Source organism: Syzygium oleosum, unplaced genomic scaffold (assembly GCF_021117445.2).
Source record: "Syzygium oleosum isolate NSW1041296 unplaced genomic scaffold, Sole_v2.1 Sole_v2.22, whole genome shotgun sequence".
Classification (NCBI taxonomy): domain Eukaryota; kingdom Viridiplantae; phylum Streptophyta; class Magnoliopsida; order Myrtales; family Myrtaceae; genus Syzygium; species Syzygium oleosum.
This window is the reverse complement of record NW_026607506.1, coordinates 6,007,477-6,146,350: the sequence shown is the minus strand read 5'-3', so window position 1 is coordinate 6,146,350 and position 138,874 is coordinate 6,007,477. Positions and strand designations below refer to the sequence as shown.

At 40.7% G+C, this 138,874-nt stretch overlaps 13 protein-coding genes, 1 long non-coding RNA gene and 1 pseudogene across 23 annotated transcripts in view; 8 read left to right on the top strand and 7 right to left on the bottom strand.

The window, feature by feature from the left end:
• The window catches only part of LOC115689396 (NAD-dependent protein deacetylase SRT1), an 8,879-nt gene extending 7,038 nt beyond the window's left edge, over positions 1-1,841 (top strand). The window contains exons 13-14 of the mRNA XM_030615416.2: positions 585-687; positions 1,208-1,841. Coding sequence (XP_030471276.1) covers positions 585-687; positions 1,208-1,489 — 385 coding nt within the window. The 3' untranslated portion in view covers positions 1,490-1,841. The remainder of the gene's footprint in view (positions 1-584; positions 688-1,207) is intronic.
• A 2,558-nt stretch (positions 1,842-4,399) lies between these two features.
• Positions 4,400-12,901, top strand: LOC115689369 (uncharacterized). 3 transcript variants are annotated; one of them, XM_056321218.1, is made up of 9 exons: positions 4,400-4,704; positions 5,304-7,690; positions 8,453-9,674; positions 10,177-10,523; positions 10,629-10,793; positions 11,580-11,743; positions 11,986-12,077; positions 12,153-12,259; positions 12,693-12,901. In XM_056321218.1, exons 1-8 carry the CDS (start codon positions 4,527-4,529, stop codon positions 12,182-12,184), a joined length of 4,587 nt encoding a protein of 1,528 aa, XP_056177193.1. In that variant the 5' UTR covers positions 4,400-4,526; the 3' UTR covers positions 12,185-12,259; positions 12,693-12,901. The 3 variants fall into 3 exon arrangements, with proteins under 3 accessions (XP_056177193.1, XP_056177192.1, XP_030471244.1); XM_056321217.1 differs by having other exon boundaries at positions 12,690-12,901; XM_030615384.2 differs by having other exon boundaries at positions 12,687-12,901.
• A 1,500-nt stretch (positions 12,902-14,401) lies between these two features.
• On the top strand, positions 14,402-16,822 carry LOC115689371 (probable L-type lectin-domain containing receptor kinase S.7). The gene has a single exon (XM_030615389.2). It carries the CDS (start codon positions 14,563-14,565, stop codon positions 16,615-16,617), a length of 2,055 nt encoding a protein of 684 aa, XP_030471249.1. The 5' UTR covers positions 14,402-14,562; the 3' UTR covers positions 16,618-16,822.
• A 392-nt stretch (positions 16,823-17,214) lies between these two features.
• LOC130140788 (uncharacterized) lies at positions 17,215-18,561 on the bottom strand. The gene is made up of 2 exons (XR_008818783.1): positions 18,369-18,561; positions 17,215-18,048 (listed from the first exon to the last, which is right to left on the bottom strand). It is a non-coding gene; the product is annotated as an uncharacterized LOC130140788 (long non-coding RNA).
• A 2,101-nt stretch (positions 18,562-20,662) lies between these two features.
• Positions 20,663-26,023, bottom strand: LOC115689370 (poly(A)-specific ribonuclease PARN). Of its 3 annotated transcripts, none has more exons than XM_030615387.2 (7): positions 25,560-26,022; positions 25,200-25,333; positions 24,412-24,725; positions 23,421-23,534; positions 22,880-23,006; positions 22,536-22,806; positions 20,663-21,657 (listed from the first exon to the last, which is right to left on the bottom strand). In XM_030615387.2, the coding sequence occupies exons 1-7, from the start codon at positions 25,922-25,924 to the stop codon at positions 20,808-20,810; spliced, it is 2,175 nt and encodes a 724-aa protein (XP_030471247.1). In that variant the 5' UTR covers positions 25,925-26,022; the 3' UTR covers positions 20,663-20,807. The 3 variants fall into 3 exon arrangements, with proteins under 3 accessions (XP_030471247.1, XP_056177143.1, XP_030471248.1); XM_056321168.1 differs by having other exon boundaries at positions 25,433-25,563; XM_030615388.2 differs by lacking the exon at positions 23,421-23,534 and having other exon boundaries at positions 25,560-26,023.
• Positions 26,024-35,247: 9,224 nt separating this feature from the next.
• Positions 35,248-51,755, top strand: LOC115689373 (E3 ubiquitin-protein ligase UPL1). Of its 2 annotated transcripts, none has more exons than XM_056321215.1 (17): positions 35,248-35,603; positions 37,198-37,293; positions 37,377-37,583; positions 38,016-45,926; positions 45,997-46,311; positions 46,662-46,863; positions 46,939-47,225; positions 47,361-47,641; positions 47,841-48,957; positions 49,049-49,195; positions 49,312-49,392; positions 49,499-49,724; positions 49,803-49,942; positions 50,111-50,217; positions 50,329-50,475; positions 50,964-51,000; positions 51,351-51,755. In XM_056321215.1, the coding sequence occupies exons 1-15, from the start codon at positions 35,574-35,576 to the stop codon at positions 50,429-50,431; spliced, it is 11,250 nt and encodes a 3,749-aa protein (XP_056177190.1). In that variant the 5' UTR covers positions 35,248-35,573; the 3' UTR covers positions 50,432-50,475; positions 50,964-51,000; positions 51,351-51,755. The 2 variants fall into 2 exon arrangements, with proteins under 2 accessions (XP_056177190.1, XP_056177189.1); XM_056321214.1 differs by having other exon boundaries at positions 38,013-45,926.
• Positions 51,756-63,868: 12,113 nt separating this feature from the next.
• Positions 63,869-65,789, top strand: LOC115689392 (G-type lectin S-receptor-like serine/threonine-protein kinase SD1-1). Of its 3 annotated transcripts, none has more exons than XM_030615411.2 (6): positions 63,869-63,990; positions 64,096-64,220; positions 64,287-64,497; positions 64,636-64,871; positions 64,955-65,105; positions 65,272-65,785. In XM_030615411.2, the coding sequence occupies exons 1-4, from the start codon at positions 63,948-63,950 to the stop codon at positions 64,851-64,853; spliced, it is 597 nt and encodes a 198-aa protein (XP_030471271.1). In that variant the 5' UTR covers positions 63,869-63,947; the 3' UTR covers positions 64,854-64,871; positions 64,955-65,105; positions 65,272-65,785. The 3 variants fall into 3 exon arrangements, with proteins under 3 accessions (XP_030471271.1, XP_030471272.2, XP_056177291.1); XM_030615412.2 differs by having other exon boundaries at positions 63,872-63,990; positions 64,087-64,220; positions 65,272-65,787; XM_056321316.1 differs by having other exon boundaries at positions 63,907-63,990; positions 64,087-64,220; positions 64,636-64,864; positions 65,272-65,789.
• A 9,618-nt stretch (positions 65,790-75,407) lies between these two features.
• On the top strand, positions 75,408-78,102 carry LOC115689402 (protein NOI4-like). The gene is made up of 3 exons (XM_030615422.2): positions 75,408-75,529; positions 76,827-77,009; positions 77,663-78,102. Exons 1-3 carry the CDS (start codon positions 75,524-75,526, stop codon positions 77,705-77,707), a joined length of 234 nt encoding a protein of 77 aa, XP_030471282.1. The 5' UTR covers positions 75,408-75,523; the 3' UTR covers positions 77,708-78,102.
• Positions 78,103-78,623: 521 nt separating this feature from the next.
• LOC115689399 (transmembrane emp24 domain-containing protein p24beta2) lies at positions 78,624-81,676 on the bottom strand. The gene is made up of 5 exons (XM_030615420.2): positions 81,553-81,676; positions 80,556-80,765; positions 79,377-79,563; positions 79,170-79,277; positions 78,624-78,947 (listed from the first exon to the last, which is right to left on the bottom strand). Exons 2-5 carry the CDS (start codon positions 80,763-80,765, stop codon positions 78,814-78,816), a joined length of 639 nt encoding a protein of 212 aa, XP_030471280.1. The 5' UTR covers positions 81,553-81,676; the 3' UTR covers positions 78,624-78,813.
• A 5,927-nt stretch (positions 81,677-87,603) lies between these two features.
• On the bottom strand, positions 87,604-88,759 carry LOC115689398 (L10-interacting MYB domain-containing protein-like; annotated as a pseudogene).
• Positions 88,760-95,196: 6,437 nt separating this feature from the next.
• LOC115667212 (WEB family protein At5g55860) lies at positions 95,197-100,528 on the top strand. Its single transcript, XM_056321252.1, has 4 exons — positions 95,197-95,435; positions 95,662-95,706; positions 96,772-96,982; positions 98,156-100,528. Exons 3-4 carry the CDS (start codon positions 96,812-96,814, stop codon positions 99,938-99,940), a joined length of 1,956 nt encoding a protein of 651 aa, XP_056177227.1. The 5' UTR covers positions 95,197-95,435; positions 95,662-95,706; positions 96,772-96,811; the 3' UTR covers positions 99,941-100,528.
• Positions 100,529-101,443: 915 nt separating this feature from the next.
• LOC115689385 (uncharacterized) lies at positions 101,444-105,686 on the top strand. The gene is made up of 5 exons (XM_030615402.2): positions 101,444-101,892; positions 103,803-103,888; positions 103,994-104,299; positions 104,389-104,472; positions 104,903-105,686. Exons 1-5 carry the CDS (start codon positions 101,482-101,484, stop codon positions 105,324-105,326), a joined length of 1,311 nt encoding a protein of 436 aa, XP_030471262.2. The 5' UTR covers positions 101,444-101,481; the 3' UTR covers positions 105,327-105,686.
• A 415-nt stretch (positions 105,687-106,101) lies between these two features.
• LOC115689407 (phosphatidylinositol/phosphatidylcholine transfer protein SFH9-like) lies at positions 106,102-112,467 on the bottom strand. Of its 3 annotated transcripts, XR_008818809.1 has the most exons (12): positions 112,143-112,466; positions 111,990-112,018; positions 111,105-111,188; positions 110,926-110,979; positions 110,243-110,320; positions 109,901-109,954; positions 109,423-109,482; positions 109,249-109,344; positions 107,883-107,984; positions 107,679-107,759; positions 106,512-106,891; positions 106,102-106,429 (listed from the first exon to the last, which is right to left on the bottom strand). XR_008818809.1 is itself a non-coding variant. In XM_030615427.2 (11 exons), exons 1-11 carry the CDS (start codon positions 112,195-112,197, stop codon positions 106,571-106,573), a joined length of 1,014 nt encoding a protein of 337 aa, XP_030471287.1. In that variant the 5' UTR covers positions 112,198-112,466; the 3' UTR covers positions 106,102-106,570. The 3 variants fall into 3 exon arrangements, 2 of the variants coding, with proteins under 2 accessions (XP_030471287.1, XP_056177228.1); XM_030615427.2 differs by having other exon boundaries at positions 106,102-106,891; XM_056321253.1 differs by lacking the exon at positions 110,926-110,979 and having other exon boundaries at positions 106,102-106,891; positions 112,143-112,467.
• Positions 112,468-119,121: 6,654 nt separating this feature from the next.
• On the bottom strand, positions 119,122-126,236 carry LOC115689406 (26S rRNA (cytosine-C(5))-methyltransferase NOP2B-like). The gene is made up of 19 exons (XM_030615425.2): positions 126,095-126,236; positions 125,374-125,654; positions 125,081-125,259; positions 124,840-124,903; positions 124,620-124,753; positions 124,349-124,432; positions 124,119-124,193; positions 123,940-124,011; positions 123,781-123,854; positions 123,357-123,409; positions 121,951-122,060; positions 121,431-121,499; positions 121,254-121,328; positions 120,871-120,963; positions 120,723-120,802; positions 120,551-120,650; positions 120,061-120,314; positions 119,790-119,843; positions 119,122-119,557 (listed from the first exon to the last, which is right to left on the bottom strand). The coding sequence occupies exons 2-19, from the start codon at positions 125,648-125,650 to the stop codon at positions 119,497-119,499; spliced, it is 1,908 nt and encodes a 635-aa protein (XP_030471285.1). The 5' UTR covers positions 125,651-125,654; positions 126,095-126,236; the 3' UTR covers positions 119,122-119,496.
• Positions 126,237-128,791: 2,555 nt separating this feature from the next.
• LOC115689408 (ER membrane protein complex subunit 8/9 homolog) lies at positions 128,792-131,273 on the bottom strand. The gene is made up of 5 exons (XM_030615428.2): positions 130,948-131,273; positions 130,436-130,582; positions 130,297-130,356; positions 129,243-129,409; positions 128,792-129,115 (listed from the first exon to the last, which is right to left on the bottom strand). Exons 1-5 carry the CDS (start codon positions 131,155-131,157, stop codon positions 129,085-129,087), a joined length of 615 nt encoding a protein of 204 aa, XP_030471288.1. The 5' UTR covers positions 131,158-131,273; the 3' UTR covers positions 128,792-129,084.
• Between the last annotated feature and the right edge of the window lie 7,601 nt (positions 131,274-138,874).

The following is a 138,874-nucleotide window of genomic DNA, read 5'->3' as shown; positions in this document are numbered from 1 at the left end:
ATTTGCAAATTAAAAGAGATTTTGTATTGCTCTCACTTCGCGATGGGAGGTAAGTTGCCTTCTTAAGGTCAACAATGTGAGTTTTGCAATGAAAGGCTTCAAGGTTGCTTTTCTTTGAGAGGCAACAATGTGACAGCAATGTGAGTTAAGTATTTCTAAATGAGAGACCAGAGGTGTTCTTTTTCTGACCAATAAATGATCCAGATACATCGTTCACTCAGCCTGAGTTCATGTAATTGTCCTCTTCTAATGCTTATATACATTTTAAATCAGAGTGGCGATTGCCAAACTCAATAAACAAGTGAACTATTGATTTTGGAAAATATTACCTGAAATATAATAGAATATGAAAATTTCATGTGATCACTTTGATTGGTGCTCCCTAGATTTAATGAGCATTGTGATAGAGCACGAACAAGTCATGAGTTCCATAAGATACATTACCTGAAATCACAATGTATCCTTGGTGATGGAACTGAGGAGTACTCAGCGTGGACCTTTCTCTTTAATCATAAGAGTGCAAGATGTCTTGACATGGCTTCTTGTTCTTTGATACTCTTGACGGTATCCTTACATATGTGCAGGAGAACAGAGAGGACAAAAGTGTTTGAGATGGTCTTGAAAATTAATTTCTCTGATGGCTGTGGCTGTCTGTGCAGCCAGATTAATATCCCTTTTGATCCTAAGGTAAGAATCTTGAGCAGCTTCGCTAACATTTTGTCATCTGCTATACCTGTCGTCATTGTCAATTTTAAGGTTGTGACTGCGAAAATGAGTTTTAATATATTTATGGGGATGCAACCCCTTCCACGAGGCTTAAAATGTCTTTGAAGTAGGCTGCCATCTTTTTTTCCCTTAGGTCGTCAATTAGGTTCCAAAGTGATTCTGATTGGTCATATGGTAGAAGCCGACATCCTCGTGTCACTGTCCTATATATTTTCCTTCTTGAAATGCCCGATTAGAATTTGGATTCCAAGGAAATCTCGCTTGCTTGTTGGCTAAAACGAACAAAAAATGGAAGAATATCCCTTGCTCATAACAAAGTGGAAAAAGAAACAGCGAGCTCTTTTCTCGCAAGCTCTTTGTCTGTCAGTGTCCCATCTTATTAGGATCAGCAACCTAACGACAAAATGTTTCAGTCACACAGAAAATATGATAGCCGTCCTGACTATCTTGTTAACGGTTAGTAACAAATTATCACTCACAGGTTTCAACTGATTGCTCTACTCCCGATAAGGACGCAATACTTCAGAAGCTCAGAGATACAGCGATTCAAGGCCGGTGCTGCGGTCAGAATGCCATCATCGGAAAGAAAATCAAGTTGGCCCCCAATGGCGAGACCACCACGTTTGCCGTCATCACCAACATCGTCATTCACAACAAAGCCTCCAAGGCGTTTGAAACCGAGGTGATAAGCAACGGGGACATCAAGAAGCAGAAAAGAAGCGCAAGAGGCAACAGATCCTCTCGGAAGCGATCTAAGACATAAAGATCGAACTAACATTAGCCATTTTTTGGGAGAAACAGATAGAAACCGGCTCTTGGGATTTGTAAATATGGCTTTCTTTGGAACTGACCAGGTAAGTCTATGTGGTAGGACTGAGTGAATTTTGTTAGCTACTGCACTCAGCCTTGCTTGCTCTGTAAATGGTCCTTTTGGGCATGGCCAGATTAACTTTTTGGCTTACGACTGATTCACACCAATGCTATCTTCTACAAAATAGTGAAGGAGGACTTCTAATTTGTTATGTTTAGTGTCATACGTGATTCGACAGTAGACTGATAATGTTCCGAATCATTGTAATAGTGTTTTTGAATATGCAGTTGGGTAATTTTCCTTATTTTGCTGTAGCATCCGTGATGTTATGGAGTTTCTGTCGATCTAATCGAGCTTCGTGCGGACAAATGAGACAAATGAGAGACGGGATTGTTGATGACGGGCGTAAGAAAGACTAGCAAATGCATGAGCTACGCGAATGACATGATCATCTGTTGGTTTTAATGAAGCATGGATCCGTTAGATTGAGTGGATATAGCCGCAATTTCCGCCTTGATTTGTTAGGAAGGACATTTTGAGCAGCTGAATTTGGACCTCAATTTCGTCATATGGTTTTTTATATTTCAAAGTGGTAAGAAGATGGCAGCATGCATGTCGCCTATGAAGTTAATTGTTGTAAGGAAATGGAGCATATGTGCATTGCCATATAGTTTGCTAGGAGGTGGTCTTGGAAAAATAGATTGGAGGCTGATCCCGAGCTTAGTTTTCGCTAGATATAGAGGGAAAAATTAACAAAAAAGTCATAAACATATTGAAAGGATGCCAATTGAGTCATAAACATTTTAATTGGTCAATTTAGCTTTGAATTTTTTAACGATTTGTCAATGTAGTCCTTTCAATCAATATCGGTTGGAAATTGGTAACGTGGACAATTTAATTACTTTCTAACTTTTTTTTCTTTTTTTCCCTTTCCTTTTTTCTTTTCTTCCCTATGTTGATCCGCTGCCTCGGTGGTGGTCAGCGACCATAAACAAGGGTTGCAACGCCCTCGCCTGGCCCAAATCTGGCTATGCCATGTATCTAGTACCCAAGCACATATGAAGCTTGTCATCTTCAACCACTAGCAATCCCTCCTCCAACTTCTTTGTTTAAAAGAAGTTCACAACTTTCACTTTAGTCCCAAATCTATTCACATGTTGCTATTAGTTTCTTCAAGATTATCAACATCAATAAGCTATTATTGTTTCATGGGAACGTAAGAGTGTTGATGAAAACACGTTTTTAGATAATAAAACTCTAAATGCAAAAACTAGTGGCGATTTTTGGATGCGTGGGTTGACTTGGAACTAGAATGAAAATTGGGATTCTTTTTAGACAAAAAATAATTCGGAGCAAAATTGGGATTAGATTAAAGTTGGGGTTTTTTTTTCAGGGAATAAAGTCCCTTTGAATTCGTCTCACGATGGTTGCAGGATACTTTTAACACTTGTATCACATGTAAGCCTGGGGGAGCCGCACATGAACATTTGTTTTTTCGGTCAGACGCACATGAACATTAAACCGGAGCAAATCACATGTATATAAAAAGCATAGACAAGCGATGTGGGATACTTTAACAAATTGAATTATATTCAATTGATTCAATTATGCAGTTTCGGGATTTGGTCTCAAACGCTATCATTTCAGATCATTCTATCTTCAATTGATATCATGGGGGGGAAGTGTATACTCCTTATGGTAGCATCCATTGATAATATGTGTTGGATATCTTACAAGAAACTATTATTTGGATTATATTTGCTTCACGAAAAATGAATGATATAGAAAAATAATTTTTTAAAAATAATCGCTTGTATCGCTTACGAAAATGAACGAGCAAAAAAAAAAATTCGTCGTCCACGATAATGTTTAGACATAAATTATTGTCGATAATAAAACATTTATTATCAACTAATTATTTCAAGCGATACAAATGATTATTCTTTAGGAAAAAAATTTACCAAGTTATTCATTTTTCGTGAAATAAACTAAGCCTTAATGCAAGACACATTGCCACTCCAATGGATTCATTTATGTCAAGTTATTAACTTATTACCAGGCGAGAGGGAACTTTTTCTCAACCTTGAGGGATATGGGAGACTGGTTGGTAAGCCGAACAATCTCACGATTACTAGACTAGACATACCTTTTGCGATTAGCGTCGTGAGTGAGTTATTAAGTGTGCTGACAAAAGCACACTAGGATCCATTGGTCCCAACTTTGAAGCATGTTAAGGTGCATCTAGTAGATGACTATTGTATCAGAATATATGTGACGCTTGGTTAGATGGATATGTCGATATCACATAGGCCGGTTCACCTTGCATCAGAGGTTTTACGACTGGTTTTTATGTGTTCATTGGAGGAAATCCAATTTCATGAAAGAGCAAGAAACAGAGCAGTGTAGCTTGTTCCGGCGGAGAAGCTCAACATTGATTCCACAATAATTTGTAATCTTGGAAATCCTATATTTTGTAACATGTGAAGAACACACACGGTTTTCCGCCAATCCTTTCTCTTATCATCACGAACTGCAATCAAGTCCTAAACTTTTTCCACTCTACACCAATCAAATCTTACTAAATTTTTTGCCAAAAGTTCGATCGAGCGCTTCAAACTAAAAAGAAATCGAAAAAACCGTGGGCGAAAATTAAGAGCGCCTGGAGAAAATTTTCAGTGGGCTTTGATTGAGTCTCAAAGCCCAAGCCCAAGCCCAACCGAAGGCAACAGATGGTCAAACTGGACCGCGTGGGCCCAGTAGCATGACCCGACCCGACCCGTTTCGCAGTGCCGGGTGATACCACCGCCTTCCCCAAAAGAAATTCAAATCTGCGCGTCGCGCTCATCCCATCTGCGTCGTTCGCTCAGAAATCCCCCACCGAAAGCACGACGACCCTGCATCGCTCGCATCTCTCCCTCCCTCCCTCCCTCTTCCTCTTCAAACTCGCTGCATCCGGTTCCTCGAGTCCATGGCGGAATCGTGAAAGAAGATGTCGGCGATGGAGAAGCTGTTCGCGCAGATCTTCGAGCGGAAGGACTGGATCGTCGACCAGGTCAGGCACCAGGCTCGCCTCTTCGATCGGCACCTCGCCTCCACCCTCCTCATTGACGGAGTCGCCCCTCCTCCCTGGCTCCTCCGCTCGCAGCCGCCGTCGCTGCTCCCCGGAGGTACTTCGGAGAGAACTTCGGGAAGCTTTACTGTTTATCGATACGCGTCGGTTAGTGCCGTCGTTCGACGGTTCCGGTCGGGATTTTGCTAAACCGGCAGCGGATTCGCTCGTGTCCTACTAGTTTGGAACGTTACAGAATGCTAGTTATCTGCACGGCGTGTGTGTGAATGCCGATGTGCTTTTGTTCGTATGGAAATGCTTTACTTGTCGATTGCTCCTTTTGAAATTTAGTTTGCTCCCCTCATTTTCTGCTTTGGAACGATGCATCAACGATGAGCCGAGCTCGAGTGACAACTGCTGAAGTTGATTGATAAACTGGCTTGATTCGAAGTCGTTCCCCTGAATTTTGATGCTTCCATGAATACTTTAACCTCTAATGTTGCTGCATTGTTATGATGCTTTTGTTCCGTAACCGGTTGTCTTTTGTATAATTGGGCAATGTTCAATGCGAATGGATGCAATTACACGTGATGATGCGCCATCTCTTTCGATACGGCACTCAGTCATTTATTCTACGATGTGTTTGCCCTCGATGGTTGTGGCCATTGGACCTCTAGTCCCTAGCTTGAATTTACATTTACTGTCTTGTCATTGCAGAATTTCAGAGAGAAGAGCTTATTGCAGAACTTTTGCAGCCGCAGCCACAATTTTCAGTTCCTTGTTCCATTGGTCATCGTCCCGTTTATGATAAACCCATGCTTACAGCAGACACAAGAGGGTTTCCAGCTGATTTATGCGCAGATTTTCACGCTTTGCAAGACATAGGTGAAGCAAGCAGTAAGTTGTCATTGTTGCACGAAATTCCTAAAGATGACACTACTTTTGTCCTAAATGGTACTTCTGAGGCGGATCCTAACATTACGTCCCCTCAACATCAAAGGGACGTGATAATCTCAGAAGATTATCATGATCTAGATCAGTCACTGGCAAGGGTCCAGAGATCCAAGGCGAGGCAAACGGCTCTTGAGCTCCGGAACAGTGCAAAGGCATCTGGAAGTTGTTTACGTGAAAAAGATCCTATTGTTGACCCAAGCAGATCTGCTGCTTCTGGGGTTGCTCCTCCACCGTCTGAAAATGTATATTCTGCAGAGCTGGTCAAGCCTTCTCACACCAGTTCTCACATCAATTCAACAGAAGAAACACAAATGGTCATCTTCAAGAGTAAGGAAAAGGGCAGCAAAACCAGCAGCGGTAGAGCCATGAGATCCTTGATATCTGGAAGCTGTTCAAATGAATTATTGGAAATGGATGCTCCTTGCAGTATTGATCTTGAAGTTCAAAGGCAGAGTGAAGGGGATAGAGGAGATTTTTTGAGAAAGGAAAAGGAAAGCAACATTCGATGTAGCGATATAACAAGACCTTATAAGTCAACTGAAAATTGTCAAATGAACGAAGCTTTGAAGTCCAATAGTTCCTCCTTTATTGGAAAGAGCTGTGGTATGGATAAGCTAATGCAACCAGTGAGCCAGGTTGACAACTCTATGGAGTTGAATGGAAGTGGCAGCATGCATGGACCGGAAAGCAGAGATTGCCAAATCAATGGACATCAAACTACTGTTGGTTCTGGTGAAATCACACAGTTGAGATGTTTTTCCCATCAACCTAATTGTGAGGCACTTCCAGGATTGGAGATATCTTCTGACCCAGGTGATGTGAAGATGGCTGGCTCTTTAAGAAAGCAATCGCAATCTCCCCAAGATGATGATTGTGGTAATGGCAATGCATTAGTAACTGAAAACTTATTGGTTTCAGGTTGTTCTGTCAACCAGTTGGGTTCTACTCATTCTGACCAGCTTATCACAGGCAGTACCCATAACCTGCCAAAAGCACACGGTACTGCACCAAATGCCCTGTCCAACTTGAGCGATAATGTTGATCCAGAAAGATGTTCTACAGATGCTGCTCAATCTTCAGTTGCGTTTGAAAAGCCATTTGAAGGATCTTCTTTTGGCATTCCATCTAACATTGATCCTGCTGATCTGGAAAACGTGCCAGAAGCATTAGCCTCAAGCCTTTGCTCTGATTCTGAAGTTCTTTTAAAGCCCAATCAACTTGACTTCAATGATCTCAGAGAGAACAGGACCTGCTTGAATAATGTTCCTGGAGCTGTGTCAGAAGAAAGTGTCGAGGACACAGTGCTACGTAAAGGGCTGGTCACCTCGTGGGAGCAGGAAAACTCGTGGGAGCAGGAAAAGAGCTTTGAAGAACTTGGATCTACTAGACATTTAGCGAAAAACCCTGTTGACAAGATAGGTGAGTCAAGCACATCCTTAGGACAGGATGATGAGACAGTAGTGAGTGAAACATGTGGAAATGACAAAGACGTCATTTCTAATTATCCCCTACAAGGGAAGAAATCCAAAAGTAGGATGTCTTTCATTGATCATTCAATTAATTTGTCCACCGCCTGTAAAAATTTTCCATGCACATTAAGTGATGGACATTATTCTTCATTGTCCGGTCTGAAATCAAATGAGGTAATGAATACTTCCCATGAGAAGGATACTAGAGAGTTTGAAGCAGCAGAATCAACTGAAGTGGACCTTGGTCATCATAAACTAGACCCTGATTCTTATGGTGGTCGAGTAATGCCGATGGAACTAATTAGTTCCACGACTAGCGGCACTCCTCATTTTGCTCCAGTTTTGGAGAATGTAGCTTGTTTCAAATCTTCTGACCGTCAAAGTGTGAAGATATTACCGTTACAGTCCGACGGCAATGGTTTTGCAAATTCATCGCCTCAGCTTGATAAATCAACTGAGCTTTCACCTGCTTCATTGAGCTTGCAGATGGATCCATTGCACAGTACTTACAGAAATTGTGGAAAAAGAAAGGCAATCGGGGCAGAGGATGATGAAAAGACTCGTATTAGTTCTAAGAAAGGGTCTATAGTTGATAGGAGCCTCAATAATCTGATGCAGCATAATGCCAAGCATGACGTGACCGAAGCATTTGAAACCCTGCAGATGCAGCAAATTCCGGAGGTACTCAATTCTCCATTTCCAGTTAGAAACTTTTTATTTTAGTCCTATACTATTTGGAGAAGATTGGTGAACATATATAGTACATGTTCGTTGAAGAAAAGTGCTGCTTTTAAAGGGTTGTGGGAAAGGTTGATCACAATCATCTATTGGCTATCTTTATGATGATCAACATGGCTGGCCTTCTTAAATCGATCATTTTCACATTGTGTGCTATTAGTGATAATAGGTCAGTTTCAATAGATGACTAGGTCCTAGATTTAATAGTTCCTTCTGTTATGCTTGTAATGGGAATAGACAGCTCCATATTGAGTGCTATTAGTGTTTCAACCTCCAAACCACAAAAAGAAACTATTTCTGAGAGTGAAACTGTCAAGTTACGATAGCTCCAGAGAAAGCTCAGGACTAAAATCATCATGTTACAAGGAGGTTTTCCTTAAAAACATCGGATAATCTTTGGGGATTGTAGATCTAAAGTTCCAGTCTATGTTGGACGATTAGTATTGTAGAATACTGAAATTAGAGTTAGTTAATTGATGCCAGCACAAGAAAAATACATCTTTCACCTCATATCAGCAACTTCTTAATATATAAAACACTTAAACTTGCTTTGCAGAGCAGTCTCTGCGTCAATAATTTAGTTCACAATTTGCATCCACACTAAATGCGTGTACAGTTATGGAGCAGATCTATTACTGCATATGCTGCTCTAGCTTGTATGATGCAAAATGGTGCTGTAAATTTTTTGATCATTTTGTCTCACAGGGTCTCACCTTGGAAGGGCAACATGAAAATACAGATTCCCATTTGGTGCATGAAAACCATGGACAACCTCGCTTAAATATTTCTGGTCTATCTGACGTTGCATCTTTAGCAAGAATCGAGGGCACCATGGATAAGGAACGTCAATGCCTGACTGAGGATATTTTCAATTGGACAGATGAGGAACATTTAGCTTGTTCTGAAAGACCTGAACAGAATAGAGAAGCCCATAACCAAAAATATGAGTTTCCTTACCACACACCTGGTTGCCCATCCATGGAGCAAGTTGGAAAGGATCAAATAATGCCTGTTTTTGAGGGATTCATCATTTCAACTGATGATGAGAAGTCATTTTCTGATGATGGATATAGCTTTGAGAAGCTGGATGTTCAAGATGGTATTACTGAACATGCCAGCGTGCAAAAGCTGCCTTCCAAATCTTCTTCTGTTCATACACCGTTGTCCCCTTTCTCCACCGCATACAAGCTGCATAAGGCACCGAACTTATACAAGTCAGTTCCAAACGGCCTTCTTGAATATATGGACATCGGGAGCACTCTCTCTATGAATGAGTGTAATGGGGTGAACAACTTCGTGAAAAAGGAAGTTGAGCAGGCTCCTTATGGAAGGTCCCACTCTGATTGCCTTCCTCTTTCATATGCCGAATCTGCCAGATATCAGAAGAAAACCTACACATCTCCCGTCGGGAAGTTGTGGGATATAATAGCCTCCAAGTCTGGAAGTTCAAAGGAGAAAAGAAGCTTAAATCCTGAGCTTCCCTGCATTAGCGAAGAAAATGAGAATGCAGATGAGGTAGCTGATACATCAAAAGAGGGCATTGATTTAGATGCTAGAACAAGTGCAGCAAATAGAAAACCACTTGCTGATATTACAGAAGATCCTAATTGTCCTGCTTCAGTTTCTGATACAGAGAATGAGATGACAAGATGTAGTCTAGATTCCATCAGAACAGAAATTAGCTTTGCTGGGACTCATAGAAAGGCTAAACAGAAGCCTGGGAAGCGGGAAAGCAGCAAGAGGCATAGGGCGAAGGACAGCACAACCATGCCAAAAGGGCTGAACGTAGGGAAGAGGCCTGTGGAAGTGCCTAATAACAGGTTCAGTAAGCCAAAAACCAGCCTCAGGAAAGGTGACAACATTGTGTCTCATGTGACTTCGTTCTTGCCACTGGTTCAACAAAAACAAACAGTTGCACCTTTCACAGGTATCGACCACATCTTTTTCTACAAGTTCTGTTCTTGAGTTCCCTATTAAGACATATGAGATAAGACTGCTTTGGGTAAATTATGTCATACTGCTATTTTGCACTTCAAAAGGGTGCATTGTTTTTCCTGGATTCCTTCTTGGAAATTTGTGATGCTACTTTTTATGGTGCTAGATTTCTCTCACATACCATCGCTGGACTCAAATAGTTCAGTAGATTTACGTCTCATTTTCTGAATTTTTCTAGTTACTTTATTAAATTAGAAGAGCTGAATTTCATGATTGAAATCTGTTTCACTGATAGTTGGATGAAGATGGAATTTGTCATCATATTTCTTTGAACTGATAGCTGTTTGTTTCATGAAGAAACTTTAGATGAGTGAGGGCTTTCATCAGAATAAGCAATCAGTTGCTTTTGGCTTTACTATGTTTATGTACTCAAGATAAGTCTATACTGGATTTTGTCGCCAACCATTTAGTTTAAAACTTCTTATCTTTAATAGGGAAGAGGGACATTAAAGTGAGAGCTCTTGAGGCTGCTGAAGCTGCAAAACGTCAGGCAGAAAAGAAAGAGATTGAACGTAAAATGAAGAAGGAAGCATTGAAACTTGAACGGGCAAGAATGGAGAAGGAAAACACGAGACAATTGGAGCTTCAAAGGAAAAGGAAAGAAGAAGAGCAGAAGAAAAAATTGGCTGATATTGCCATGAAGAAAAGGCAGAGGGAAGAAGAAGATAGGAGGGAGAAGGAAAGGAAAAGAAAACGTGTTGAAGGTGCTCGGAGGAATCAAGAGAACCAAGAAGACATGCCTACTAAAAAGGAGCAGCAAGGACCAAAATATCATGCTGCAGTATGATCTATCCAGTGCTATCTTACTTTTTCTGTTTTTTGTTTCCTTTTGTTAGTCCTCATGGTAGCATTGACCTCACATGTGTTTTGGGATAATATGTTTCAGAAGAGGGGAGAATCGGGAAATGAACTCGGAAAGAATGAAACATTAGAGACAGAAAAAAGAGGTGCTTTTCCGGAGAGGATAGTGGAGAGTGAAGCTGAACTTGACCAGGGCTTAGGCTCTAAACCCTGCTCAACAGAAAGAATATGTGTAGATGGAACAAATAAGGTACAATTTCTGATTCAGGCTTTCTTTGAATAAATAAACTAAGTTCAGTCGTCAATGCATTGCCTAAAAGGAAAAGAGAAAATAAGTTGAAAAGAAGAGCCAAGTGAGGGGGGCTTGAAGGTGAATTTAATTTGGAAATACGTGGGACTTTGCTTGCCATGTGTGATTTTTATTTTCATCAGAACAATTATGGGAAAAATTATTATCGCTACTCCTTACACTTGCAGTATTTAATATGCAAGTAATAGAAAAATCCCGCACTCAATGCAGCTTTGCAGTCCTTTTTGATAGACTGTAAAGGAAAATTTATAATTGTACGACAGCAGAAATTGCAGGAGTAGATTTAACTTCCACATCATCTGAAATCCTGTAGGGGCAGTTGTCTCATATCACGTATAGAATGACTTTAATTGATTATAGAATGATATTCTTATTGTCTCCTTAATCTGTTTAATTGTGCTTTCTGGCATGGTATTGGAATAGCTAAACTTCAGGAACTGGAGTTGGCAATGATTTTGTCCAACAAACTTTCCGAGTGGTTATTCCATGACTAAGGCCTTCGTCCTTGCCTTGTCTGTCGTTTTACTGAAATTGTCAGTAATGCTAGCTGTAAATGTTAAAAGCTTTCTCTTCTTCATTGTCAATAGCTTGTGCCCAAAGCATTTTTCAGTAAACAGCTCGTACTCAGTTGTATAAGCAACTTCTAGAGAGATGAGGGTTTGTTTGATCTGCTGAAGGAAATTGCTTGCCTGTACTCTTTCATGCTGAGAGTTGCTTATCATCCAGGTAATAAGCATTTTGCAAAAAGCAACAGATATTGAGGACAGTGTCAGCGATGGCAATCAAGAACGATCATACGAGATTTCACCCTACAAATGTTCGGATGATGAAGACGAAGACGAAGATGAAGATGATACACCCAATGACAAATTTGTACCTTCATGGGCAAGGTCAGTTGACTCGTTATGCTGTACTAATTGAACGTTCTTTTGAGAGAACAAAACAGGTGGCATGGAATTTGATTCTGGAACTGCTACAACGTTTCTTCTTGGTCTCTGTTGTCACCTTATTTACCCTTATATCATATGTTAAAATCCGGGGATAGGTAGAGGCCACTCGTTAGTGCCTAAATGGCTTTTACGTCTTTCTGCCAGCTGGAATTTATTTCTATACTTACGCTTCTCTTTTGCAGTAAAAGTCGTATGGCGCAGGCAATTTCCTCTCAGCAAAGAGTGGATCCAGATGTAATTTTCCCCCCAGATAGCTTTTGTAGTATATCTGAAGGTTAGTTGGACTACCGACTCTAATCTATCAAACAGTAACTGCTACTTTACTGACTAACTTCAAATAACCATGCAGTTGTCATGCCTCGGAAGTTTCAGCTAAAATAGGGAGCACGCGACTTGCCAAACGACCCTGCAATGGGATCTAGTCGCACTTTGTACATTTTCCTCGCGAGACATAGGGTAACGTTATCTCATCTAACAGGGTCATCTTTAGTAGTTACACACATTCTTTTGCGATCGATCTCAAGTTTCCACTTTCTTCTCTTATGAGCCATCGCTACACTCAACGACTCGAATGCCTTCCCTTGTCAAGAGTCGGCCAACCTTATTAGGTCCTTCCTTCAGCTGCTAAGATTTCGTGCGCCATAGCTATCTTTATATACAGTGAATTCCACAAATCGAAATGGCCGTCTCGTTTCTGCGGGTAGCGTTGCTCCCTCGATTACTATCATGCCACATGGATCAGACCTGTTCAGGAATGTGCTTCTCTCTCAATGCAAGCACGAGCACCGTGATGACCCAATGACAGCGTTGCAGAGTAGTAAACAAAAATTCATTGGATTCCAAAGCGTGTGCGCTGATGGCCATTTTTGTTCCTTTTGTGCAGCAGCAGCCGAAGAATGGTGGGATAATAATTACTTTCCGCAAGATTCCAAGCCGAGGAGGACTCCTAGATTTTCTCAGGGTTGGTGGGAGTAGCTGAAGACTTTCTTGGCATGGCAAAGTAATGCATGCATGTACATAACGTCATCCATGGCCTACTGTAGTAGTGTAGTACAAACTGAGCCCCACCATATTTGAGTAAAATCTCTTTACCTTAAAGTGTGTGCGTGTGTGTGTCTGAGAATCTCTCTCTCTCTCTCTCTCTTATTTTTCTAAAATTTTTTGGGGGTTAGAGAATGATGATTCTGACACTCGGTCAAAGTTTCAGTTCAGGAATTCTTTTCTTTTATTTTTTTATTTTTTTTTTATTTGGGTGGGGTGTTTTTCTAAATTGCTCTTGGCTTTCCCAACGGCTCCATGGACCGAACGGGCAATCACGTGGGGGGCTGAATCGGTCGCGTGACGTGGATCCAACCCTCCGTCTCCCCCCGATGGGAAGTTGGTGGTGGGGGGGTCAGATGACGACGCTCCTATTCATACAATGCCGTTGAGATTCCTCCCCTCACCCCCATCCACCCACCACATTCCCGCGAGGGGGGCGCGTACGGCCAGCGTGATGGGAAAATCCTCGGCCGTCCGATCCGAAGCTGATTCTCTTTCACGGTAAAAGACCCGCTTTAATCATTCTAAGCAGTTTCATCATTTGGGGGGAGGTGTTCATCTTCACGTAATAAGCAACCAACTTACTTGGAATGGTGATTATGTTCATAGGCTAATTTATAGATAAAATTCCCAATCAGTACATTTGTCTCGATGTTCAGACCAAACTAATTTTCGCGTTACAAAAATCGGCTAATTCTCGGGTCATGGAAAAACCCAATTCGATACTCCCGTGGTGAATCTACTAAAATCTTATAGCCAGATTTCGATAAATGTGGCAATGAGTGTACCAGTTGATGATTTTTCATGACACGAAAATTAATTTGGGACAAACATGATGAGAAAAAATCGATACGGGGTTCTTCACGACACTGAAATTGATTTATGATAAATCTAACATGGGCATAATAGTTTGGGATTTTTTTTGTGGTATCAGCCCTTGATTTGTTGTGAACGTGTGGCCCTGCCACGATGCAGAAGTTAACCCAAAATTCCATGCGAAACAAAAGAAAGTCAGAGGGATGATTTGTGCATTTGGAGCGCTTTTCGATTCTTACTCTTTACTATTATGAAATTGCGCAACTCGTATACTTTGATATATTTTGAACTTTAACATCTGTTTCGAAAATGTTTATTAGGCATACTTAACAAAAAATATATATGTCGATTTTTCCTAAATACTTATTACACGGAACAAATTGTAAATTCTTTGTCATTTGATTACTCGACAAGTATCCTCATAAATGTTATTATTTAACGCCCGTCCAAACTTGTGCTGTAATCGTTCGACAATTAAAACGGATTAAAAGTTTTTTCCAAATCTTGACTGAAAAAAAAAGTATCCCCTTGGCACGACGCCGTTTGGCGGAGCTTGATTGATGTCGTATTCTTTGGTAACCGTTAAAAGAAGAGAGGAAAAGAAAGAAACAAGCCCGCCCACCCTCCTCCTCTCGTTTTCTTTTCTCTCTCTTTTTTTCTTTTTTATTTTTTTTTCCACCTCCTTTTCTTTTTATATATTTTTCAAGCCCAAGACGCGCCCCGCCCATTCCAACCGTTTAAAACCCTGTTCCTCTTCCCCCCTCTCTCAGAATTCAAGTTACAGTAACACTCTTCCCAAAATCACTCGCCGCCGCCGCCGCCGCCGCCGCCGTAGCCGCCGCCGTCGATGACATACCCATTCCCGGCCGCTCGATCCTCCTCCCATCAGATCCCATGACCCAATGGCTCCAAGAAATCTCCGCTTGCTCTCCCTCTCCTCCATCCTCCTCCTCCTCCTCCTCCCCGCCTGGCTGTCTTGTCCTAACCTTGCGTCCTCCGCGAGCACGAGCTTCAACTTCTCCTCCTTCGCCTCCGCCGCCCTCCAGAACCTCACCCTCCTCGGCGACTCCTACCTCCGGGGCGGCGCCCTCGGCCTCACCCGCGACACCGACGTGCCCTCCTCCGGCTCCGGCTCCGTGATCTACGACCGCCCCATCGAGTTCTTCGACGGGGAGTCCAACACCACCGCCTCCTTCTCCACCACCTTCGCCTTCTCCGTCGGCAACGTCAACCCGGCCTCGTTCGGTGACGGCCTGGCCTTCTTCCTCTCGCCGGGGAACGAGACCCTGGGCAGCCCCGGCGGGTACCTCGGCCTCGTGAACTCTTCGCAGCTGACCAAGAACGCGTTCGTCGCCGTCGAGTTCGACACGAGGGTCGACTCGCATTTCGGCGACCCGAGCGAGAACCACGTCGGGCTGGACATCGATAGCTTGGTTTCCGTCAAGACCGAGGACCCGATGCTGCAGGGGATTGATCTCAAGAGCGGGAAATTGATAACTGCCTGGATCGATTACAAGAATGACCAGAAGAAGCTGATGGTTTTCTTGAGTTACAAGAGCTTCAAGCCGCAAGATCCTCTCTTGACGGTGGATGTCGATCTCTCTGAGTATCTTAAAGAAATGCGATACGCGGGCTTCTCGGCGTCGACGGAGGGAAGCACCGAGCTCCATTTCATTCAGAGCTGGAGCTTCCAAACGTTTGGCTTCTCGCCTGCGAGGCCGAAGTCGCATCCTCATAATGTATCCGATAGCTCTGTGACAATTAAGCCGCCGATTCCCGTGCCTGAATCAGGTAGTAAGCATCATAAGAGGCTCGGGTTAGGCCTTGGGATCGCCGGCCCGGCCTTCTTCTGTGTGGTGCTCGCCGTGTTTGGCTATATTACTGTAAAGAAATGGAGGGACATCAAGATAGAGAAGAATTTCAAAGCAGAGGTTTTTGCTGGTCCTAGAGAGTTCAGTTATAAGGAACTGAAGACGGCTACAAAAGGGTTTCATACCAGCAGGATCCTTGGCCACGGAGCTTTTGGAACCGTGTATAAGGCCTTCTTTATTTCATCCGGTACTATTGCTGCCGTGAAGAGATCAAAGCATTCCCACGAGGGCAAAACCGAATTCTTAGCCGAGTTGTCGATCATAGCTCGGCTGAGGCACAAGAATTTGGTGCAGCTCCAAGGTTGGTGTGTCGAAAAGGGTGAATTGCTGCTAGTTTACGATTTCATGCCCAACGGGAGCCTCGACAAGGTGCTATACCAGGAAGTCGAACAAGGGTCCTTGTTAAGATGGCCCCATAGGCTCAACATTGCAGTTGGATTGGCTTCTGTTCTTTCTTATCTCCATCAGGAATGTGAGCAGCAAGTCATTCATAGGGACATCAAGACCAGCAACATAATGCTCGATGGGAATTTCAATGCGAGGCTCGGCGATTTCGGGCTGGCAAGGCTGATGGATCACGACAAGAGCCCTGTTTCGACTTTGACAGCGGGAACGATGGGGTACTTAGCGCCCGAGTATCTTCAGTATGGAAAAGCAACCGAGAAAACAGATGTCTTCAGCTATGGAGTGGTCATACTTGAAGTTGCTTGTGGGAGGAGGCCCATTGAGAGAGACCCAGCTGATCAGAAAATGGTGAATTTGGTAGATTGGGTCTGGGGACTGCACTCTCAAGGGAAGATCATTGAAGCAGCTGACAAAAGGTTGAGTGGGACCTTCAAGGAGGAAGAAATGAGGAAGCTCCTGCTTCTGGGGTTGAGCTGCGCAAACCCCGATAGTGCCGACAGGCCTTCTATGAGGAGGGTCCTTCAGATCCTCATCACTGAGGCCGAACCGGTTCTCGTGCCGAGGATGAAACCGAGCCTCTCGTTCTCAAGCGGCTTAATGCTAAGCCTCGAGGACCTCGTCTCAGACAGCGAGGATATCAAGTTGTCGCAACCCACATTGTGCCAGATTAAAGTCGATTGAAGTGTTAATCTCATGCTCTCCCGTGCACAAGCAGTTTGATTGTTTCATTCTTTAGATTTTTGCTTGTATATTAGTGTTGTTGATGTTAATCCCGTGATTAGGGACATTTCGAGTTCAACATCCTGACAAACTGCTCCGTTGAACTATATAGTGGTTTGCAGCACCCCAAATCACTAATAGAAAATTTAAGGCTTTCTCTTCTACTTGCAATTGCCACCTAATTATGAGACCTCCGTTAAAAAAAACATATGTTCTTCGGCCATGAGATCGCAAATTCTAATGTAACAGGTACCATGTTTCATTAGTTAGCTAGCGAACCGAAGAGCGATTTAGAACTAATACTACTTTGGGCTGTATGGAGGTACATCGGCTCTTTGAATCCAAGGCGAGTATTTTGACATTCAGAGCATTTGAGTCCTGTCAGATTCCCTGTAGACACGCTAAGAAAACTTAATGGAGTCTCTGCATTTGTGTCCACACACAACCAAGACCCATTCTGGAATTGGTAAGTTTGAGGTTGCACTTGCCATGTGGCCATGAATAGCGAGATTGAGTTTAAGAAAATCTGCATTACACAATATGATGGCACTTATAGTGTAATCAAAACATTAGAAGGTAATGAATCATTGTAGATCGTGCTCAATTTTGACTGACTTATATCTTCAGAATACTACAATTCTAGAGCAGCAAAGTAGATTCTACAAATGGAATTAGGTAATATTCCTTCACTTAATCGGAGTATGTCAATTGCTTCATATGACCCACTGTTCCTATTTCAGCACCATAACTCTGCTCGAACACCCATCTTCATTTTGTCTTTCGAAAAGAACGGTCGAGGACTCGTGGTCATCAACGACACATTAGAAGTAACAGTCCATCATACTCTAGTAGAAGTGGTTGGACATTCGTTTTGGTATAATGGCCAGATTATTTGTCTTTCACCAAACTTGATGAAAAAGCAAATCACACTTTATCCTCAATTTGAAAGTGATATTCCCAAAAATTCGGGAATTCTAAACCCATCAACCCTCTTCTACAGAAGTGATTATCAGATGATGCTTCTTAGTTCACAAATATATACAGGAAGAAGTATGAAGACTGATTTTGCAAAAAGTTCAGACTCCTTGGTGTCCAGCACAACCATCCGTTTCCATATCTAAAGATTTGCAAGGGACTGACGGGTCGTGGCGCACCTTGTCCTTATTCCATGCAGTGAGAAGAATGCAATTGTTAAAACGGTCGCCGAAGCAATGAATTGTCTTTGACCTTATCACCACTGAAGCTGGAGGTCTGGGTCCTTCATCTCATGCAATCATCCTGTGCATCAGTTACAAAAACACCGAGGCGTAGCTTTACTTAGACCTGTTGAGTTTCCACTCCTTTTCTCTGTTCATATGAATTATCTGCGCCCTCGCATTGCACCTCCTCCACCTACGTAAGACATAATGAAGGGGGCCATCTTTTACCAAAATCAGGATTGCAGCTCTATCTGTCCATGAATGTATCTGTGATAAGGGCAAAAGTACACTAGTGTTTGGACTCTTGTGCAAACTCAAGAATGCTAGTGAACACGCAGAGAACATGTACGTAGTAACTGAGATGCTATCATACCTACTATAATCCTCAGTACACATTGTTGTACCTTATGTGCTACTGCTAGAGCTATGGATCGGAATTGAATCATCATAAGCAAGCATATAAACAAAATCGATGAGATAAAAGCACGTCTCCTCTAAAATTCCTCCTTTTACCTCTAACTCAAGCCACTGTCCCAGTGAATAAGGAATGCACTAGTAAGTAGTAATCACCAAGTTTCTTTCCTTTTTCTTTTTTTCCTTTTTTTGGGCTGAAAAGCAACCCCAGAGTTAAGTAGCTATATAGCTATAGAGGGTCGAGAAAGTCGTTTTACTTTAGTCCACAAGACCTGTGGTTCAGAAGTTTCCTACATATGTGTCGGGGACGATGATGACGCTGTGATGGAGATGGAGATGGCAATGGTGATGGTGATGGTGATGGTGATGGTGACGGAAGAAGAGAGAGCACACTCCCAGCAAGAGCTAAGACCCTTTAGCCAATGGAGGGCTGTGCTCTCTCTCTTCTGTCAACACTTGCGCAGTACCTTTCACCTTCTAAGTCCAACACATTGGTGGATCTGCATTTCAAGGGCAGCAAACACCCATTAGCACATGTTCAATGCAAAACGCATGCAGGAACAAGCAACGGATGAAAGACTAAAAAGACTATGAATTTGCTTCCGTATACGGCTCCAAAAAAAGGCCATCCCTATCTGATCGGTGAGAAAATTCTTATTTAAAAGAGGAAGAGTGCAATGTAAAAGACGATGCCAAGCATCTATGAAGTTGAAAATGCTGCAATTCAACTTGTTTTCAACTTCCAGGGGCCAAAAGATCCTCCCTTTTCGCCCGCAGACATGTGAATAAGAAAAAGAGAACTAGATCGACCCTCGCATGCCCATGCATGCGCGAGCCCACAGTATTTTCCTTTCTTTTTCTTTTTTTGGTCGAAAGAGCCCGCAGTATTTCGTCACAACAAAACGGAGATCATTAAATCAAGAGTCAGACCAAACACGAATTGGCTCACATACATAGGAGCACACAAAAGCATGCAGACTGTTGCAGACATGTCATGCAAGACCGATCCGCCGAGAAAAGGTAAACCAACTCCTTTTTGTTCCTCTAGAAGAGAAAAAGATCGCGCGTGTCATGCTTGCCTGCGCTTTGATAACACTTCCCAAAGCTCTCATTACTCAGAACTCTTGCTGAACTCGAGGACACTTCTACTGGGTCCGAAGGAGAGAGAGAAAGGGAGAGAGAGAAGCAAAAAAGCGAAACCCTTTTCTTCATTTCGAGGCAAATTGCTCAAAGGGGTACGACCCAATTCGAAGGAAGATAAAGAAAACGAAGGTGGATCAAAGAAATGGCATGCGAGGACAATTCAACTCTCCGAGATGGGGACGCTCGCCAAACACGCTGATGGAACAGTCCACATGACGACCGCGTCCTTAATGAGACGCCCGGTCACCGGCGGTAGCCGGTGGAGGGGGGTCGGCGACCGGCTGCAGGGGCCCAGGACTGGCCCCCTCATGCTCTCTCCTTGGAGGTTTCTGACCGGCAGAGATTGTGCCAAACATGGCCGAACCCTTTCGCTGTCTCCATTACTGGGTTTGCCATTTCCGGCCGTGCGCTGGAACGTGCACGACCGAGTGACGATGACCCCGTTTTGGGGGAAGCAGGGGCCATAAATGGTGGAACCCGGAGACGTGCATGGGGGCTGAAGGTATGGGGACGCGACCGGCTATCGTCGGTGGGCCCCGAACGGTACACCTGATGATGCGGTGTGTTGCCGCCTTGCTCACGCGTGACAAAGAACGAGAGAGAGAGTCGGGGGGGGGATCACCTCGGCCCGTGGCCGTCGATCGTGACACGTGGGACGCACGGAGCGAAGATAGGGGTCGATTTGGAACGGTCAAAGCTGAGGTCATGCGCTGAGTCGTCGGCTGCTCGATGCTACATTTTAGGGTAATGATTCTGCTTCTTCTTCCTTCTTTTTTTCTTCTTTTTGGGAAATTACAAGATGATCAGAAAGCAGGTGGTCCCATACTTCAAGTATGGAGAGTGGAATCAATTCAATTCCGGGGATCTAATTTTGGAACTCAACTATCAAGAAGTAGAGCAACGTTGCATGCTCTCGTATTCGGTTGAAAATACATCGTAATTTCTACCTATAACAACACATGACAACCTAGGAATTTTCGTAGAATATCTTGCCATAACAAAGAGAAATCATAGCTCGAGGTCACACAAGAACCTTCACTCTTTCCATGTGGTTTTTCTGCCAAATGTTTGCTCAAGTCCACTGAAGGTGTGATGTTGCAAAATGGAATTAAAGGACTCATGGGTCTGCGCGGAATTCTGACTTTAAGAGGTATTACAAAGAAGCGAGGAGTACTTGATCCTCCCTTCGATGATAGGGGCTTCGATTTTTTATCCCTACATTCTCAAAGATGATCACGGCGCAATGATAATTACCGAAACAGAAGAACTAATGCCCTTGACCATGAACGGAAGGGCGCTCAGATCAGTGTTACAACAAGATAATCAGTATGGAAAAGCAAATTTCGAGTTGAAGCGGGAATGAATTGAAACTTAGACCCTCTGCTTGATCAGGAATTAGTAAGTCCTAACCCGCTCGACTTCGTGGGCGCAAAGAGAATCAAGGATCTCCCCACATGAGAAACTCCGACGGTTCATATCGTCTGATGCGCTCTTTTTGCTCTTCACGTTGGTTTTATCCAAAACATAATCCCCTGCTGCACTTTCTAGGCTCAAATTTGTATCACCTTGTTTTTGGATCCCTTCCTCCCCCGGCACTTCAGAATTGAGCAATTTGGTCTTCCATTTAATCCCAACTGCCCTCGCCTGATCTGAAAAATAGACCTTAGATACAGGGGAGCTGCAAATTTCTTTGTACGTCTCATAATCAGCCGCACAAGTGTTTCCTCCCTCCAACAGTCTCCATAAAGGATTCAGAATGGAGATTGCATCATCATTTCTCTCTAAAGTTTCTTTCAAGCCCAGAAAATCAGAGACCGACTCTGGCTCCTTGAATTGAACGAAAACTGTAGTTTTATCCAAAGAGTAGACAGAAGTAACAGAGGTTGGGCCAAAAACTTTGGAGATGCATTCCTTTATCTCCCTTGCCTTGAGTTTGGGTGGGAATCCCCAAATCAAGATAATGTTCTCAAACAAAATTCTCGAGTATCGGTTCTTGCAGTAAGTTGATCCAACAGAATTCTCAGTCACACTGCCGGTGCTTAAGTTAATAATGTCTTGATTGTTCCAACTGAGAAACAGACGATTGACATATTTCTCAAGCGTTTCATCACGTGCCAAAATTTCGGAAGAAGAACGAGGATGGAACTTAATGCCGAGATGAGAGCATGCCTGTGCAAAGACACAACCAGTCATGAAAGCATCATACCCTGCCTCATGCTTGGCCCCGGCATCCCAGCTGGAGGCCCTGTGATTATAAATAAAAGAATTATTTTAAACAAATCCGCCAAAGATATAATCTACGAAAGAATTAGCCGGGAAAAAAGGGAATTAATGCATGCATTGACAGTCAAAAATCACACGCATAATTATGGATCTGAGCTAAGAAGAATATCACCACTACGTCCATTTCCGTAATCAACTTGAAGTAACTAACCACAGCTGGACAAAAAACTAATGAAACCCAACAATGCTCTATCATATCATCCTCATAACTATGTGGTTTGACCCGATACCTAATGGGCACATGCGAAATAAAGCACAAAGAATCGGATATGAAGGGGGAAAACACCTAGATATGCTGAATTTAGTAAATCAGCATATAACCTATAAAAAGTATGCAACAGAGAAACAATCCCGTGATCATATAGATTACATTGGCTAAATACGAAAACTAGATTGATAAATTTGTCTAACTCCTCCAAACATCTCCAGGCCTTGCTCTTGTAAGAAGAGCACAAGCCTGGAGACAATCATGACTCAGCATTTGCCACGCTTGTAGTATATAAATACATATCAATTGGTGCTTTTTCACTCTCTCCAGCCATCCCCTCTTTCTTTTCTTTCTTCTCCATCTTTGAGAAAGGATTGAAGCTGAATTGTAAGCGTGTCTGAATTATCTCTTCTAGATCAATACTGACGCGTAAGGTCCGACTGAAATGTTCTACCATCACTATAAAGATGTATCTATCGGTAAGTACGTATAACATTCATCTAAATTTCTAATTAGATGCCCCATCAAGTATCATTTTTACTGACATCTGTTGTGAAATGATCAAAAGCAAACAAACAATAAACAGTGAAAAGAAAGTACAAGTCAAGAATGAAGAGATAAGGGAATTCAACCTCACATCATCTACTTGAACCTCCACTCTCACGCAAGTTTTTGAAGCCAAATCGGTACTCATGTAACCTAGAGCAATTTGAGGGCACAATCTGACAAATGATGAGGACAGAGATGTTTTAGACTTCCTCATCCAGTACTTAAGTATGTCACTTGAATTCAAAAGAACTTTGGTGTCAATGATATATGGGAGGTGCTTGTTAGCAGAAGAGACAAACTCTTCTGCAGCGAAGGGAAGCTGACCAAAGAATTTCCTATATATATGGGCAACATCTGCATTATAAAAACAATGAGCTTCAGATGATATATAACTAATCAATGGAAAGCTAAGCTCTCGGCATCATACCAAGAAAGCAATTATGACCAACAATCAATTTCTGCTCGGAAGATAAAAGGTCAATAACATGACGAAATCCAACTGCCGAACGAATCTTTAACTCTTCTCCTCTGCAGTTCTCATCGTCCACCTCTTTCTACAAAAGATATCTGTAGGTTATTGGGGCAAGCGAAACACATCTAAATTACATGGGATATTATTATGTATTCATCTCCTCTCTGAGCACATAATTAACAACTCGTTTCTGAAATGCTGCTTTGCCCTTTACAGAACATCCAGCATAAAATGCAAAACAACAGGTGCTTCAAAGTTCATGGTCTGGTTATTGTTGTCATTGATCATTTCAATCCAGCCATCAGATAAGATTTCAATTCAGCTAAACTGTTGGAGATAAAAATTTGAGGCTATTGGAAAAATGAAGGAAATTAAACAGACAGATACAGACACTGAAGAAGTACCCTCTTTACCCATTTCAGTGGTATAAAATTATTCATTAAAGATTTAAAGAAAAATACTATCCGCACAACTTTTCCATTTGCATTTGTCTTACCATTAGAAGGTCCTTATCGGTGTTGCAGTCGCTATACACAAGCAACAGTTGGAGACAAGAGTTTTGAACATTCGCACAAACATATACAATATCTTCAAAGTGATTTCTTGTAACCTGCAAGTTTCAACCTTTATCAGCAATTAGTGCTGAGCTCACCGATATGAAGTATATCAATCGTAATTAATGAAGATGAAAGTCTAAACATCTATAACTCCAGTTCACCTCAAGTGAAAAAAAAAATTTGAAAAGAGTAAATCTTGCAGGCACATTCTAGCACTCAAAGATACTTTAGCTAATAAAAAAGTTTGACCCTCTAAGGAATGATCTGCAATCAATGTTATCGCAAATGTTTCAATCAAAACATTGTCAGTAAATTCAGTATTATTATCAACTACATTGGCAGGCCTGCAGAGGTCCTTGGACGAACTTTTCTATGTTTGCCAAGCCAAGTTACCATGACTTCATTGCAGACTTTTCGCAAAGGACCCTCCATCCTTCCCAATCTCTTTCTCCTTCCAGGAACATCAGTGAGACAAAAGAGCTAAAGGTGACCCAAACCACTTCTTGCAAGCCGGTAAGGATATTAGCAGACGATAGAACAGCGAGGCTCTTTCACAACAGTACCAAATATCAATATGGCAGTTGTTTTTGGCATGCCTTCTGCTTTTAGATATTGGATACTTCCTCGACTTTTACAGTTTGAAACTGGACTTTCATATGATGTCAAACACTCCAAATTATTACAAACACATCATATCAGCATGACAAGTTATCCCAAATTCATAAATCTTAAAAGTTAAAATATTACTTATTTGGTGGCTCATAAGCCTAAAAAAAGGCCTCTAAATGACTGCCATAACACTGATCAGAGAAACTAATAAGCAAGGAGACCAGCCTCTTTCTTTCAAATACAAATATACAACATAAGAGAAATCACTGTCTCCAAACCAGAAACTGAAAAAGGAAACTAAATACCAGAGAACGGGATTACCTGCTGAATCAACCTGAGCTGATGCGCGGTGAACCCACTAAGGGCAAGAGCAGGGCGCGCTCTATAGAAAATGGTTTGAATTTGCTGTTTTGAGTCATTTGAGCTCTCACTGAACTGTATTTCACAATTTCTGTCATGTAACAACTCATCACGCCATTTCTTCATTCGGTTCTTTATTCTCTCACTGAAGAGAACATCTGCCATGCTGATCAAAGGTACATCTCTGAATTCCTTATGTTTAAGCCGGGAACATGATGACTCCTCCAGATGTCTCAGCAGCTCATTTTCTTGTTCTCTGGATAAATAAGATATTCCTGAGATTATTTAACATTGTGAATTTCCAGATTTAAGACTGCACGTGTCTATATCAAGTGAATGCTTTGGATTGGGCAAGAACACAACGAAATCTATCGATGAAACAACTATCCAGAACACAATCACATCCCAATTCCTTATTTATCAAGTTCAACAAAAAAATTGTAGTTCAGCCTCAAGATAATTGAATTGCTTGAATTTAGCTACCTAAACAACAATCAAAATTCACAAATTCCTTTTGGTTCATCAATCAAAACTCCCTGAAGATACCCAATCAGGCAATCACCGATTAAACTTTAATGATTAAGGCCAGCAACACTTGACTGCAACCGCAGGTCTAGTTACTAAAAACCCAAAACAAGTCTATATGTTCCTCAGAGCTACCGTATCACATGAACTTATGCTCATATCATCACGAACACTATCCAAAGCATTCAGAGCAACCTCTGTGAAGAAAATTTAGACGCGTTTACCTTCCCGTATGCACATGTTGAAATCGAACTGGTATTTCGCCAAGAAGTCGACTGAGGCAGTCTGGCAGTGGAATTCATAAGCTGCTGGGTCATCAAATGACAACTCTTGCCGAGGGAAAATATAGAAATTGTGCCTGCAAGATTGCCACTGAGTCACTCGAGGGACTTATGAACCAGAGTCAGATTTCGCAGGCGAGAAAGAATGAATCCTGAAAAGCCTGCCCTGATTTTACCGAAAGGTGACGACAATTTCAACTACCCCATCACTTGAATCAGCTCGATAAAAAACCAATGGCAGCCCTTCAATTCCAATCCCTCGTCCAGAGGGACACAAAAAATGCGAAGAACAGAGAAACTCACGGGTAAGCGACAAAGCAGAGCTCCTGCGGATCCCAGCGGAAGGGACACACGCCGAACTGGACGACGGCGAACTTCTCGGCCGAATCCTTGACCTTCAGGTACCTGACGTCGTAGCGGTCGAACTCGAACGACTCCCGCCACGGGGCGCTCGTGACCCCGGTCATCTCGAGGTCGACCGCCACGAAGTCCGCCGCCCTGACATGGTCCCTCAGGGACTCGAGCGCGGGCTCGAAGTTGGACCTGGTCACGTTCTTGAGCGGGAAAGTCGAGGGCGTCGGTGCTTGCGACGCCGCCGCCGTCGTTGCAGTAGTCAGGGCTCGCGATAGGGCGCGAGAGAGTGCCCTGACGGGGCACCGGTGGTTCATCGTCGGAGCATGATCGGGGACGCTCCCTAGGGTTTTCCAGGAAGAAGAAGGAGAAGAAGATGATGACGACGACGGCCACGACGACGGCGGTGACGACGAAGGAGGCTGTGTCAGCAGGTGTCGTTTCGGTCCCAGACGTCGTCGTATCGAGCGGTTTTTGGTCTTGGGCCCGTTAGAGTGAAGAAGACTTATGGGCCATGGCCTTCTTGGTCGTAGCCCGTGGAAAAAGTTTCTTTTTTCCTTTAAAATTTTTGTTTTTTTTTCAACACTTTTGGAAAAACAAATTGTAGACAAGTGTCACGGTGAAGAGGTTTTCTAACACTAAGGACCGTGACACATCGACGAAGACCCGTCCAAAACCCAATGGAGCTTCCGGAATTTTCCCAAGAACGGGCGAGATGGTAATTGTGCCGGGGTTCTAAAGAGTTCTCGGCATAAATGCCGGTAGTTGATAGCTCTCGGAATAAATGTCGGTAAGTGGTCGATGAGAACGATACGATCTCGGCCACTCATCTAGAAGTCGATCAATAGTCGTAATCCGAGGCCCTCTACTATATAAATGGGTGTTCTCCTCATTTGAATCATCCAAAACAACAAGAAGCATTTCCTTTCTCTCCTAGAGCTTCTCTCTCTAGATTCACTCTCTACGATCCGAGTGTCCGAGTGAGTGAGCGATCGGAAAAAGGCTTGGCCTAGGCATTCCAACGATCCAAGGAAGCCTAAGTCGCCGCACGGGTCGTTCCCAAACTATCGGCCCGTGACAAGTGGTATCAGAGAAAGTAGAGAGTCCATCCAAGGAGATCGAGGAGCACACCAATCGGTCGAGAGAATGTCGAACCAAGAACAACTCGCTTCAGTTGTTGTGGATGAAAGAGCTCCCAATGAACCGGTTCCCAACAAGCCAGCTGCCCAACCAAAGACTCGTGGAAAATCCAAGAAAAGGGATGCTTCGTCGGACGCCGTAGCAGTGGTCGAGGAGAAGCTCACGAGAATGAGAACAACTATGTTGGAATTCATCGAAGAACTCGATAAAGTTAAAGGGTGGATCAACGAGGTTGAAGAAACTCTCCGCCACGAATTCACAAACGTCGTCAATCGCACAACAGCCCCCTTGTTCGATAGGGATGATGTCCTCGAAGCATCCATCGAGGCTCTAAAGCTTGAAGTCGTGGAGCTCAAAGAAGGCAACTCCTCCAAGGCCGAAGTCGAAGCTTTGAAGATGGAGGTGCAAGAGCTCAAGACCGAGCTCGTCCTATGCAAAGCAAGCATCGCAAACGGTGCATTGCCCATCCAAGCGGCACACAAGCTAGATGTGCCAAAGCCGAAAGAATTCAAAGGCAACCGGTCCGCCAAAGAGGTGGACAACTTCCTATGGAGCATGGGACAATACTTCGACGCTATTGGAATCCAAGAAGACTTGGCCAAGGTACGAACCGCTTCTATGTTCCTAGTCGATAATGCCATGCTTTGGTGGCGAAATAGATGTGATGAGACAAAGCGAGGCGCCGATCCCATCACTACTTGGGATGGATTTGTCGAGAAGTTTCAGGACTATTTCTTCCCCGAGTATGCTCAACAAGAAGCCTGTAGCAAGCTTTATCGCCTTGAGCAACGAGGCACGGTCCGAGTGTACGTGAAGGAATTCACCGAGCTCAAACTCCAAATTCCCAACCTTGGGGAGGAGGAGGCTCTCGGGGCGTTCATGGATGGATTGAAGCCGTGGGCACTAGTCGTGGCCGAGTCTCTCGCCGACTTCACCAAGGAGGCCCCAAAGACAAGAGGGAGCAAGTGGAGATCGGATCGCCACCATGATGAAGAAGAAGACCAAGCTGTCCGTGGCCAAAAGGACTCGGATAGTAGTCCCAACCGTGGCCGAACAGACCATGGTGGACGTGAGAAGACATGGGGGGAAGGAACGTCCAAGTCAAGCAATCCCAAGTGGAATCGACCCCAAGGAGACTACAAGAGCAAGTTTGATACTCCACCACCGTCTCCGTGCTTCATTTGCAACGGTCCTCATTGGACACAAAAGTGCCCGAAGAAGAGTAGGATCAATGCCATTCTTGCCGTAGAAGAGGATGAAGAGCCGAAGCAAGAAAAGGAGAAATGCGAGGTGCGACTTGGGACCGCGAAGGTTTTCAACTCAATCAACTCCGTAAAGGACAAAGCTCCGCCAAAGGAGAAGCCGGCACATTCGCACCTCTCATTCGTTGAGGTCAAGGTACGTGGCGTACCCCTCCTTGCCTTGGTCGATACGGGTGCTACGAGCTTGTTTTTGTCAAATGAAGCGGCCAAACACTTGGGACTTCACGTGGAACCAACTCGTAATCGTTATAAGACCCCCAATTCTGAAGAGACACCAGGCGTAGGCGTGGCCAAAGATGTGGAACTCCAAGTCGGTACTTGGGAAGGCAAACTCCCGTTCGAGGTAATTCCTCTCAACGACTATGATCTCATTCTAGGCATGGAATTTTTCGATGCCGCGAGAGCCATGATAGACCTGAGGAGCAACATGATCATCATCACCGACTCGGAGTGCCCATCCATGATTCCAATGATTACTGGAGTGACCGAAGCCAAAGTCCTCTCCACGATCCGACGAATAAACAAGGAACTAAGAGTTGAGAAATCCGTGCCCGAACTCCGCACCGAGCCAAAGCCGAAGGTGGATCATCCCCTTCAACACAACATGCTGATCCATGTCCTATTCCCGCAGGTGACAAACTTGCCGACCAACATGGAGGAAGCCAAACCAAAGGAGCCAAATACCCGACAAACCGAGAAGCTAAAGGCCAAGAAATCTCGGAAGAGTCGAAAGCGCTCCAAGAAGCCAACAAACAACCCCAAGCCAAGAGCGCCGAGGACGTCGTTCGAATGGGTGGGGGAGAATGTCACGGTCAAGAGGTTTTCTAACACCAAGGACCGTGACACATCGACGAAGACCCGTCCAAAACCCAATGGAGCTTCCGAAATTTTCCCAAGGACGGGCGAGACAGTAATTGTGCCGGGGTTCTAAAGAGTTCTCGGCATAAATGCCGATAGTTGATAGCTCTCGGAATAAATGTCGGTAGGTGGTCGACGAGAACGATACGATCTCGGCCACTCGTCTAGAAATCGATCAATGGTTGTAATCCGAAGCCCTCTACTATATAAATGGGTGTCCTCCTCCTCATTTGAATCATCCAAAACAACAAGAAGCATTTCCTTTCTCTCCTAGAGCTTCTCTCTCTAGATTCTCTCTCTACGATCCGAGTGTCTGAGCGAGTGAGCGATCGGAAAAACGCTTGGCCTAGGCATTCCAACGATCCAAGGAAGCCTAAGTCGCCGCACGGGTCGTTCCCAAACTATCGGCCCATGACACAAGCTTGTAGAAATCATAAAGGGGATAATACCACCAAAAAACTCAAATTGGTACACCCATGACAAATTTACCCCAAACTAATTTTTTGATCATAAAAAACCCAAAACTGATACACCTGTGACAATTTTACTCTCCATTAGTTTCCGTTAAATTTTACTTTCAAATTGCTAAGTTAGATGACACGTGGCAATTGATGGGTAAGTCAGTTTAGGGTTTTGCCCCTCTATTTACCAGGTTGTGATTTTTCGTGGTATTAATCCAATTTAATGTAGGGTAAATTTATCACAATTGTACCAGTTTGGGGTTCTTGGTGGTCAAAAAATTAGTTTTTGGCATTTTTGTCACAGGTGTACCAGTTTGGGGTTTTTAGTGGTCAAAAAATTAGTTTGAGATAAATTTGATAGTTTTTGGTTTTTCGTGGTATTAACCCAATTATAAATAGCTCGATATTTAATAGGGATGAGCAACCAAGCCGGTTAAACCCAAAACGTTCCTTAGGCAAAAAATAGGGGAACCGGCTTTCGTACGCGAGAAGTGTAGAAAATCCATCAATGCCTTAATCGGATCGCTATACTGCAAATTGTTTAATAATAGTTATATTACTCTAAGGTCTGCTCCCTGAGTTGACCTGCAACCGGCCGATTGGATCCATGCCCGTTCTTAAAGGAAACCGAACGCGATTTCAAAAATAGGGAGAAGACTCTAACAGGGTAGGTTCTAGATATTTTTTTTTTGGAATTTGCTCGGCCCGCAACCGGTAGCCCGTGATATCTAGTATGGTTTTAAAGGTTTTTTTGCAGTTTGACGATGAACAAAAATTCAAATTTCAAACTCGGGGAGAAAAAGAAAACGATTGAAATTAAAATTACTCTTCCGACCAAAAAAGAAAAAAAAGAAAGTAAAACCACTCGTCTGCAAACAGCTACGAACCTTCAACGAAAGAAATCCTCCCGACGGACCGATTTGCTATATCTTCAATTTTTTCTACCGGAACCACCTCTTCTTTTGCAAAAAGCGAATGTCCAATGTTGCCTAACATTTTCATAAAAGCTAAGCATAGAAAAAAAAAAGGAGAGTTCTTAAAGTTAAAAAGCATACAAAAAGACATCAAAAAAGCTTTCAAAATTGCAGTTTATTTAAAATGAGTGTGTGTGTGATGTAAAAATTTTAAAAAAAAGAATGGCTTTTTTTTTTTGCTAAAAAGGATGGCTTGATAACTATCTGCATCAGATGCAACTATAGTTTTTTTTTCCCCTTTAGTATGGTGATGTCATATTCTTCGGATGAAAGTTTCCTAGGACTATCTTTCTTTCTCCTTTTTTAAGGTGCGTTGCTGGCTTATGATTGATTGATTTCAAAGGTAACAGTAGATACATGAACAGTAAAATATTAAATAATTTACGATTTAATATCACAAAAAATTTCAAACTAGTATATCTGTGACAAATTTACTTTAAACTAATTTTTTAATTATCAAAAACTCCAAACCGGTACATTTGTGACAAATTTACCATCCGTTAAATTGGATTAATATAGAAAAAGCCATGAACTAGTACACCCATGACAAACGGAGGGTAAAAACCTAAACTGGTACATCCGTCAACTGCCAATGTCATTTAACTCAGCAATTTAATGGTAAAATTTAACGAAAACTAACGGAAAGTACATTTGTCATAAGTGTACCAGTTTTGAATTTTTTGTGGTCAAAAAATTAATTTTGGATAAATTTATCGCAGGCACACCAGTTTTGGCTTTTTCGTGGTATTAACCCATAACATATTCATAGAAAGATGTATTGAGTTATATAACATATCAAAGTAATAGGAAATATAATAAGCCATTGTTCTTGTTTAAATTAAGGGTATTTTTTTTTATAAAAATGCTATTTTCATTTTTTTAAGTCGGAAAAATGACACAAATGGTCCTTGAACTTAGGCCCAATGTGCAATATGGTCCATGAACTTTTAACTTGTTCAATGCAGTTCATGAATTGTAGCCCAATATGCAATGTCATCCCTGAACTTTTGATATATGTTCAATCTAATCTCTTAACAATATGAAAATATTCAATATTATTTCATATTATTCACAAACTTGAATTAATGTAAGGATAATATTAAACATTTTCTCATAGTTCAAGGACTAATTTGAAAATATGCTGAAAGTTTATGGACCATATTAAACAAAATAAAAGTTAAGGGACAATATTGCACATTGAACTAAAGTTCAAAGACCATATTGAATAAGTTAAAAGTTCAAGTACCACATTGCACATTGGGCCAAAATTCATGAACTATTTTTATCATTATCCTTTTTAATTTCATTTAAAGAATATAAAAATCGGGAATAAAAAAATGAAGTTAAATTACGTTATGAAATAATTTACATTTCAAATTAGGAGTAGTTTACGTATGATTGATTTGCATTATCTAGTGATTGATTTACATTATCTAGTAATTATACATTGTTTAATTTCGTCGGTTATATTCAAACTAGTGTTATCGACATAATGATTTATACTCTCATATGATTCTAACTTTAAACTAAATGAATATTTGTATGATCATGACTTATATTCAAATAATATATGTTCCGTTATAAGATTCTCATATTAGTGCATTTGAAAGAACATAATAAAGCTAAATGAAATGTAAACATGCACGTTAAGAATAAGTTGCAAATTTTTATTAGTTTATTACAATGGTTATATCTAGTGAATATAAAGTGAAGTTTATCCAATTAATATGATAGGTTTTCTTTCAAATCTTTTTTAATTTATTCTATATTGAATGGTAAATAATGCATTTATTTAACAAAACTATACGTCAAAACATGTTCACGTCACAAGATATATTTCTCTTTTTCAGCTAACTTTATTGTTTTTACAAATTTAAAGTGAATGAGTTAAGTTGGAAAAGAGGAATGTTTGGGAAGTGTAACGGAAATTTATTCAAGAAAGTATCTCTTTAGCTTTATCTATTTTATTAGTCGTGTAAATTTTAGAATATATTCAAAGATAACTTTCTTTTCATCCATTTTTGAATTTAAAATCAATTTTAATAAGTAATATACATTTCAAGATTACAAATCACTAAACTAATTTTGATTGATCGGATGCAAGCCATATGCCTTGCTAAGTGACAAAGTGCAAAGGCAAAGCCAACTGTCACATGGCAAATACGAGAGCAAACATTTTTTTAGAGTGTGTTTGTTTCGCATAAAATGAATAATTTAGTAAACATTTTTCAAAAAATGATTGCTTGTATCGCATACAAAAAATATTTTCACCATCCACGAAATTATTAGAACATAAATTATTGTCGATAATGAAAATGTTTCTTGTTAATTAATTATTTCAATCAACACAAGCAATCATTTTTAGAAAAATATTTTCAAAATCATTTATTTTTCATGAAATAAACGGAGCAATAGTTCCAATTTAAACTTTATACTCATTACTCACCATCATGTTTTGCACAGGCATGCCTATATGCATATTTTTACAATGCTATGTTTTCTAAAGGATTAATACCACAAAAAATCCCAAACTAGTACACTTGTGACAAATTTATCCCAAACTAATTTTTTGACCATAAAAAACCCCAAACTAGTACACCTATGATAATTTTACCCTCTGTTAGTTTTTGTTAAATTTTACAGTCAAATTTCTAAGTTTGATGACACGTGTCAATTGACGAGTGTACCAGTTTTGGGTTTTACCCTCCGTCTATCACATGTGTATCATTTTGTGGTTTTTCGTGTATTAATCCAATTTAACGGATGGTGCATTTGTCACAAATGTACCATTTTTGGGTTTTTAGTGGTCAAAAAATTAGTTTAGGGTAAATTTATCACAGGTGTACTAGTTTGGGTTTTTGGTGGTCAAAAAATTACTTTAGGGTAAATTTGCCACAGGTATACCAGTTTGGGGTTTTTTGTGGTATTATCCTTTTTCTAAAAGAATGCTGTAATTGAAGGATGCCTAAAATTTAGACAGAAAAGACGTTATAATGTTATGTTCTCAAATCACATAAGAATAATTAAAAAAGTGTTTTTTTTCAAGGTACAATGGTGGAATATACATGTATGTATTTACATATAATATAGAACAAAAACGTAAATCTCTTGATTGAACTTGTTTTATTGTTGTCTTGGTTAAAGAGATTTTTCTTTATTAAAAGAAACCATATTTAAAATATGTTACATTGCTTAAGAGCATATAAATGTTTTGTCTAATTTTATCAATTGTTTCTAAGTTTAAACTTGGTAAGAGATAAAATCTAGATACACTCTATCTTTATCCAATTTCTTAGTAGTTGAAAGACAACAAACCAAGACTCCGTTTGTTTCGCGAAAAATGAATAATTTTGAAAATATTTTCCAAAAAGTGATTGATTGTATCATTTGAAATAATTAGCCAATGAATAATATTTTTATCATTGAATTTATGTTTAAATAATTTCGTAAACAATGAAAATAATTTTCGTTCATTCATTTTTGTAAGTGATTGTTTTTTGGAAAATCATTCATTTTTTGCACAATAAACATGACCAAAATAAACTAAAAGTCTATCGCTATGAGCTATGTAGCAAAATTATGTCACGTGTCTTACATCTTTACCATGTGGCAATTACCGAGACTACCACACAACAAATGTAGGAAGAACATCTCGAGTTTTAATTATACATTCTACACATTCGATAAAAAATTTTTACTTGAAGATATCCTATCTTTGTCTTTTTTTTTTGAATTTCAAAGCACAATTATTTGTCGAAGGTGATTAGATTTTTATTCCATAAATACTAATGAATCATATCCTACAGATAATTGTTAATCGTCAACAACCGTAAAGACTTATGGTGCAAAAGTGCACTTATATCATCAATTAATACCAAATGAGGATTTCTAACTTGATTGAAAAATATGAGAAGATACTCATCTACATCTACTTTCATAATTGGAAGCCAGATTCTTTTTTCTTTTTCAAGCTCATTTTTCTTTCTATGATGAATAAGTAGCATTTGTGAAGAAGGACGAAATTTTGAAAATTGAAGTGTTGTATAGATAAATAAACATTCCCTCTAACTTCATCTCTTGCAAGTTTTAAATTCTTCTTTTTTTTGTTATTTGACAAAAAAAAACTCTTTGTTCTTCTCTCTTCATATTAATGTATTAGATAATTATGTTATGATTAAGCCTCCGTTTGTTTCGCGAAAAATGTATGATTTAGAAAATATTTTTTTCAAAACAATTGCTTATATTACTTACAAAAATGAATAAACAAAAAATATTTTTACAATCCACGAAAATGTTTAAATATATTGTTGATAATGAAAATATTTTCAATTAATTAATTATTTCAAGCAATATAAATAATCATTTTTAGAAAAATATTTTGTAAATCATTCATTTTCTGCAAAATAAACGGAGAGAAACCTCAATTTTAGTAACCTTGCTAAAAATAAACCTTTTAACACTACAATGATATTTAAATATCAAGAAATCAACCCAATTTTACGAATTTGACAAAATTAAGTTTTACTTATCGGCGGCAGCAGTTCAAATCCAATATACTCATGGTCTCAATCCTCACTTAAACAACTAGGAAACAAAATCCAGACCGGGTTTCACTACTAGAAAAACGCGTGCGCGGGTCGGGCTCTCCGAGTGAACTTTTCTGGATCCACCTAATATACCAAATTAGCCGGGAAAAAGAATCGCGCGATTATGGTAAAATTGGCCAAGCCGAGAAATATAATAAAATCATTTGATAAGGGTGAATTTCCTTAAACCAACATCCTTTTTTTTCACAATTCTTCCCCAAGAAAATATTTTTTTGGGGTGTTTTTTTGATGATTATTCTCTAATTTTCCCATGCTAATTTTTTCCCAAATTCTCCCTTCCCCTCCTCAGTATAAATACAGAGCACCACTCCGCAACTCCTTCCCAGTTAAGAATAGAATTCTTCTCCACTCATCTCTCTCTCTCTTCTCTCTCGCTCTAAATCCTTCGCTTTGATCGTCGTAAAACCCTAAGTCTGAATCGCGGGTGAGCCCAATCCCAGGCGGTTTGCGCGCTCGGGGATTCTGCAATCGCGGCGTCGTCGGAGCGCCCGATCGCCGGGAACAGTGGTCAGGAGCTCCGCCGCTGCTCCGCCTCGGTCGCCCCGCATCAGCCCCGCCCCGTCCGGGTGGGTGTGCGTGTCTTTGATCGGTCAATTCTCGCCGCCCCGAGGATTGATCGGTTCCCGGAAGTGCTCTCGCTGCGTGCAATGCGTGCGGTCGCGGCATGAAGATGAAGCGGAGGGCCGTGGAAGTGGTCAGTGTCAATTTATCTCGCGCGTTCGATTACTTGTAGTTAGTGTGGTTTCGTGAATTGGTTGTCTGCGGGTGAGGAATCGAATTGCCTGTGATTGTTCTGTCGGGAGTTTGGTCTGTTTAGCTAGTTGATCCCCCCCCCCCCCTTTTATGCAATGAGGTTCTGTGAACTACCAGGGCTTATATCATCACCGATCACTGCATGGTTTTGTCCTTCCCTCCCCCCCCTCCTTAGTCTCACCGATGTGAAGCAATGTCTTGTCGTGAACTGAGGATCATACAAGGTCGTGTTTTATTATAAACTAGCAAGACTTAGCTTCCTACGACGGATCATATTGAACTTCACGATCTTTTCCCCCGTCTTACCTCCAATTCCACTCGATGGTGTCTACTGACTGGGTTTTGGGTTCAAAGGTAATCTTTTCACAGCATATTGTTCTTGGTCTTTAGTTAACACAGGATGCTGCGTATGGACAGGAATGTTATATTGGAAATTTGCTTATATGCAACGTATTAGGGATTTAATCCTGTGGAGCTGGATAAAGTTCGTATCAAGAGAGGGCTTTTAGTAATTTATTTGGGTTATTTGGCTGACTGGATTATCAGACAAGATGGTTTTATTTGTTTCTTCTCCTTTTAGACAAGGACCTAGGAGACGAAACTAGAGACATTAATTTTGCAGTAGAACGGTGTGATTTGAGTTGGTTTCTAGATTTTAGATTTTCTCTGTTCTTGGAGTGATGGTAATTCACTCTGACCAACCTAATACAGTTCAAAGTAAGTACATTAGTAGCAAGGTAAATTCTGTACCTAATGCAAAAAGGGGAAAAAAGGGTAAATTTTACATCTTAAAGTCCAACCTTTTCCAATCAAGATTGAGCAATGACCAATGGTTAAGACACTTACAAAGTTCAAACAAGAAAATGGTATCTGGTTCAGTGCTTCTGGTTACCAGAGAAAATGATGATGACATTTGTAAGATTTTTTCAGATCGACTTGATTATTGAAATAAAGATGAGGAGCTTTGTTTGTTGACTCGGTCTTATTTTAATAACCCAGAAATATTTTAAAGCTTATGTTTTGAGCTTTGAGATGTAAGCTTAGAGTTTGCAAATGGCGTATTCTGATCGTGATACGACTCTGAATCTGGAATTTCCGTGCTAGATCGTTTATCGTTGGAGGATATTAGGACAATGAGTTATTAGCATCTTTGTTGCATGGACTATTTTTCAAGACATTGGAGAATGAGGCTGCTTAGTGCCCTTTGCTTTTGCCTTGTTAATGGTACTATGATGGAATTTCCTGATCTCACTTTAGCTGACATTTGAGCACTGTTTTGCAATATGGAGGCTTTTCGTTTGAACTTTCTCAAATTTTATTGGTAGACACAAGACAATTTTGTGCATCAATTGAGAAGTGACAGGGAATTGGTTAGAGCAGGAATGGAAGTTGTTATTTATTTTCAAGTTATGTTATATTTTTCACTTCAATAATCTTGCATCTCTGTTAAAAATGCATTTATATGGCCATAGAAAAGCATCCAAATCAATAATTCTCATATTTGGTTGGACTTTATTTTCCATTTTTTGCTGCAGCCTCCAAAGATTAGATCCTTCATTGACAGTGTTACTGCTGTTCCACTCGAGAACATAGAAGAACCCCTTAAATGTTTTGTCTGGGAGTTTGATAAGGTGAGTTTATTACTTTTAAGTTGAATGTTACATTGCTTTACAAATGGTACTCATCACTTTAGGATCATCTTTGGGCGATGCAGGGAGATTTTCATCACTGGGTTGATCTTTTCAATCATTTTGATTCATTTTTTGAGAAGCACATTAAGTCGAGAAAAGATTTACAGCTCGAGGATAATTTTTTGGAATCTGATCCTCCTTTCCCAAAGGCTGCGGTTCTTCAAATTCTTCGTGCCATACGAATAATCTTGGAAAATTGCACGAATAAACACTTCTACAGTTCATATGAGGTGCGTACCCTTTTTCTTCCTGTTACTCTCAATCTGTCCTCGCAACACTGAAATTTTTCGGGCTGGTCTTAACTGGAGGCACTGGTTTATCACCTGCCCTTTATTAAGCTGTGTCACAGCATACTTCTAAGTGTCGTTACCATACTTGAATTAAGGAGTCCTGTTTTTAGAAAATTTAGAGAAACAGAAAAAAAGTGGTTAGTAAATAGAGAAACAGAATCCTGGAATAGACACGTACCTATATAGGTATCACGTCACATGATTGCATCGTTGTAAGTTTTACATTTTCAGCCCATGTTGCCGTAGTTGAGATGGGAAGTTACCCTTTAAGTAGTGAGAACAATTTTAACTTTTTAGTGCAATGAATAAGGTGACCTTTAATTATATTTTTTTATCACTGAAACTCCTGCTTTTGGTGTGTGAATGCAGCAGCATCTCTCATCTTTGCTTGCTTCAACTGATGTGGATGTTGTTGAGGCTTGCTTGCAAACTTTGGCTGCCTTCCTTAAAAAGACTATAGGGAAGGGCTCTATCAGAGACGCATCTTTGAAATCCAAGCTTTATGCTCTTGCACAAGGTTGGGGTGGAAAGGAAGAGGGCCTTGGACTTGTTGCATGTGCTGTGCAGAGTGGATGTGACACCATTGCCCATGAGTTGGGCTGCACCCTTCATTTTGAATTTTATGAGGCAGATGAATTGCCTAGAGATTCAGGAAATGAGCACCAGCTAATCCAGGGGTTACGGGTCATTCATCTGCCTAATGTGAATGCTTGTCCGGAAACTGATCTAGAGCTTTTGAATAAGCTTGTTATAGAGTACAAAGTACCCAGTGGTTTAAGATTTTCATTGCTAACAAGACTGCGGTTTGCAAGGGCGTTTGGCTCTTTAGCTGCTCGGCAGCAGTACACCTGCATTCGCCTATATGCCTTCATAGTTCTAGTTAAAGCAAGCAGTGATGCTGATGATTTAGTTTCTTTCTTTAATACAGAGCCCGAGTTCATCAATGAATTATTATCATTATTGAGCCACGAAGATGCAGTTCCTGAAAAAATCCGCATACTGTGTCTACTTTCATTGGTTGCTCTTTGTCAGGATCGATCTCGTCAGACAACCGTCCTGACTACAGTTACATCAGGTGGATACCGAGGTATCCTTTCCAGTCTCGTGCAGAAGGCTATCGAGTCTGTTACAAGTGGCTCCTCAAAGTGGTCTGTTGTATTTGCTGAGGCTCTACTATCTCTTGTTACCACTCTGGTTTCGTCATCAACTGGGTGTTCAGCCATGCGGGAAGCAGGATTCATAGCTACTTTGCTTCCCCTTCTCAATGATACGGATCCACAGCACTTGCATTTGGTCTGTACAGCTGTGCATATTCTTGAAGCTTTCATGGATTATAGTAATCCAGCTGCTGCATTGTTCAGGGAGCTGGGTGGTCTGGATGATACCATTAAACGCTTGGAGATAGAAGTGTCTTATGTAGAAAATGGTTCTAAGCAACAAGGTGAAAAGGCTGAGTGCAGTGCCAGTGCAGATGTAGTGTCCGGCGCTTCCAGCGACCTGGATAACTTACAGCCTCTGTATTCTGAATCATTAGTTTCACACCACCGGCGGCTACTAATGAAAGCTTTGTTGCGTGCAATATCCCTTGGAACTTATGCTCCTGGAAATACTACAAGTATTAATGGCTCCACCGAGAGGTTGCTGCCTCATTGCCTGTGTGTAATTTTCCAAAGGGCAAAAGATTTTGGCGGTGGTGTTTTCTCACTTGCAGCGACTGTCATGAGTGATTTGATCCATAAAGATCCTACATGCTTTTCCATTTTAGAGGCAGCTGGTCTTCCTTCTGCTTTCTTGGATGCTATCTTGGATGGTGCTATCTGCTCTGCAGAAGCAATATCTTGCATACCTCAGTGTCTAGATGCCTTGTGCCTCAATAATAACGGTCTCCAGGTTGTGAAAGATCGAAATGCCTTGAGGTGCTTTGTGAAAATATTTACCTCTAGAGGATATTTGCGCTGGCTTACTGGCGATACACCCGGTTCCTTGTCTAGTGGACTGGACGAACTACTCCGCCATGCTTCCTCATTGCGTGGACCTGGTGTGGATATGCTTATTGAGATTTTGAACGTAATTTCAAACATTGGGTTAGGGGTTGAGTCATCCCACTCGTCTATTGAGCCTGTGTGCTCATCCTCTGCTATTCCCATGGAAACTGATGCTGAAGGGGGAAGTTTTGTATCCCCAGATGATAGGGACTCATCCAAGATGGATGTTTTGGAGCATAACCTAGAGCCATCATCTGATGCTTCTGGCTTGAATGCTGAGGCTTTTCTACCAGATTTTGCAAGTAATGCGGCTCGTCTTCTTGAAACGGTGCTTCAGAATGCTGAAACATGTCGTTTGTTTGTTGAGAAGAAGGGGATTGAAGCTGTCCTAAGGTTGCTAACCTTGCCTTTAATGCCACTGTCAGCTTCACTCGGGCATAGTTTGTCTGTTGCTTTCAAAAACTTTTCAATGCAGCACTCTGCTTCTCTCGCACGTGCAGTATGTGCCTTTATCAGGGAGCATCTAAAGGAAGCAGTTGTTCTCTTAATGTCGGTTGGAGGGACTTCATTTGCAGCAATTGAATCTACAAGGCAAGCCACTGTTTTGCGACATCTTTTTATTCTCGAAGGTATTCTGTCTCTTTCTAATTTCTTGTTGAAAGGGACTACGACTTTATTTTCTGAACTGGGTGCTGCGGATGCTGATATATTGAAGGGTATTGGGAGGGCATATAGGGAAATAATCTGGCAAATATCTTTGTTTAGTGATTCTAAGGGGGAAGAGAAGAGGAATCTTGAGCAAGAACCTGAGAGTTCTGATGGAGGTTCTTCCAGTGCTGTTGGAAGAGAGAGTGATGACGATGCAAATATGCCGGTAGTGAGATACATGAACCCTGTTTCAGTGAGGAACAGTTCTCATTCTTTGTGGGGCGGAGAGAGGGAATTTCTTTCAATTGTGCGTGCTAGTGAAGGTTTACACCGACGTACTCGGCATGGTTTCACACGCATACGTGGAGGAAGGACAGGGAGGCATTTGGAGGCTTTGAACATTGACTCTGAAGCTTACTCAAATGCACCAGATACATCGTCCTTAGAATTGAAAAAGAAGAGTCCAGATGTCCTCGTCATAGAAATTTTGGGCAAATTGGCATCAACAATACGTTCCTTTTTTACAGCACTTGTCAAGGGGTTCACCTCATCAAACCGTCGCAGAGGTGACTCAGGCGCATTGGGAACGGCTTCAAAGACCCTTGGATCTGCTTTGGCAAAAATTTTTGTCGACGCTCTTAATTTTTCTGGGCATTCAACTTCTGAAGGGCTTAACTCGTCTCCGTCAGTGACAGTGAAATGTCGGTACCTTGGTAAGGTTGTGGATGATATGGCGGCTGTCACATTTGACAGTAAACGCCGAACATGTTATGCAGCAATAGTGAACAGCTTTTATGTTCATGAAACATTCAAAGAGCTACTTACCACTTTTGAAGCTACGAGTCAGCTGCTCTGGACACTTCCATCTTCTATAAGAACATCAGGGGATGATCATGACAAGCTGGTTGAAGAAACTAAACAATCTGGCATAACATGGCTTCTCGATACGCTTCAAAGCTACTGTCGCGAATTGGAGTATTTTGTTAACCCTGCTTTTCTGTTATCTCCTTCTGCCTCCCAGGCTCAGTTGCTTGTGCAACCGGCTACAACTGGTCTGTCTATAGGACTTTTTCCAGTACCAAGGGATCCGGAAGTCTTTGTGAAGATGTTGCAATCTCAAGTTGTGGATGTCATACTTCCCATCTGGAATCACCAACTGTTTCCCAATTGCAGTCCTGGTTTTATCGCTTCTATTGTTTCCCTTGTTACGCACGTGTATTCAGGCACTGGAGATTTGAAACGGAACCGTAATGGTGCTGTTGGGAGTACGAACCAGCGATATGTGCCGCCTCCACCTGACGAGGCAACCATTGTAACCATTGTTGAAATGGGTTTTACAAGGGCAAGAGCAGAGGAAGCCTTAAGACGGGTTGAAACAAATAGTGTCGAAATGGCGATGGAGTGGTTGTTCAGTCATGCTGAGGATCCTGTGCAGGAGGATGATGAACTGGCACAAGCACTTGCTCTGTCGCTGGGGAGTTCTTCTGAAACCAGTAAAATTGATGTCGCTGACAAGTCAATGGATGTTGAAACGGATGGAGGGCAGACTAAGGCGCCCCCTGTTGATGATATACTTACTGCTTCAATCAAATTGTTTCACAATGGTGACATTATGGCCTTCACCTTGACGGATCTGTTTTCTACCCTCTGCAACCGAAACAAAGGAGAAGATCGTTCAAAGGTGGTGGTATATCTTATCCAGCAGTTAAAGCTTTCTGGGCATATGTTGAGGGACATAAATGCACTTTGTATCATATCCCGTGTTATGGCACTGCTCCTTTTAGAAGATGGAAGTGCACGAGAAATTGCTGCCCAAGAGGGTATTGTGTCTGCTGCAATAGATATTCTGATGAACTCCAAGTCTAGAAGTGAGTGGGGGGATGAGACTTTGTTCCAAAAGTGCATTAGCGCATTGCTACTTATATTGGATAACATGCTACAGTCCAGGCCCAAAGTTTCTTCAGAGAATACTGGGGTTGCATTGAGATCTCTACCTGACTCATCTGCAGAGCAGGCTTCATTACCATTGACAGCCCCAATCACAGAAAATAAAGAAGCTTCTGATGTCCGTGACAAAGAATCTGGTACTGCCATGGAGAAGATATTTGGCAACCCTACTGGTCATTTGACTATTGAAGAGAGTCATAAGTTATTGGAAGTTGCATGCGACTTAATAAAGGATCATGTCCCTGCGATGATCATGCAAGCCGTTCTGCAATTATGTGCTCGTTTGACGAAATCTCACTTGCTGGCTTTGCAGTTTCTAGAAAATGGAGCATTGCCAGCACTTTTCAGTCTCCCCAAAGCTTGTTTCTTCCCTGGATATGACACAGTTGCATCTGCTATAATACGGCATCTGCTCGAAGATCCTCAGACACTGCAATCGGCTATGGAATTGGAAATTCGACAGACTGTGAGTGGAAACAGGCATGCGGGGCGTCTATCCCCGAGAACATTCTTGACATCTATGGCACCTGTCATCTCCAGAGATCCTGCTATCTTTATGAGAGCTGCAATTGCTGTTTGTCAAGTGGAGTCATCAGGGGGCAGGAACTTTGTTGTTTTGTCAAAGGAAAAGGAAAAGCCAAAAACATCGAGTGAACACAGTCTAAATTTGAATGAAACTGGTCGGGCTACTGAAAGTAAGGCTCTTGAGGGATCAGCTAAATGTTCTAAGGTCCACAAAAAAGTTCCTGCCAATCTCACCCAGGTCATTGACCAGCTCCTTGATATTGTACTGAAATTTCCTTCACTGAAAGGCCAGGAGGAGGGTGGGAATTGCTCATCGCCCATGGAGGTTGATGAACCTATAATGAAGGTAAAAGGCAAAAGCAAGGTTGGTGATAACAGAAAAAATGAGTTGGAATTTGATAGATCTGCTGGATTGGCTAAAGTAACTTTTGTCCTGAAATTATTGAGTGATATTCTTTTGATGTACGCACATGCTGTGGGAGTTATATTGAAACGGGATCTCGAGATGGCTCAGCTACAAGTTTCTAGTAATCCAGACAGCTCTGGAATATTACACCATGTTTTGCATTATCTCCTTCCCTTATCAGCGGATAAATCTTTAGGACCTGATGAATGGAGAGACAAGTTGTCTGAGAAGGCGTCATGGTTTCTGGTTGTTTTGTGTGGTCGATCCGGAGAAGGGCGAAGGCGAGTGATCTGTGAATTAGTGAAAACATTGTTGTCTTTCTCAAACCTGGAAAGCAACTCTGCCAGAACCGCTTTATTGCCAGATAAAAAGGTTTTTTCGTTTGTTGAGTTAGCATATTCTGTATTGTCAAAAAATTCATCACCTGGCACCTTGCCTGGTTCAGGATGCTCACCTGACATAGCAAAAAGTATGATAGATGGAGGCATGGTACAGTGTCTGACAGGAATTCTTCAAATTATTGATCTGGACCATCCTGATGCTCCAAAAACTGTAAACCTTATAGTCAAATCTCTGGAGAGCCTCACAAGAGCTGCCAATATGAATGAGCCAGTAATCAAGTCAGATGGTTCGAATAAGAAAAAAATTGTGGGGACAATTGATAGGGTGAACGAGCATATGAACGCAACTTCAGCTGTGGAAACGGCAGAGCAAAGTCAGAGCAGGTCCGGTCAAGAGGAAGTTGCAGATGCTGCTGAGACACAAGAACCACAGCTTCGAGGATCTTCCCAAATTGATGCAAGTTGTGATGTTAATCCCGATCGGTTGATGGGGCAAAATAGGGTAGATGAAGCAGAAGGGACATTGGCTTCCAGTCCTGCTGCAAACCTTGAGATGGAATTCATGCGGGAAGAGATGGAAGAAGGTGGTTCATCGCATAACGCAAACCACCTTGAGGTGACATTCGGTGTCGAGAACAGAGCAGATGATGATATGGGTGATGAAGATGACATGGGTGATGATGGTGAGGATGATGACGATGATGACGATGGTGAGGACGAGGATGAAGCTGAAGATGGTAATGGTATGATGTCTCTAGCTGATACTGATGTAGAAGACCATGATGACACTGGCCTAGGGGATGACTTCAATGATGAGATGATTGATGAAGAAGATGATGACTTTCATGAAAACCGCGTTATTGAAGTAAGATGGCGGGAAGCTCTTGATGGGTTAGATGATCATTTGCAGGTGCTTGGTCAACCTGGAGCTACAGGCGGTCTTATTGATGTTGCAGCTGAACCTTTTGAAGGGGTGAATGTGGATGACCTTTTTGGTCTCCGTAGATCGCTGGGTTTTGAACGGCGTCGGCAGACAGGTAGGGCTTCCTTTGAACGATCCACCGCAGAAACATCTGGTTTCCAGCATCCCCTTCTATTAAGACCAAATCAGTCGGGAGACATGGTCTCTATGTGGTCCGGAGGGAATTCATCCAGGGATCTAGAATCTTTGACATCTGAAAGCTTTGATGCGTCTCACTTTTACATGTTTGATGCTCCTGTCCTTCCATATGATCATTTGCCGAGTAGTCTGTTTAGTAATCGTCTTGGAGGCTCAGCACCTCCACCTTTGTCCGATTACTCGATAAATTTGGACTCGTTACAACTACCAGGTCGCAGAGGACCTGGTGACGGACGGTGGACTGATGACGGTCAGCCCCAGATTGGTTCTCAAGCTTCTGCAATAGCTCAGGCAATAGAAGACCAGTTCTTATCTCACTTTAATCAAAGCATTCCTGCCAGCAGTCCAACTGAAAGGCAATTAGAGAATTCGGAGGTACAGGAGAAGGAACAGCTGGATGCCCCACCTTCAAGTAGTATTCAACCAGCAGTTGAGGTCAACAATAGCATTGGCCAACCAGCTGAGGATCAACATCAAGAAGGTTGTAATGAAGCTGAAAATCAAGAGAATATTCAGCCTGTTGAGAGTGTTCCTCTTGAAGAGCAAGTCAATACTGAGTCGGCTGCCGATGAACCCATGTCTATTCAACCTCTTTCATTGAACTACACTCCCGGTCAACAAGATAGCATGGAAATTGGGGATAGAAACGGGGCCATTGGTCAGGAGGGAGAGACGGTACAGGAGTTGGTCATCTCATCAACAGAGTCAGTTGATCAAGTGGGCTTAAATGTGCTTGCAGATGGACATGATATAGCTGCTCATAGTACTGGAGGATCTTTAGTGGTGGGTGATCAGGCCAATAATCATGTCATTGCTCTTCCTAATTTAGATATGGCAAGTGAAGCTGACGCGTCTTCCACACTGCCCAATGCTGACATTGACATGAATAGTTTTGATGCCGAAGAAAATCAAATTGAGCAATCTGTGCCTGTCCCTGAACCTGGTGGGAATGAACTGTCAGCAATGCAGGCCGCTGTGGTTGCTCAAAATGGCGATCACACCGATCAAACTGGTTTAGATAGTGATGTTCCTGGGGGAAATGTTATTGATCCAACATTCTTGGAGGCGTTACCTGAAGACTTGCGTGCGGAAGTTCTAGCTTCTCAACAAGCCCAATCCGTTCAACCTCCAACTTATGTGCCACCATCAGCAGATGAAATTGATCCCGAGTTCTTAGCTGCCCTTCCTCCAGATATTCAAGCAGAAGTTCTGGCCCAACAAAGAGCGCAAAGGAGTGCACAGCTGGCCCAGCCAGTCGATATGGATAATGCCTCAATAATTGCTACTTTTCCAGCTGATTTACGTGAAGAGGTTAGGATTTTTTGCCCATCCTCCTAGTTTTCACCATGCTTCATAATGCTAACTTTATGCTTTTGTCTAGGTGCTTTTGACTTCATCAGAAGCAGTGTTGTCAGCATTGCCTTCCCCACTACTGGCTGAAGCCCATATGCTGAGGGATCGAGCAATGAGTCATTATCAAGCTCGTAGCCTGTTTGGAAGCAGTCACAGACTGAGTAACCGGAGGAATGGTTTGGGTTTTGATAGGCCAGCAATGGACAGGGGTGTTGGAGTTACAATTGGCCGAAGGGCATCTTCTACTGTATCTGATAGCTTGAAGATGAAGGAATATGAGGGTGAACCACTTTTGGATACAAATGCACTAAAAGCATTAATTCGCCTCCTAAGGTTAGCTCAGGTAATGCTATTCCATGGCCTATTAAAGATAGTAAAATATGTTGAAAGAATCCCCTAGCATCTGCGGGTTGAAGCACATTTGCATAGATGACTGGTTTGCATATGTTTTAACTGTCTCGGTAGTTGAGCATCTATAGATTTTTTTTTTTTTTTGGTGCTAGGAAAGAGGTGCATTTCAGATATGGTAGGAGGACTTGTCATTAGTCAGTCTTTTGCAATATCTAACTTGCAAAGAATCTTGGACTCTCTGAATGTTCAAAATTTACATTTCAATATCTGTGTGTTATCTTCTCTTTGTTCTTGGTAGTAAGTTTTGGCTAACATAGACTTTGCTGCCTCTCATGTGGATAGCCTCTTGGCAAGGGCCTGCTCCAGAGACTCTTGCTTAACTTATGTGCACACAGCATTACAAGGTCAAGTTTGGTTCATCTTTTGCTCAATATGATTAAGCCAGAAGCTGAAGGTTCAGAAAGTGGATTGGCGAAAATCAACTCCCTGAGGCTCTATGGCTGTCAGTCAAACATTGTTTATGGCCGTTCACAGTTGTTGGATGGTATATCTTCTTCTTTTAGGGTGGATCTAGTTACCTTTGTTTCTTTCTAACATGGTCTCTAAAATGTTCCGTCAGGTCTTCCTCCTTTGGTGTTGCGTCGAATTGTTGAGATTTTGACTTCCTTGGCTAGAAATCATCCTGCCGTAGCAAGTATGTTGTTTTACTTTGATTTCTCACTCTTGCGGGAGCTTTCAAGCCCAAGTCACACAGATGCAAAGTTACATAAAGGTAAAGAGAAAATTGTCGAAGAAGGAGCTTCATCAGATGGATGTCAAATTCAGGATGGAGATGTTCCTTTGGTCCTATTCTTGAAGCTCTTGAACAGATCCCTGTTTTCACGGGGCACTACTCATTTTGAGCAGGTAAGTGACGTCCTTCACAGCTATTGTTAGATACAGGACCTTACTGTGCTTTAGATTTATAAGCATCAGTTAGTGTTTTCAATTTATTGATCTCAGAATTTGCTGTAAGATATTCATAAAATATCCATGGCGCAGGTATTAGGTCTGCTTCAAGTTGTAGTTTATAACGCGGCTTCAAAATTAGAAAGTCAATCTCGGTCTGAACAAGTCATGAATGAGCCCCAGCCACCAGAGCAATCAGAGCATGGAAAAAACGAGAAATCTTCATTAGAGCCAGAGCTTCATAAAGAGGATGAAAATTCAAATCTGAACTTATCTTCTTCAAGCGGAAGGAGAAGCATCAGTATATGTGATGTCTTCCTGCAGCTGCCACACTCTGATTTATGCAATTTGTGCTGTTTGCTGGGACATGAGGGGTACTGATCTTGATTCTTATTTGATCTTTGGATATCACCTGTGTTTGCAGTATCCATCCTTTTCTACTAATTCCTACTGAATGACGTGAAGTTTTAAGTTTGACTATGTTTGATTACTCCCAAGATATGTTGATTCTCTGATCTTGCTCCCTGCTCTAGTAAAAAACAATAAGTAGTCAGCCGTTCAACTATTTTGCAGGCTTTCGGATAAAGTTTATGCTCTTGCTGGTGAGGTGCTGAAGAAGTTGGCACTAGTTGCTGCTCCCCACAGGAAATTATTTATCTCAAAGCTTTCTGAATTGGCTCATCAGTTGAGCGGCTCTGCTGTCTGTGAACTAAATACCCTGAAGAATACACACATGCTGGGTTTAAGTGCTGGTTCCATAGCCGGGGCTGCTATCCTACGAGTGCTTCAAGCACTTAGCGCTCTCACTTCATCCAGTGTTGATGGGAACCCAAGTGTTGATATTGGTGTGGAACAGGAGGAGCAAGCTATGATGTGGAAGTTGAATCTTGCTCTTGAGTCGTTGTGGCAAGAACTTAGTGACTGTATAAGCATGACAGAGACACAGCTGTGTCAGAACTCGCTGTCACACATGAATATTGTGGAGCACGTGCAGGGAACCACTCCTGGATCTCCCCTTCCTCCAGGGACTCAACGTCTTCTTCCCTATATAGAGGCTTTCTTTGTTTTGTGTGAGAAGCTGCAAGCCAGTAATTCTGTCCCGCAACAGGATCATGTTAGTATTTCTGCTAACGAAGTAAAAAAATCTCCTGGAAGTTCCACTTCAGTGATTGCAGAAGGTGATGGGGACTCTCACAAAAGGCTTGATGGAACTGTCACATTTGCTAAGTTTGCTGAGAAGCATCGCCGGCTTTTGAATGCTTTTATACGACAAAATCCGGGCTTATTGGAGAATTCCCTTTCAATGATGCTGAAGGCACCAAGGCTGGTTGATTTTGACAACAAAAGGGCATACTTCAGGTCCAGAATTAGGCAACAGCATGAGCAACATCTCTCAGGCCCTTTGCGCATAAGTGTTAGACGAGCCTATGTCTTGGAGGATTCTTACAATCAGTTGCGCATGCGCCCAACTCAAGAGCTGAAAGGACGACTAAATGTGCAATTTCAGGGGGAAGAAGGCATTGATGCTGGTGGCCTAACTCGAGAGTGGTATCAATTGCTATCAAGGGTTATATTCGACAGAGGTGCACTCTTATTCACAACCGTGGGAAACAACACGACTTTTCAGCCAAATCCTAATTCCGTCTACCAAACTGAACATCTGTCATATTTTAAATTCGTTGGACGTGTGGTAAGAAATTTTTTTGTGCAAGTTCCATTAACAGCTTACTTCTTTAATTTCTTCTTTCAGTGAAAATATCTTTGGTTTGTGTTTGATGCAGGTTGCTAAAGCATTGTTTGATGGGCAGCTATTGGATGTTCATTTCACTCGGTCCTTTTACAAGCATATTCTTGGAATTAAAGTAACTTATCATGACATAGAAGCTGTGGATCCTGACTACTACAAGAATTTGAAGTGGATGCTGGAGGTTTGTAGGATATGCTGATACATAATCTGCTTTATTATAGTGCCCAGGTTTTTAATATTGAAGAGTACTATATTGCGATTATCTTATTCATCACCGGACTTTTATTTCACTGGCAGAACGATGTGAGTGACATTCTTGATCTCACATTCAGTATGGATGCAGATGAGGAGAAACACATTCTTTATGAGAAAAATGAGGTTTGTTTTTTTTTTTTAAATACTATCATTGACTTTGTCTGTTCCGTATTTCTTATATTTCTGTTAGCTTCTTCAGTTGTTTTGATCCTTGTGGTTTTCCTACTAGGTCACCGACTATGAGCTTAAACCTGGAGGAAGGAATATTAGGGTTACAGAAGAAACAAAGCATGAGTACGTGGACCTTGTTGCTGACCATATTTTAACTAACGCTATCAGGCCTCAAATCAATTCCTTCCTGGAAGGCTTTAATGAGTTAATAACTCGGGAGCTCATATCTATTTTCAATGATAAAGAGCTTGAGCTACTGATTAGTGGACTTCCAGAAATTGATTGTGAGTTGGCTCTTCTTCTGTTAGCAATTATTTTTTCTTGTTAGTGCTTGTGACATTTATAATTAAATACTCTTGCAGTGGATGATTTGAGAGCCAACGCCGAGTATACTGGTTTTTCAGCCGCATCTAGTGTTGTTCAGTGGTTTTGGGAGGTTGTTAAATCTTTTAACAAAGAAGACATGGCAAGATTGCTTCAATTTGTCACTGGAACCTCTAAGGTGATTTTCTTTGGTGATTTGATTAACTTGATGATGACAGTTTGGTTCACTTTTTATTTATATGGCCCAAATAGGATTTGAGCATCTAATGTAAGTGCATGCTTTTGGAGTTGCAAATGAATTATGTTCTATTTGTAAAAATTGACTGGATCCTTTTGGGTCTGTCAGGTTCCATTAGAGGGCTTCAAGGCTTTGCAAGGCATTTCTGGTCCTCAGAGATTCCAGATTCACAAAGCATATGGAGCTCCTGACCGGCTACCTTCAGCTCATACATGGTCAGTGGATGGAAAAACTAATTGCAATGCGAACTATGGTCACTGGAGTTGTCATGACGTATGTACTGAAAAATTTTATGATTAGTTATGCGAGCGTCTCTTTTTTTTCAGTTTTAATCAACTGGACCTGCCAGAATATATTTCCAAAGAACAGCTTCAGGAACGCCTGCTTCTTGCAATTCACGAGGCTAGTGAAGGGTTTGGCTTTGGTTGAGCAATTTTAACGCCAGATGTCATTGATATTACAAGTGTCTTCAGGTACAGTTTGATTCGATGTATCTGGTCCGCTTACATAGTAGAGAGGTGGAATTGCCAATGTTACTGAATGATGGACCACGTATGTGAGGAGAACTTTTTTATGCGGTATTCTCCGTCAAACAAAAATATTAAAAAGGAGATATGAACATTTATTTTATTTATATGGTACTGAGGAAGATCCTTCTCAAATTGCAGGTTAAAGTAGCTTCTTGTTCCAATTTGTTTAATGGAATTTTCTTCACATTTGACCTGATTAAAATTTTTTGTTCTTCTGAATTCATAACATACTTAACTGGATTCACCTTGGGATCTAATGTTTTGATTTTCACATGGTGGTGTATAAAGATCCATGAATCTGGGCCCACTTATTAAAAAAATGATTTGGTGGTTGGTTGTATTTGAGCAGAATTAAATGTTACATATCTGAACATTTAAGGATTGTGGCTGGACCGATTTCTGACGCTTAAAAATGTTGTGTGTATCTGAAGGTACAAGCTGCATCAATTTCAGCTGCTCCATTTCCAGGTAATAGATTGATTTATACAGATTTGAGTATTATCAGTAAAGTCAATGTTTTATCTGACCGCCTTGGCGATGGACGTGCTGTGATTGATATATGTTATCCTTGAGTAACTTTTGCTTTGCTTAGTCACTTTACTTGGTTATGTAATACCTAGGCTAACATTGTTGCGTCTCGGTGGCATTACAATCGATAATCACGGTGCCTGTACTTGATAGCCCTGAAGAGTGGGTTTTGTTCTCTGGAACATATGCTCATGGGCGCCTTATGTTAGATTCATATTTTGAGAATCTCTTAATATTAACTTGCATGGCATCGAGACAATTCTGGGTTGGTTGATTGATCATATTGGCAGGCGGAGGTGTTCTCGTCGATTCAAACTACTGCGGAGCTTTTACCCCCGGTGCTGAAGGCGTGTGATCAGATGACTCTCTGAGCTTCCATACAACCCTTCTTGAGAAATAAGCGGGAGCAAATTTCGGTTTCAAGTTAAAAGAAGACGAGCCTGATATTTACATAAATGTAGTAATAGTTGCATAGCCTCTTAGCAAGTAGGCCTGGTACATAGTATGCTTTACTGCGCCCGAGAACCGAAGTAAACCCAGCACAAGGAGCTGCCTTTCTTTTTTGTGCATTATGAATTTCATTTACAGCTCTTGGATAGAGACAGCCCAGCTTAATTATCACCTCTTTTCTGTACATAAACAGACCCACCTTTTGATAAAGGCAATGATATATAGGAACGGATGGAATCGATGTACTGCCAAAGGTGCAAAATTATGCTCTTTCATATTCGTGCTGTTCGTTGTCCGCCCTAAATTTCAGCAAAGGGAAGCTCGGGTGGTGTGGTATATACCGACCTCCAAATGATGCATAATTGCTTGGCCATGTACCCATCTCTTAAGGGTGCGTCTCCGCATGGCGAGGATCGAAAATAAGCCGATATTCATCTTCCGTCGTGGTTTTCCCACAAAGAGCCACAGCAATCGGGTCCCCGACACCATTGACTGCGTGTGGGAGAAACTACACAAGTGTCTGTCGAGAAGGGTAAAAGGCGATGAAAACGAAGGGCCTTAATTATAGGGTGATCTGAGGCTGTGTTGCTGTTGCGTTCTTGTGTTTGTGTAGATGATGGGGGGGACATTGGCTCGTGACAATGTTGTTGGCGTGGCAGACAGAAGCCAGCATAAGTTTAAAACAGGAGTCGAAATTGATGTTATCAATTAGGCCACCCCTTGCAGGAATCTGTCCTCCTTCTATTTTCTACTATTCATCAGCGATGAAAATGTCTGAAAAGTCACGATAAATCTGGGTAATTTGTTAACAAAAAAAGAAAATATCTTTTGATCTAATTTTATTTTTTTTTCGAATTTTTTTAAATAAAAAAATTTGAAACTTTCACTTAAATTTCAAATCTGTCTACGCGTTTGAAAATCGCCATTTAGAGGTTAATTATCAAAATTCACGTCTTCATCAACGTCCTTATCTTTGTATGAAACAATTTGCATGTGCAAATTTTGAACTGGAGTGATAGTTGGGAATTTTTTACTGCAGTATTGGGATTGCTCGCGGGTAGGGGTGAGTATGGTTCCAGGATAGAACCTGGAACCTGAAAACCTGATCAGTGAAAACCTGTAAGTTCTAGGCTCCAAGGTATGCATGGTAGATTCCAAGTCACAAAAATTTGGGAACCTATCTTGATGGGTAGGTTCCAGGTTCTAGGTAGGTGAAACTTGGAACCCGAAATCTAAACAAGGTTTTTGTGTTTTTTCTTAGTCTATGTCTTCGCGTGATCCTGCGGTGTTTCATGGTGTTAGATGATAAGTGTATGATCTGGAACCACTAGTATGAGCTTTTCATTTTATGACTTGTTAATGTTTTATATTTTTCGTGTGTCTAAATATAAGTTATGATCAGTGGATCATTGTAGAAAGTGGTGATTGTGAAAGATGATGATTCACTGCAATTGTTCAATTAATAATACAGGTGAAACCTAAGTAGACCCTCAAACCGACCATCGAACCTGTGATAGGATAGCTTCAAAGTTCCAAAAAATGAGATAGATCAAGCCTAGTACTATCCATGGCATAATTCAAGTAACCAACAGCACTAGCATGTGAAGCATGAGACAATTGCTCCACCTCCATCAAAGTACACCGTGACGGACTAAACAATTTATAATGTGTAGCAAGTAGGGTACTTACAGAATTTCTCAACTGCATGTTGAAGCGCTTTGACGCTTTCCCGACATAACTCCTTCGAGTCATTCGTAACATTCCAACAGTCTCTCTCTGTATCTTCATACCCGAAGCTGTCTCTACTGCACCCAAATTATCAATTTCAATATCTGCATACAACTATCATTCTATCTCATCCACCTCCGCTAACCACCTTGAAGCTTCATCATTAGTGACTTTGGAATAACTATCAACTACTATGGGATCTAGCGACTTTGTAGACGTTGTCACATCAATTGTACTTGAATATCTCTAGGCTCTACTTGAAGCTCCACCTATTTTTAAACACCGTCCAGATCTTTTCCCCCAATTGATACCTTACTCCTCTTCTGAAACAGAATAAATTCATCAAATGTAATATCTCTGCTGAACATAAAATCGGGTGAAATTTTCTCAGTGCACCACAGCTTATCCCTTCACCCCATGTGCATAGCCTAGGAATATGCACTTCCTTACCCTCGGCTTCAGTGCGCCATCACTCACACGAGCATAAGCAGGGCAACCGAACACTCTCAGTCCAGTGTAATCAGCAGACTTATCTGACCACATTTCCTCGGGAGTTTTCCAATCAATTATTAGTGATGGTGATATGTTCACTAACCAACAAGCGGTATTCATGGCTTCGGCCCAGAAATCTTCATCTAATCCAGTATTGGAAAGTAAAGAGCGAGCTCTCTCCAATATATTTCTGTTCATCAGTTCTGCAACTCCGTTCAGCTGTGGTTAATCGGCAACAGTGCGGTGTTTCATCATGCCTTCCTCTATGCAAAACTGGCTAAGCTCTTTAGAACAGAATTATAACCCTTTGTCAGTTCTCAAGCACAAGATCTTTCTTCCTATATGCTTTTCGATCATCGTTTTCCATGATTTGATCCGACCAAGCACTTCGCTCTTGTGCTTAAGAAGACAAATCTAGACTTTTCTCGAAACGTCATCAACAAAGGACAACACATACCTAGCACCACCCTTGAATGGAACTTGAGAAGATCCTCGTAAGTCTGAGTGTACGCAACCTACAATCTTTGAGGTTCGATGAGCTGCCGTACTAAACTTAACAGTCTGCTGACTATGCATGTCGCAGTGATCACAGAAATTCAGCTTCTTAATTCGATGGCCTCCCAGTAGACCCCTCTGACTCGAAGCAATTATCACCTTCTCACATATGTGTCCAAGTCTCATATACCACAATTGTGTCATGTCCTCACCTGAAATCTCAGAGAATCTAGTAGATGAGCCAATCACTGTTTTTCCTTGGAGGAGATACAACCCGCAGTCTATCTTCCCCCTCATCATAGTAAGCACATCTCGAGAAACCTTTAAAACTCCACCTTCAGCGGAAATTCGGTATCCGAACCTGTCAAGAGCACTCAACGAGATAAGGTTCTTTCTCAGCTTCGATATATGCCCTACACCTATCAACGTTTGCACCACCCAATTGTGCGTCTTAATCTGAACTGTTCCGATTCCTACCACTTCACAAGCAGCACCGTTCCTCATAAGCACCTTACCACATTCCGTGCACTGATAGGTAGTAAACCAATGTCTATGAGAAGTCACATGATAAGAACATCTGCACCCAATCATCATCTGAAGAACTCGTGGTGACTGTTTACACATCATCGGCATCACTAGAACTATTATCTGCTGTGGTAACAATATTACCATCACCTGTAGACTCCACCTTAACTCCTTTACTCTTGTACTTCGGACAATCTCTCTTGTAGTGCCCTACCTCATTGCAGTGAAAACATCGACGGTTCCGAACATTAGACTTCGATTTGGATCAGCTCTTCCATATGCTCCCTCTAGAATCTAAGCATTCATCTCTACCTCGAATAATCAAATTTTGCGTCATATTTTGCGGTAAGTTATCTTCTCGTAACTTCTTTTGCCACTCCTTAGAAAATAAGGCGGATTTTACCTCTTCCAAGGTAATCGTAGTGCGCCTCTGTAGCAGTGAATCCATGAAGTGCTCAAAAGAATTTGGTAGAGATGCCAACAACATCATACCTTGTTTCTCATCAGGCAAGGCCTCATTGACGTTCTTCAAGTCCATCATGAGTTTGTTAAACTCATCTAAGTGGGCTCTGATAGACGTGCCTTCAACCATCCGGAACTGAAACATCATTTTCAACATATACAAGCGATTGTTCAAACTCTTCATTAGATAAAGTGCCTCAAGTTTTTCCCACAACACCGCGGCTTCCTTCTCTTCGGCCACTTCAATCAATACCTCATCCGTCAGATTCAACAAGATTTATACTCTTTGCTCTCTCCATTATCTCTGCCTTATTAGTAACTTTCATTATAATTGGCAAATTATTTTCACCATCCAATGCGTTGGCCAAACCTTGAGTTGTCAATAGTGCACGCATCTTAACTTTCCATAACCCAAAGTTGTTCTTCCTGTTGAACTTCTCAATCTCAAATTTCGTTCCAGACATAATTGCAATAACATAATTTCCAGACAGTGATCAGACAAGCAAAAGCCCCAAATCAACTCCAGAAACTCTAACCGTAGCTCTGATATCAATTGTTGTGATATAACGCAGAAACGCTAACGGATCTTGCAATTAAATCAATGCGAAATCACTAGAGAAATAAACGAGCAACGATAAAGGATATAAAAGATTTACGTAGTTTGGTCCGAGTATCGGTACCTACATCCACAGGGAGAGCCAGCAGCAAATAATCCACTATCAAGTCAGAGAATAACAGAGTTTCGGTCGCTCACCCGCTCGAGTGTTTCCCACACCTAGATTTACACCCAAACCCAAAGTTGTTTACAAATAAAATAACTCACAGTACAAATCCGTGTGTTACTCGTGTACAGAGCTCCTTCGTGCGGCGTCTGTGGATTTCTTCACTGCACGTCTTGCTCCTGTGCACGACCAAAATCGACAGTATACATCCACAAGCCACGCGAGCCTTCCTTTCCCTTCTGTTCCACTTCCGCGGCCGAGTCTCTTTTTTTTCTTATATTTGCAGCCCCAAGAAAGTCAAAGATAACATCACCTTTGAAAATCTTGTTGACCACCACCAAAGAAGAGGCGCCCACGTTAAGTAATCTTGGTCAACCGGTCAAACTTGGATATTATCCTTCCTTTTTTTTCTGTTTCAACGGAAACAAATCTCCAACATACATATATCTATAGGCCTTCAAAAACAATTCTAATCCAATTAGAATTCTTTGGATTTCTTTATATATATCCTTAAACTGCGGGTTCCGTAAACGACTCAAACTTGAGACATAATTTTAATAGTTGACATGGAAAAGACGGTTTGATATTGTTGTCGGTATTGCAAGAGGACTTCTCTATCGCCACCATGATCCCAAACTTCAAGTAGTCCACCGAGATCTTAAAACAAGCAACATATTACTAGATGTTGACCTAAACCCTAAAATCTCTTACTTTGGCTTGGCAAAATTTTTTCGAGCTGATGAAAAAAAGCAAGAACAAAAAGAATCATTGGAACTTAGTAAGTCTTCTTTTTTTTTTTTTGGTTCTTGACAGGAAGCACTCATTATTATAGAGGATCACAGCCCGAAAACATTTTTTTTTTTGCGCAATATAGTGGCTACATGGCCCCTACGTATGCTTTCGACGGGAGATTCTCTTTGAAGTTGGACATACATAGCTTTGGAGTGCTCCTGTTGGAGATAATCAGCGACAAGAGGAATAGAGGATTTTCCCATCCAAGCCATCACCACAACCTTCTCGGACATGTAAGTCAGCAGGCACTAGTAACATCGGCATCCCATCTCTCTCTCGTCTTTTACATGGTCATTTGGGGTGATTTCTCAATGACTAAGCACACAAGTTCCCAATGATTCTTCAGGCGTGGTTGCTTTGGAGAGAAGGTAGGGCCTTGGAGATGATGGATGAATGCCCGCACAACTCATTTAACAGAACCTGAACCCAAGTGGAAAGATACATTCAAGTGGGCTTGTTGTGTGTCCAAAAGTTCCCCGAAGATAGGCCGGCTATGTTGTCTGCAATTTGTATAATACTCAATTGTGGATGGGTCCTGCCTGAACCTAAAAAGCCCGGTTACTTCACGAAAAGAAACTCAGAGTAATCCAATGGGACTTCATCAAAGGGAGACTCGCATACGCAAAATCCAGTCACTCTGACTATGCCGGAAGGTCGGTAGATATTCTGTTCTATAGAGTTGAAACTTTGGTATTGTGATAGATTACTAGGCTTTTGTTGACAAAGATTTTGTGTCCATATTTGGTTTAGCAGGGCCAAATTGCAATGTGCCAGAGCAGAATACTTTGTACCTTTGACACACACAAGCACAATGCCTCTCATTTCTTGTCGCCTAATGTTGACAAATGACGGCAGGCCTCTCATCTTTTTTAGTGCTGACAAATGATGTTTAAGTTAGTTATTCAAAGCTAGTCCAACAAAATTATGTGACTCAGAAAATTGTACCACCTCGTCACGAGTTACCAGTAGAAGTAACAGCGGCCCAATTTTCTTGAAACTTTAGTAGCTTGGATTTTAGGAGTAATAATTCTTCCGGATCCCATTGGAAACTCCGTAAGTTAAGTGTGGATTTTGTGAAAGATCCACAAGATAAGCGATCATCTAATGAAAAGGCGTACACTAGATCATGCTGATCAAGGACGCGTACTGAGTTGACTAGGAGAGGCAATGAAACATATTTGTACATTCTGGAAGTGAATAGAATTTGAGAGTTACAGTTATGCCTGAACTCGTGTGTTAAAACAATGTCGTTTGGATCGAGTGTATTCCTTTCTTCCTTCTGTTCATGCTTGCTCAAAGTCACTTATGAGGAAATCTCAAAGTCAGAAATCAAACAAGGGATCATATTCCTACGCTACGTTTTCTTGTATTTCAGCTGGGATGAAACAAGGTTTACAGGACAATTAACGCTCAATCTCTCATAGTGAAAGTACGAACATTTTCAGATGACGTCAAAATGTTCACAGAACTAAGATTAAGGAAAAAACATCAATAGGAACTATTGTACAAAATTAGATATTCAAAATTCCCCTTTTTCTCTATATAGTTGGGAGAACGTCCCGAGCGGATGCAATGTAGTTTGACCTAAACAGACAGTCAGCAGAACCATGATAGTATTTGTTTTCTTCAGGAGTGTTTGTTGAATTGCGACCTTAGAACGTGGATTATCAACTTTGGATATTCCAAAGTTCAGCGATATGGCGTGTTATGACCGCTACAGTGTGTAAATGACTAATACCAATCTGTGAGAAGGTTTTCCCAAGCCATGCACATTTTAGCTTGTCCGACGTTGCTTCCTTCTTTCTTTCCTTTTAATCCTTCCCTTCCTCTGTGCGAGTCTACTTGTCTTGTGTTGTCAACTGTCCAGAAGTTGGGACAAGGAAGAGTTATTCAAACATGTTAATTTAACGTTTTCCGTTCGACCGAGGACTTACTTAGATTATTCATCCACTGTGATGGGTGAAAGATCTGAGTGGACATCTTTTCGTGTATCTTAGAAAAAATCTTTGCACGTACTTGTCATTCTATCTCCAAGTGCAAAAATTTCTTCCATGAATGATGCCTGTATAGAGAAGAAAACAAAAAGGTGCTACCAGGCAGTAAATATCAAATATTAAGGTCATAAATGGTATTACAGTATGAACCTTTGCTGTTTGATGTCGCCTAGTACGCACTGTATATCTCCATCCAATGGGACTGCGACTAGACTATGCAGCTACCAGATGCTCTATGCCTTCCACATCGGTCAGTTATAAATGACGCTTGGAGAGTGCCAAGAATGGTGATGATGGCGTGGCGGGTATGCAAAACCCAAGTCCCACTGAAAGGAGCAAACAAAACGAGTGATAAGATATATAAAACTAAACTGTTCACCAAATTGAGCGCTTCCTTTGGAGATTTGAGTCATTTAGATTCGGACTTCGGCGATTATAGGAAGCTAGGACACTAATCCACAAGCAACTGAGTGGCTGTGGCTTCCCTTCATTTTGTGACCCCACTGATCACAGTTCAACTTAAGCAGTGGAATCTATCTTCTATATCTAACCCAAATATGCTATTCAGAAAAAAGTCGGAAGCTATTATTGACTTGTTTACTTTTTTCGCGGATCAATTAGAAAGATCTGCAATAAATAAACCTCATTTCATCAATTTCTTTTATGCTTCCGTCATCACCTGTTACTGCTAGGCTTGTCAAATGTAGTTAAGAGTGGAGATTGTTAAAATATGTCTTGAGTTTGAGCTCGAAGCGAAAATCTAAATATTTCAAATTGGATATTTTGCGGACGCCCGAAATCGAGCAAAGCAAAATACGGTAATCTTTGGCAAGTTGAAGTCGGCGAAGGAAGGAAGAAAGAAAATATACGCACGAATTGGTTTCCACGCCGAAGTCCAAGTTGGAAAAGTCTGATTGTGTCAGAAAAGGAAAAGTCAACTATCGCGTAGTTTGTTGACAAGTAAAAGAAAAGTGAATGAGAAAAAGGGAAACTTGGATATAGTTGACCGGTTGACCGAACTTCTACTATTTCCTATTCTGAGTAAGTCGGCCATGTGAACGTCCTTTTTCCCTGGGCTTACATATATATAATATTGTATTGCATGATTTGAAGGCACGCCGTTGTTGATGAAGATGGAGAAGTCTTGAAGCGCCACGGTAGACATGAAGAGATTCTTGAAGTGCCGTTTTTCACGCGAGCGCTTGGCATTGATTTCGTTCGTGCAATTACATCAATAATTTAGTGCTCAAGCCGATTAATTCTTATGGTAAGATTTGTGTACAAATTTTTTCGTGAGATTGAAAGATTATTTTGTGAGGAATTATGGAGCTAAACACTGTGTGATTTATTGGGTGTAATTGAGGCTTGAGAAATACTGAGAGTGTTTGAGTGGCTTGAGTGTGATTGTAATCTCTGTTGTATCGCTTGACCTATAGTGGAATTCGTTGCTCATCTCCCCGTGGACGTAAGTCATTACGACCGAACCAAGTAAATCTGGTGTCCGATTCATTTTCTTTATTCTGTCAAATTTACTGTTCGATCATTTACTTCCACAACAGACACCATGAGCTCGGTTTGGTCAATTAAAGAAGGAGAGACATTAGTTTCCTCCGGCTGACAAAATTGAGCTCAGTTTCTGCTCTGCTGGAAAATTAAACGACAGGTTCCTGGACATATGGGTCATGGCAAGTCCTGAAACGGTTGTTTGGCTTCCTAACAGGATAGTCCACTCACAGATTCAAACGCTACTCTGGAAATAAGCAATGAAGAAGAACTTGTTCTTCTCAACTAGTCAAAGAGTGTCATTTAGTCCACAAATTCAACCAGGGTTCTCAGAAACCCTGTTGTGCAGCTACTAGATTCTTGTAACCTTGTTTTTATGGAAAGCAGCGGTTCAAATTCTGTTAATTATTGTTGGAAGAGCTTTAATTACCTATTAGACACAATTTTGGTCTGTATGACAATGGGTTGGAACTTTAAAATGGGTTTGGAACATCATTTGACTTCCTGGAAAAGCATGGAAAATACTTTGTCTTTTGTTCTAGTCTCGCAGTACATCGATGTATCCTTTGTTGATGCCGGACTGAATCACTTCCCGGTTCTTACTGCTTATTTCTTATTTCCAAGTTTCTCTGGTGAAGCTAGATTCATCAACTTACAGTTGTTTTTTCTTCCTCTGAAATTAGTTAGTTCACATCTTCGGATATGCTAGATCCAACCTACTGTCCATCCAAGAAACTGGTGACCATATCGGGATTGCTTATAGTATGCACAACCTTAATTGTAATCTGGAAGAGAAGAATAAAAAGACGAGGTACGCTAAAATATAAATATTTTACTCCACGTGTTTAAATTCTGGATTGCTCTTTTCTTTTAAGGCTGTCAGAATATTCAGGACAAGGGCCTGTTGATTTTATGGATGAAGTCCTTCTAGTTGCCGGACTTCAGCACCGGAATCTTGTCATACTTCTCGGCTGCTGCATTGAGGGAGAAGAATGCGTGTTGACTTATGAATATATACCAATCAAAAGCCTGGATTAGATTGATGCTAGCTCCACCTCTAACACCACACACCACTCTTCCTGTGAATATTTTCTCCTTTCTAAGGCAGTTAGGCTCGCATGAGAGTTGATCAATCACTGTTTCTTTGACCATGCAGGGCCTCCCTCACTAGATGCTTTCTCTGTTAGTCATAAACATTCAAATAATACAAGTCAAACATGAATTTAGAAGTTTTTACATACCTTTTGATGAGCACTCCAGAATAGACTCTCGAAAAATAATTTTCCCTAAGATGGTGCAAATGTGACTCACCCAAAAACAAAAATCGATGTAGAAAAACAAAAATGTAGTTTAATACCATAAAAAACCTCAAACTTTAACTTTTGTTCCAGTTTTACCTTTTGTCTTATAAAAAACCTTCAACTTTAGGTCATGTCCCAATTCTACCATAAACGTTTTTTGTCCCATAAAAAACTCTCAACTTTAGGTTCTATCCCAATTCTACCATTTTTTGTCCTATAAAAAACCTCCAACTTTAGGTATTGTCCCAATCATACTGTCCAATCCAAATTTTGTCCTAAAATTTTTACAGTCTCACAAAAAACCAAAAAAATTTACTTAAGTCATAAATCTACCCCCATTAACCCTTCGTCCAAATTTTCTCGTTGACAACCAAGAGATGAAAAACACCCATGCACGAGTTGTTCGAGCGTCCCGAGCACTAGCTCTCCGACCGCAAGAGATGGAACATTTCTAAGCATGAGAGATCGAAGACCGAGCGCAAAATCACTAAGGGCGATTTTGATGGAGGGTTAGTGGAAGCAGATTTGGGACTCAAGTAAAAGTTGATGATCTTTTAGGAGACAAAAAAAATTAGAGTGAAATTAAAATTGGACCTAAAGTTGGAATTTCGTTATTAGACAAAAAAAAAATTAGGGTAGAATTGGGACTGGATCTAAAGTCGGGGGTTTTTTATGTGACAAAAAAAGTTTATGGTAGAATTGAGATATAAGGTAAAGTTGGGACAAGAGTTAAAGTTGGAGGTTTTTTAGGGTATTAGGCCTAGTTTTCATAGGATTTATGAAAAAAATTATATATGATATTGCGCAAGACAATGTTGCAGGTGATAAATTTCTCAATACTAATTCACTTGTATACGTACATGTGCATTTTAGACGGGATGGGCTGATTAGCACGGGAGATAAAAAGAAAAAGGGCCATCATTAGCGATTAGACGGCACAGTAAGGCCGCCAATAGATTACGACTTGCTGGAAAAAATCAAATTTCTAGGACCAAATTCTCTAGAGAGACGGAGAGTTTATGACCACCAATTTGACTTTGGCAGAGAGGATATCTCTCTTTAGCATTGCTCGATATATAAATTTTGGTCAATTAAATTCATCTATATAAAACAAATGAAGCCGTCTGCAACATCTATCGAGGCCCTGCAATATCAATTTAAAAGGCTAGTCTTAATACACGTAGTGTTTTCAAAAATTTTGTGGCCAGCAGAAGAATTTCGAGGTGAACTACAAAATTTTATTTTGTTTTTCTTTAGACCTTCTTCTCCTACGGAGACCATACGGAGTGTCGTCTTTGGAATTTGCAAGGCCAATCATACAGCGTGTTATGACCGTTATGGATATAAATATTCGCAATCCGATGACCAGGTTCTTGCCAAGTCAGACAGAATTTAGCTTGTCTGATGTCGTCGCCGTCGTTGTCGACTTGTAATTTGAATCTTCTCAAGATATCAATGTTCAACCTGTAGTAGGGACGAGGATGAAATATTCGAACATTTTTTAGTTTTGGCGAGTTTACCTTCACCTAAGGAAACTTTAGCCTGAACTTATCGATACAATTGGTCAGGTGAAAGATTTTATGAGTAAATCTTGAAGAAAATCTCGTTTACAATAGACATTCTACCTCCAGGCGAAAGATTTGGTCATTTAACACGCCACGCGGAGAAGAAGACCAGACGGATCGAGTCGAGGTCATAGAGGGCGTGAGATTATGAAGCTTCACGGCATGGAGGCCATCCTGTGGAGGTGTATCTCCACCCGATGGGACTGTGTTACCGCTTTCCACATCGTTTGGTCGTATGCGAGCTTGGACCGGTGCAGCAAGGATGGTGACAATGGCGGCAAAACAAAAAGCGTGAAGTGGTACGTTAATGAAACTCACCTTTTCACCAATTCGAATCATTTAGATTGGTCCTTGACCATTTCCGGAAGATCGGAGACTGACCCACGAACAGTTTTTTTTTTTTTTTTTGGGTTTGTCTTATTCTAACTCTCGATTCACTATCAGACGTTTGCCCTGCCTCTTGCAGGGCATGGGAGTCAAAACCCACATCTGAAACTATACGTTCCCACCCTAGCTCCCCTGAGAAGGTGGAGATTCGAACTCCCCACCTCTCTTTTCCCAAGTAGGAAAAGTGGCTACTGGGATCAACTCTAGTGGTTACCCACGAACAGTTGAGCGGCTGGTCTTCTGGTGTGACCCAACTCAATCCAAGGGAAAAGTGCCAAAAAAGTCTTAAACCTTTTGTATTGGTGCCAATTTAGTCATAAACCTTTTTTTGGTGCCAATTCAGTCCTAAACCTTTTTATGGTGCCAATTTAGTCATAAACCTTTTGTATGTTAGATTCAATCCGCAGTCCATCCAAGAAACTGGTGACTATCATAGTGGCTTCAGCCATTTCGGGATTGCTTGTAGTGGGCATGACATTGAGCATAAACTGGAAGAGAAGAATGAAAAGACGAGGTAAGCCAAATCCCTTTCTTTTACTTTATGTGGTCAAATTCTGGATTGCTTTTTTCTTGTTGAGATTATGGTATGGTTTGAGAAACTATTTTACAGCCCTTGAAGGCATGCCAAGTGGGACAGATGACATTGACTTGCCATTATATGATTTCGCTACTGTTGCTGTTGCCACCAACCATTTCTCCCAAACAAACAAGCTAGGAGCAGGCGGCTTCGGTTCGGTCTGCAAGGTAATCAGTTATAAGTCAATAAATTCAAATAAAAATAGAGGCCCTCAATGAGTAAAATACATGCAGGGAAGTCTTTCCACAGGACAAGAAGTAGCAGTGAAAAGACTGTCAAAATTTTCTGGGCAAGGTCCTGATGAGTTTATGAATGAAGTCGTTCTAATTGCCAGACTTCAGCACCGGAATCTTGTTGGACTTGTTGGCTGCTGCATTGAGGGTGAAGAAAGAATGTTAATTTATGAATACATGCCTAACAAAAGCTTGGATTATTTCATTTTTGGTTAGAACCACTTGATCTTTCTGAATTCCTTTTCACTCGATTCCTTATGCGTTTGTTCTGCCCGTTGATTCCTTCACCAGAATATACAGCTGATTGCTAACTACCTAATTAGTTTTTGATGGGGTTGAGTGTGTGTAGATAATGATAGAAGCTCCTCTTTGGCATGGAAAAGGCGATTTGACATTGTTTTAGGAATCGCCCGAGGACTTCTCTATCTCCACCAGGATTCAAAACTACAAATTATCCACAGAGACCTTAAAGCGAGTAACATTTTGTTAGATGATGACATGAATCCAAAGATTTCGGATTTCGGCCTGGCAAGGAACTTTCAAGGAGATGACACGGGCAAAGACTAGAAGGATAGTTGGTACATAGTAAGATTATCATCTTGATTCATTCGAACACTGCACTATCCATCAGTATTTTGAGGAACTGAAGCCTGATTTGCTTGATGCAGTGGTTACATGTCCCCAGAGTATGCCTTTGACGGAAATTTCTCTGTGAAATCTGACATTTTTAGCTTTGGTGTGCTTTTGTTAGAGATGGTCAGTAGCCAAAGGAATAGAGGATTCCAACATCCTGATCATTATCACAACCTTCTCGGGCACGTAAGTGGTAGATGATTATTAAAATCTGCCATATTTTTTTTTCGCTAAACAAGATCAGATATTCTGTTTCTCCTAAAATCTCATCCCATTTGTTCTTTGTTCACGTAGACGTGTTTTGCTTTTGATGCACAGATAGTGGTAATCACGAATGGTTTAAATTTTCTAGGCATGGTTGCTATGGAGTGAAGGGAGGGCCATGGAACTCATAGATGTATCTTTATGCAACTCTGTTGTTGAGTCTCAAGTAGAGAGATGCGTTCACGTGGGCTTGTTATGTGTTCAAAAGTTTCCTGAAGATAGGCCAATAATGTCTAGTGTTGTTTTCATGTTGGCAAATGAAGGAGCAACCTTGCCGCAGCCCAAAGAGCCTGGTTTCTTCATGGAGAGGCGTTCAGGTAGCTCAAAATCATCTTTGGTTAAGGAAGAAGCCTACACAACCAATGTTCTAACGGTCACATTGACAGAAGGTCGATAGAAATGCCATTGAGGATGTTTCTGCAGATTGTAGACCGGCATATGATAGTGTAAAGTTCAATAGTAAATTTGTCAAACAGGGTACTGAAAGTTTCAATACTCAATTTTAAGTATTGAAAATAAAAATGAAAAGTTGTTTGGTGATAATTGTCAAGTTACAGCTAAATGTTATTGATTTCTTACAAAGGTATAATAATGACAATTATTCGTAGGTTTGAGCAATATATTTGTCAATTTTAGTTGCCATCTATTTTTTATTATTTAATCCTCCCTTACTTGCCACATTAGATGGATTTTTGACTTAATTGAGTTTATCAAGTCAATGCTAATTAAGGTTACTAAGCAAGTTTAACATTAAGTGCTAAACTTTCAATTTTCAGCACTTAATTATGTCATCAAACTGGTCCTTAATCTATATATCGTGGTTCACATACTTTGATTTTTTTCAAAACCGAAAGTCTGAAAATTTTCACAACGCTCAATTTTTGACAAGTAGATTCACATATAATTTTTTCATATTCTTTTGAAATTTTAAATAATACTTTAAATTTCGGCGATAAAGCAAACAAAACATTTTTTTTTACTTTTATTTAAATCAAAGAAACAAGCCATGTTTTTTTTTTTATAGTAGCTGAATATGGAGTATTGAATAATATTGACTTGTTACCAAATATGGAATGATGAGCATTATTGATCGGTTTAAGGCTTCTAACAATATAATAGGCAAGATTGTAGTTTATTTTTAAATGTTTATTATATTGAATAGGGCTTGTTTAATAACCCAATTAAATGAGAAAATTAAAAAATTCAGTACCTAAAAGATTAAGCTTGTTTGGTAACTTATAAATAAAATTGGCTTAAAATATTCAATTAAGTTTTTTTTGACCTGTAAACACAATTAAGTTGAAGGGCCATGGTTAGCAATTAGATGCCACAGGAAGGCCATTAATATTTTTCTTTAGGTCCGCTATTTTAACTTTTGCAAAGATGGTATTTTCTTTAGCAGAGCTTGATATATAAAGTTTGGTCTATATATATAGTGATCCGACGAACTATAATTGGACTTTCAAACAAACTAAGCCACTTGCAACACCTAATAAGACTCTGCAATGTCCCTTACAACGATGTTACAATTGCGGGAAGCCGACCCAAGGTGGCTTTGCTGGTGAGATGGTCGTTCATCAGAAGTGCATTCATCACTGTAGCGGGAGAGGGAGAAAACATGAATAGCGAATTCAATTTGAGGCTTTTTTTTTTATTTTAAGGGTTTTGGTCATTGTTCAATTGGTTAGCACAAACTCCGACTTCAATTTGGGTATCGTCAGAAAATTTTGGGCAAAATTGCCCCAACTCTTGCCATGACGAAAAGCCCGCTAACAAACATTAGGCCGGTCGGCAAGTTCGGGCCTTATTTGAGGCTAAGATTGTTACTTTAAATCCTTATTTGAGATAAGGTCCATTTCCAACTATCATTTGAGAAAACGGCTTTACTTTATATCCTTATTTGAAATTTATTTTTTCTACTAAATTCTGGCCAGTTAAAAAAATTTCCATTTGAACCATAATATCTTGTTTTGTTTTCTTTGGACCACCTTTTGCCACAGTGACCAGTCGTTGGAATTTGCAAGCCTAGATTGCGTGTTATGACCGTTCCAACTCATGAATACGAGTAATCGCAACCCGATGAGCAGGTTCTCGCCAAGCCTGACAGATTTTAGCTTCACTGATGTTTTTGTCACCTTTTCCTTTTCTCCTTTTTCTCCATGTAATACAGACTTTTCTCATGTCATCAGTTTTCAATCTGTAGGAGGGACGAGGATGATTGATTCAAACATTTTGAGTTTTGGAGAGCACACCTTCACCTAACAAGAGGAAACTCTAGCCTGAAATTATCGATACAATTCGTCGGGTTAAAGATCCGTGCGGGGATCCTCATGATTCAATCTAGGAAAAAGTCTCGTATACAATTGACATTCTATGTCAGGGCTAAGAATTTGGTCAATTAACGGTGCCACGCAGCGAAGAAGACAAAAGGCTGCTGTTCGGGGCGGTAACGATCGAAGGTCGAGTCGACGTCGTGAAGGGTCTCAGATTATGAACCTTCACGGCATGGAGGCCATCTAGTATCCATGGTGTATCTCCGTCCGATGGGACTGCTTTACGACTTTCCGCGTCATTTGGTAGTATTCAAGCTTGGACTGGTGCAAGGTCGGCGCCATGGTGGTGCTCGTCGAGTTTTGCTGTTCGAACAATAAGAAATTGTCGCGCTCGATGAACTCGAGCACAAAACAAAAACCCTAGAATCTGCTCAGTTCTGCTTCGATTTGGGCACCGAACTCTGTCAAAATCGTTCATTCATATACTTCATTCGACAGCGAGGCTGACCTCGCCTAGCAATGAGCCTCGCCTAGCCATGATGATGCTCGCTAGTGGCTGGGCAAAGTCGACTTGGCAACTTCACCGGCCCTCACCTCATGACAGTAGCTGGGTGGCTAGAATAAGAAGTGAAGAAAAAAAAAGAGAAAGAGAAAGAAAATAAAAAAATAATTCGAAAAATTATTTAAAAATGTCTACTTAGAATGGCTAGCATCCATATCAGCGATTTCGGCTAAAATCGGCCGGATAGACTGAATTGGCACAAATGCAAAAGGCTTATGACTCGATTGGCAAAAAAATAAAAAATTTAGGACTAAATTGGCACAATTACAATAGATTTAAGACTTTTTTGATAATTTTCCCATCGAACGATAAAACAGCCCTTTTTTCCTTTAAGGTAAACACCAAAAAACCATCCCATATTTACCATTAATGGACGGTGCTTTTTTCACTCTTTCTTTGGCTTAGAAACTCCTTTTTGCGTGTGTTTTGACCATACTATCCATTGTGGGCCTCACCATTTCTGGTAAAACTCTATAAAAGTGATCTTGTTTTTTTTATTATTTGGTCAACTTTTTATTTGTTTATTCCTTTTTTCCTTGCGGGTCCCACTTTCCATCTTCTCCTTTCTTTCCACGCTTTTGACGAACTAGTCTTTTGTATTCTTTTTAGTGAATGATAGGTTGTTGCGTTCATTTTATGAAATAATAAAAAAAAAAAACCTCTTAGGCCCTGGAACCTACCATGTATTCCAGATTTCAAAAGGTAGGTTCCAAGTTACAGGTTCCAAAAAATAATGAATTTGTACCCGATGATAGATTCTAAATTCCATGTGGAACCGATAAGGAACTTGAAACAGCTCACCCTTACTCGTGGGTAAGAGATTTCCATCTGTGCAGAAGAGGATTGAGAGCCTATTTGACTATAAAAGGTCCAACGCAGAGGGAGCTAACCTTGTCATGAGAAAAGCAATAAAAACCTGACAATGTCAGAGAAAACAAATCATTTTTTAAAGAGTTGATTATTGCAAAACTGTGACTATTTGGTCCCCTCTATAAATTTAGAATATATTTAGTAACATTTCTATTTTTCTGTTCTTTTATTTCTCGAAATAGAAAAACAACATAAATTCGTTTAGTAACGTCAGTTAGTTTTTTTATTTTTCGGAATATAAAAGTAATCAGAGAATAGATTTGTAACGGAAATAAGAAATAAAAAATATATATTTTTCTATTTTTGGAACAAAAAGAGAAATAATAGAGAAACAAAATCAGCTCTCTCTCTTTCATAAGATATTATCGTACTAAACCGTAAATCCCAAATCCTTAACCCTCAAACCCAAAACCCAAAACCTTAACCCTCGAACCCTAAACCTCAAAACTTTAAACCTCGATACCCAAACCCCAAATCCTAAACCCTAAAATCCTAAACCTTAACCCTCAAACCCCAAACCCCTAAGCCTTAACCCTCAACCCTAAAACATTAAACCTCAATACCCAAACCCTAAAACCCATAACACTAAAATAAAAAACCCGAAACCCTAAAACCCTAAACCCAAAAACCCAAATCCCTAAATGCAAACCCTAAACCTTCTAAACCCCAAATCCTAAACCTAAAACTCGAAACACTAAACTCTAAACCCCAAAACTCCAAACCCGAAATCTTAAAACCTAAACCCAAAAATTGTAATTCCAAAGCCCTAAATCCTAAAACAGTAAACCACAAAACGCCGAATCCTAAACCATAAACCCCAAACTCTAAACTGTAAACCATATACCCTGAATCCCAAACCCCAATACCCAAAACCCTAAACCACTAAACCCCAAATCCTAAACCCAAGCCCTTAAACTCGAAACACTAAACCCAAAACCCCAAACCCGAAACTCTAAAACCTAAACCCCAAACCCTAAACCTTAAAATCCAAAACCCTAAACCTTAAACCCTAACTCCAAATCCTAAAATCCTACATCCTAAACTGCAATTTCCCCAACCACCATCCCGTATTTGCTTTGTCTATAAGGAGTAATTTTATTTATGATTGTATTAAGGTCATTCAATTCTATATCATAATATATTCTTATTCTATTTCTAGTCCAATTTTATCCAAACATAAATTGTCAAGCTTCCACCTATAATTTTATAATTAAATGAAAAAAATTGGGAGTAGAAATTTTTAGTGTCTTACTAAATGCATTTTTGTTCCTTTTCTACTCCGTGAATAGAAATTTTGTGCGGTTACTAAGAGTGCGTTTTTCAATTGGCCAAACAGTAACTATTTCTATTCTTTTGTTCCCAGAATCGATTTTGGAACATAAATCCATTTAGTAAATTTTTTGATCCCGGGCACAAATTTGCAAAAATTTATTTCCGGAATCAATTTTGGAACAGAATCAAGGAGCAAAAAAAAGTTGCTTCTTGATTCTGGGAACAAGAATTAGAAATGGAAAAAAAAATTTCTTCTTCTTCTTCTTCCTGGCCTATGACCGATCGCCGGCTGCTAGCCACCAGCAAAGGCAAGGGCAAGGGCGGCCCTCACCCAGGCAGCTAGCTGCCCTCGCCAAATTCGGCTAGCCCTCGCCAGATTCGGCGAGAGCGACACTCGCCCAAGCCGTGAGCCGTCCTTGCCAGATCTAGCAAGGGCCGCGATGCCCTCATCGGCCTTGGCCTGTGGCTGGTCACTAGCGCCGGCGATTTGGCCATGGTCAAGGAAGGGGAAGAAGAAGGAAAAAAAAAGAAAAAGAAAGAAAGAAATATTAAAAAAATTCAAAATATTATTAATAAAAAGAAATTTTGTGCAGTTACCAAATGCATTTCTGTTGTTTTTCTATTCTAATAATAGAAATTTTAGGCAGTTACTAAACATATTCAAATGCTTAGAAATTGTTCCTAGGCATGGAATAAAAAAGAATCATTTCTAAATAGAAATTGTTTCCGAAAACAGAATGGTTGCCAAATGCACCCTAAGGGTTTGTTTAGTAACGTTTCTGTTTCTTTGTTTTTCTGTTCTTTTGTTCCTCGGAATAAAAAAAGAACAGAAATCCGTTTAGTAAAAAAAATCTATTTTTTTGTTTCTGGAACAAAAAAGTGTTCCTGAAATAGATTTGGAACAGAAACAAGAAGCAAAAAAAATCTGCTTATTATTTTTGGAACAAGAAAAAAGAAACGATTTTATTCTAGAATCCTCCAAAAACAAGAAACAATCCATCGGCCGCAACCCGCCCACCGCCGCCTCTCGCCATCCTTCGCCGCCACCTACCGCCCATCTTTCGCCGCTAGCTGCCGGCCAACGCCCGCCGGCCGCCTCCCGCCCGCTGGCCGCCTCCCGCCCGCCGGCCGCCTCCCGGTCGCCTCTTGTCGTCGACCACTATTCTCCGCCGCTCGACGCTTGTTGCCACCCGCCACCGGCCGCCGTCCTCCACCGCTGGCTGCCGTGCTCCATCGCTCGACGCCGGCCGCCACCCGGCGCTGGCCGCCTCCCCCCGCCAACCACCTGACGTCGGCGATCACCCACCACCGATCGCCGTCCTCCGCCACCGTCGGCCACCCACCACCGGCCACCATCCTCCGTCGCCGGCCATTGTGCTGCATCGCCCGACGCCGCCCACCTCCAGCCCCTGGCCACCCGACGCCGGCGGTCACCCACCATCGGCCGCCATCCTTCGCCACCGACCACCGTGCTCCATCGACCGACGATGGCCACCCTCCGCCGCCAGCCACCTCCCGCCGCCGCCCCCCGCTGCCGTCGCCGCCGTCCGACGCTACCGTGTTCCGCCACTAACCGCCATGCTCCACAGCCTCCCGCCGCCGACCGCCATCCTCTGCCGCCGCCGACCATCGTCCTCCGCCCCCCATCGCCACCCTCCGTCCTCCGCCGATAGCCCAGAAGGGAGAAACTCGTCCATGGAATAGAAATGGATCATTCGCGCCCTAAACGCGTTTCTATTCTTTTTTTATTCCAGGAATAGAAATTTTGTGCAGTTAAACGCTATTTTTTGCTCAGAAACTGTTCCAAGAAATAGAAATAGAAAAAACTATTTCTGATCAGAAATTGTTTCTGAGAACAGAAACGTTGCTATGCAGACCCTAAATGCATTTTTTTGCTCAAAAACTTATTTAGGGAATAGAAGTAGAAAAAATTATTTCTGAATAGAAATTGTTCTGAGAATAGAAACATTACTAAACAGACCTTTAGGCTGCAAATGACAATCATTTTATTTCAGAAATTGATTTTTTTATTTCTGTTCCTGGACGAGTTTCTGAGCAAAAAACATGTTTGATAACAACACAAAATTTGTATTCCCGAAACAAAAATTTATTTGATAACGGCACAAAATTTCTCTCTCTCGGGTGGTCGGCGAGTGGACGGCCGGCGGATGGTGGCAGCGGACAGCGGGCGCTGGGCGACGGACGGTGGCAGTGAACGGCGAGCGGCGGACGGAGGGGGGAGGCAACGACAGACAACAACGTGACCAATGCCGAAGACAATAGCTGGAGGTGGCCGGCGATAGGAGAAGGGCAGCAATGGCAGGAGACGGTGACCGGTGGACGGCTACCCACGACGGCCGACGAGGGGAGATGAGCGGCAGCAGGAGGAGGGTGGCCGGCGGCGGGAGCAGTGGCCGGTGGACGACGGGTAGTGGCTCATGGTGGTCGGTGGGGGGAGACGGGCGGCAGGGGAAGGAGGGCAACTGGTGGACGGTGGCCGGCGGCTGGCGGTGGGAGGTAGGCCACAGCCGGAGGCAAGCGGTGGCGGGAGGTGGGCACCCAACGGTGGGAGATGGTGGCCGGCAGTGGGCGGCGGTGGCGGGAGGAGGGCGGCGGTAGATGGCAAATGGCATGATACGAGCGGCGACGGGAGGAGGGTAGCCGGTTGCAAGAGACGGTGGCCGGTGGACAGTAGGCGGCGGACCATGGCAGTCGACGATGGGAGGTGGGCAGCGAGCGGTGGCCGGAGGAGGGCGGTCGGCAGTAGGAGACGATGGCCGGTGGATGGCCGACGGCGGCAGGAGACGGCGAATGGCGGGAGGCGGCGGCCGGCAAGTGGGCGGTGGGTGGGCGACCGGTTAGTAGCAAGGGCGAGAGATGAAAAGAATTTTAACTTCTCATTTCTGTTCAAGAAATATAAAAACAAAAAATTTTAACTTCTGATTCATGTTCCAAACCTATTTCTGGAACAAAAATTTGTTCCAGAAATAGAAAATGAAATTGCGTTACCAAACGAATTTATGTTCCAAACTTATTTCTGGAACAGAAATAGCCTTAACTTCTCCTTTTCTTGTTCACAACTTCATCAATTCTCCTTACTTATCATTCCCTTTAGAACTTCCCAAAAAATCCCGAATTTTATATACGATTTCTTCAAGAATGCGCAATGCACTCATATTAGCGGCGGCACCCGACCCACTTCCTTCACTACCCTGAGGACACAACCAACTCCATACGTGCCCTGGGGCCCATACATACTCGCTCGACCTGAGCCGCAAGAACAACCTGACGACATTGACAATGCATGACGATCCGATGATTATACGGAAATGCAAATTTGGGGGAGCACCCCTCCACGAGGCACCACCCTTCCTCTTGACAATGAGGACACCTAGACCCCAACTTCGAAGAGTAGCTAGCAAACTTCGACCAATGTCGCGCAACCTTTGCCACGAAAGTCTGAAGTATGTTCTCAACATCATGGACCTCCCCAGTGGCAAGAAAAAGACCATCTAAACTATATGTGTTGCGAACTTATCCGCAATATCTGGGGGTGGGACAGGTCACTTGAAGAGGCACCAAGATAAACATCTCATTGAAATGGCCAAGCTCGGGGGGAGCTCCGTCGCCTCTACTGCAACGGGCCACACCAGAAGTCCATCCATGTACGAAGAGGCCCGGGCTCGACTCCTAATTGCACGGTAGACCCTCCGGGTCGGGCACCATTCGGGTTTGCCCAAGATCCGAGGACCGTAAACACCAAGAACAGCAATGGTTGGTACAAGGAGAAAAGAGCAGAATTGATGCAGCTGCTATCCACGGGTAGCTTTTGAGTCTCGTCGGCTTCAAGATTTATGCACTAGCTAGCCTTTTTGTTGTGTCATGGGCCAGATCAGTTGTTACTTCACTGAGTTTTGTCATCTAAAAAGCATCCATACCTACACAAATCAAAACAACGTTTGCTACGAAAGTCCTGAGAACAGCGACTGACCTTGGCTTTTTGGACGATTCCACCGCCGACACACCGATTGCTAGGACCGGCGGTGACTTTTTCCGGTCCGGTCATTATTGCCTCTGAAGAAGAAACTGCTCAATTACACCTCGCCGGAATCTTCTTTTTGGGTATCTACGTGCTCGGATCCGAGGTTCTGAGATAGAGGGGTTCGGAGCGCTGTTTGCACAAAAGTCACGAGAATTTGGGCCTTGGTAATTCCGTATCGGGGACGGTACATAGCTGGGCCGGCGGTGGCTATCGCTAAGCGTACCTTAAAGATATCGAACAAATTTCGAATCGATTTATTCAGGTTTCGAATCGAATTGGTCGACCATAAAAAGCTCCTAATATACATCGAAGCAGCGGAACCTCGAGCTAATACGATCCCAATTTCAGTTGTCTGCAAAAAAATTTCTATTCGTCGGTCGATAGTAATTGTGCTTTGAGATAGCTTACACGATTTATCCACCGTGATAGGCTTCGCCAATGACAGGTTCTACACAATAACTGAATCATGGTAGCAAGGTCACTTTGCCACTTACAATTCACGTCGCATATGGAAGTCGTTGAGTTGGGGAGCGGATGATAACCATTTGTATTTTTTTTTCCTTTTTTTTTTTGTTCTCGGGAATAAGTTTGCAACAAAAATCTATTTGGTAAAATAATTTAATTTTTCTATTTCCGGGATAAATTTTTAGCTCATAAATGGATTTGGAACAGAAATAGAAATGAGAAATTAAAATTTTCTGACTTTTCTATTTTCGGAAGAGAAGCAAAAATAACAACATTCTTTTATATTGCTCGCCCTCGCCGCCCGCCATTGCCTCCCATCGTCCGCTGCCGCCCACCCGCCGCTCGCCTGCCGCCCGCCGCCCGCCCCATCAGACGAATTTCTATTTCGGGAATAGAAATTTCGTGTCGTCATCAAACTCTACTCCTTGCTCAAAACTTTATCCGCGGAATAGAAACGGAATTTTCCATGTCTAGCCAGAAATAGGGACCGGGGAAAGAGGAATTTCATCGTTCGCGTCCTTACACAGGGCCACCGGAACGGGCTCCGTCACCGTGAAGAGCCGAGCAAACGCCGTTAAAACGATCAGGATGGGCGAGCGGCGCTTCCCCCTCCCCCCGCAAACGAGAGAAAAAAAAAAAAAAAAAAAAGAGGAAGGAAGGAAGCAAGGAGGAAAGAAAATCGCCTATTTCACATGGCGAGAGGGTCCATGCTTCGGCCCCTCTCCCCTCTGTCCGTCTCTCTCTCTCCCTTCTTTTCTCTCTCTCTCTTCAAGGTTTTTTCGCAGACGTGTGGGATAGGAGCCATTCAAGTTTCTTTTCTGGGGAAAAATTTCAGTTCGCTGATTCCTTGGAATTCATGTCGGTACGTCCCCCCATCTCTCTCTCTCTCTCTCTCTCTCTCTCTCTCTCTCGATCGATCCTCGCGCGAGTCCTTGCTTCTTTCCTCCTCCTCCTCCTCCTCCTCCTCCTCTCTGTCGCCAGCGCACCGCCGATTCCCTCCCCACCCATCGGAATCGGGGGGCCCCCCCTTTTTCTCTGGGCTTCGGTTTCTGTCGGTGGTGGTGGTGGTGATGGTGATGGTGGTGGTGATGCGTCGCGGGGTTTCGTGGATTGCGGTCCTTTTGGGGTTCGATCGCGACGATCTTCGCGGGTTTTTGGCCTCCCCCCGCCCTTCCTGCTGCGCCGATCGGTGTGGAGTTCGCGGCGGGTTTTGTCGCTCGATTGGGGTTGTTGGGTTTTGTGCTCCCGTGCTGTGGAATGATAATTGGTGCGACTCTGCAGTTGGGTTTGGGTTTGGGTTGGGTTTTTGGCTGGCTTTGGAGGATTCCAGTTTCGGTGCTCGCTCTCTTCGAGTTAAAAAAGTTGGAGTCTTTAATTTATTAAAGAGAGAGAGAGAGAGGGAGGGAATTCGTGAAAGTAGAAGTGGTTTTCTGCGGAGAGGTTTTCTTGAATAAGCATGTTCAAGATTCCTCCGGATTAAGGCGGTGGCCCGGATAGATATCGAGATGGATGAAGAGCTTGGGGTGGGGGTGGGCTTCAGTGAGATCTTTTCCGAGCAAAGTCCAGATGAATTGGATATAGGGGGGGGGGGGGGGGAATTCTTAGAAGCCAGCCATCTGATCTGGTCTAGTTGCTTCTGCTGTGTCGTGATTAATTATCTGTTCATGGCATTGTTCGATGGTCGATTGATCGGTTAATTCGGTGATCGGGCGGAGGTGGAGACTGCTTGGAATGTCGTGAGTTTGGGGCTGTGTTATATGTGGTCGGTCAATGGTGTTAGGTATCATTCTCGCCCTTGTCGGTGGTAGTGTTATTATCCGTGGTTTAGGTGGTTAGTCGACAATATATGCAATCAAGTCACCCCATCCCACTTCCCATGCCGTCTCTAGATTGTTTAGATCACCTTGACCACAGAACATTCTTCATGGTGCTCATTCTCCTGGGTGAATATCGTGCTTAATTGGTTTAGCCTTCTATGAGTTGTTGTTAGTGTTATCCCGATGTTTTCTAGATAAGCTAACACCTCAGTGGACATTTATGTTTCACAGTCCTTATTCATAGCTTGTTCTGTGCACGATAACCTCATATATGAGACTCTTAATTGCGTCCTTGGCTCTGCTATTTAATTTTGATTGGCGTTTCTTTATTTTCCTTGACAGGAAAAGGGTCAACCACTGCCAAAGTTCGGTGAATGGGATGTCAATGACCCCGCTTCTGCTGAGGGATTTACTGTGATCTTCAACAAGGCTAGAGATGAGAAAAAGACCGGTGGCAAACCTGAATCTCCAGGAAAGGCTGATGCTCAGACTAAGCATACAGTTGATCCTGGCAAGCCACCAACTGTGAGAGTCTCTTGATATTTCTCGACAGTAATGCATGAGAAGCCTGCCAGCATCACTTGCCCACTTTATAGACATACAATAAAGAAACTTGTGTAGACTGCTCCATGCAACAAACTCTTTTAAGTCAGATTAAACTAGAACTATCTCAGGTGCACTATCTGGGAGAAAAAGTTTTGGTTGTGTGCATAAGATAGACTGCATATATGAGTGGGAAAATCTAGGCAAAGTTGGCACCCCATCAACATAGAAGATGGTAATACTCTTGGATAGATTAGTAGGTGGTGGGTTAGTACAGAGGGCTCACCTGAGGTAATAATAAGGATCATCGGATTTTTGCCATTTTGTGGAAAGTTCTCTTATGGCTACTGAAGGTATCGGCAATTCCCCGGCGAAGCTGAATGAGCTAATAGAAGGTATCGGCAATTCCCCAGGGAAGCTGAATGAGCTAATTGCTATTATTTTTAGAGTACCACTAACCGTAGACCTGTAGTCCATATGTTGTATCTGATTTGGCGTCGTGTTGCACTATTAGGCTCTTACCCAGATAAATTTGGCGCCATCATAGGTTAATGATTATAGACTTTATCTCTCTGCCTCTCTTATTGTAACCCTAGACCTAACTCCCTGATGTTCTGTTTGTGGGCATTTTTCAGAAGAAATGGTTTTGCTGCATCCAGAGCTCACCTGCAGAATCTTGATGAGGAACTCCTTCTGTAAAAGCTTCGGGAACAGATGAGTCTATCTCTTACTAGCCCCGCAGTTTGTCAAGGAGATCGGAAAGTGTTGGGCGCTGATGTGTCTTGCTGGGATTGTTGTTTGTTCTGTGAACCCCCCCACGGTTTGTGGGGATTGATTACGATTAAATGGAGACATCCTCGTGCTCTGCTGTAATCAAGTCTGCTATTTTGCTGGTTATCTTTAGGAGATGAGTTATTATTTCTTTCCCCTCTCCCCTCTCCCCTCTCCCCTCTCTCTGCCTCCTCTTATGTTCTGGGGTCTATAGCATTTTGTGGTTACATTTGTTTTCTTCTCATTGTACGGGTTGAAGTGGTTTTTGCTTGTGAAATAAGAAATTCTTTTTTGCCTTTGCCTTTGCCTTGTTCTTGCCACTGTCCTCTCTCCCTGGGATTTGCTCATTAGTTAACACGTCCAGTGCTGTATCCGAATTTTCGTCGTGAAGATAACCTCCTATTCGGTCCTTCAGCTAAAAATAGGGACATTATGCATTTTGGTGCGAGACAACTAAGTATGCTGATACATGCGATGCCAGCGACTTCTTTCAGACGATAGATGAATGGCCAAATGTGGGGCGATGGGAGATTCGTTGCGCGAGACAATAGCCAACTTCGATCGATAGGGCGTGTGAATGATTTCCAATGGATGATCTACCAAATTTTCTGATATTGCTGTGTGGAATGGCAGGAGAGAAATCTACTGTCATTGGATATAGATTGCGTCCTTAATTATGGTGTCGAGATGTTGCAGGAATTAAGAAATTCCAGGGTCGATGTCCCACTAGGCCGGCCATGTGCAGTCAACGACTCAACGGCCTTAAATCAGGGGAGAATGCGAGAGGAATTGGCTCTGTATCATCCAAGAACGTAAAATCACATGTTACTTCCTAAACATTTAATAGATTAATCTGGACAATCAATCTATCAATCGTTCTAAAGGCAAACAAAAATCTCGCACTTGATCAGTTACTGTACATGTCCGGTAAAGAGCGGGAAGATGCGTGCTCTTATGTTGAGAAGCATCAATATCCGGCGAATAATTCAACTGCTTTACGCGACACGATGAAGAACTAAACTCTTGACGTCCCAAGCTTCCTTTCAAAGAGACGACGGAGGAGGTAAACTTGAAGAACACTTGCTCCAATGAGTGCCACCGACTCGAAAAAGGCCTTATGAATTGCCCTTCGGCTCATCGAATCGTTCACTGCGTCACCAAGACATAATAAGGACTAACAACTATCTGAATCAACTGCTAAAATTGCAAAGCCCTTACTAGTCTGCTAATCAACTAGGGCAGAGCTCAACAGCATGAGATGTTCAAACGGAAGCATTGAGTAATGCATGCTCAGTTCCCCTGTATACTCGAGCATAATTGAAGAGACACTCAACTTAAATTTTTAGAAGATACACAGAATTCATCATATACCTATCGCTTGCCGTTCAGTCTGAGCCTCTAGCCAGTGCTGCTCGAATTGAATGTTGTAAAGAGCTTCTTCTAATTTTCCTATCTGCTCCAACAAAGGGTTGAAATGCTCTGCATGCACAAATAAACAGTAAAACTAAAGTTATATCTTCACATTCTCGAGGCGAACAAAAGGATGGATCAGTGATATCAAAAAGAGGCACATGTTACCATCTTTTGCATGCTCATCATGGTATGAGAAATGCCCAACATGTACGTCGAAGTCAACGGTTTCATGATAAGGAGACTTGTTAGTGAAGCAGAAACGGTGGACTCCTTTACGATGAGCGACGAAATCAAACTTCTCGCTTATCTTGTCGCGAAAGTCGTGGATCTGATCACCAGAAGGTCCCTTCACCTAAAAATTTCAAGAAAATTGAAAGATCACCAATTGGCAATGGCACTTCCACATGAATGAGGCACACAGAGAAGCCACTCATGGAAAATATAAGAGTGTGAAAACCCATAAAGAAACTGTCAACTTTCAAGCTCAATCATTTTTCGTAGTTTTTGTTCGTATGAACAGACTATTTCCTATCCAGTGTAACAAAGAGAAAAAACTACTGAAAAGTCTAAATGTAGCATCCATGGGAAATTGAAATTCCAACAAATGCTGCGAAAGACCCTTCTCAATTCACGTTGTTGGCTTCTTCGTACCAATAGATTACGTAGGGTTAAAATCAAACAAATAAGTTATCCAGCAATACAAAAGCCTTTGAGAGAGAATGATTTGGAGGGCCCTTGACCCATATGGCACGAGCGTAAGGACAGAAACTACTACAAGACCCCTTTCTCAGTTTTGGCTGCAGGCTTCATAGAGCCAATCGATTGCATCAGGTTTGTAAATATGAGCCAGGAAACCGGCCAAGAAACACCAAATTTGCATTCTTTTCAATTTTCACCTCTAAAATCGAAAGACCAGAGCCATCAGCACAAAATAAACTTCACCCACACAACTAATTATGCCTGAACCTAACAGATTTCAAATCCATCATCGATTCCAGCATCATAAGAAGGAAAAATTTTCCCAGCATCATAAGAAGGAAAAATTTTCTGTTTCTGTGCAAATATTATCAACCAGATCTAAAATGAATTTCAGTAGAGTGGTAGAGCATCTACATCCTGCAATGTTATCTGGTGCAAACACAGTTGCTATAATGCAACCACTCGAGTTTAGCAGTCACATTAGCCATTCACTCTCAAGCATCAGACAAAGGTGCACACGCATATCAATACACGCGTGCGCCAGAGAGAGAGATGACATCACAGCCAATCAAGTTTGTGGAACATGACCATGTAATTAATCTCACGAAAAAATTAGCTAAACCGAGGAACTTATATCAAGCTTACCACAAGATCGACACCATCTTCAGTATAATGCCAAGATGAGTCAGACTTGATCACGACAAAAGAAACGTGCACTGTATCCCCTTCATACTCAACATTGTGAGAGAAGCACTCCTCTCTGTCGATAACGATTCTAATCCCGGACACAGCTCGGAGGCTTGAAAACAGCGCCAGCATTGCGACAAGGACGTGCCGGAACGATGGACAACCCATCTGTTAAGTGCATATGGAACATCTCAAGAAAACAGCACATGGGGCAATAGAATCTAAAGAGTCCTAACTTAAAGAAAGAAAATATTTTACAGTGAAACCCAATTCAGCTGTTGAGGATGGCAATTACAAGAATTCAGCATCAATAATGCTAGCGAACATGGATTTACAGTCTCATATCTTTTACACAACAGAAATCCAAACAAATGGAGCTGGAGAGACCTTATATATTCCCATATCAAATACTTGAAACATCTTAAAGTCTTCTGTTGTTTTCAGAATTCAGAAACCAGACAAGAGAAGAGACGAACCCAGATGCAAGACTACATACAAATTCTACCTTCACGACAATCAAGAAACGGCAAAAACAATCCAACCAAGCTCTAGATACGAAGCAACTAAAGGAAACCATATTCTATACACGAATTGAAAAAGAAAAAATCCAAGTCATTAGCATATCAAGGACTTATTCAAAGAACAAAACAAAACGAAGATAACGCAATCGAAACCGAGTGCGTCCAACCCATCTCATACGCGGAGATATACATGTCCATGCAGGGCAGATTCGCAATTGCCGAATCTGGGGACTTGGGTCGCAAAGATTCAAGCGGAAAAACACCAAGAAAACCCAAACAAGAGTAGGGAAGCAACGGATGATCAATAAGAAGCATTAGACAGATCGAAACATGTTGGCAGATAAATCCCAAAACAGAGAGAGAGAGAGAGAGAGAGAGAGAGAGAGAGAGAGAGAGAGAGAGAGAGAGGTAGACTAGTTCAAAAGAAAAATTACTGCGAAGGGGGCTCGAAGAAGACGCAGCAACTGCAACGGGTACGGAGATCGGGAGGCGACGAGGAAAGATGTGAAGGTTGCGGGATCTTCCTTCCTTCCTTCCTTCCTTCTCGTGCGTGTGCTTGCTTGCTTCGAGTTTCGATCTCGAAAGGTTTATTGTCCTTGGGGGGGTGTTTACTCTGTGTCTGGTCTTAAAGTTCGGCACGCGATCGCGTGGGGCCCCGATATGCTTTCGTCACGTGAGCACGAACGGAGGAGATTAGTTGGATCGAGTCTCGCGCAAGTTCCCAACCCTAATAATTCAAGAATTTGAGCTCGGGAAAATTTCCATAATCCCCCTCCCCCCCCCCCAATGAATCTCTCTCCCCAGCTTAGATTTCATTCCTAATATTACCAATGAAATTATGACTTATGTATCAATAGGACCCCGAGCTCATCGTTGCAAAAAATCGCCGACCGACGAGCACGCGCACGTTTTCCATGATTACAGGGGAGCTTTTTTTTTTTTTTTGTGGTAAACATAAGGTACAAACTAAGTAAATTAAAGTCTAACGTCTACAATCCCAACTTTCTCACTAAGCAAAACGTGAGTTAATGCTCTAGGAGGCTGCAAGTAGAACGTAATATCCAATCGCTCCGTTGTGCTAGTAGGTTGATTGCCTTCTCGAAAAATATGATGCATTTTGAACTTAAAAGAGAGCCTAGTAGTCTCATGATATCTTTAAGTAGTGTTGGTGCAGTGTTATCTGCCGTACTCTTTTGGTTAACAAGTTTGGTGATAATTTTGGAGTTCATTTTAATTATGAGTTTATGGCAACCATGTTGCTTTGCAATGGTAAGTCCCAATTATAGCGCCCATAGTTTTGCTTGTGAAGATGAATATATTCCAAGAAATGAGGTAAAACCGTCAAGCTAGTCACCCCCTTCATTTAGGAATAATCTTCCAGCTCCTGCAAATCCAGGGTTACCTTTAGGCTCTCCATCTGTATTCGGTTTAATCCATCTCGAAGGTGGAGGATCTCAGGCGACCATAATGGGAGGAAATACGTGATCCACGTCTAGACAAATTGATCATGTGCGAAGCTATGATTTCCTTCGTGTGTGATTGGATTAATTGTACACGGTTGGAAGGAAAAAGAAGGCTTTCTTGAAAAAATGACTTGTTTCGCCATTGCCAAAAAGGCTATATACTCACGCCAAAAAGGCTATATACTCCATCATAGTGAAGTTGAATCTCCCATTGTCAGCCAGATTGGACTTCAATCATTGAGAAAAATTCATTGAGAAGAACTCTTCAAGACAATGTTGTGGGATGAGATCAACCCGTATGTTCCGAATGATTGAACAATCTCGCTAAACATGCAAAGTTGTTTCCACTGAAGACTCACATCGCAGACAATAATGGTTACTTCCCAGATTACAAGACATCCTCAATTCATTAGTTAATAAACACTTATGTGCCGCTAGCTAAAGGAATGTTCTAATATGTTGAGGTCCCCTCCACTTCCATATAAGGGGCCATATCCTGTCAGTTTATCGATTGTCGATCCCTATGATAATTTTACATGTTGACTCAACAAGGAAAGATCCACTGTTATTACCTTCCCATAGTAGATTATCTTTCCCATTGGCGGCTATCGGGGGTTTGATAGCCCAAATTCTAAGGATTACATAATGTGAAAAGTTTCAATTCCTATTCCGCATATAATCACGAACTCTTTTGTCCATCTCAGATTGAGATAGGTGGGAAGTAACTTTGTAGTGGAGTGGCTCCAACCTTAGAATCCACGTGTCTTTCCAAAAACTTACCTGTTCTCCATTTCCCAAGCTCCATACCACTCCTTCCTCTAAAGTCGGACATTAACAATTGCTTTCCATAACATCAAATCCCCAGGTTTAGCATGGACAATATTTCTTTGTTGTGAACAGTATTTAGCATGCAAAACTTGTGTCCGTAAAAAGTGAGGTTGCGTCTTGAAGCCCCAAGCTAGTTTCCTCAAGAAACCTTGGTTTGTAACTTCAAGGGGTCTGAGACCAAGACCATCGCATATTTTAGACTTACAAACAGACTTCCAATTCAGAAGGTGTATGCGACGCTTGTCTCTGGTATCTCCCCAAATGAAAACATGACAACCTTTTCTCAATCTGTTGACAAACATGAATTAAGACTTCAGAACATTGCATATGATAGATAGGGATAGACATGATTGCAGATTAAGCTAACGTGATACGGCATGCCATTGACAAGCTATCAGACTTCCATCCACTAAGTCTATTTGTTGTCTTCTCTACTATAAGGTGAAAATGCCTTGAAGACGTTCTTCCATGAATCAAAAGGCACACCCATATATTTGCCTAGATCTAAACATATTAAAAAGCCCGAGATATTGCTTAAGATTCATAGAGAAGTATTCTTTGAGCAGAAAAGTTTAGTTTTAGCCTTACTCACAATCTGACCTGATCTTTGACAAAAATCATCCAAGCACTCCTAGACGACATTCATCTGTTCTGTTGAGGCTTTCGCCAATATTTATAGTAGGGGTGATCGGTTCCACGGTGGGTAGGGTTCAAACCTAGAACGTGGAACCTACTCAGTTATAATCGGTTCCTGATTTTTGGAACCTGAAATCTATCATGTTTTCCCTAAACACTGTTTTGGAATCTACCCTGTTTTTTCGGTCCGGTTCTAGGGTCGACCCGAGAACTTGTTTTTTTTTTTTTTTGTGTTCGTTTTCAGGTTTCATTTTTTCAAACGGCATCTGCTTTCAAGAACGCCACCACCTACGACCATAAAGACACTAACCGAGGGCCACCACCTACAACCATCTATGCACACAGCACAAAATAGGCGGAGATGAGATAAAACGAGAACACGAGTGACGACATAATTCATCAAAGGAACAAAACAACACACAGGCACTCAAATTTGGCCAAAAATAAAGAATGTCCATGACAAAACTAGTTTAGGCATTTTGACGAACAGATGGGGTGCACTAGCTAAGAGAGAAAAACCGAGCCGATTGAGGCTTCGACTTGTATCGAGACTCATGACAATCAATGAACAACAACCCAAAACACCAACACATAGACGGAGGGGCCGGGACTCGCACGAACAAGAGGACGACGAAGTCTGGTCCAGCGAGCCCGAAACAGGGCATGAAAAGGGGATGGCCATAGGTCCCTACCCAGATTTGGCCAAAAAGGCGCCGGCGACGAGAGGCGACGAGCTGGGTTGCGTTCCTGCGGCCGTGCGGCAACTAAGAAGGCAACTCGTGAAGAGAGAGACTAAGAGAGACAGAGGAGGCGCTCGTGACTTTAGTCTAAAATGATGTTAGGGTTTCTTTACAATAGCTTAAAACCGGTTCTAAAACCGGGCCGGCTCCCGAGTGAGTTTTTACTTGGAACCTAGAACCGAATCGGTTCTAACCAGTTCCCAAAAAATAGAACCGGTTCCCAGATCGGTTCAAATAGGAATCGGTTCCCAGACCTATTTTTCAAGTGGACTGGTCCGGTTCCCGGATAAACCCGGTCTGGTTGCACACCCCTAATTTATAGGTCATCTGTGAGCATTAAATGAAATAGTCGCTGTCCTTTCCGACCAAAAGAAAAAGGTTTCCACCATTTTGAATTCACTAGAGCGTGGATAAGATGAGATAATTGCTCTATACACAATACAAAGATATAGGAAGAGAGAGAGAATCACCTTGATTTATCCCCCTAGATGGTAAGAAGGCTTCCAAAGTCTCACCATTCCACAAAGCCTGCATGATTGAAGAGGTGATGCATTCCATACTAAGCTGAATCGGTGATTCTGGAATACCTATCAAGTGGAGAGTTTCCTCAATGAAGGACCATTTCAGTCGATCATATTCTTTCTCCAAATCAATTTTTTATAATCATGTGCCCTCGTTTCCCTTGGGATTTGCTCATTAAGTGAATTGCTCCTTATACAATAATAACATTATCCTGAATGTGTCTATCGGGAACAAAGCTGGGTTTGATTAGGCAAGATAAGATGTGATAGAACATCCTTTAATCGGTTAATGATCACTTTGGAGAGAATTTTATAAGCGACATTACACAAACTAATTGGCCGGAATTGTTGATTGTCTCTGGTTGCTGCGCTTTTGGAACCAACACTAGGCGTGCGTTTGGTTTAGTATTTTGAAGGGGTTTTGGGAAAATGCAAAGCAGTTTAGCCTAACGGGCTTTGAGGAAATATAAAGACTGTTTGGTAAACTCTATTTTGAAAAACAACTTTGAGAGAAAAACTGTTTGGTGAAAACACATTTGGAAAGTCCATTTGGGTGATTAATTTAAAGTTTTTGATTTTTTATTGGTTTAAAATTGAAAAAAAATGTCTGCAACTTTTTTAATTTAAATATTGACAACAATGTTAAAAGATATCATGTAAACAATTTTATTAAAAAAATAAAATTTCTTCTTTTTGCTAAAAAAATTCAAATGGAAAATTCACATCAAAGTGGTCTCTTTCTCAATTAAAAAAAGAATACTTTCATTACAATAATCCTGGTAACATATGCCCCGACGAAAGAAATTCATTGTCCTTAAAAATTACAAACATCCTTAAATATTTCATAAACTTATAGCTATTTGATCACGTAAACGTGCCATGTCAGAAGCAGAGTTATCATTTGAAGCACTACTCTTCTCATTTACATCATCGGTATATAAATTGGGATCCAAATCTACTTTTGCAAAATGTGCATCATTCACAGTATTTCTTCGTATATAATTGTGCAAAGTCATTGCCGCTATCACAATTTTTACTTGCTTTTTGTATGGATAACTTGGCATACTCTTTAGACTCTTCCACTTTTTCTTCAATATGCCAAAGGCATGCTCAATTTCTGATTGCAGTGAGGAGTGGGCACGGTTGAACACTTCTTTATAGCTCGTAGGTGCCGGACCTCGTTGAAACTCAGGCAAATGATACATAACTTCTTTGTATAGATCCAAGTAACCCGTGGGATTTGGATATCCAGAATCTACTAAATGGTATTTACCTACACAAAAAAATTGTAAATTTAATCAACATATACCACATGCATATATTAATGTATAAAAATCATTAATTAATGAATCTTTCGGAGGATGAGGAAATTGTAAATCACGTCTCCTAATGGCTTCATAGAAGATACGAGTTTCATGAGCTGTTCCCTCCCAACCGGCCCAAACATAAGTAAATTCCATGTTGAAATTGCATACGGCCAATACATTTTGCGTCGGTGTTCCTTTTCAACCATTAAAATGAAGTTGGTCGCCCGTAGGTAGCACGGCTGGGATATGTATACCATCTATAGCTCCAATACAATCCTAAAACAAGTACGCAAATATTACTTTATTTATTTTTAGTTTATTTTTTCTATTGTATAATCATAACTTACCTTAAAATATGGATAAAATCTTTAACTATTCCGTATCTTCATTGGAACTTCCCTAAATTGTCGATCGGATGGTTGGATCAAATCTGCTCCCATTTCACATACTTTATCCAAAACTAAGCTAAATAGCCTACAAATGGTTTCACGAGAGTGCTGAAAGCGCTCTTGTACTAGCCTGTTACCTATACCGTGTCCTAAAATATGAAAAAACATTCCTAGCATTTCTACAACATCAATATTCCTAGATCCTTAGAGACCATATCGTGTCACTAAATCATGCATTAAATTATTAAATATAGTCCTATCCATTCTAAACATTTAAAAACACCTTATTGGATTATCATCAATGCCCATCAACTCTCTTAACCATACATTTCCTATGTATAATGAGGTCATGCATGGTGTTTTGTGACGGTAAGTTGCATGATAAACACCTCCTGTATGTGCGGTTGCACAAAGTAGCCAATATTCCTCTTCATCCTTTTCATGGTTTTCCCTTTCAGGAGAATCATCCATAACTAGTTAAAATAACAAAATAGAATTAGAATAAGGATGTAATAAATTATCTAGATCATCCATCGATAGAACACTTATCGACCATCATATATATGAAAACTCCACTTAATAAAGGGAACATCAATTAGAAATAGGTCTCACAATAGAACATAAACATGTCTCACCAACTAGTACAAATAAGTAGTTCAAATAGGTCTCACATTACAATAACGTAGCATATGAAAGAATTTGAATAATCTAGCATCCTAGTGATGACTATGCTGTGTGAACTTATATTTGATCCACTTGACTTTTTCTTGATTGCCATCCATGTTCATGAAGATTTGCCTATTGTTTTTCTTTTCCGCAAAATGATCTAGTGTAAAAAAGTATAACTCTTCGTCTTGCTTAATCTTAGGTATGGCTTTCAACGTCTCTATGATTTTCTTGTATGGATCAAACTCCCTCGCATGGCTCCTACTTTCAATAGCTTAACAAATTTTATCCATTTGCATTGCTAGCTTAGCAGTTGTGGTCATTTTCTTTTGTTTCTTTCCTCTAGATTGCCTCACCGAACTTTGCGATGTTCTTTTACGGCTTTGAGCCTATTCAACACTCTTTTCACCTACATTACACTCTATATCATTATCAGTAGATCCTGCACAATCATCAATATCAAGTTGTGTGGCCACAATATCCTCATCAACACATAAGCCTTATGCAGGATTCCATGTGACACTTCCAGTAGCAACTGTATCTCAAAACATTCTATCCAACAAAACTTGAAAATCCAGATGTATGCCTTTCGTTCTAAAAACTCTAACCTTAGGATTTTCCTGTTATGATAAATATGTTCGTGAGTTGTATTATAAAATATTAACTTTAAAAAAAGTAACAAAAAAAAGGGAAAAAACCTGAATTTTTCTCTCTCACCAGTCATCACTTACTTCAATGGTATTCTTTTTTGGATCCCATTCTAATCCCGTTTCCTTCATAACCAATGCCCTCCATCTTTTCCATTCTTCCTTAAGATTATCCCACTTACTCTTCATTTGACTGTTATCATACTTTTTACCTCTTAAGTCCTCAAACCTCTTAATTATGGCTGTCCATCCATCCCTTTTATTGTTTGCAGGACGATTTCCATTATCAATTTGTTCAAAGCACAACTTACAAAAGGTTTCTACATCTTCCGAGCTCCAAAATGCCTTTTCCTTTGATGAACTTGCCATCTACTAGTAAAGTGACATAAACAAATTTAAATGATGAGAATAAGCTAATAGAAACAGAGAATGTTATTCCATAATCCTTCAACCAGATTGACAACTAGAATCAATATCAATATGAGCAAACATATCATCCAATTCAAGAACTTAAAACAACCCATTAAGCAATACTAGCTCCTTAAAACAACCCATCAAGCAATAGCCATTATCAGAAACCACATGCACTTAAAACAACCCATCAAGCAATACTAGCTCCTTGGTATTATAACAACGGTTCTACAATCTCTCGGGCAAACAAGCCAGAATATTTCCTTCTCAATTTTTGCAAACTCGCTTCAGTGTTAGTTCTGCAATTCAATAAAATATTGACCAAATAGAGACAACAAAAGAGGAAGACAAAACTATGTGATGTCAAAATGGGCCTTCTGGTGTTTGAGAGCCATGATTCGTTACACCAGATAAAAAGGAAAAGGTGAGGAAGACAAAAATTATATGAAAGTGGAATGGTGTTCAGATGACCCAATATTTTTCTGGAAAATGCTAAGGACTGGTGGTATGAATTGATTAAGTAATGTGGCGGATCATTATCGAGCATTGGATGCGGTTTGCCTCTTGAGTATGCATACTTGTTTTTTATCACATCATCTAGTAAGCTAATCTCTTAGATCAGTATTAGTACATCATCTTTCCATTTACATAACAATAAAGGCGAACCCAAGCTACAGAATCCCATCGGTATTTCTAATGGAGTCTTCTTCTTGGTAATGATTCTTGAGACAGTTAGGGCGCGTTTCGTAACGCTTCTGTTTCTCTATTTTTCTGTTCTTCTGTTCTCTGGAACAAAAAAAGAACAGAAATCCGTTTGATAACGCATTTTATTTTTCTATTTCCTGGAATAGAAAAGTGGCCAAGAAATAGATTTGGAGCAGAAATAAGAAGTAAAAAAAATCTACTTCTTTGTTCCTAGAAATAGAAATAGAAATAGAAAGGTTCGGTCCTCAAGCCGCGACTTCAGCTCCTCCTCCATCCTCCGTCGTCTGCAAACCATCTCAAAGCACCGGTCCGGTCCATTCTCGGCCGAAATAATAAAAAAATTAATCAAATTAAAAAAATTTTAAAAATTCCAAAAATTCATAAAAATCAGAAAAATTCTCAGAAAATCCATAAAAATCAGAAAAACTTAGAAAACCCATAAAAATTTGCAAAATTCCGAAATTGAAAAAATTAAAAAAAAATTCATAAAAAGCTTCTGGAAAATAAAAAGAGACAAATTTCGGGAAAGTAAAAAGTTTTAATAAAATTTTCCCCAAAAAAATAAAAAATAAAAAATTCACATAATGGCTTAGAATAAATTAAAAAATTCCGAAAATTCATAAAAATTAGAAAAATTTCAGAAAAATCCCATAAAAAATTATAAAATTATCCCAAAATTCATATAAATCAGAAAAATTCTCAGAAAATCCATAAAAATCAGAAAAACTCAGAAAACCCTTAAATATTTGCAAAATTCCGAAATTGAAAAAATTTAAAAAATTTCATAAAAAAATTTCGGAAAAATAAAAAGAAACAGATTTAGGGAAAGTAAAAAATTTTAATAAATTTTACCCCAAAAAAATATAAAAAAATTCACATAATGGCTTAGAATACTTGTGGCCACCCACTTTGAGTGAAATTTAAATTTTTGAGGTGCCCAAGTGGTATTTTTGAAGATTCCTTAGTTTAGGGATTAAAAGGGGTTTTAAACCCCTAAAAAGGATTAGACAAACCAATAAATCATGCTTATTGGTTTTTTTCACTTATAACTTGTACTTATAGTTAAATAAAAGATATAGATTTGAATGCAAAAAATTGAGAATAGAAATTTTGTACAGTTACCAAACGCATTTCTGTTCTTTTTCTATTCCAGGAATAGAAATTTTGTGCAGTTACCAAACACATTTCTGTTTTAGAAATAGAAATTTTGTGCAGTTACCAAACGCATTATTTTGCTCAGAAACTCTTCCAGGAAATAAAAATAGAAAAAACTATTTCTGAAAAGAAATTGTTCACAGAAATAAAAACGTTACCATACGCACCCTCAGTCGTCATCTACTTACATGTGACTCGAGAAAGCAACTTATAGATCCACCCAAGAGAAAGCAACTTCTCCCCAAAAAAGGTGAAAAAAAAACCCCAAAACAAGATGAATGAGAGATTGAACCTTCAGAGGAGCAGTCGCGAGCGAAGGAGCGCCGTCCAACGAGTGCGGTCGATCGAGCACCGTCGAGTGAGCTCCATCGAGCGAGAGTAAAAACGTGAAGGAAGCATACGCGAGAAAGGGGTTGGGTCTGGAGCAGATGCGAGAAAGGGGAGGGTATGAGCAAACGCAAAAAAGAGAAAGGGAGGGTATGGAGCAAACGCTAAAAAGGAAGAGATGCGGTGGTTGCAAGTCTAGGGTTTTGTTTTTAAAAAAGGGTAAACTTGGATTTTTAATAAGTTTTTTAGAGAAAAAAAGGAACTGAACAAAATTTCATTAAATAAAGGCTTCAGCATTCCGAAAATTCTGAAAGCTCAGCGCTAGTAGGGACTAGCATTGAGCCTTTAGCATTTCCAAGGTCAACTTTCACACCAAAGCCCATTGAAAAATGGTTGTCAAATACCCCAAAATTTCTCCAAGAGGTTTTCAAAATACCGAACCAAACACACCTAGGTGTGTTTTGTTAATCTCAATCCAGCGACAGTTTTTTGACTAAGCATCAATAATAAAATTGGCTAATGAGTTGTTCACCAACTTCCATTGATAGTGAAAGAAAACCGTCTGGAAGCCATCTAGTCCGAGTGCTTTATAAGGACCTATATCAAATAGTGCTTTGTGGACTTGTTCCTTGTCGATGATTCTAGTCAAACTTGAAGCTTGCGAAAAGTTCAAGACTTGAAAGCCATGAGGCTGTGAAAGTACGACAGGGGTAGGGTCATTCTCCGTGAAGAGATTTCAAGACTTGAATGCCTTTCAACTTCTCTTGGTTGGACACCATTCTCCACTAGAATTCTTTAGTGCCTCAATTTTATTCCTTCGACGTCGAATGATTGTAGTAGTGTGAAAAAACTATGTTTTTATCCCCGAACTAGAGCCACTTAGGGTGCGTTTGGTAATCATTCTGTTTCCGAAAACAATTTCTATTGATAAATGATTCTTTTTTATTCTATACCCGGGAATAATTTCTAAGCATTTAAAGGCATTTGGTAACTGCCCAAAATTTCTATTCTTAGAATAGAAAAAGAACAGAAATGCGTTTAATAATTGCATTTCTACTCTTTTTATTAATAATATTTTGAATTTTTTAATATTTCTTTTCTTTTTATTTTTCTTTTATTTTTCTTCTTCTTCCCCTTCCTTGGCCATTGCCAGGTCGCTGGCGCCTACGACCGGCCACAAGCCAGGGTCGGCTAGGGCGTTGCGGCCCTCACCACCGCTCTCGCCAGATCTGGCGAGGGCGACTAGCGGCCTGGGCGAGGGTCACCCTCGCCAGATCCAGCGAGGGCGGCCCTCGCCCAGGCGACAAGGGTCCAACCTTTGTCGGCGACCGGCCACAGGCTAGGAAGAAGAAAAAGAAAAAAACTAAGAAGAAGAAAAAAAAATGCTTTTCCATTTCCGATTCTTGTTCCCAGAATCAAGAAGCATCTTTTTTTTGCTTCTTGATTTATTCCAAAATTGATTATGGGAACAAATTTGTGCAAATCTGTGCCCGGAAACAAAAAATTTACCAAACGGATTTCTATTCCAAGACTGATTCTAGGAATAAAAGAATAAAATCAGTTACTATTTGGCCAGTTACTAAACGCAGCCTTAATGTCTTGATTTTTGGTACCAGTGGATTTCTTCCTGAAGTGAGACTAAGTAACTGTTTTTGAAACTTTGCCTCGAGATTCACTAAGACGGGATTTGTGTGTACCTGTAATGCCTTTTGTATGACTCAAAGTCTTGCCAACAATGTCTTCTTTCTTCTGAAAATACTGCGGAGACGTGTTCGTTCCGCTCCTTAAGGTTATTCTGGAGTTGGGTCAGAGCAACATGAATTAAATTGCATCATTCCAGTGGATTTGAGCAAAGTCATTAAAAGAAGCATGCGTTAACCAAGCGGCTTCAAAACAAGAAGGGCTGATTCGACCGAGGATTCCTCTCACTTGACAGAGAACTCAAGAGAGAATGATGGTCGGATTTAACTTGTGGAAGTACTCGTATTGTTGTATCGACAAACAACAATCTCCAGAAAAGATTACACGGTGCTCTATCAAGGCACTTGAATATCCAGTTATAACCATTCAACTTGGGTCCACGCCATGTAAATTTCTTACTTACCCAACCAAAATCAATGAAGTGGTGACATCTGTCAATCCATTCTCTGTATCGAATGCTTAATGCGACATCGTGCATACAATCTCGATCTTGGTCCGAGCTCTTCTTTCTTTTCTTCAAGGAAAAGCGAGAGCGTACGATCGGTACAACTACTCTTTCGAACGTTATGGCAGGTCCGTCGTATCTCGAAAGTTTCAAGTTAACAAAACCCGTTCCTGCAAAGCCCCCAAAAAGGCAAACACAAGAAGAAAACACCGACCGGGACACGGGATGGTTGGGAGAATCAAGGCAATTTAGGAGAAACTAATTATTATGTCTTCACGCGTCCAAATCGATGCGTACGCATCGATCTCAAAATCACCACCACCTCCCGCCGCCTAGCTCGGTCAAGAGGAGAAACGGTCAAAGTCAACATGGTGGTTTTGTGGTTGGGAATGAATGCCGACGCGATGCAAAAATGAGGGGCGCCATGAAATTGAATTTGGATCTCGATCCCATTAAGATAAGCGGGGATCGGGACAAGGAGCAGCTAACCAGGAACCCCCGGACACGTGTCCGGATCTCATTGGGCCGTGGGCCGACATGTCTGCACGACACGTGAGCATGTAAGCGACGGATATCCACTACGAGGCCTTTCTCTCTCTGTATCCCCCCACGTCCCGGGTCCCGCTTTTCTTTAGACAGCGACCCGTCAGGAGCCAGAGCTGTCTCTGGCCGGTGCCGCGTGCTGACGTGGCGCCTCCCCTTTTTTTTTTTTTTTTTTTTTAAAATCAATGTGTTGTCGCCCCCGAGTGTTTTGGATTTAACAGCAATTTTTTTTTATAATTTATAAGCGTTGCCGGATTTTGATCAAGCAAAATGAAAAAAATTGTAAAAGTCAATCCCGATAGGTCCGTAAATTTTCTTTTTATCCAACCGACTGTAAAATTCAAATGGGTGACGGCGCGCTTATAAAACATGTGGTCTCTTGCTGAATATCCTCTTTGCGGATGATTTATAATTTGCCCAAATCGCATACCCTTTAATCTAATTTTGTCAAGAGATTAAGTGGGGGTGGAGAAGGCGTGATTCCGTCCCTAAGAATGGAAACTCGGAAATCTTTTCTAGTGTTTTGCCGAAAAGATAAAAAAATGAAAAAGGTAAAGGCTTTAGGCATCGTTCGATTCAAGGTAGAATCGAATTCTTCAAGGAATGAGGTTTTAGTGCATCCGATTTTCTATTGAGAGAAAAATTTAAATAGTGACTTTTGATTTCACATGGAATAAAATTGCTAAAAAAGGTCGGAAATTGATTCCAATTTCACATCCGTTAACTCCGCAAAGTTATAATAAAACCCAACTCTATCACCATCGTTGCTGGATGCCGTCGTCACCATCAGTTACTGCTCACCATCGCCGTCGATTGTAGGCTTGTGTCGGTAGCGAGACGTATTCGTGTGGTGTGTGTTTGTTTTTTTGGAAAAAGACCGACCCGAAAAATATTTTCCTAAAAATGATAATTCCCGTCGCTCGCAAAAATGAACGAATGAGAAACATTTTCACTATCTGTTAAAAAATTCAGACACAATTTTTTTTCGATAATGAAAACATATTTTATTAATCAATTATTTCAAACGATTCGAACGATCATTTCTCAAATCATTCATTTTCCGATTGTTTTTAACTTCGACAATTGAGAAGGAAATAATCGCTTAAAATGAGGATCTATCCGTGAAATCAAGCCCGCACGTCCAGAATCAAAATTGACCGTCGATTATTATGACCGGAACGGTGCAAAGGGCCAGGGGTCGCCGCACCCGATCGCAGCTCAATTTCTTTCCCTCTCCAAAACCCCTCCTCTCTCTCTCTCTCTCTCTCTATCTCTATCTTTCTCTCTCTACTGATCAAAATTTTTGTCTCGAACTAAAACCAGTCTTTTTGCCTGTAATGCTTTTTTGATTTTTCAAAACCACCTCCCTCTCTCTCTCTCTCGCTCTCTCTCTCTCTCTTCTTTCTCTCTCCTGAATTTCCCCTCTGAATTCTGAAAGTTTCAATCATTCGATCAATCAAATCCCACCGTTCTCGCCGCCACGCTTCCGCCGTCTCCTCCACGTCCGGCCCCTCTCTCTCTCTCTCCGGCGAGGGAAGGGGAAGCTTCTCTTTCCTCTCCCTGTCTCTCTCTCTCTCTCTCGCCGGCTCTGGCGCTTCCCGCTTCGCCGGCTCCGATTCCCTCCGTCGAGGCCGCCGGGAGGCCGTTTCCCGGCCGTGATCGGGAGGCGCGCGCGCGGGGCTGCTTGGGGAAATGATCGCGGGCTCCCGCGTCGGGAGGGAGACGCGTCGTCGGCGTCGCTTCTCGTCTCGGCTTCGAGTCGTTTGCTTCCTAGGGTTTATGGCGTGAGCTTCGGTTCGGTTCGGGACGGGGCTGGAGTTTTGTTGTTGTTAGGTATATGTGGTTTTGAACTTTGAAGCTCCGCATCGCTTTCTTTCTTTCCTTTTCTTTCCTTTTCTTTCTTTGTTGCCGGTGTCGTTATCTCTTTTGGTTTTTTTCAATCTTTTACATTTCCGATCGTGTTATCGTGAAGTTGCTTTCTTTGGAAGTAGGGACTGGGGCTATATAATCTCGATTGAAGGTTTTTCGGTTGTAATGATTGACTATGCTACGTCTGCAGGTATATTGGGTTCACTGATTGCGCGAGCGGCGTCTTCTCTATCGGGTAGTTCTTGTTAGGGCGTAAATTTCTCTCTTTCTTTCCTGTTGTACTTCCGCCGTCGCAGCATGCTCCGGCCGGTGTCCCGAGACTGATTTGTGCTGTGTAAATAGTTCATTTCTGGTTTCCCCACTTTGACGATTCCAATTTTGATTTTTGCTGAGAATTTGTCCCGGTGAATATATATATATATATCTGGATAATTAGGAGTCCTTGCTGCGAGATGTCCATCTTTGTGGTTTGTAGTCGGGAGGCGCAATAGCAAACTCCAAATTTTGTTATTTTTATTTTCTATAGAGCTTTGAGCGTATACTTTCCTTCTCTAATGGTTTATACAGCGTGGTTGTGGTCCCATCATGCGCTAGTTAGTATATACATCTTGTGGGATGATAAGTAATTTAGCTGCAATTGTTCATCATTGACTGATTGTCCAGGTCAACCTTTGCATTATTTTTCTTCTTTTTCTTTTCTTTTTCGGGGGGCAGGGAAGAGGGAAGCTGGGTAGCTTTCTTGGCACCACTGGCGTTTCTCTCTGAAGTTACATTAGACAGTATATGTGTTTATTGGCTGAAATTGTTGACTTGTCATAGGTCTATGCTGTGATGCTCACTGTTGCTTATGTAGCTGATTCTAAAAGGTTGTTTCATTTGGCCTCTGGGCTGTCGTTTGGTTGCTACTTGTTAAAGATGATACATTCAAAGTTTCGTTGTGGTTATGCAAGGCAAAGTCATGAGCATGTGAGAGATTCTTTTGGGTGTAAAATAAATTTGTCTACACAATTACAATCTTGCAATCTGCTTTGTTTGCTGTAGTGTGGTTTGCGTGTCTGAGATGGTTTCCTTCTTTTTGAATTTAACCTAGTGTTAGTTTTCATCTTGCTTCATACCTTCAAATGCGCTATTTAGTGGTAGACTAACATTGGTGCGCCTCTCCCTGATGGCAAAATTTGGCTTGATTTTAAATTTCAGCCCGGGTCATATACGGCCAGTAATCGCATCGGTTTCTCCTTCCCCTCTCCTCCTTTCCTAAATTGGTTTATTAATATATATCTCTTATGATTGGACCAAACAGGTGGTTCACAAAGATACAAACCAAGTAATATTAAAGTGAAATGGTAGCAAAAGATCGACAAAAAACTACAGGCTCTCCCAAAGTGGAGGTGGGGGAGATAGACACGAGGGCACCATTTCAATCTGTCAAAGATGCGGTGACTATGTTCGGTGAAGGTGCTTTCTCAGGAGAAAAGCCAGCTATTAAGAAGCCTAAAGCCCTCTCTGCAGAGGTAAATTGATATGACCATGCTCTAGGAAGTGTTTTAGGGATTCAGCTACTTTTTGTTATTTCCTTCCTTCTTCTCTCTTTGGGGAAAAACTGTTATCATGCATCCATTGGAGGTCTGCTTTATATTTTCCTTGTTGTATGAGCTCTAGTTAATGGAATAGTTCCTCTAAATGTAGTGATAAGTCCATGCACAGCTGATGCTCCCATTCTCATGATTGTATCACGTCGTTTGTAATGAAATTTATTCTATAGATTGTTTTCTCAGTTTCCAGAATTTTGTAAATGCACATATTCTTCCTCAAAAAGATCTAGGAGTTATAGGTTTTTACTTCTGAGATTACTAAGATACTTGACGACACATTTCTCGTAGGGGTCTAATGTCATCTAGCTGTTTCCTTGTCTTGGGATAGATGCCCTTTTTTCCCCTTTCGAATGGAAGAGGGATATCCATTTTATTGCACCTTTGACCGCTCTAGGTATGGGTTTCCGTTGGTCTTTGTATGTTCCTTGACTTTCCCCAGAAGTAGTGCTCAAATTCACCTTCCTTTTGCAAACTATCTATCTTCGCTTAATCAGAATAAAGCGTCAGAGAGATAAGATTGCACTTTGCTACTTGGTTTGACACTTGTTCAGAACATAGGGCACTACTTGGGATTTCTTCAATAGATGTTACTCCTGCATTATTTGAATGGCAAAAGTAAGAAGAGAATCTTCTTCTCGAGTTTGATTGTTCCTCTAGATTTATAGATATGGCCCAAATACTTGGATATTCTTGTTGGTAGGAGACTGCGGACAAAAATCTTAAATACCTGGCCAGCTTACATCACGGGAAAAAATGTGTAGCATTAGCGATCTTCTGATTGAGAAGGGGGAGAGAATTTTAATGTGACATGTGCTGGATATTTTTTATTGGCTTTGCTTCCTCTAGATTTAGATGAAAGCAGAAGACCGTGAACACATTATTAATATGAAGTTTGTGCTCAGGCACAATTGTTCATGGTGATTGGTTGTATCTTTTGGCTTGTGGAGCCCTTTTCACATTTCTTCTCCAATTGCGGTTTTTGGGTTACAATTTGTCACTGGCTATTTGATCAACTAGTAGATCAGCAATTTCCTTATTGTTACTCCTTTTTTAGGTTATATTATATTAACTGCTATTTGTGTTTCACTCTAGAGAGTATTGGCCAAGGAGACCCAACTTCACCTGACCCAGAAGGAGCTCAACAAGTTGAAGGAACAATTGAAGAATGCTGAAACAACAAAATCTCAGGTACTTGAGGAACTTGAGAAGGCTAAGAGAACATTGGATGATCTTACCGATAAGCTAAATGCAGTGAATGAATCCAAGACATTAGCAATTAAGCAAACAGAGATGGCAAAGAATCAAGCAAAGCAATTTGAAGGATCAAATGACGGTGGCACTTCTGTGACTGACGGGGCTTGGAAGCAGGACTTAGAAAGTGCCAGAGAACATTACGGCAACCTCATTACAGAACTTGATGCTGCAAAGCAAGAATTGAGGAAAGTTCGTCAGGATCACGATGGGGCAGTGGAGATGAAAATTACTGCCTCCAAGCAAGTGCTAGAAGCTGAATATGCAGCCAAAGCAAACATGGAGAGAGTTGGTGAGCTTTCCAAGGAAATTTCAGCCGTACAAGAATCAATTGGGCAAGTGAAGCTTGCTACCCTTCAGTCACAGCAAGAGCAAGCCAAGATTTTTGCAGAGAAGGACATCCAGAGGCAGTCTTGCAAAGCTACCTTGGAAGAGTCAGCGAATAAGTTGCTTGCTTTGAAAAAGGAATTTGATCCTCAATTGGCCAAGGACCTTGGAGAACAATTGGCCAATACAATGAACCAGATTGGTTCTCTGAAAGAGCAAATGGAAAATGCGAAAGCTTCTGATTTAGAGTCTGTGAAAACTGTCACATCAGAACTTGATGATGCTAAAGGATCACTGAAGAAGGTTGCAGAAGAGGAAACCTCTCTTAAAAGTCTTTTGGAGTCTCTTAAGCAGGAGATAGAAAATGTAAAGAAAGAACAAGCTGAGCTCAAGCAAAAGGAAGCAGAAACAGAATCACTTGTTGGTAGTCTGCATGTCAAGCTTCGAAAGACTAAATCTGAACTGGAGGCATGCCTCGCTGAAGAATCCAAGGCAAGGGTGGCTTCTGATGAAATGATTGCCACCCTTCACCAGCTATCAATGGAAACAGAAAACGCACGTAAGGAAGCAGAGGAGATGAAAAATGAAGCTGAGGTATTAAAAAAGGAAGCTGAAGCCACCAAAGACGTGCTCAAGGAAGCAGAGATGAATCTGAGAATTGCCATCGAAGAAGCAGAAGAAGCAAAAGCTGCAGAAACTAGCGCACTTGATCAGATCAAGAATTTATCTGAAAGAAGAACCGCTGCTCGTGCTTCTACTTCCGAATCTGGTGCCAAAATCACAATCTCCAAGGAAGAGTTTGAATCTCTAAGCCGAAAAGTTGAGGAATCTGATACATTAGCACAAATGAAGGTTGATGCTGCCTTGGCCCAGGCGGAAGCTGTAAAGGCAAGTGAATTTGAGGCACTTAAGAAATTGGAAACAACTCATAAAGAGATCGAGGATATGAAGTGTGAAACTGAGGCAGCTTTGAAGAGGGCGGAGATGGCTGAAGCGGCTAAGCAAGCCGTGGAGGGGGAGCTTAGGAGGTGGCGTGAAAGAGAACAGAAAAAGGCTACTGATGCCGCTTCCCGAATTTTAGCCGATACGGAGAAGTCATACGAGCAATCTCCTCAACATTTTAGGATTCAAAAGCAGAACCTTCCTGAGAAAGTTATGGAGGTAAAAAAACTAGAGGAGAAGAAGATTTCTGTCTCGAAGAAGGTGCTCATGCCTAATCTTAGCGGCATCTTTCAAAGGAAAAAGAGCCAGGTTGAGGGTGGGTCTCCTTCTTATTTGCCTGGGGAGAAGCCCATGTGATTTTGCTTTTGGATATTTGGATATTTGGCTATTCTTCATTTGTACATTGGAGATTGGTGAAGGCAGAATTCTGTTTTGAGTATGGGAGTGATTTGGTGGTTCATAGAAGCTTGGCTTGGAAGGAAACATGAAAAACTGTGATGTTGTGTGGGTAGGAGTTTGTGAAAATCATGTGTTTCAAACTGCAGATGGGTTACATATGTTAGTTGCTACCATCTCTTCAAGGAGAAACTATAAGGCGTAATCATCTCAACCTTGTAGCAGTCTACTTTTCATAAGAGAAGACCTTTTTGGCGAATCGAGGCTCAAGTAAGCCCTTGTGATGACCCTAGTGACAAGTCCAAGCTCGGTTCTTTCCGTGCTTTTGTGCACAAAGCTCTCAGATTTTTCCTTGTCTCAGGTGGTAACTCTCTATTACTTTCGTAACGTACATATTCGCTGTGGTAGAATTTCATGTGTATCTGTCTTGACAATGCTCGTTTTGTGATAGCTTTTGCTGGTTGTCATTTGTGATTTCGTGGTTGTACCATCGGCAATCCCTCTTATTCATGCTGTGGTGTAAAATCAAACGGGGGATCTCTTCTAGCACATGCAAGAGTTGAACTGGACGAACAATCTCGATCGATATCGATCGCCATATAGTTGAAACAACATTTGTGCTTTCCCGCAAACAAAAGTATACCCAGAAAATGATCATATCTACACATTTGTGTACACAAACCTTTAAATTTCCTCGACGAGGGAAAGGTTAAAACCATGAAGATTCATCCAATCGGCCGTCACCATTCTACTATTCATTCCCCATTCATTTTAACATAGAGACTTCTGGCAAAAAAAAACGGAACTCACAATATTTCCCTGAAATTTACGCTCACGACAGCATAGAAACACCCCGAGCAGGGAGGCCGACGACAGCTGCCGCCCCTTAATTTGCATGTAAAATCTTTATATCTCGGTCACCCAAGTTAGGATTCTTCAAAATCAAATATCCCTCGAGTTGCAATTTTGAAGAGGAAACCATACGAGATGTGTAACTAACGCGTTAACATACATCTAGAGGATGCGCTACGCAGACAGTATAGTTGGCATTGGAAACAATAGATTCTCAAAATCTAGACTGATATCCAAAAAAATTCGTCTCTAAAAAGGCAACTTTCTTTATATAAGTCCCTAAAAAGGCGAATATCTTTAAATTTCCGGAAATAAAAAGTTCGCCGAGAAAAAAAGGACCGATTGATAATCATCGCAGCGCACTTTTTCTCCTCAGGGAAACTATATGACTTTCTCCTCGCCACGAAAAACATTGAGATTACCAGGCTCTCCTTTCGCCCATAACCAAACCTTCCCCGGGTCGGGTCGGGTCAAATAGGTCCCCGTCTCCCCCCTGCTCGACACGTGTCCCCAGTCCCCCCCGTCGGTGGCCGGAGCCCCTGAAAAAACGTCGCGGCACGATAACGCCTCTCCCTCTCTCTCTCTCTCTCTCTCCACATCCAAAATCACTCACACACACACACACTCTCTCTCTTCTCTCTCTCTCTATAATGGCCAGCACAAGTAGCAGAGACAGGGAGGACGCGCTCTCCTCGTTCGCCGCCGCCAACCACTCCCAGTCGTCGTCTCCGATCACCGTCTCCGACCCCCTCGCCGTCTACGCCGAGCCCTCCGGTAGCGCCCCGGGGAGCTTCCAGAGCGAGGGGCTCCTCCTCGGCGCCGGCGGCGGCGGCGGCGGCGAGGCGGCCGGCGGCGGGAGCGACGCCGAGCTCGGCTTCTCCCGCCCCGAGTTCCGGCAGGACCAGCTCGCCGGCACCGTGCAGTTCTACGAGCGCCACGTCTTCCTGTGCTACAAGAACCCTAAGGTCTGGCCCCCCAGGATCGAGGCCGCCGAGTTCGACCGGCTGCCGAGGCTGCTCTCCGCCGCCGTCGTGGCCAGGAAGAATGACATGAGGAACGAGGTAGTCTCTCAAGTGTTTGTGTGTGTTTAAATCTGAGAGAAACGAAAGGGGTGTGCGGTTGAGTTGTTTTTGGTTTGGTGTGTTTGATTCTTTGGTTTTGAGATGGATGTTTAGATTGGTTGGGCAAGTGATGTTGAGAAGTTTGATTTTGGCGTCGTGGGGGGTTGATTAGCAATTTTGGCGGTTGTCTTCTTTGCTTTTTGTCAATTTCAATCAAAGAAAGTTTCATCGTGTCGTGTGATCAAATGAACTTAGCTCCAGTTCTTCGAATTTAGTTAGCGGTTTCGGATTATTCTTGGGCGATTGGGCGGGTTTGAATAAGGCCTACTTGTGCACTTGGGCATTAACAGGTCATTAGCTTGACGTGGCTAGGTTCATGTGCTTATTCTATCAGAAGATAGAGCTGTCTTAAAATGGGAGCTTGCTGATCTGTGTCATCATGCGTGATGGTTTTTCTTAAACAATAAAGGATCTTCTTATGTTTTATTCACCCTGCTAATCATATACTTGCCTAATGTTAACTAGTAATGTGAATTGATGGCAGTACATTAGTTAAGGAAGTAAGATTTAGGTTTTGGATGGCGGGTAACATTGGCTGGTGTAAGCACTTTATTCAAGGAAAGAGATTTAGTTGCTTCACTCCTGGAGTCTTTTATGATGCTACCTCAAGGTCAGATTTAGAGTTAACCTGAGGACGAGGGGAAAGCATGTGGTTGCAGATATTGATGATGGTTTTTGACCCTAGAAGGAAGCAACTGTCCAGGAAAGGCAATGTGTTTACATGAAGACCTGTCTCTCCTCTTTTCTTTTTCTTTCGCATTTCAAGTTTCTTGGAATCACCACTTTGTAGTATAAGAATACTAGCAACAATATAATTTGATTATTGCATTGGCAAATCCGTGAGGTACTGTGTTATAACTTATTAAATGTTGAGCAGATTAAGAGGTTCTTTCTTTTCAGTTTTTTTTTTTTTTGGCAGAACGTTCTGAATAGTTTTAGTTGCTCAGTCAAGGTATCACGAGGGAATGTTTGGTCTGCTGTTCTGTTAATGTAGGCTTTTCTGTTGCATTCAACAAAATGTTGCAAAAGATAGCAACATTATTGCTATCTAGATTTGATCTTCAAAAATTGATTCCGTTATTAAGTGTAATGAAGGTCTAATCAATGATAATTCGAGATGACAATTTAGAGCTCTTTTGACAGTGAGTATTTGCTGGAAGGGATCAATATAGAAGTAATTTTTTTGGGTGATTACCATCTATGTGGTTAATTACCATCTATTTGGTTTAAGCTTATCTTGTATTTTTCCTACAAGGATGACCATACATGGTTTCTTTCTGATGATCTACGATTATTAGATGCCTTGTCATCATCTATTAGGTTGAAGATTGGAGGAAGAAATCTTACAAGTGGTGGCCGTCTCCTGCTAGTTTTTTCACTTTCATAACCTTTTTTTTTTAAATCTTAAACTTTTCGCACCGCTCTACATACATATTAGAGCTTAACTAATGTAAAGTTGTAGGTTTGGGGCAATAGATGGCTTTTTTGTGGGTTCTCATGTGTGTGAGCGCAAAGCATGCTTCGTAAGACACCCTGTTTGTAGGTGCTCGGTTTCTTCCTTTAGTATTTCTACATCGAGGTTTGAGATGTAGTTGAAAAGTCAGTAGGCTTTTCTCAAACTTGTTGTGTCTGATCCTAATTGCTGTTGCAGTGTAGTTGTACGTCAAACAAGTAAATGAGGCTGACAACTGGTGGTTTAGATTTTATTAAACCAGAGTTGTTTGTGTTCACTAATCAACATAGTTTTGCCTGTTGAATATTGCCTGCTTGCTGTTTGACTTCTAACTCTTCCTCATTTACTGTTGCTGATACAATCTCTCTCCTTTCTTCGTTCTCCCTGCAAAACAAAGACACGCTTAACCATCTGTGAGGGGCATGATGGTACAGAGACATCAAATGGGGATGTGTTGATATTTCCAGACATGATTAGATACAGGTCAGTTAGGTTATCTGGTTTGAACTATTCTCGGACACTCTTCAAATTTCCTTCTAGCTACCTTTATTTATTTCCATCCTGAACCGACATTTGCTGAGAATGCAGGAGATTAACACATTTTGATGTTGATACATTTGTTGAAGAAGTTCTCGTTAAAGATGGTGAATGGCTTCCTGGAACACCCGAATCCCTAAATGGTTCTTATGTTTTCGTATGTTCCCATGGATCACGAGATCGTCGTTGTGGAGTCTGTGGACCTGCTCTTGTTAGTAGGTTCAGGGAAGAGATAGAGTTGCATGGTCTCCATGGTAAAGTTACTGTTAGCCCTTGTTCACACGTTGGAGGTCATGAGTACGCTGGAAATGTCATAATATTTGGACCAGATTTTAGTGGAGCCATATCAGGGCATTGGTAGGTTCATTGATGCTAGTGCTCTTTTATATGACTATGGGCTTTTGGACTTATATCATCCCAACTTTCCTTTCTGAAATGTGGTATAGGTATGGATATGTATCTCCAGATGATGTGTCCATATTGTTGGAGCAACATATCGGGGAAGGGAAAATAGTAGACTGGCTGTGGAGGTAATGCTGCTAATTCCTTCTAATTTTAGGCTGCCATTCTATCTTGCGCTGATTTTCTTGTTCTCCAGAATTTGAGGCGCGCTGTTTTCGGTCTGCTTCCTTGTTTTCTCTAGGAAGAGCTTTGCGTAAAGTCTCCTTACTGAGTTGGAATTTGATTAGAAGAAAAAGGAGATACTCTAAAATATTTGTAAGGTGGATCCTCGCTAACTGGAAGTTCCTGCACAAGTTAGAATGCAGAACTTGCACTTACCTCTCTGTCATATGATTGGTTCTTAGGTTCTTCAACTCCCAGAACTTCACATGCTATGTGCAGCAGTAGGACCCTTTTTCTATTGTTGGGGTCCGATGCAGCGTCTCTTGAGCTCATCCCTATTATTTGAATGTGTTTGAATCATCAAACAGTTGACAAAAGATTAACCTCTACCTACAGGGGCCAAATGGGTTTGTCAGAAGATGCACAGAAGAAGTTACATGAGCAAAGGTTCCAATTAGATGGTGATATGACTGTGAATAAGGGCAAAGAGCTAACAGGGACATGGATGGACAGGAAAAAGACTGATGTTTTTGAAACTCCTGTTGAGGTTATGCCTTGTTGCCAGGGAAATGGGAACTCATCTTGTTGTCAGCAACCTCTTTTATCAGAGAAGACAGATGAGAAGGTTGTGGCATCTGGAAAGAAGATTGGCAAAAAGTTGTCCTGCACAAAGAGTGGTAAAAGCGTTGGTGCACGTAAAGTCTGTTCAATGCCAACTTGGTTAGAGAGTTGGGAGCGGGAAGATACATATGCAGCACTCGCTGTTGTTTTTGCTGCAGCGTCGGTTGCCGTTGCATATAGCTGCTATAAACAATTATGATAGGGTGTCTACTTAATCTTCCATGCTTCATGATGAAATGCGTCAGTGGATTTTCCACTCCAGTATTTAGTGGGATCACATATTTGTACATGTCAGGGTCAGAAGGGCGGGCTTGATCCTTCATTTCCAATGGCCTCGATTTATCTATGGTCCTTCTAACCTGTTGTCCTAAATATCGAATGCACATAATTCTACCTTGTGTTTTTAGGGGTTTCCCCATCCCCCTTGTGTGCAGAGGTCTTGCTTGTTTTTTGGCTTTAGGTAGCTTTTGGCTTGTAATTTAACTTTGTAAATTTGAATAATTGATATTATGTGTTACTTGGTCGATATGAGAAAGGCGTGTCCTGCCTGTTTGTTATATTTTGCCCAGGCTCGGATTTATTTATGCACAGGTCCTCTTTTTGAGTATGGCTTCGAACGCTTTCGCTTTACCCCGGATAAGCCTCGGATCTTCTCTCAATCTTAGGGCATTAAAAATGAGCTGAAGCCTAGTTTTCAAACGGTAGATGGTGCATTTTATCTTCCTTGCTGCAAATGCAAGTGATTGGAGAAGCATTTCAGAGCTTGGAGAGTGGCACCTAAGAATGCAGATCGACTCGTGTACATATTGAGCTGTGATGCATAAGGCCAGTCATCTCAGCCAAAATACCCAAAAGTAGCCAGTTCTCATTTGCAGGTCCTATCATACAGCAATTCGGCAGTATCGACCAAAAGTGTTCCTTCACCTGTTGACTTTAGTCTTATAGATACCTCCATTAACTGGATTTGAAATACGTAAGTAAAAATGTCTTCTTACTGCATTAAGCTTCAGATGGAGAATAGTAAAGGACTTTACACTGTCATAGCATAATATTACTGTGCTGGAATATTAGCCACCCAGGACCAAGGAAATGCAAATATTGCCTCGCCAGTCGCTAGCAACATGATCTCTTATCCTTCACTTTTTGGGAGGAAAGGCACTATCAGGAAGGCTTTGATGATTCCGGACACATACCAGCTAATGCCGCATGCAAGCTTTTACATCATTAGAATTAAATCAAGGGGGTCAACTACTATTAGTTAACGATATCAAGCAGTGATGCACAAGGTCTCTCCTACAAAGCCTGCATCGAGCAAACGCGAATAAGTGTCGTAATACCGAGTAAAAGCCCCTCTTGTAATAGAAAGGGGCACTTCTTTTAGTACCGTTGCATCTTCTCTGCAACATAAGCCTCCGGAGGCGTGTAGTCAGCAGAAGCCAGCCTTCAGTTACCAAATACTTTTAGTCCATTTAATGAACTAACAAGGCCATTCTGATTCCCAAACATGTGGAACGTCGATTCTATGGTCCGAGTGATCTTCACATCTTCTGGGTCCGGGTCAGGAATTGCAACTTGGAAGGAACCCTGCTTTATCGGAGCCACCGACTCCATGAGCAGGGCTTGCTCCTTCATGAAATTGTAGAGCTGTTGATGGAAGGCGTGATCAAAGGAGAAACAGTTATTGACCACCCCGTTCTCAGAACGCTGGGATGATCCAGAGCCTTCTTTTTTACAAAAGTGGGGTAGGGACGAGTAATCCATTATCTGAAACGGGGAAACAAAAAGATTAGTCTATACCAAATAAAAGTAGTGCAGAACAGACGAGCATATTTTTTATCATAAACATCATTATCGCGACTTAATTCAGCTGGAGGTAACATAATGGTTTTGTCGATAACAAGCGACATTATAAGGATACTCCTTTTCAGCAGTGGAACTCATCTATACACAGGATATGACATGATATGAGTTATGCAGCTTTCGGAATTGTGGTTGTTTTTCGGAAGTGAGCGACATTTGATCAAGATCATTATCTAAAGTGCTAGAACCCACGTCCCCATCAGCTTATTCCAGATGCAGTTTTACATGACTGAGATTACCACAATGACAAATATCCATTCTATATATCTAATTCTCTCAGGAATCCCTATAGCGATTCATTCGGTCAAAGCCTCCACGGCCCTTACGTGCCCCCCTACCAAGGAGGCGCACCATGTTGATAGGAATCAGCCATAATCTGTTCGTACATTAGGAAGCAAGACAAGGAACCACTTGTATGGGGAGAGTCTAGTAAGGAACAAATTTTAGAGGTGGCACTGGGTAGCTAGACTAAGCTTTTAGAGCAATTCCCTGGTGAGTAAGGTTCTAGTGATCTATCCCCTGCGCCAGTAGTTAATTACGCTCTACACAGTGAAGTTATGTGCCCAAATGATGGACAAGAAAAGAAACTGCAGGGGACTACCACACCAGTGATTATGGCACTTGAAATATAAAAGAGATACAGTGACGGAACAGAAAACACTCGCTATCTGCATCATTGCAAAAGAATAACCTTCAGTAACTCGTCTCTTGGACAACCATGCAGCACTTGAATTTTCCTTCTTGTTCTTTCTTGCAAAAGGGGCTTCACGACCTGCCAATAATTTTCATCTTAGAGTGTAAAAAGATTTCAGTGCATAGTAAACTTCAAGCTTATAGGAAATCAAAATTCTCCAGAACTAAGCATAAAAGCATAAAGATGCAAACCAAACCCAACCTTCCAACAAGCTGAAAATATTCGAGGTGGGTTAACAATATAGTACGTTTCCGTCTTCTCTGGATAATTCAGGTCATCAACGGAGGATATATTACTCAGAAGCTGCCATTAACAAAATGAAAAGCAAAAATCATCAAGGACATTCTCAAAAAAGCTTGAATAGAAGTTAAAAGATTGTGCTCAAACTTGCTGCAAAATGCAAAGACAACGATATTCTAGAGATAATAACAGAGACTATCAGTATTAGGAAGATGGAGAAGTTTATCTTCTCATTGTGGCTCAATCAAAGTCTGCTTGAATGATGAAGAATGAGAATGATGCTGCTTTATGGGCTGCCCAAATATTTATATCAACTCCAATGTTATCTGCTAACTCTTGCGCATCTAAGATGGCTTGCGTCTTCTCTAGGAGATAGGGAAAAGGACATTGTGACCACTAGGGTTGAGCATGGTTTTAGGGTAGAACCCGAAACCTGAAACCTGAGAACCTGACCGTTGGGAACTTGCAGGTTCCAGGTTCCAAGATATGCAGGATAGGTTCCAAGTTAAATTGAGGAACCTGTTTCGATGGATAAGTTTCAGTTTCTAGGTAGGTGAAACTTGAAACCCAAACAAGTTTTTTGTGGTTTTTTTTTGTTTATGTCTTCGCGTGATCCTGCGGTGTTTCATGGTGTTAGATAATGAGTGTATAATCTAGAACCACTAGTCTGAGCTTCCATTTTATGACTCGTTAATATTTCATATTCTTCGTGCGTCTGAATATAAGTTATGGTCAGTGGATTATAGCAGCAAGTGGTGATGATTCACTGCAATTGTTCAATTAATAATACAGGTGGAACTTGGGTAGACCCTATAATTGACTTGCAACCTGATAAAGTAGGTTTCACGTTCCAAAAAATGAGGGATCTATTCTCATGGGTAGGTTCCACGTGAAACCTGTACGGAACATGAAATCGCTCACCCCTAGTATTGATTCACGTAATGACTTCTCATTTTAATTGTATTTATTTTAACCATAATGCCAGGAAAACTAGTCTTTTGTATTCTCTTTAGTAAATGACAAGCTTGTTCATTATTGTTGCGTTCATTTTCTTTTTGTTTGACTAAAATGAAATTAAAAAAAAAGAACCTGTTAGATCCTGGAATTTACCCTGAAGCCCGTGATAGGGTAGGTTCTAGGTTCCAGGTTCCAAAAAAAGAGGAACCTGTACCCGAGGATAGATTCCAGGTGGAACCTGTAAGGAACCTAGAACTACTCACCCCTAATAACCACATTTCAGACCATGAAATAAGACTAAGGGCCACAATGAGAGCATTACCAAGGAATTTAAAACAAATGGGAATATTCGTAGTATTGCTCAATTTACCTTAATTTGGTTCAGTGCTGAAAGCCTCAAACCAGTCATATCCAAAACCTTAATGCATGTGCCAATATATCGCCCATGCTTCTTTGTGGCCTGGGGCTAAAACATGCACAGCAAATCAAGCTACACAGGCCAGTAAAAAACAACGAAAAGAACATAAGGATGCAGAGATCATACCAGCACTACTCGATCTCTATATTCATTCATCTGGATGTGGGACTGCACATATTTATTGACCTAAAACAGCGGAAGATGGGATAACTTTCAGCCATTAAGGACAATAATACAAGCAAATAACAGCATTGGCTAAGTCATTTAGCAGAGGATAGGTGCGCATCCCATCTGTGATTAATGAGGATAAGTTCATGTGGTGGCAAGTGCCACAAACATTGACAGTTAACTAAAGCAGAGGTACATCTGATCTTTATATGCAGAATCCATGAGCAACTCACTTAGTTTTGATGGATTGACATAGATGCCAAGTTTTTGGCCAAATGAATTGACAACTAAAAACTACACCTTCAGAATAAAACTGAGCAGTGCTCAACAGTGATACTACCCTAAAATGCAAATCTAAAATAAACGACAATCCTTCACTTAATCAATCTGTCTTCTCTCTATTTTCTGAAAAGACGAGACAATCAAGAGTCCTTACACTTGCTTTGTCATATGTACTGAGCCCAACACCCATAGCAATAACTGGAAAACCCTGCATATTCAGCAAATACATAGGATTAGCTTTTATCCAATGAAATTTTTACCGCACATGTTTTCATATGGAAGTGATTAACAATTCTCCAGTGTAGGATCCAAAAGAAGCAGTGTAGCCAGCACTATTTAGTAGGACTAGCTATGGGAAGATTTTTTTTTTTTATCATAGGTACCAAATATGATCTGCTTGAATAGATGCTCCTACATACTTATTTTTAGCTCGAGCTATTTTCCTTAACAGATCAGGAACGGAGTCAGACCTAATGCCAGATTTTGGTGAACTTACCTCTTTAGAATAACCTGACAAGCCAATGAGCTGAGAATCCCGCACTGCTCTATATAATTCTATAGGGTTAATTGGGTTCTGCAACCAGAAAAAGGAAAGTTATCAATTTACGATGGACAAAATCGAAGAGGTTTAAAGCATACTACTTTTCATGCTCCCTAACATCCATTTATTGGGGAAATCTCAAACTGATTATTTCTTAGTCAAATCATGAATGATGATAAAAAGAGGGAAAAACTCTCCTTTCTCAAAGTGGGTCCAACATAACTCTCTCTCTCTAGGACTAAAGCAAGTTAGACATCTCCAATCTCATGGTGAAGAATATGCAGACAGATACTAGGTTCACTGAATGATGCCCATTCACATCCGTTCCGTTCCTTTATCTAGCATATAAAGAACGAATTACTATATGGGTTCCTTTAGTTCATGTTCTTGTACACTATGGCAAGATCAATGGTTGCTATTTTCTCCCTTAAAAGAGGCATTGTTACAACTTGAAACGTGACTAATTGGTGATTGTGAATATGTAGACTAGGCAAGCATGAAAATATAGAAGCACTGAATGTAAGAATGGGATTCGCACCTGAATATCAAACAAAAAGGAACAACAGAAGCAGGGATCCAAGCAACAAGACTAGCATTTAATATAAAGCTACAACTTCTGTGATGCTTCCAGAACTCACCGCCAAAATATTGTCGATATCATTTTCAATCCTCCACTTTAGACAGTTTACCAACTGAAAAGGTTTAGCATTATTAGCAACAGATATGTTTTGTGGTGAAAAATGTTTTTAAGAGAAGTCACTAGTTTAAGGAGAAATAAAAACTCAATCACTATCCAGCTCAAATAACTAAAACTAACCATCTCATAGGCTTTTGGAACATTCCAGTCTCTTGCTTTCAAGAACCTCACCAAAGTTTCAGTAGGATATCCTTGGTGGATATTCTGCATGTCAGGGAATAAGTTTCAAATGTCAACTAAACATACTTTACTTTCGGAAAGGCTACTAAATCAACTCAACATGCATTTTCTGGGGAAACTAATTCTCCATGTGCTACGAGAAAGAGAACATGACCTAAAAAGTGACATTACATTTGGCCCTTTTGCAAGGTCTACTGCTGTTATGTAGTTGTCTACATTCATCTCTAAGAGCAATTTATCGCGCATCCTCTTATTGACTGAAACAAAACTGCCATCAACACCTAAATAGAAGGAATGCAGTTCTCCTCAATCTAGCATCCCGGGCATTCTTGCGACCTACTTTAATTATGTGGAAATGAACAGAATGTGGTACCACACAAATCAGCTCGAATCACGACCTTTCCGCACCTCACTACTTGAAAGTTCTTTTGGCTTGTAAAGATCTCAGAACGAACAACCATTTACATATCCAACATGCCTAGGGTGTTTCAATGAACCATATAATTATAAATCCCAGATCCTTTCAATATAAGAAGATAACTTTTCAAAATAGAGAACCAGACTTCACCCAGAACCAAACATCCCTTCAACTGATATGGAAAAAGAAAACCATCAAACTAGCACCACAAATCATGGAATTTCATCCAAAAAGAAAAAAAAAACAGAGAAATTAAAGAAAAGAGTTAAATAGAAAACTTGTCTACCAACTCATCCGAAAGGATAGCAATACCCTTTAAGTCAATGTAGGCAAAAGAGAAAGTATTAAGTTCCCAGTACCGATCAGATCAAGCAGATAAAGATGGAAAAATCAACCGGGGGACTCACCTCATATGTACACCTCAGTGGCTCGTCCACTGCAAAAGAAAAAAAAGAAAAAAGAAAAGAAAAGAGAAACAAAGAAACCATAAATCTTTGAGACTCAAGTAGATCAAACCCCAGGATCAAAGAACCGGAACTGGGTAGAAGAAGCAGCCTCACCTTCTTCCATCAAAGACCGCAATTGCCTGATTGCTTCTTGAGCAGCCATACCCATTTCCGATTTCCTCCTCTTTCCTCACAAGGATCGCCAACTCAGCAGCCCAAGAACAGAGAAAGGAACGAGGAAATATCGACCAGATCCGAGCTGGGAATCGCTTGAAATTCACTCCCCCTTCGTCTCCGAGCTCTGAAAGTGAAGATGCCGCATGTGGAGAGCGAGAGAGGGAGGAGACGGGAGATGGGTACGTCGCTGTGAAGAGAAAAGTTTGGAGCTTTGGCCGAGGCTACATCATTTGAGGAACGAATGGTTTAAAAATGGGAAAAGCAATCATGGTGTCTTGTACCTTTATGTACGACTTTTGCTTGCTTTTGCATGACCAGAGGAGAGGTGGGACTTGCTAATTTACTTCTAACTAGTAATTTTCTTACCTCTTTTTATTTATTTATTGCTATTAAAATACTGAGAAAATTGATTAAAATATAGGAAATTTATATCTACGATATATGCAAATTAAAGCAGATTTATTTTCCTTATCCTTACCTTTTTCTACGGGTGGTTTAATATTATGCGATATCTATTCATATCTTTGGGTTCCAAGAGTTAGCTTCATTAATGAAAAGATAAGATGCCTCTCGAAATTTAATATGCAAACATGGGAATTTTTCTTCTGAATCTAATCATTCGAGAAATGGCAACAATAACATCTATATTTCTTCCCACACGATAGGGTTCGATAAACACGTTAATTACTTTGTGAATTTGAATTTAACCCGCTCGAGAAAATGACAAAAACAGAGTATTTTCGGGCGGAAAGCGATATTTTCATTCATATCTTTTTTCCGACACGTCGAAAGCCGATGAGAATTTAGAAAAAGTATTAGAAGAAATAAAACGGAAAAGGAATCCATCATCTCCAAGAGCAAAAGTATGTATTAGATGCCCCAGCCACGATACCTCAAAAATTCTTTTGCCCAACACCCTTTTCCTTTTTTCTTTTTTTTTTTTTTACTTTTTTCGCTATCGTCTTTTCCTTTTCCTGTATATTCCAAAAATTCAATAGTTGTCGCCGCGAATGATTGCCACTCGGCTCGACTTTACAACATATCGCACCACCGACCACACCATACTTCCATCACCAAGGAAATTCGCATAAATTTGCCGAAAGCATATCCATCCTTCAACAACCATAATTTATAATATCTTCAACAAATTTTAATAAGCTAATAGTTACTTTTGTTCCCCCCTTTTTTTTATTATTATTTATTCAAATCCCATTTCCTCATATTCCAAAAGCAGAAACCGAGTGCCCACAAAAGAACCCGCTAAATTGTCAACAAAGAGGGGCCCAAAATCTAGGTAAAACGTGCTATTTTTCCTTATTTTTACCCCCTCCCCCTTTTTTTTCATATAAATATATTTTTAATTCTCGAAGAGTCAAATAGAATATATATAAATTAATAAATACTAAATGCGAGGCTCGGTGAGGTGGGAGCGATAGGGACCAGTCGGTTTGTTCACGTCAAATTGAGACAAACTCTTGTGTGTGGGTGTTAGTTGGGCAAGTGACGCCTTTTGAAGCCGTGCATCGGATTATTATTATTATTATTATTCGTGCACGCTATTTATTTATTTATTTATTTATTGACGTGGACTTTGAAGACGCGGCTTGGTAGAAAGGAAGACGCGGTGTTGGAATTACGGAAAATAATATCATTTTGGAAATTTGAATAAATAAAATGCAATTTTGGGTATGATATGAAAAGTCCAAATTCACCTATCTTCTTTGGGGAGTACAACAAAACATTGACTAGCCTCTTAGCCTTCTGTGGGGGGAGGTCAACACTAAAACCCGCCCCCGCCGTCAAAAGGGGCCGACCGTTTTCATCTCGCCAAGTTTGATCAAATTTCTTGACCATGAATTTTGTAGCAAAGGCCATCAATCATGACCAAATTTAGCACCCCCAAATACACCGACTAAATTTTATGTAATCTCCCGAAAAAGGAAAAGAAAAAAAGGAGGAAAAAAAATCCACGGCGCCTAATTCGTCGCTGAGACGTCGAACTTTTGCTTAATTTTTTGTGGCATAGATTTGATATTTTCAAGTGACGATGATCGGAGAAAGAAAAGGGAAAATCGACAAAATTAAGGGTGAGCAATCGGGCCGGTTCAACCTCGGAACCGAATCGAATCGGTCTCGCTCGACCTATTCCAGGCCGTTCCAGGAAGAACCGATCCGGTGCTCGGTTCCGTACCCTACAACCGGCCTTTAACCAGTTCGGTTCCCCGTTCTTATGATAGATCCGCCGGTTCGGCTCGGGAATTGACTCTGAGGAACTCACCCGGTCCAGTTCCAAGGTCAAATCGATCCTGTACATCTTATTTTTTAATGTAAAAAAAATAGTAACTAGCAAGTAGGGAGAATGGAACCCGTGACCTCCAACTCGAGTCGGGCGCTTTGCTAACAAGATTTTACGAGTCATGGGCTAAAAGAAACGTAATATACGATATCAAATACGTAAATTTTTACAAAACAAACCCCGAGCCATCTCGGTTTCGGGCCGGTCCCGAGTCCAGGGTAGACTTCGGGTTCCGATTTCGAAACCGACCCATTCCGAAACCGATCGCTCCCTAGAAAAGACAAGACGACAACATCACGAGATTTCCCCTGAATATTTTTGAATTTCCGCAGGAATGAACGTGCTCGTGACGAAATGGAAGGCTGAAGACACCTTTAGATGTATCCGCAAATCTGGTTTTAATTGAGAAGAAGATGAAGGTCTTTGGCCGCGTCGTTGAACGAGAGGAGGAAAATTCCACGTTTTGTAAAATTTCAATGGAGACGATCCCCCGCTCCAACACGCATCGACACGTTCCTCGAAACATCTCCAACTCATTGTTTATTGACTTATTTAATTGACTCCTAATTACTCATGAATCGAGCTGGTTAGGGATGTGCTCTGGTAGCCATCCTTTTTACTTGGGAAGGGAAAGATGGAGAGTTTGATCCCTCATTTTTTCGGGGGGACTAGGGTGGAGAAGTTTAGTTTCGAATGTGGATTTCGACGCTCACATTTTATAAAAAGACGGGATAAAAGTTTGAGAGTGAGTTGAGAGTTAAAGTAGGATAGATCCAGAAAAAAAAAAAGAATTTTTTTGACAAAATAAACGAAAAAGCAAACTTCACAAAAGAAAAGGCAAAAGGACAAAAGGAATAATAAAATACAACGACACGCCTTTTAACACTGTGGATCCATTTTAGAGGGAAATTTTAAATTGAACTTCAAACGAAAAAAAAAACTCTTAAATTATGTCCGACTATGATGAAATATTTTAGAATTTTTTTATCATAAAACCCCAACTTGTACCGATATAACAAAAATAAATCATGTCTACCCACAAAAACAAATCCTAAACTCTGCTTATCGTGATACCATTATCCCGAATTTTTTATTTCGCGTCATCAATACCCTTAATTTTCATCGGTGCGACAAAAACTCTGGTACAATTTCGGGAGTTTTAGTGACACCGAAAAGTTGGGGGCGTTGGTATCGCCATGGGCATAATTTAGAGCTTTTTGACGACACAATAAAAGATTTAGAATATTAATATCACGGTGGGTATAATTAAAGATATTTTTTTTGTGGTATTTAGAGCCTTGATCATTAATTAAAAAACAAACAAACACAGAACTACGACCGTAACTCTGATTGCTTAGACGGAAAGGAAGTGGGAGATAAAAGACAGAAAGAGGAAGGTGCAAATGGATGTTGCCGTGTCCCAAAAAGTAATCGACGCAGCTTCTCCTAATTGCCGAACTTTAGCAAAATGATGTAAATAGTCCCTAAATTTTAGCTCAATATGTAATATAGTCCATGAACTTTTGATTTATTCAATGTCATCTCTTAATTTCAAGGATAATATTGAATATTTTCATATGGTTCAAAGAATAGATTAAACAAGTACCAAAAGTTCAAGGATCACATTGAACACATTAAAAGTTCAGGGACGACATTGTTCATTGGGCTAAAGTTTATAGATCATATTAAATAAATTAAGAGTTTAGGGACTACATTACATATTAGGCCAAAATTCAAAACTTTTAATTTATTTAATGTCATCTCCGCATTTTCATAAAGCGTTGGTTCATAAGCTCCACTAAGAGAAGGAGGCGATGAATGCCCGTTATTTTAGATGGCTCTTTTTTTTTGTCGCGCGAGCTTTCTCATGGGGTCGCCCCTTTTTGAGTTAGGTTTTCCGAATACTTTATTTCTCTTAATTGCATAAAAGAAATAATTTATGAAAAGCTATGTCATCTCAAGAAATTGGTAAGTGCGCTTGGGCAAGCGCATCTTTTCATGTGTTGTTTGGACATGTACAATACCATGGGATATCTCAAGCCATGTGATCGCTTTTTTGTTTTTAATGAATCTCCCAATAATGTATGTTGTAGCTTCCCGAGGACCTTTTTTTTTTATTTATAAAAAGGGACATTAACCGATGGAAAAGAGGAAAAAAAAATTAATAATCTAAAGGGATTTTTTTTAATTTCATTTTTTGATTTTGTATTATTTGAGGGAACTTTTGAGAGAACAATGTCACGCCTTGTATCAGGATACTCACCTTGTATTGATCATGTGCCATATTACTAAATAATGAAGTGAACGATGATCGAAAATGATCGGCGAAATTACCATGTTATTCGATAAATCTCTCGTAGTTTAAATCCATTTTCTTTTTCTTAAGGCCTAAATCACCCCTTTTGGTTCTATAATTTGCTTACTGTACAGCAGTTTTCACTTTTCAATAACAAAGTAGGACTTCTTCAATGTCTCAAGAGAAAATGAAAAGAAAAGGTAAAGAAGGAGATTGGGTTTCTGCAATCTTGGCACCACATGATGAACATGAACAAGCCACACTCAGGAGCCCAAAAAGGACCAAAATTAGCAAGAGTGACAATAAAGATCTCAACCCAGAATTCATTTCTGCCCAAACACGCACCATCTAAGGAAGAAGTTATCTTTTAAGGCAGTGACAATTGAAGAACTAATGTCTCGTAGAAACAACACCGGAACTGCCGGTTCTAATCGCCTGCAGTTGCGCCCAATGATCATGAACCTACAGACGTGAGTCTTGTTTCACATGGAATTAGTACAAATGCGTTGAGATCATGCTGAGTGTTTTTCCAATATCAGACGGATGTATATGACAAAGCTAAAGCTTAAAACTCACTCGAAACCATTCTACCATTTTAATTAGAGATCACTATCAATCTTCATGAAATCGAGAGCATGTCTAGAACAACACACGGAACATCTATCAACACAACATGTTATAACATGATGAACCATCAATATAGTGACCCAATCTCTCGACGTTTTGGAGTACGTCAACTCTACATTCTAAAAGCTTAAGCCGATTGCCGTCGCGCCTCACATATATGCCAACCTATGTTGTGCTTTTTTGGCCAAAAAGCCCCCCTTATCAGATCCTTCACCGAGAGAGACTGACCATAGGAGACTCTGGGAAATCTCAGAGGTTGACCCACAACGTCGAGTAAGGTTGACCCACACCAAACAAGAGCTTGTTGAGAAAGATCCCGAATGTCCACCAATGGATGTCACTTCCAAGCCCTTTCACCTTTCATTGTTTGAGGCATTAATTTTAGGGACCCTGTTTTCATCTTCGTATCTCAAAACACCAACTTGATTTGAGATAAACCGCCATACTAAAACCAATGCATATGCATGATGAGCCAATCGTATTCTGCATGCTAAAGGTCTTCTTTTACTCAGCTCTTGCTATTCTGTCAGGGACTACAGGTTCTTGAAAATGAATTCTACCTTTTCTTTTGTCAGAGAGATAAAACATTTCTGGACCCAAATCCACAAACCTAATGTAATTATAAATTATAATTGTTGATCTGGAGAGACTCGCGTACGAGATCACATGATCAATAGATACGATATACCTCATCTAGGCAGAGTCGAGTTATGGCAATAATTTGCAATGAGAGAGAGAGAGAGCGCACCACCTTTCTTGTGTACATTACTTTTCAAATTGAAAAAAAGAAAAGGTTTAATAGGCGTTGGATAGATGGTGAGGAAGGACATTAATGGAGCATTAAAATAGCCAAGAAAAATCCTAATCAAGATTCTATGAAAAATCCTAATCAAGATTCTATCTCAATAATGACTAGTTCATGTTGATTTTCACCAATTCAATTTATTTTCCTTCTTTGACCCAAAAAAATTCCTTCATCTCGTTTCATATATTCAATTGATTAGATTGCTAAAGCCCAAAGAAAAAAAGTCCTACTATAAAATTGGTTTGCCTAGCCCCGCAAGCCTTCCGAGAGTTTTTATGTTTCAGAAGTATTTTTGTGTATTTTTCATTTTTGTCTAAATGAAATGAAAGAAACTCTTTACCAACCCAAAATAGATATAAACAATATATATATTTTGCTTCCTCTCACATGTGATACGATTTATATATCATACTCAACAGGTATCAAAAACAAAAACAAAAAGCGAGGGAGAGACCATCCAAATTGTTTGGTTATATAATCCTTGTGTTTATTAAATAGGTGATATAATAAGCATGCCATCAGCTGGTGTTCTCTCCGAGAGTAAAGATGAAGCTTCTTCTTCTTCAACTATAACCACGAGAAAGATGAACTAGTAGGGTGCATGAGAGTGACTCTTCATCTTCTTTTAAATTCTTGAAATTAGGAGAGCAATCCACCTCAAATCTTCCATTCTCCCAACGACCGTCATTGGTCACAAACAGCGATATGGATCGTGTCAACGGAGTAACTCGAGCTCTTATTTAGTGTTGGTTGCGTTCAGCAGGTTTATGATTTTCAATGTCTTGAGAATGAGCCAAGCATGAGCATGACAAGACATCTAAACATGCACCTTTTCTTATCATTTTCAAAGAGGAAAGGGGAGCAGATGTCCCAGTTGTGAACAGACCCAAAATTTTCAGAGCAATATCATGCACTGATCATCCAAACTTAATCAAGAGAAATGTGTGACAGCGGATCTTAAGTTACATGAACACTACAAAAAGCAAACAAAACTTTAAGGGACATCAACAGCCCTAAACAGCAGTTATTTCAACTCTAACGCTTCACCGGAATCCAAAACGTGATATTTGTATCATGATGATCATTAGTATACATTAGAACTCCTTTAGTAAGCTTCATTCAGTATGTTCTTCGATCAAATGGCAAAAAGCCACCAGCTGTGCTTCCTCCGCTCCCAAATTCCCAAACCAAGTTGGACAGCTTTACTGCAGGTAGCGAATCAAGCTGGTTTCAACGAGTGCTTTGCCTCTGCCAACTGCTAATACTCCTACTTTCCTCTTTTCTTGTTTGCAGCATTCTTTTTCCTCCATGCGTCTCTCTTCTCCTCCCTTCAGGAAACCGAAGCACGCAAAACAATTATGTAGTAGAAGACTCGGCATAAACAAGAGAATATACATGTTCAATCAAGATCAACAGACTACAAAAATTTTGTTATATGCAATCACAACTGTCTATATATTCAGTGGAGAAAAATTCACGATCAAGCTAATAGCATATGCAAAATTCGACTTCTCCACATGAATAAGTTTGAATAGACAAAAGGCTCGAGACTGTTTTTACCTCATTTTAGATATTTCCTCTCTGGATGGGAATTTCCTTTTAGTTCTTTTCTCTCTGCACGAGACCAAAGCAAGCAAATATGAGTCTGTGGATGACTTGACATGAGCAAGAAAATTCATGATTCAAATTGACTACAAGCATTTCAATAAATCTAGTTATATCTGTCTATGAGTTCAGTGGAGAAAACATGCAAACAAGCTGGTGGCAGCTGTAAAGTCAACTCCTTCACATAAAAAAATACAAACATGCAAAGAACAGAGAATGCTTTCACCTTGTTTTGGACATTTCGTCTCTGGAAGGCCATTTCCCTTTGATCTTCTTAGAGCTGGACGGCGATTTTCTTTTCTTATTTTCAACATGACCATTATCCACAACACCTTTATTTCCCACAGCTTCTGTCTGATTCTGAGGTTCCTCGACTGTATCCTTTTTGCGGCTATCTTCCTCAGGCCCTGAAACTTGTTCCACTGTTTCTGATGGTTCGGTAGATACTGAAGTTGGCTTTGAATTGCTCATTTTCTTCAGCTGTCATGAAGAGAGACGAAGAATACACAAATTGTACTGTTCAATTACAGGAAAGGTAAACGCAAATAACACATGATATTATACAAAGATACAGAGCATCTTATATGCGGACCAACTTTCAGTCAAATACTCTGAACAACAAAAAATCTACTCATCCTATTCAAGATCCTAATTGAGTAAAGCTAATCAAATGACACTTTAACTAAGATAACCACAAGAAATGTACAAACACGTACCTTTGCCACAAAAAATCCGTCCATATTATGAACATGAGGGTAGAAACGCCTTGTCTTCTCCAGAGAAGGGTGAAACCGATGCTCCCTAAAACGGATAAACCTGGTGCAAGTGCGAGCATAATGAATGATTCCATTTAATGAATTGGTTACAACCAAGACCAAAAAAGCATACCCGGGACGCCCGAAGTCCAATCCACAAGGTACAAGTTTAACATCCCTCCTCTTCAAAGCATAGTCAATCACTGCTTCATTCTGCAAAATAGAAGCTATATAACATCCAAAAGGAGGCAAAATAACGTGAATATGTCTAAGAATAATACCTCCGGAATCATGATAGAGCATGTGGAGTATACTATATAACCTCCAGACTTTGAATTGGCATCTACCATGTCAATTGCCGCAAGTAACAATTGCTGCACAAGAGTAGATTAACCACATGAAAGAAGCTTTAACCAGTAGAGCCCTGTAAAGCTTTTTTCAATAAGTGATAATTTAGGTAGGTAAGGAAATCATAAGCTATAAAGCGACAAAGAAGACATGCTTGTCGCAAGCTTTCAGGTATTTTTCCTGGTATTTCATGAACTTCTACAAACAATCAGATGTATGCAACGAGATCAACTTTGACTAGTGAAATATTTGGGCGTCCTAATCCAAATGTGAATCAACTGAAACAACAATTAGATATGCCTAGAAGAAGTCATACCTTCTGCAGAAATGCGCACTTTTGTATATCTTCAAGGCTTTTGGAGGTTTTGACAGATTCGTCTTTCGATATGACCTTCAAAGTGTTAATAACACATTAGCTTAACAGAGCCATGAAACTAAAACATGGCCAATGAAGTGTGTACAGAAGAAGTGCAATCTAAGTATGATTTCTTACCCCAGTCCCACTGCAAGGTGCATCTAACAATACTCTATCAACTGAATTTAAACCCAAAATTTTAGGTAGCTGCAAGAGAAGATGCACAAAAATGACATCATCGTAAATTATACTGAATCAAAATACATGCTAAAGATATCTATTGTGTATAATGCATTCAGCAGAAATCTATGGAATCATGGATCCACTAGCAAAAACAACAGTATCACATTGCAACGGACATGCATATTGTAGATCTGGTCCACCTTTATATTTATGGAGAGCAGCAATTTTTTCCTCTTAACAGAAAGTCATATATAGCAGCAAAGAGTGGTCTGAGGATCAATAAAAGATTATTTATTTAAAATAAGTAGCAAAAGAAAGCCATCCAGAGTAATTAGTAACCAGATTCTTTCCTCATTTACATAAGAAAGAAACATGTCCATGTCCAAAACACGGCTCTAAAGCTTTCTTAATCTCAAGGCTCTGATAATCCATATCCATAAAATTATACTGTAATGAGGCCGGTTAGAAGACTGACCTCCTTCCCGTCATAATTGGATACTATTGTATTAGTCACACCCATCCGATGCAAATTAGCAGTAAGAGACTTCAGCCTTGGTGCCTTCATCTCATTTGCAAAAACCACACCTAGTAAAATGGTGCCGATAAATGCTGTCAGATTCACAAAATAGAGCATGCATAGATACGAAATCAAATTGCAACGAGACCAATAGTTCTTCCAACCCCTGGAAAAGGCAAAACTTCAGGCTTCCACTATCACCACTCACCAAAAAAGCCATACTTTCTTACCACCAAGACAACACAGAATGTGACGGAAGATCAAGTCAACTAATCACCAATGCCAATGGAGAATACACCAGCTCTGTTTCCTAGAGAACCAAATATCCAATTATAACTACTTCTAAGGAGGTTCATAGATATTTCTACGGAGGTCACGTACCCTAAACAGGCATTAAGGACTCGATCGCAGGAATAATTGAAAAAGAACAAAAAGTGAACCTGAAAGCAAGTGGACGGAGGATTGTGTGCTAGATGAAGATCAACTGCTTAGTTAACAATTAGGATATTTTCCTTATTACATTAGGAATCTTTCTACAAGAGTTGAAACATGTAGTTCTTATTCGAATTTGAATATAATGTTTTCAAGTTTTACTTGAATTAGGATATTGTGTTTCCTATCTTAGAGTTTCCAATATTATTTGTTTAGTTTGTTAAGTCTAATTACAGCAATTATTTAGTATTGAACAGTGAGATACAATTCTTCTCTTGGGTGAACCTTAGGAAAAGCTCAGGAAGGTTTTGGCGTCATACCTAGACTTTAACCTTTTCTTCCAAAATTTCTTTCCCAATCTTTTCTTCCTTTCTTTTTGGATCAGACTTTCCCAATCTTTTCAGTGAAAGCTTGTCTACAAACTTACATCAATTGCATCCATAACTTTCATGTGGGTACTCTTCACAGTCCAGAAGAAGTGTCTCCAGATCTAATTCTTGTCCAATCAGATTTTCATACATCACAGGTCCTCACAAAAGAAGCCCCATTCATTTGTAATAAGCTATAGAATCATATAGACACTTCTGATGCAACTTAAAACTCTATGCGCCATGCAGTTCACACAACAGGACTGATACTTTCATATCAATCATGACACCTTTAAATAAAGAATACACAGTAAGTTAGCTGACTTTATGATTTGAGATCCCATAAACAACCAAAGATAGGAATTAGGGAGAACCCATGTGGAGTTTCTTACAATTGCACTCGCCAGAAAGCACCAACTCAGTACTTCGCCATGTTATGGTAAGTTTTCATAAGATAAATGTATGTTTCCAAAGAATGTTTGATCAACGTGAAGCATATAAAACATACATGTCCAGCATATGTCTATTCACATTGATTGAATTAAAATAGAAGCCAAAACTTACCACTATTTTTCATCAGAGCTGCAATATATGTTGTTTTACCTCCGGGTGCAGCTCTGCATCATGTGAAGATTGCACTCAAATATTAACACATGTAAGCAAGATTGATTTACAAGCAAGGAATGTTATTAACCATAGACAAAGGAAAGATATAATGATATATTGTACTGAAATTCGTTAAGCAATCTACTGCGCCTCATCTTGCCTGTAGGACACACTAAAGTGATCCAACATGTGGCACCAGTTCAAAATTCCACCAATTAGGCAAACGATTGCACATTGCTACGCCTCCAATATGGAGTTATTCTCTCAATACTTTCAAAACTCAGGTTCTCAAAGAGCAATCAGAATCGAATTCGTTATTGAGACTAAAGCGAAAAGCCAGAAGCTTAGACATAGTTATATCAGGTACTTCAGAATATCTTACGCCATGTCAACAATTCGTTCTTTTTCTTGTGGAGCAAGTGCCATCACAGGCAAAAACGAACTTGCACTTTGCAGCTGCAAAATTTAAATAAGTCCTTATTGCATCACAAAGGATAATGCCAGAGAAAAACTCAAATGCAAAAACTGGAAAATGATCTACCATGTAGAATCCCGCCATATATTCAGGAGTTGCACCGATAGGCACTTGTGAATCGTAAACAACTAAGCCAACCTGAGAATCCATCAGAAAATACCGTCAAAGGATTGATAATGACATGTGATGAGAGGTACACAAAAAAACAAAATGAAAAAGATCCTGATGACTAGGTGATGCTTTACCTTCGACCACTTGCTTAATGGATCCAAGTTTACTCCTCTGTTAATTAAAACATCAGCCAGATCCCGTCTCCTTGTCTATAAGAAATGCAACAAATTTTTCATTAGAATGCAGATAATAAGAAGAGAAATATCACATAGCAAGAACACTCAAGAAAAAGAAACTACATTTTCTACCAGCAGGAATACTATCCTGACCACATCAAACGAGCAATGTTCCTCTTTTGTTTTACCTTTAAAGTATTTGTTCGTAGACATATAGGTCGAGGTTTTTCAAATGCTTCAATGAGTTCCATAAGCTCAACTGGCGGGAACATCTGCAGAGTAACAGAAACCAAAGCACAGAACACTTAGAGCGCAAAGTAGTTTTTTTTCCTTTTTACAAAGAAAAAAGAGTACTGAGATGTAAAACTGAAAAGAAAAATAGATAGGAGAGGAAATGGTATTAACATAGAAATATCATTCATGACTTCATTGTTTGTATTGATAAAGCAATTCAATCACCTCCATCAAAGTCCCAATAAGGAAGTCATTGTAACCATAATAGGAAGCTAGATCCCTTTTAAGTTGCTCAACATAGTCCTTCCTTGTTGTTCCCTCTTGCTTCAGTGCCTTAAGATTCGACAACACTCGAACAACTGACAGAAAATTCTCATGAACAAGACTTCAAAAGCCTGATAATAAGAAAAAAGTATGTAAAAGATATAATAAGCACATTACTGACTTTCTCTTATTCGCCTCTGCATATTTGGAAGATCGGGTGGCCTCAAAGCCTCTTCCTCAAGTTCCTAAATTACAAGGATTTGCATAGAGTAGGAATTAGATAATAATAAATATTGACTTACACATTCCTGCGGAAGAAATGTCACCACTATATCAAAAACATAACATAGATCAGCACAGTGGCAATGCCAATAGCACCTCACAAATTTTACGCAGGAGTCGCATAGAGAATAGAGAAGTACCTCCTTAGTTGGCAACCTGAACTCATCAGATTCCTCTTTGATGTTAAGCTGCATTTCGGCTCCTGCTTCTTCCTCTATCCTAGCCCTTTCTTCATCGATAGCTCTGGACTTCTGCTCGATATCCGACTCATCAGAATCCGAGCCAGAATCTGAGTCCTCGTCCAAACTGGAAGCTTCATCTGGTCAAGACAAATGCTTTTTAACAGCACATAATTGGGAACACTAAAGAGAAACGACACCCCATCTGAAAACACAAAGAAAGACCAAGGATTATAATCACGGAGTACACTAACCTTCATCCCCACTTCCTTGGAGGAAATCGTCGGCGAGCGGATCATCTCCATCGGAGGATACTTCGGAACCAGAATCACCACTCTCGTCTCCCTCCACCTCAAATTCTCCATGTTCTTCGACATCTTCACTCTGATCGTCCGACTCTTCGAGGACGTCATCTTTCTTCGAGCGCTTCTCGGCAAACAAATCATCCTTCAGCTTCTTCTTAGGCGGAGGCTTCGCCGCACCCGCACCTGCACCCGCACCCTTCTTCTTATTAACAGCCGGGGCACCCATCGATCTGCAAAACCATTCAAAAGCCAGGGTTTACACATAACAACGCCGGAAGAACATCTTAAACGGGAAAACAAAGATCGTACTCGAAAGCGATTTTCGCCAATCGAAGAAGAAGGGGGAGGGGAGCCTCAATGTGAATCAAAAAAGAAAAAAAGCATCTTTCGACATCAACTGAAGCCGCGAAGAGTGGAGAGACAAGCTCCCAAACTCCAAACTTCAACTCCCCCGAACCACAGAGCATCGCAAGCACAAAAGAAACGATCGAAACAGCGAGATGGTGGTTCCTTCATCGTCCGCGATCGCGTTTTTTTTTTTCTCTAACAGAACCCAAATCAGCGATCGCAAGATAGAAGGGCCGCCGATTCCTTACTCCGGCGAGAACTAAATGCCGTTCAAACGAACGCCATTGACGGTGCGAAGCTGGAGAGGGGGCGGCGAGAATACCTGAGCTGAGCTGGGCAGGGCAGAGCAGAGCAGTCGTCGGCGGCTACGAGAAGCGGCGGAGAGGGTTGGAGCTTCTCTGATGTCGCCGGCGAGCGGGTTTAGGGTTTATTGGTGAAGCGGAAAAGGGCTTAGCTCGTCCGCGGCGCAGGTATAGGAGGCATTTGGCCGAAATTCTATTTAGATAAATTAGTTTTTATTTTTTGGGGTGGTCAGATATTTAGATAATAAATTAGTTGTTTTGAGATTTTTATTTGGGAAATTTTTTTTATTCTTCCGCGCGCTATATTATCGTGTACCTTTGGGGTTCGGCAAAGTCTAGCTATCATGGTGGGACTCTTTTATTCATTTAATTTTAGTGATATTAGTATACTCTAATTCTTGCCACTTATAAAAAGTGCGATTCAGGCTCCGTTTATTCGTGAAAAATGATTAAATTGAAAAATATTTTCTCAAAATCAATAACTTGCATCGCTTACAAAAATGAATAAATAAACAATATTTTCGAAAAAGACTTAAATTATTGTCAATAATAAAAATATTTAATTATCAATATTCTTCACATTTCTAATCTTTCTCCGGTTATGATGAATTTTGCCTTTCATCTATGGTTGTTATTCGTTGTCATAATGCTTTCGCTTCTTCTTTATATATGTATAATTCTCCTTGCATTTACTACTTTCCCTAACATGATGCACCTTGGTAATGGATGCAAAATTCAGCTTAACTTGATTTTTCGGTTCCTCCCAATTAGGATTTCTCTTTCGAATTTTTATAAGCAACTAATTCGAAAGATGTCATGTCACCTAACTCCATTATAAACCCCAACAAGAATACTACAAAGTAGAGGCATTTTTTTGAAAGATGTCATGTCACGTAATTCCGGTACAGAAATAGAAATGCACAAGTAAATTGCGAGGATTATTTCCTGAACAGCGAAAGCTGAAGCCTTATTTCGGGAAATAATTCTATTTATATTTTTGCTTAACAACTCACAATTTCCTTTTGAAATAAGAAATTCTCTAGTTTTTTTTTTGTTTTTTCATGACACGAGCGATTTTTCTTTTTAGGGAAATTAGTTGAGAAATAGGGCAAGCACCAAAGCCCAAAACTTGAGATCTATAGTGTTTGTTTCTCGTTGATTAGTTCCACGATGACTTTCTTGATCGCCTTTTCTTTTCCTTTTGATCACGAAACCGAGAGAGAAAGATGAATGGGAACACGGGGGAATATTTTTGGGGTCTATCCGTTACCAAAATATGTTTTTAGAAAATTATGTGAAACTTCGGGCCTGACCCGAACCAGACCGAATTGGCTCGGTTCTCGCCAAAATGCTCAGCTCCGGTCCGGGGGCTAGAGATAACGGGCACAAAGCCTTCGGGCCGGTCTTATATTTTGCCAAAAAAATTGGCCCGCCCGACCCATTATCATCCTTAATAAGTACGACTGCAGAAGATTCCGGGGATCATTGCTGCTGAAAATTCGAAGTACCGACTTTATTATGCGACACAAACATCGGATATTGGTGCAGTCACTAGCAAGCGTAATGCCTGAAGAGAAGTTTTGTTTAAGGAGTTGAAGATAGTTAAAGAGAGAGCCAGCAGCTCCGCTTTAGGACAAGCTCAAATTGTAACGTATCATCGCATAACAGGTATGAAAGCTTCCCAAGAGTCCTATTGACGCTAGAAATAAGCCTATCACCCGTAAGTTATAAGAATGCGGGTCATTGAGAGGATTTATAAACAAGGGAATGGAATATAGCTAACTACACTAGGTTGCTCTGTCCAAAGATCCAGGAAATATCGGAGCTTCATGTTTTTTACAAGCCTAGAATAGAAGCTGTCTGAAACTAGACTAGAAGGAGCATCCAAAGGTGAAGAGACTTCTTGCAAGACTAAGTTGCACGTGATTAAAAAGAAATATTTCTCAATTCAAAAATTGGAGAAGTGAAACTGGTTTTGTAGGATCTCGGGTTTCCAAATTACTAAAAGACCGAAACAAGCAAACACCGTCGCTTTCATTTTTTTTTCAGACCTGAATAAGAAGGGAAAAGAAAAAGAAAATTTAAGCCAATTCGTGTCTTAAAGATTTTCAAAAAGATAAAAAAAAAAGAGTGATATGGGCTCGGCAATAGACAGATATTTTCTTATTGAAAACAATGCAATAAAATTGCTTTTGCATTGTAGAAATATTAAAAAGGGGACTGGTATTTGAAAACTGGCAATGAAAATGCAAACCAAAAATATAAAAAATTCAAAATATTTTCTAGAATCAGACGCATCCATGGTGGAGCTTAGCTCAAACTGTAAGTTAGAAATGACATGTAGCCCTAATATTTTAAACTTCCGGAGGAGCTAAAAGGAAACCTTATAAGCCAAAGCTCAATATAGGCTACTGGCTACTGCAATCTCTCTTCTGCGTCTTTCATTCACAATGTGCACAGATCAAATGCTTAGTTGGTTCTGCAGTCTTAAGGGTCGGATCAGATCCCCTTTTACCGATCGGGCTTCTCCCTCCAATGAACTCACTTTCACTTTCATCCTGCTCCTTGTAAATGACTACTCTATGGAAAAGAAAAAAAACTGTCTTTTGCGTCCACCACCACACTATATCGTATTCATCCAATAACATCAGAGTCTCAGGCATACCCATCAGCCATACATTATGCCAGGAAAAATTAGCAAAAACCAGCACAAGCCATTTTACCAATAACAACTTCATACTCTACCGATGATGAACCATGCGTTGGAGTTATATAAGAAACAAATACTTGTCATCTCTTGGACAAACCTAAAATGGGGAAGGGAAGTGACAACAAAAATGGGGACGGGATATAATGGATTCTCTTACTAATTCTAGAAAGAGGGTTTTTGATTTGCAAAAGAAAGGGCACTCGGTGAAGCTAGATCTTCTCTTGTGCTCCTCCATGCGGACAGCAGAGGTGAACCCTGGCGCCAACTAGTGGACAGTGAAAGCCCAGAAATCCCAAATGGTCACTTGAACAGATCTGGATTCAGCCAGTCCCTGCATCAAGAAAAGTTGCAACCACGAATTCCATCATACGTCAAAACTAAGGAGTTTTTCTTTTGGCCCCAAATCTACCATGAAGTTGAAGAACAGTAGGGGGAGAAAATGTGAAAATGGGGCTTACTTGCTTATGTCATCAAGATGGTCATCAAAGTCGACAACATCTTGCCATTTTCCAGATGACATGTAATCCAACAGGACCACATTTGCAGATGGCTCCTTGGTAATTAACCGGTTACTTCCATCTGATGAGACTAACTTCCAGTTCTTAGATGAATCCCGTGTGTAAAGCTGATATGACAGGCGAAAAGTTAATTTGAAATTTTGAATATGCTAAGTTGAAGAAGCAGAATAGCTTGTGTTGATGTTATACCCATACTGACCAATTAATTTTCAGCATACACAAAGCTTCATTATATCCGCAACAAATGGGAGAAACAGACAATGACCAAAAAGGCAAAGAGAGGAAAAAATTGCGTCAGACACCAGTCCAACAACTCTATTATCTCCTCTCTATGAGAGGTCGGAACAATACTTTTCAATTGGATGACATCAACATTAACACTGCTAAAGCACAAACTGATACACAGAGCCGCAAACAAATTCCATATAGATTGACTAAATGAAAACTACTGATGCTTCTGCACAAAAACAAAAAAAGACTACCCTCTCTACCAATTTCATACATGCAATGGACTATGCAGTTTTATACAAAGGCATGAAGAGAGTAGCGGAGTAGAAGGAAAAGGCAGTGAAATACTGGAAGCCGGAAACTCGGGAAAAGCATGTGTTATTTATTGCTTTTGGCTTTGAAGAAAATGAAAGAGGAAGTGTCAAAAGAACTGCGGTCAGAAGAGTCAGAACTACCACCTCAAAGATTGTCCAATTAACCTAGAGATAATTCTGTCTCTGAATCTTAACATACTGATGAAACGAGGATTTCACATTCCTTTATCACAACAAATGAAACCTTGCAGAGAATAAACTCGACTCGAGTTAAACAAACACACCAGACACCTTCTCTCATATCGTGAATGGTCCAATGACAACCAGTTGAAGACTGACAAGAAGGGCAGCAAAGATGGAGAGGGAAAGACAAATATCACATCTTAAATGAAGACCCAAAATCTCTCAAATTCGCCACGTGAATCTTCTATGCAGAGGAAAACACCGCTAACCTGCATGACAGGAGACCGATCCTTCCCGTTCGACAAAGCCACGAGCTTCTTATTATCTAACTGCAAAAATCAACCGAACACATTACAAACAACCTGCGAAAATACCATCATCGGCCAAATGCACAGCAATGGTACCTACCAGAAGTACTGCGGCCGGCGGAAAGTAACGAAAGATGTGGTCTCCAATATTTCTAGCAATGCCACCAAGCTCGGAATCATCGTACCTCTCGTTCGCATGAAAGTACCCCACTATGCTCATCCCTTTCGATCCATAATACTCCTCTATCTGGATATGTTCAAGCAATCGAATCAAACAACCACTTAATAATTCAACTCAAAACTTCCCGAATTCCACGATTTACTCACAAGAATTTGGAATGACACTTCAACTAATCAATTTCCAATCCCAATCGATCAATTCCAAACGAGGAAACGCCGCAGATCCCGATTTAGGGTCACTATTTCTGAACGAATCGAACGCCCACAGAATTGCGAGAGAATAATCTCGCCAGCGGATACTACAACCCAACCATCTTACAATTTTCAAAGACCCAATTCACCCATCACCCGATCGTTTTCTCGTGCGATCAAACCTAGACGTGACAACCACTTCGAATTCGACCAAGCCGGAAAAGAGAGGGAGAGCTTTACCAGGAGGAGGGAGATCTCGAGATTGGGGAGGAGGCCGAGGCGGGAGTGGAAGAGGGGGACGGCGTCGAGGACCTCGACGGCCTCGCCCCGATCGGAGTGGCGGCCGAGGAGGACGCCGTTGACGGCGGCGGTCTTGTGCTTCAGGGCGTGGAGGACGAGCTTTATGTAGGCGTTCTGAGCGATCTCGTACCGCAGCTCGCCGCTTGCCATGGCTCCGACGATCGACGTCGCCGGCGAGAGAGGCGAGGGGAGAGAGAGAGAGAAGGGCGGTGGATGATGGAAGCGACGCACAGTGGAGAAAGCCGAAGTCAAGCCTAACTAGCAAGCAGCGAGCACGACAACTTTTTCCTTCGTTTTTTCTTTTTGGAAAATGACATTTTTTTTTTGGTCAAAGGAAAATGACATTTGAAATGGTGTCTAACTTTAGTTCAATATTTAATGTAGTCTTTAAATTTTTAATTTATTTAATATGGTCACTGAACATCAGCCCAATGTATATGTGGTTCATGAACTTTTAATTTGTTCAATATGAACCCTGAAATTTTAGTACATGTTCAATTTATTTCTTGGACTATATATAAAATTATAAATATTCAATGATGTCCCTGATCTTGAATTAATTGAAGCACTATATTAAACATGTACCAAAAATTTAATGACTATATTGAACACATTGCATATTGAGTCAAATTTCAGGAATTATTTGTATCATTGTCCTTTTTTCAGTTATTATTGTTCTTTTTCTTTTTGTCTATTTGGGATTCTTTTCTCCTTCTTTCTTTTTTATTTTTAAATTTTTTCCGAATTTCGAGATTAATTTTCGAGCATGTTTAGATAGGCTTTTATTTTATTACATTTTATTATAATCTAAATTCCTACGGCAAATGAATTTTAAAATTCCTTTTGAACCAAATCACTCGATATTTTTATGATATACAAATATTGATGCTTAAATTTATATATGATTTCTCATAATTCTAAAACTTTGATAATATTATAAATTTCGGCGAAAAAATAAAAAAAATACAATATTTTAGCTTTTGCATAAGTATAAATAAGGATTAATATCACGAAAAATCCCAAACTAGTACATATATGACAATTTTATCCTAAATTAAATTTTTGATCACAAAAAACCCTAAACTGGTACGTCCGTAACAAATTTACCCTCCGTTAGTTTTCGTTAAATTTACTGTCAAATTTGTTAGTTGAATGACATATGGCAGTTGACGGATGTATCGGTTTGGGGTTTTACCCTCCGTTTGTCACAGGTTTTTTTTTTTTCCGTCAAACGTTTGTCACAAGTTTAGCAACTTGTGATTTTTCGTGGTATTAATTCAATTTAATGGAGGGTAAATTTATCATAAATGTACCGATTTGGGATTTTAAGTGGTCAAAAAATTAGTTTTGGGTAAATTTGTCACACGTGTATTAGTTTAGGATTTTTCATGATATTAATCTTCTAAATAAATTGGGTTGATCATGAATGTGGTCACTATTTGTCATAATGTGTTGGCTAGAATCCCTTGTTAGTTGTTGTGAATAACTGATTTTCCACCTTAAAATTCTTTACAGCATAAACAATAATGCGTACATATTCATGGATATGTACAAAAATTATAAAATACGGATAGGCCATACTATATTAAAATAATATGATAGACCATGTAATTAATCATGAAATTACGATTTATTCAGCTAAAATGTGCATGTGCTCAGTAAACAAGCTTTTAACTCGAATGTAATTGATAAAAATTGCCCTATATCTGATTTGAGTGACTCTACCTTTACTTTTTACCTTTTTCAAATCATTTTTGCAATATAATTCTTATTTATTATGAAATCTACTAAACCATTCAAAATTATACAGAGAAGTGAATAATGACATGTAAAATCTTAAATTTTTTTTTTATATTTCTCAAGTTTGAATAATATCTATTTTGTGACGGAAAACCTAGTAAGGGTGCGTATGGCAACGATTCTATGTCCGGAAATTGATTCTGCTCAGAAATGATTCTTTTTTATTCTGTGCCAGGGAATAATTTCTAAACATTTGAAGGCGTTTAGTAACTGCCCAAAATTTCTATTCTTAGAATAGAAAAAGAACAAAAATGCTTTTGGTAATTACATAAAATTTCTTTTTATTAATAATATTTTGAAATTTTTAATATATATATATATTTTTTTTTTTCTTCCTTTCCTTGGCCATGGTCGGTCGCCGGCACCGGCGACCAGCCACAGGCCAGGGCCGGCGAGGGCGTCACGGCCCTCGTCGTCGCCACCCCCGGCGACGGCGAGGTCGGCCTCGCCCGGCCATGGCGAGGCCGACCTCGCCGTCGCCGGGGGCAGCGAGGGCCACCCTCGTCGGCCCTGGCCGGTGGCAGACCGGGAAGAAGATGAAGAACAAATAAAAAAGGAAGAAGAAAATCAAGAAGAATCAGAAATGAAAAAATTGTTCCAGAATTAAGATGCTACTTTTTTTGTAACTCTTGATTCTGTTCCAAAACTAATTCAAACAATTTTTTGCAAATTTGTGCCTAAGCACAAAAAATGTAACAAATGGATTTATGTTCCCAAACTGATTCTGGGAACAAAAGAACAGAAATTTTTACTATTTGGCAACTTGCCAAACGCCCCTAAGTGACTTTTTTTTTGCTAGAAATAGTAAGTGACTCTTTCTTAAACAAAAGAAACTAAACCAGCAAGCCCTTGTTGCTGTATTGAAAAAAATCAATGAAGATGTATGATACGAGATCCAATTCATATTAGAAAGATTTCATTACTGTTGGAAACGGATTTCCAATACCATACACGAGAAAACGCAGAAAACGTCCCTAAAATTACTTGAATCACTTATCGAAAGGTACATCACGCAACGGAACATACCTAACTTTCCATAGATCAAACGCACGTTTGCAACTTTAAGAGAGTTCTGGTTTCCGTTCTTCAAGCATATGAGAGAATGACTGAGAGCGAGAGCGAGAGGAACCTATTCTTTTCTCTTGAGAAGTGAAATGTGAATGATGTATGCACGCCCTCAAGAGTTGCATCACGTTATATAAAAAGTAAATGACTGCCAGGCAGTTATATTTTTTATAGGTAACTGCCTTTGGTGGTTACCTATTCAAATTGTGGGCTAGGTTAGCCCACATGGGCGGGCGGCCTACCCATTTAACCATCATCTCCCACTCACCCTTGATAGGCTCTCTCTCTTCTCTGCAAGGTTCATACCAATAAATAATATGTGCGAACATCATACTTTAAGGGCCCGTTTGGTAACGTGCCAAATAGTGAAAATTTCTGTTCTTTTATTCCCAGAAATAGTTTGGGAACAGAAATGCGTTTGGTAAACTTTTTGTTCCTCGGCACATTTTTGCAAAAATTTGTGCCGAGAAACAGTTTTGGAAGAGAAACAAGAAGTAAAAAAAAGTTGCTTCTTGTTTCTCGGCACAATTTTGAGAATCAGTTTTTTTTCTTTTTTTTCATTTCTTATTTTGTGTGTTGTTCTTCCTAGCTGAGCCGGCCGCCAGTCTCCGGCGGCCGGCGATCGGCTCTGACCCGGGGCCGGCGAGGGCGTCACGGCCCTCGCCGGCCGCCGGCGGAGGCGAGGGTCGCCCTCGCCGGCGAGGGCGAGGGCGGACCCTCGCCGCGCTGGGCGAGCGGCCTCGCCCGGATCGAGCGAGGCCGAGCCTCACCGTCCGTCGCGACGGCGAGGTCGGCCTCGCCCGGAGACGGCGAGGCTCGGCCTCGCCCGGATCTGGCGAGGCCGAGCCTCGCCGTCGCGACCCACGGCGGCCGACCTCGCCGTGGGTCGCGACGGCGAGGCTCGACCTTGCCGTGGGTCGCGACGGCGAGGCTCGGCCTCGCCAGGATCGGGCGAGGCCGAGCCTCGCGTCTCGGGCGAGGCCGCCTCGCCCGGCGGCGAGGGTCCGCCCTCGCCCTCGCCGCGAGGGCGACCCTCGCCTCCGCCGGCCGCCGGCGAGGTCCGTGATGCCCTCGCCGGCCCTGGGCTGTGGCCGGGCGCCGGCGACCGGCCATGGCCAAAGAAGAAAGTAGAAAAAAAAATTAAACAATTCAAAATATTATTTGGGAACAGAAATTTTGTGTAGTTACCAAACACATTTCTGTTCTTTTCTACTCTAGAAATAGAAATTTTGGACATTTATCAAACGCCTTTAAATACTCAGAAATTGTTTCCGGGCGCAGAATCAAAAAAAATCATTTCTGTTCAGAAATAACGCCCGGGCACAGAATGGTATTCATGCGCACCCTAAGAGCTCATTGCCATACATCTATTAGGAATACATAGCAGCTCAAATTAAGCTGAACAATTTAGAGTAGATCTAGTATACAATACCCTAGATCAATCGATCACATTTATATCTCTTTTGATCTCTTTAAGTATGATATATTGTATTTACAATTATGATTAACTCAAAATAATCATAACTGGTCGACCTGTGAATACAATACTAGAATGCGACGAAAAAAAAATCGATCTTTCTCCTTCCTTAAAACTCTCGATTGTAGTTCAATTTGTTTTTCTAAAAATGTCCCGTTAGATCGAATCAATTTATGATCACTGGTAACATTCTAAGATAACAAATATTGAATAGAAATTTTGAAAATAAGTAAGAGTAGTGTGGAGCTTAATTAAGAAACTCTTATCCTCAATAGTCTCACACGGCTTAAAAGTTGAGATTAAAACTTTTACCAACTCTTATTGATCATCACATGGATACGCATTATGAAATATTAACTCCTTTCCCATAGACCGTATGTCTTTGTATTAAATACCGTACAGATGACAGTTTAGATATTCTCAATGTTTAATTTGAGTTCACAAATCTACTCTATTTAAAGAATCTATCAAAACTCACGTCTGGCATCAAAGACGGATAAAGTAAAATATGTTGGTTATTTTACTATTGCACATAATAAATATTATGACCTCGTCTTAACAATTTGTAGAGACGATATATATATTTTAAGTTTGAGCTCTCAATTATCACTAAGATAATAAGCTTAAAATTATCTCATCTCTATTTATCACACAGTAAATAAAGGTAAATACCCGTGTGAGTGGACTAATCTCTTATCTATTTGACATACTTTCTTAATATAATGCACTAAGCATTAAGATGCATAAATGTCAGATAAACTCATAACAGAAAACTTCATTAATGGTGAACACTTAGGAAAATTACAATATTCAGTACAGCAACCTCTACGCAGTCCTATGGAAATCATATCTAGGAATTGGCTTTCATCATAGGATCTGCTATCATTCTATGCTAGACATGTACTGCAAATTCACATCTCTTCGTGCAACTATATCCTTGACAAACTATAATTGATATCTATATATTTGATCTTGCAATGAAATTTGGGATCTTTAGTGTAAGCTATCGCTGCTTGGCTATCACAATTAACTAATAATGAGTTTGTAGCATTTTCAGCAACACCTAAGTGATCCAAAAATCTCTAAAGCCAAACACCCTCTTGTACTGTCACAAATTTGGCTTGCATCGTGGATAAGGCTTTACATATTTATTTCTTACTGCTCCAAGATATGGAGCCGTTATTCAGCAAGAACACAAATCCAGAAGTAGATTTCCTTTCATCTAAATCTCCTCCCTAGTTAGCATATGAATAGCCTTCAATGTGACACCCCATAACGTTACACACGACATGTGTCCTTTCCATTTTTACTTATAATTATAATTATGCATACGGAAGCACAACAAACATTTAACAGCATCCCTAACAAGAAAATCGCATGAGTTTCATAATATCTCATAATATACATATCTTTAACTTTATATATGCACTAGTAGTTATTATCACTACAAAATACATAGTTCTGGGAAAGGTCAGGGTCACATAACACCACTACACCCATACTAACCAAACCACCATCCAACCCAAGGGTTAATAGACTCCGACATCATCTCGTCCCTTCTATCGCCATGTCCAGGGGACTATCCTACAAACTGAAAAATAAGAGGTGAGCCAAAGCTCAGTAAATGAAATCTCTAAGTCTAAAGTAGGAGTTCACCTTTACACCCCCCCTGGCATAACAATCACAAACATTCGGAACAACATAATCAATGCAAGAGCACACACCTTACCTTCTTTGCAAGTGCTTCGCACCAATGCATGCTATTATCTATTCAATGTACACGTGTGGCATACAATTTCTTGATGCATCAGTATCGTTTGGTGCCTTATTAACATGCATATATTTATACTCATGAGTATGCATCATATTCATTGTTTCATCATATCCTGATTCGCTGGTCTTCTCAATTCACGGGGTATCTCAACTCCGAGGCATCCCATAACATCCGACGGGGCATCCTGATTTGCGGAGCATCTCAACTCCGAGGCATCGTCGCTACGATCTCGTGGACGACGGAACATTTTCATATCATTATTTACATTTCTCATACACATAATTATGTCAAAAAATCAGCATGAGACACTCACATCATTTCACTAAAAAATTGTCATCACATCTTAGCGAAACAATCAAATACCTCTTAGGAAATCTATCAAACATCTCCTCGGTTAAACGATCCAATTCAAGTGAACACGAAGATTTCACATATCATTATTAAAATTTACCAACACTTGACAACAATGGCAAACAAAATATCACAACCATCAACCAACCAAGTCAAGTACTCATTAGAACAACCTAGCTTATCGCTTAGAGTTTTCACTTACCTCAATTAAAAACTTGGACAACTCAAGACCCTAACCACTTTCAAAGCAAGATAAGTAAACAAAGATTAACATATTTCAATTTCTTTATCAAACTAGTTAAAGAAAATATAATAGAATCCACCAAATCACCTCATAAATTCTTGAAAGATGGAATTTTGAAGCTTTTACAACATACAAATAGAATCTTTCCTTTCACACGAAAGATTGGATTATGAAAATAGAAGAGGATAGCGATAGAAGATCTCTCTCTCTCTCTCTCTCTCTCTCTCTTGCAAGAACAAGTTGAAATTCCTTTTTGGAAGCTTGAAGACATATGGAGGTCTTTTTACAGGCTAAAGGAAATGAAACCAAGATTAAAAATAATGATAACTTTGGTTTAAAATCATTATACCTAAGAATAGAAGGGTCTATGTTCCAATTGAAATGCTTCAAGTGGCCCTAAGTAGATAGCTAGGATACAAGTGGCCTTATAAGATTAGCTAGAGAAAGATATTTTGATTCAATTGAAAGATGACTTCTTCTTCTTCTTGGCCAAATAAATGAGTGAGTCATAAGGGTATTTATTATCTTAATAACTGAATGGGTAAGTGTGCCAATAAAATTGATTCATGTGCCCCCTAAGCTAATAGCTAGGGTGCAAATGGCTTGATACTATAACCCAAGAGAAGATATCTTTATGTGAAGGAGAGAAGGCTTCATTTCAGTTGGCCAAGTGTGAGCAATAATCATTCCAAGCATTAATAAACTAAAGCCAAATTTCATGAGGCAATGCATAACCTCATCACTACCAAGTTCCATATCTTTAAGAGGAAAACGTGTGAGGGGTTAAATAGGAAAAATAAGCACAAATGGGAAAATTGCCAATTCATTCAATAAAAAGATTTTGATGATAAATATTTTGTTACGTTACCAAAGTATCTACTAATTAATACGTAACAATGAAACCAATGTCCGTTCAAAATACTAACAAGTCCGAAAAATAACCCATTAGTGAAAGATAATGGATGCTGAGAAAATCTTAGCTTAGTTAATTTAGAACTTGAAAATCACCTAATATGAAACTCCGAGCATATCAATCCTTTCTTCAACTAATATGGCGGCAATTAATAATTTACCATCACACTACACCATCAACGAATGCGTCAACCTCCTATCATATTGGACTCCGGGCGATAACGATCATGTAAAATCATTTTAA

Bases quoted from the DNA above. Each gene is read 5' to 3' on its own strand.
- LOC115689373 (XM_056321214.1), top strand. From the start codon at position 35,574: ATGAAGATGAAGCGGAGGGCCGTGGAAGTG. The intron at 37,584-38,012 runs GTGCGTACCCTT...GTGTGAATGCAG, and splicing joins ACTTCTACAGTTCATATGAG to CAGCATCTCTCATCTTTGCT. The intron at 49,943-50,110 runs GTGATTTTCTTT...TGGGTCTGTCAG, and splicing joins TTGTCACTGGAACCTCTAAG to GTTCCATTAGAGGGCTTCAA.
- LOC115689392 (XM_056321316.1), top strand. From the start codon at position 63,948: ATGACATTGAGCATAAACTGGAAGAGAAGAATGAAAAGACGAG. The intron at 63,991-64,086 runs GTAAGCCAAATC...ACTATTTTACAG, and splicing joins GAGAAGAATGAAAAGACGAG to CCCTTGAAGGCATGCCAAGT. The intron at 64,221-64,286 runs GTAATCAGTTAT...AAATACATGCAG, and splicing joins GCTTCGGTTCGGTCTGCAAG to GGAAGTCTTTCCACAGGACA.
- LOC115689371 (XM_030615389.2), top strand. From the start codon at position 14,563: ATGGCTCCAAGAAATCTCCGCTTGCTCTCCCTCTCCTCCATCCTCCTC.
- LOC115689402 (XM_030615422.2), top strand. The intron at 77,010-77,662 runs GTGAGAGTCTCT...GGCATTTTTCAG, and splicing joins ATCCTGGCAAGCCACCAACT to AAGAAATGGTTTTGCTGCAT.
- LOC115689370 (XM_030615387.2), bottom strand. From the start codon at position 25,924: ATGAACCACCGGTGCCCCGTCAGGGCACTCTCTCGCGCCCTATCGCGA. The intron at 25,334-25,559 runs GTGAGTTTCTCT...GCAATCTTGCAG, and splicing joins CTCTGCTTTGTCGCTTACCC to GCACAATTTCTATATTTTCC. The intron at 22,807-22,879 runs GTATGATGCCGA...TTTATAATGCAG, and splicing joins TGGTCATAATTGCTTTCTTG to ATGTTGCCCATATATATAGG.
- LOC115689399 (XM_030615420.2), bottom strand. From the start codon at position 80,765: ATGGGTTGTCCATCGTTCCGGCACGTCCTTGTCGCAATGCTGGCGCTG. The intron at 79,564-80,555 runs GTAAGCTTGATA...TGAAATTTTTAG, and splicing joins AAGATGGTGTCGATCTTGTG to GTGAAGGGACCTTCTGGTGA. The intron at 79,278-79,376 runs GTAACATGTGCC...TTGTGCATGCAG, and splicing joins TGATGAGCATGCAAAAGATG to AGCATTTCAACCCTTTGTTG.
- LOC115689408 (XM_030615428.2), bottom strand. From the start codon at position 131,157: ATGGCAAGCGGCGAGCTGCGGTACGAGATCGCTCAGAACGCCTACATA. The intron at 130,583-130,947 runs GTAAAGCTCTCC...GAACATATCCAG, and splicing joins TCGAGATCTCCCTCCTCCTG to ATAGAGGAGTATTATGGATC. The intron at 129,410-130,296 runs GTTAGCGGTGTT...CTGTCATATCAG, and splicing joins ATCGGTCTCCTGTCATGCAG to CTTTACACACGGGATTCATC.
- LOC115689369 (XM_056321218.1), top strand. From the start codon at position 4,527: ATGTCGGCGATGGAGAAGCTGTTCGCGCAGATCTTCGAGCGGAAGGAC. The intron at 4,705-5,303 runs GTACTTCGGAGA...TTGTCATTGCAG, and splicing joins GCCGTCGCTGCTCCCCGGAG to AATTTCAGAGAGAAGAGCTT. The intron at 12,078-12,152 runs GTTAGTTGGACT...ATAACCATGCAG, and splicing joins CTTTTGTAGTATATCTGAAG to TTGTCATGCCTCGGAAGTTT.
- LOC115689406 (XM_030615425.2), bottom strand. From the start codon at position 125,650: ATGGGTGCCCCGGCTGTTAATAAGAAGAAGGGTGCGGGTGCAGGTGCG. The intron at 124,433-124,619 runs GTGATTGAATTG...GTTACTCTGCAG, and splicing joins TTATTGGGACTTTGATGGAG to ATGTTCCCGCCAGTTGAGCT. The intron at 119,558-119,789 runs GTAAAAACAGTC...GGTTTCCTGAAG, and splicing joins GAGGAAATATCTAAAATGAG to GGAGGAGAAGAGAGACGCAT.
- LOC115689407 (XM_030615427.2), bottom strand. From the start codon at position 112,197: ATGGGTATGGCTGCTCAAGAAGCAATCAGGCAATTGCGGTCTTTGATG. The intron at 110,321-110,925 runs GTGAGTTCTGGA...TTCTGGTTGCAG, and splicing joins ATATCGACAATATTTTGGCG to AACCCAATTAACCCTATAGA. The intron at 106,892-107,678 runs GTTATTCTTTTG...TCCCCGTTTCAG, and splicing joins CAAGAGACGAGTTACTGAAG to ATAATGGATTACTCGTCCCT.
- LOC115667212 (XM_056321252.1), top strand. From the start codon at position 96,812: ATGGTAGCAAAAGATCGACAAAAAACTACAGGCTCTCCCAAAGTGGAG. The intron at 96,983-98,155 runs GTAAATTGATAT...GTTTCACTCTAG, and splicing joins CTAAAGCCCTCTCTGCAGAG to AGAGTATTGGCCAAGGAGAC.
- LOC115689385 (XM_030615402.2), top strand. From the start codon at position 101,482: ATGGCCAGCACAAGTAGCAGAGACAGGGAGGACGCGCTCTCCTCGTTC. The intron at 104,300-104,388 runs GTAGGTTCATTG...AATGTGGTATAG, and splicing joins GGAGCCATATCAGGGCATTG to GTATGGATATGTATCTCCAG. The intron at 104,473-104,902 runs GTAATGCTGCTA...CTCTACCTACAG, and splicing joins ATAGTAGACTGGCTGTGGAG to GGGCCAAATGGGTTTGTCAG.